Below are 117,040 nucleotides of genomic sequence, written 5' to 3'. Positions count from 1 at the left end.
CAGCCTTGGTTGTGGAGCCTGATGACATCACAAGTTTGAGTTTTAGCACTCTAGTTTTTGGATTTGGGAAAGAGTTGTTCATGTTTACTAATTTTAACAAACTAATTTTTGGACTGTCTTAGACCATAGGAATAACATGTAAGAATTCTAAAAATGGGCATAGTTCCCCTTTAATGGTTTGGTCTATAAAAATGGTAAATGGACTTTCATTTATATATTGCTTTTCTAGTCTTCCGACCACTCAAAGCTCTTTACACTACATGTCAGTATTCACCCATTCACACACTGATGGCAGAGGCTGCCATGCAAGGAGCCAACCTGCCCATCAGGATCTGATCTAAATACTCATTCACACACCGATGGCTATGCCTTCGGGAGCAATTTGGGGTTAAGTGTCTTGCTCAAGGACACATCGACATGTGACCCGGAGCAGCCGGGGATCGAACCAGCGACCTTCCGATTGGTGGACAACCTGTTCTACCCTCTTGAGGCCGCAGCCGCCCTATAAAATTATTCATAAAATATATAAAAAAAAATGATTCCCAACTAATATCCATCTTCGAGTTTAAGTAACAATGAATTCTTATATCATACTGCAATGCAATATAAACAGGTTGTGCAGTAATGTAAGCCCGAATTGCTTGTTTTATCTGACCAACAGTCTGAAACCTGAGAGTCTTTATTTTAATATCATAGAAAAACTGAGAAACCCAAAAAAATATTTGCATTTCAGAAGCTGCAGCCAGTGATTTTTTTTTGGCAATTTAGATTTTTAAAAACTGATTTAAAACTATCAATTGATTGTTAAAATAGTTGTGCAGATTAATTCAGGTACAATAATGTTGACTGACTGTGTGGAGAAAAAAAACAGTAAATAGCTCGATAAGCACAATATATTGTTTTCTAAAAATGATCAGGTTGTATTAAAATTTAACTGAATGTTAAAGGTTACCTGCACTTCAGCGATTTGCACATACATATGGTTGAAGGACTTGGGAGTGACAGATTTAAAAAAGAATGGTCAAAATCTGTGCAGCAGATGCTGAGATATACTGACTTTTAGTTCATATTATTGGTCAAGCATACAAGTTCCATAAGGCAACTTGGTAGCATCTGTCATGTTGTACTCCATTTGGACGCGCCAGATTTCTTATTGTGACAGCTTTTAAGTGTTGGCATTGTGGTGGCTTATCTATTTGGCTTCAGCCGCAACAAGCCACATGAAATATGGGTATATTATTCTCTATTGTTAACTATGCTGTTTGGGCATGTGGTGTTTTGTTTTCCACACCAGACCGGCTCAAACCAGCTGTGCCGGGAGGATTTTGGGGTGCACCCGACATCCTTCCTGCATGGTAAACAACCACGTTTTTCAAACCCCTACCCAAAGCTGACATAAACCCTGATGACATCTTCTGGGTTATTTTCTCAGAGTTGACACAAGCTAACGTCAGAGCCACAGGAGACCTAAAGGTGTTTTCCACAGCAGAGTGGATACTATTAGTGGAGTAGTCATTTTAAAAGAGTCACTAAGTCAGTCATATTCGCTGGACATAAGATAAATGATGAATGGATATACTATATTATATATAAATATATTGACACTGCCCAGTCATAACACAAAGCAGCTCTTCTTCCTTCCTGTTTTGTAAACAAACAACAATATTTTCAAGTCCACCCACTCGCTGTGACACAGTAGGGCTGTCTCTCAGGCTGACAGTGAACAGCTCCAGAGGACATGTCATCGGGGAATAATAATCCAAATGATTTGACAGTTAAAAGAAAGGATATGAATCAGTTCATATTTGCTTAAACCTGCAAAACATTAGCTTGAATGCTGTTATTCAAAATGTCTGTAGTCTGTGGTTCCTCTTGAGCAGCTTTTACACCTTTTGTCAAACATTCAGTGTCACATTTGAGTTCATATTTCACAGAGAACTGCCATTAAAATCATGAAAATCAGTAAGTGGTTTCTGTGTTCTGATTCTGACCACCATAACAATAATAATAAAAATCCTTGTTGTTACAATTCAAAAAGTGAGAGACACCGGGGTCAGTTAACCACAACAAATTCCAAGAAGCTCACGTCTAATGTCTTATTCTTATAATGAATGAAGCAAAAACACACATTTTCTATCATCGAACTAAGCCGGTAAAGACTGACGTCTCATAGCCGGACTATTCCCAACATTTTAGCTATGGAATTCAACTGTTTCTTTTTTTTAGACATTTGGTCCAAATAAACTTTTTAAATGTTAAATGGAATGACTTTCAAAGCAGCCACATCTCTTAGCTTCTCCTTAAAGGGATAGTTTTAGGTGTATTGAAAGTGGGGTTGTATGAGATACTTATCCATGAGTAGGTAGTATTACCTACAATAGATGACGGTTGGCGTGCCCCCAGCATCAAGAACACAGTCAGAGCACCGACACCGGGAGCAGAGAAATACAGTGCTGTCGCTATAGAGTACGCTATATTTAAGAATATTTTCCAACAGCGAACTGAACTGAAAGTGAAACAAATGTATACTGTTTTTGTCATCTTAGCCTGCTGGCTTTGGAGAGAGAGCCATCAGTTGCCCGTCAGAAAAGGGCTGTCTGACAGCAAGATAAAAGCGGTGAAAATATTCTAAATATAGCGTACACTTATTGGGTAAAGATTTTTTGGTGGGGCCTTTCTTTTAGAGTGGCTAAAAATACTTTTGCTGCTGGCCCCGTCCACAGCACTGTATTGCTTTGCTCTGACGTCGGTGCTCCTGTCATTTTCTCGATGCTGGGTGCACGCCGACCGTCAGGTAATACACTGACTATGGACTCATACAACCCCACTTCAAAACACCCAAACTATCCCTTTAATGCAAATTATGTTGGTGTCACAATGACATTAGCTGAGAAATGTGGGCTGAGTGAGAGCTCATTCTTTTGTCCCTATCATTTTAAAACCTCCACTGGCAGAGAAGCAACCACAGCTATTGACCCTTAGTTCGAAATTAAAATTAAACAAGAGAGAAGGATTTATTGTGCACACATTTCATATAATTTGCAACAAATTAGTATAAATGTGATACAAAAAAGATCATTGATCAGAATGACATAATGATTTATCCTCACAGTGCACACCTAATTAACAGATTCCAATTTGTGGGTGAAAAAGATCAAACCTACTTACACCTAATTCAAACTAAAATGGAAAATGAAGTTCACAGCACAGCACATCTGCATATGGTGACCATACTGTAGTCAGTAAGAAAGTTTTCTAACAATGTAAACCTATTGGTGCATTTCCGTTTGCTAACATTAGACGCATAAAATAACTCTGAATTTTAAAATGTTTGCTGTAGAATATAATGGAATCTGTGGGGATAAAGTCCCCTCCTGCAGTAATGTATCTATACATTTGAAAGGATACTTAAGATGAAACACAAAACTTTGGCCATACTGTACAACTGATTTCAATAAAAGATAAATAAGAAAACTAACACCATGCACATGTCCATCATTCCTGACGCCACAGTTGGACCCTTCAGTGCGGCTGTCTCCACATTTTTCCTCTGGTGCAGCTGTTGACTTCAATCTCTTCCGTGCTTCTCTGTTTAAATCAACACAGGACAGACATGGATTCATGAAAAGCTCAATCAAATACAGAAACAAGGAAACAAGAAGATTGAAAATATGTGTGCATGAAAAAACATACAAACCTAAAGTCTGAAAACTTTAAACATCTGTACTTTTTGAGTCCGGAGATGCCTGTTGTTCTGCAGGAGCATCCTATAGAAAAGTCATGTAAAAATGAGTCATGACAAAAACACAATAGTGAATACATAGAGGAGGTCTGCATCACCATTCCTCAGCTAATCAAATAGGGATGCACCCAGGCCGATACTGACTCAAATAGCTAGATCCCGTATCGGTGACAATGGGGCCGATCCGCTCAATTCATTTCTATGTTTATATACTATATACATTATATACTGAAACTTTAACTCATGTTTAAGTTTTGACGAATTTGTTGCTGCATTAAAAAGGTTTCCACTTGAGCTGTAATTGAGCTGAAGATTGTTTTGCTAGTGTATGGTTTATTATTTTAATAATAAAGAACAATTCAATAAACGTATATCTATGTATTCATTGGCCACATTTAGTTTTACAAAGTTAAGAAAGCAATGATTAAGTCAAGCCTGACACTTCCCCACAGTGAGGCATACAGCTTATTAATGAAACACTGTATCGGATCGGTACTCTGTATCAGCCGATACCCAAAGCCCAGCTATTGCTATCGGTATTGGGGCTGAAAAAGTTGGTTGGATGCATCCCTATAATCAAATGACAAACCTTGGGAGGAATGCTCAGGTCCTTAGAGCTTAACCCAGAAACTTCCCCGTTCTCCAGTCCGTTTGGTTTAGGAGTGTCCACTGGGCTGTCCTCTCTCTCTTCAATGTGCAGAGGGCCGGCGTCTGCTGCAGACAGCTGGAGCTCCAAGCTCTCGGAATCATCACAGGAGTTGTTCAGTTCAGAGCTGCTTTCGCTCGGCGGAGCTTTCTCACCGTCTCCCTTATTATCAGATTCTGCAGGAGGCTTGGGCTCAGACTCCTCTTCTTTCACTCCCTTCTCCTCTTCCTCCACCTCATTACTCTCTTCTCCAGACTTAAGCCCGTTTCCAGCCGCAGCATCTTCTGGTGCAGGAGAACCGAGGCTCTCACTGTGGCTCGACCCTGCGTCCAGGTCCCTGGACTCGGAGGTGGGGTTCTCCAGAAGAGGTGATTGCGGGGTGACTTCGAGGGTGCTGCTCTCTCTGGACAGGGTGCTGTGGCGAGGCTTATCCGGGGACCTGAAGCTAAACCTCTGGCCGGGTCTAGGACTATTGCTCCTGTGAAAGTCAGAGAAGCTAGCTTTCCAGGTCTTAGGGGACATCAGAGTTCGTCTCTTCAGGGAGCCATACCTGCAGTTTTTGTAATATCAGACAAAAATGAAGGAAATGGGTTGAATATTTGGTTCTATCCCCAAATAGACATCAACTTACTAAAATGATTGATCCCAAAATAAAAGTTCATTTGAAAAGCACTTTGTCTATGGGATGTACAGCATCTGAGGAAAATATAACAAAGCCCTGTGTTTAGTGAGATTACATTTGTAATTGGGTGTTTTTTGACATGTGAAGTTTAGCAGAACTTCAGCTGTCATGAGTAGATGATATCATTTTGTGGCAAACTATTGTCATTCAGAATGTCTTCAAAATTCAAAGCTAAACCTTAGGGCTGTGAAAGTTAACACAATAATAATGTGATAACGCAAATTCATTTTAACGCCACTAATTTAACTCGCAATTTTGAGGTTTTAGCGGGCTCCATTTTAATGCTAGAGTGAAGATAGAAGAAAGGTAAGGAGGCTAAATAACGCTCCAAACTTACGCTAAATGTTGGCAAGGAAAAACTGTCATGGCCATTTTCAAAGGGCTCCCTTGACCTCTGGCCTCCAGATCAGTGAATGTAAATGGGTTCTATGGGTACCCACGAGTCTCCCCTTTACAGACATGCCCACTTTATGATAATCACATGACGTTTGGGGCAAGTCATAGTCAAGTCAGCACACTGACACATTCACAGCTGTTGTTGCCTGTTGGGCTGCAGTTTGCCATGTTATGATTGGAGCATATTGTTTTATGCTAAATGCAGTACCTGTGAGGGTTTCTGTCATTGATTTGTGTTTTTAATTGATTTACAATAATAAACATATACATACATTTGCATAAAGCAGCAGATTTGCTCACTCCCATGTTGATAAGAGTATTAAATACTTGACAAATCTCCCTTTAAGGTACATTTTGAACAGATACAAAATTTGCAATTCATTTGGACAATCATGCGGTTAAATATATGAATCGATTGACAGCCTTACTAAAAAGACTTAAACTTACCGTTGCATTCCCTTCAAAGCAAACACTTTGTCTGGATGCTGAGCCTGCAGCTCCTTTATCACATTCTGTAGATCAAGGTTGAGCTGAACAAGAAGAAGGACAGAACTATTAAAAAAAATAATAATAATTCTAACAATGAATATTGTGTGCCAACTGACTTTAGAAAAACATACCGTGTTCATTTCCTTATAGAAGATCTCTCGTAAATTTGACACAGCTGAGAAGACTGTCACGAAGCATCCAACACGGCTGAGAAGGAAAAATTAAAACGTAATGTAAAAAATGTGCATACCCTCACATCTCATATGATAATAGAAAATAATAGCAGACCTTTCAAAGAGCACAGGCAGCTCTTCTTTTAACTCAGTGTTGATGCCTTCATAGACACTTTTGGCAGCGTTCATCTCTTCTTCTGCCTGCAGAGTGAGATTTTTAATTAATTTCTTAAATATTTTGAACAAATAAAGGTTGAAAGGCACAGTAAAAAAAAGGGATATGCATGCCATTATTAATAACCTTGTTTATCTTGACATCGTCCCTCTTCTTAGCAGTCTGCAGTGCCTCCAGGTGGTGAAGGGAAGAGTCGTAGTCGACCAGTTTTCTTCCCCTCTTGGCTACTTTCTCCTACAGATTGAGAAAGACAGAAGACCCAGATATATCATGTGCATGTGTGAATTACTTGTGTGTCTTTGTAGGGTTTTGTGTGTTTGCTCTCAGGCCCCTTTGCATGTCTGTATATCCACTTCTGTTTGCTTGCGTACTTGCTTCCTCTTGTCTTACCCTGACATCTGGGAATTGGCTCACATAGGACTCCATGGTGTGTACGGCCTGGTCTAATAGCTTCACCTCCAAGTCATTCCACAGGAGGTCCTCCCCCTTATTAAAAGGCACAGCATAAATATTGCATTAATTATGCATGAAGAGAGGGAGAAAGACGGGGTTTTGGTCCCCCGGCGATGTGTGAATGCTGCTGCTGTACTTGTAAAACACAAATGTGCAGAGTTAGAGCTGTAGCTCATCACTGATATTCATGCTGACCTCTACAATGGCTCCCAGATCTTCCTCTCCAGCCCAATCAGTTTCATAAGCATCAAACAGAGACTGGGAAAGGCGTCTCGAAGCTTCACGCATGTCTGTAAAAAGCAGAATCGTCCATTATGAGACCTGCAGACGACACACAAATCTGCAGAATCTACGAGCAGAAAGCATTTTCACCTCTTATTGCATTAATGTAGTTCCTCAGGTCCTTGTATATTCGGTTCCCATCAGTCTGAAAATACACAAAATGTCAATCTTTAGATTTATGACTTTTATGATTCTCTGAGTATAGTCAATAAATCATCCCAGAGTTTGCATACACTGTAGAGACAGCAGTGGAAATGTATATGTTTTGATCTGAAAGTCTGTTTATTCAATTGTTCGAACATTTTAATCTGAAAGTAACTTATTCTTTCATTAATGGTCCGGTGTGAAGCATTTGGGGAATCTATTAGCAGATACGGAATATAATATTCATAACTATGTTTTCATTTGTGTATAATCACCTGAAACTAAGAACCGTTGTGTTTTTGTTAGCTTAGAATGAGCCCTTCATATCTACATGGGGAGCGGGTCCTCTTCATGGAGCTAGTCGCCATGTTGCACCGCCATGTTTCTACAGTAGCCCAGAATGGACAAACAAAACTCTGGCTCTAGAGAGAGACTTTTGCGTTTTTATATTACCTGAAGGCCAGTCAGAGTATAGAAACAAAGAGACGAAACTTGGGTGTTTTTTTGACAACAGCTGCTGCCACCATTTTGGACTGAAAACGCTTATTACATTTATAATATTTTATTGTTCAACACAGGCCATTTTGGATACCATATAACAATAGAATAGAAATAACTTTGCTTTACTTTTGTACAGCACTTTGTGGACGGAAGTTATACTGGTGTCCAGTAGTCACTTTCAGTCCAAAATGGCGGAAGTATAGCTGATGTTCCAATGGAACAAACAATTGACTTATTGGCAATATACGTTCTTTGCCGTAGTTCTCTGACACGCTTGTGAAACTGCGGTAACATGAGCCGCAGAGTGCAAAACCGTGGTCCCGCCAGCTGCCGCATGACTTCTGTTAAATACCGAGGCTTTGTCACGGCCGTCGGCGTTTGGTACCGCCGCAAAAGGCACCCCGTAGCGCCGATATGAAACGCACCAGGCCTTCCATTAACTACAATGTCAACCCATCCGCAGCAACAATAAACACTCCGAGAAAGTGTGCCGGGAGTGTGGTGACGTAGTTTAAAGAGCGAGAAGACACACACCGGGCGGGCGGGAGGGAAGGTGGATGGGTCCAACAAACACAAGGCTTTCATCCAGAAGCCCGCTGTTTGTGTCCCGTGTTCACAACGATCAGGGTCATTTTCACTAAACCTAACTATAGTGGTTTTATTGCCCAATCCTAAAGTGACGCCAAGGGTAACTATAGGGGTTCTGATGCCAAAAATAAAGCAATGCCAAGGGGCGTGACAAAGCAGCAGTATGTGACAAGTTGGGATGGGAATATGTTGGTTATTATGGTAAGGATGGCCTCTGAGGCAGGCAAATGGCATTATCACGGTTTAGCATTCGGCTGCTCGCGTTACCGCAGTCTTGGAAAGGGAGGAGTGAGCAGAGGGGCACTCAGTTAGTTGCAATCTGCAACCACACAGCTAGATGCCGCCAAATCCAATACACTGTCCCTTTAAGCAGGGGAATGATTACCTGCTGGTCATTAAACTGTTGGAGATCATGTTCAAAGTGGTCATCTCTGGTCTCCACTGTCTTCCCAAGCCTTTGCAGCACCTGCAGAAAAAGCACATAGCTCAAACAAACAGCTACTGAATGGTAATGCCTTCTTTCTCTTGTTATTTGGGAAACAGAAACTTGGAGACTGTTATTACCTTTTCTTTGCTTCTGCTCAGCTGTCTTTGGACTTTTTTAGCAAAGTCACCAGAGCTGCCTTTTGGACTTGTGCTGTCGGCCATATTTAATCCTATCTGTGTTTATTCCTGATGATGAAGGGAAACGGAGAATGAAGAATTAACATTTGGATTGTATATTTAACAAAATGAAGATTGTTTCAGGCCTCTTCACCCTGTCCAACCTCCAGAGCTCTGTATAGTGACTTTTGTATACAGACACCTTGAGACCCCCCAGTATTAGATGTTAATGTTTAATGTAGAACAACACATCTGCACCATGTCTGTGATAAATTAGTATCACTGCTATGGGAGTTGTCATACAAGTTGTAAAATATCTAACAATACATTCAATTGCATGATATTACTCATATCACAACATGATAATACTACTCATCATTGTACTTGTAAATTATATGCTATTTTCTATTACAAATATTACATATTGTTATTGTTTAGTATATATTTATAGTACTTGTACTATATAACAATAGATTCTTGTATCACTGGATTTCTTTCACACAAATATTCTCACAATTATTTGATATAGTCCAATGTATATAGGTTTTTAATGCCATCTCTCCACTCTACTCTGCTAAGCTGCCTCTGTGCTGCTGTAATGCATGACACTTTTTTCAAAGGAGTATTTATAGGAGTATTTAAACTGAATGATATCAGATGAGGTGGCAAAAATGTGGAGAGTGAAGCACATCTGAATAACCTCTTTATGTTCACCTCAGTGAGCAAAGTAGCGAGAGGAGTCCTCATGTTGCTGGGCCTCTGGAAGCCTCCCAGCACTGATGGAAACACTATTCAGATACTTCACTCAAGTAAAAGTACACCACACTATAAGAATACTCCATTACAAGTAGTCAACTTGTCAACTACAGTACAACTAAGTCCTGCATTCAAAGATTTACTCAAGTATAACTTGTTTTTTTTCAAATAAAAGTACTCATTATGCAGCAGTATAGTTCTTTTCACAGTCGTATTATATATTTTGTTACTTTACGTTTAATACTTTATGCAAATATGTGTATTGTTGTAGCTGGTTGGGTAGTTCAATCTATTATTATAATGCATGCATACTTTGTAAGCTCCTTATATGTTTTTTAAGTACAATTTAATTTATAAAGTAGGCCTATAGCTGTTAGCTGTTTTAGAGGAGTGACATGTTTGTGAAGGTCATCCAGGTCATGGTATCCCAGTAAGGGTTAAATCAGCAGCAACTGGACTTAGTTTAGATTCTTGAAGACGTTTCACTTCTCATCCAAGAAGCTTCTTCAGTTCTGGCTGAATGATAGGGAACCCAGGAGTGACATGATTTCCTCTGAAATGTAGTGGAGTAAAAGCAGTGATGGAGTGTAACAAAGTGCATTTACTCAAGTACTGTACTTGAGTATACATTTGGGGTACTTGTACATTGAGGAGTATTTCCATTCCATGCAACTTTATACTTCTACTCCACTACAATTCAGTGGGAAATAAAGTAAGAATACTTTTGACATTGATTTGACAGCTATAGTTACAGTTCCTTTTCAGATTAAGATTTTACAAACATAACACATGATAATCTCATAAAATATGATACATTGTTACAGATTATATTACCTAATAGTAGGGCTGGGCGATATGGCGGAAATCAAATATCACAATATTTTTGATCAAATACCCCAATATTGATATTGTAGGGTTGACCATTGGTGCTTTCACAAAATATTTACACAATGAGATTTTTAATAAATAATCATCAGTAATGTGGATATAATTACTAAGTGGGTAAAGGCAAATAATAGAACAGCTAATAGTATGGTAAGAAAATGATATCAATGCAGTCTTTAAAACAAGGAAGGCACTTATGCGATATTACGATATCCAAAATCTAAGATGATATCTAGTCCCATATCACGATATCAATAAAATATCAATACAGCCCATCCCTACCTAATAGTGTATAAAAGCATTCAAATGAGCGCCACCTCAACCAATTACAAGAGTAAAATGCTATTTACACATCAATGCACAAGTAATAATACAGTAATATTTGATTTAATACTATAACCAGTGTCTAATTTTTTTTTTGCAGTTGAATACTTTTGCTTTTTAGTACATTTTACTAATAATACTACTCAAAATAAAATAAAGTAGTATTTTTACAGTATGGTAGCCTATAGTACTTTTACTCCAGTAAAAACTGTCAATATTTCCTCCAGTATAAAGTAGCTGCACCTCAGCGGTGAAACCACACTAATCCTCTGATAACTACAATACCCAGAGTTCCCTGCGGTGAAGCCACTCCTCGTAGAATGGCAGCGGTGAACTTTAACCAGTGTTAGTTCATATTTGTGTTTTTTTGGTGTGGAGGAGTGGTTCTATGATAAACTCCGACCAGATCCCGGAGCTGCTCGCCGCCCTGCAGGACCTGATCATGGGGAGCACTGTGGTGAAATGTGCCGCCACCGACCTGGGCCTCCAGTGGGCCGGCTGGGCTCTGGCTGCTGCCTTCAAGACCGAGAAGTTTTATGATTTAGCAGGTACGTTAATGGAGAAAGCCCACACCTGGCGACCAGTTCTCTCAGTGACCGTTGATCTGCAGCCATGTGCTGCATGTGCTGACTGCTTTCACAGCCTCACTTGTTATTCAGGACAATTGGTGGAAACTCGACTCGAAAGCCAATCACATTTTAAAGTGAAACCCCTCCTATAGGCAGGTTCCTCAGCCACAACTCAGCTGTGTGAGTTGTCATTTCATTTTTAAAAATGCGTTTTTGCTCTGCACTTAGATATTGACCTGTCAGCGTTATAAAATGTGTGTTATCTAAAGCAGCTTAGTTGTGAAACAGCCAAAGAGCTCCTCCTTCCTGTTAACCAGCAGCATACTGATCCAATCAGCTCCACTCATGGTCCTGTGTGCAGGGCCGTGCAGAGACATCCTGGGGCCCGCGAGCTCTTTTAAACCAAAAGGGGGACCCAATCTTTTTTTAATAATTTGTATTACTGCTACCTGGTATAACGTTTGAACGTTTGCATTGGTGAAAAACATTTCATTTCCAGTTCAAACTGCCTGAACAACACATTGATCAAATAAGAATTACTGCATGCTCTGATTCAATTCTTAATGTATTTTTATCCTTTATAGCTGAAACAAGTAGTCGATTAATTGATTAGAAAATGCATCTGCAACTATTTTGATGAATTAGTATCTTCTATGTCACATTTCAAGCAGAAATGAAGCCAACATTACCCAGTTCAAGCTTCTAAGTTGTGAGTATTTTCTGCTGTTTGTTGTCTTATGTAAAAGTAAAGTGAATATCTTTGGGGTTTTGAACCGTTGGTTGGACAAAACGAGCAATGGGAAGGAAATTGTGACCATTTTTCACCATTCTCTGACATCTTATAGACCAAACAATTTAGCAGATTAACCCATAATGAAAATAATGATTCATATAATCTTAAATTGCAACCCTCCTCACTTTTTACCCAATTAGACTGTGAGTTTTGACAGGGTGATTGACACTCGTGACAAGTTCTGAGCTTAAAGTTAAGTATACAAGCAATGACGAAGTTAGAGGTGACCAATCCAGATAACGATCAAATCATTGGTTACACGCAGAACAGTGCAGCTTACCTGTCGACACCAGGGACTGATTTCTTTATAATTTCACAAATGAATCACCTTGACACGTCTCTTTGACTCGTCCTGTCTTGGTCCTCCGCCGTGTGCTGTGCTCCTGGATATTTTACCCTTGAACTTTGGAACCAATTGTCTGCAGTATCCTGGGTAAAGATTTATTGAACACGCCTTACTGTGCAACAAGTGGAGCCGTCCGCCATGCCCATGTCCCAACAGCCCTGACTCTGCAGCTTGTCTCTCTCTTTTTTCTTCCAGGATCTGGCACATTTATACTACTTGCCCACCTGAGTCGTATCTGGGGAGGAGCCAGTCATGTACGCCAGAATGTGCAGACTGGGTTGGTGACAGCATGGGGACTCAGGTAAGTTAGCCAGCGTTGACACCGAGTGTTAAACACCCAGTGACACCCCCTGCCCAGTTGAATAAAGGCCCAACAGAGGAATGCTGATTATATCCTCTGTCATTACAACCTGCAGAGCTTTGTTTGAAGTTCTGGAGGGTCCTTTGCGAGGTCAGAGGAGAAACGAATGAATGTGAAACCTCAAAGTCAGGTTAATGAATAATGCTTCTGGTTAATGTGAATGTACGTTAACCATGTTCCCTCTGCAGGCTGGGGACATTCCTCTTCATGCGGATCTTGAAGGACGGTCATGATCGCAGGTTCAACAATGTCAGAGACAGCCCAGGGACGTTCTTTATATACTGGACTGTTCAAGGTACTTGTGTAGTGATGCAAAATGCCTTCCTCTCATTGCCACAGTCCTTGACCAACTCCACACCCAAGTGAAGGGAGGGTTGTATAAATCATTGTGTAGTTACTAGCTCTTAGTATGCATCTCTTCTGTATGTCGGAGCTGTTGCTGACTGTAAGTTGAATGCATTTAGTTCATGGTGGTATTAAGGCAACGCTGGTTGAAAATGATGATTGTTTTCCTGTTTGTCACAGCCATGTGGGTATTTATGACCCTCCTGCCCACCCTCATGCTGAATAGCGAGAAGCGAGATTTGCCTCTTGGAACGAGGGACTACATCGGCTGGACTGTATGGGGCCTCGGCTTCGCCACCGAAGCTATTGCTGACCAGCAGAAATGGCTTTTCAAGCGCGACCCAGATAATGCTGTAAGTTAACAGACCTCCTGTTGTGCAACCCTTATTTCACTGAGTGTAAACTGTATTGTCCAATTTATTTTTGTGCCTTCAGGGGAAATTCATCCAGAGTGGACTATGGGCTTACAGCAGACATCCAAACTATTTTGGAGAGATCCTGCAGTGGTCGGGTCTCTGGCTCTCAGCCTCGTCAGTGATGGAGGGTTCCCAGTACCTGAGTGTGGTGTCGCCGCTCTTCGTCTGGTTCCTGCTACGTCACGTCAGCGGCATCCCCATCCTGGAGAAGCAGGCCATGAAGAAGTGGGGATCTGACCCGGGCTTCCAGGACTACATCAAGAACACTCCTCTTCTCTGGCCATGGCCGAAATTTTGATGTTAAATTGATGAACATTTTCTCAACTACTGTACCAATAATTGCCTCATACAAATAACTCCCATACACTCAGATTATGTAATTTTCCACTTTTTCTGTTATTCTGTAAAATAAATTCCAATTTCTCACACCTAGTCTTTACATAATAGCCTTCTGTGCAAGATCCTGTTGTGGCGTGTCATGATTGAGAGCTAAATACTGTAAGTACATTGTTGTCAAGACTAGAAAACTACATCTTATTTTCACATCAAAATATACAGGTTAAGCATCTCTACAACAGTTAGAATGTCTGTTAAGATTCTCAGTCATGTGAGTTCACAAATCAAGGTGTAAATGGTGTCTTAAACTGGTAGTTTGAAGGAGGATGTCAAACTGGAACAACAGTCACTCAACAGAGGAGACACGATGCTGACTGTACGCTTCATCAGAACCGGAGTCCCAACATTTTTGTAACAAAAAACAACTTTCACTTCACTTGGAGACTGTCCAGCCGTGTCTCTCAAGCTGTTCTGTCAACGAAGTTCAACACTGAATGTTTTCCAGTAGAGTCTGAAAATGTGCCGTTATCCCGTATTTCAACAATATTGATTCTCCCTCCTTTGAGTGTGGACCATTCAGAACAACTATTAACACTTCCCTCTTGCTTTCCAACGTGGTCAGACAACACGTGCACAACCCAACTTTTACAATGCTGTCTTAAAGCTAGGGTTGGTAATCTTGAGAAACTAGGAAGAGTACACCAGAAGCCCCTAAATCTAGCAAGTGAGTCGCCAAGTCACTGACAGTCCATCACTTCAGAGGCCTGTACTACGAAGCCAGTTCAACATCCCCAGGGTATCTTCTCCTTATCTGGCTTCACTAACCCTAACAACCGAGATCACGCTAAGCGGTCCTACGACGCTGGTTATCAACTCTATAAATCAACCCAGAGTTTCTCCATCTGGCTGTGAGCGCGTTCACATGAACGGGGCGGGGTTTGCAGCATCTGACCAATCACAGACATGGACAAGTCCACAGACTGCAGACAGACAGGAAGAACGGCACATTTAACAAAGAGTAAACTATATTAGACAAATAGGAAGAAGTTAAACACTTAATCCAGACTAACAGTAACACAGTGAAGCTGCCAAATGCAGGAAGGACAGCTGGTGAAAGAAAAAATTGCAGATGTGTGAATGTGTAAATTAACAAACTTGTTAATTTAACGGAAAACTCAAAAGTCAGATATAGTCGTCTAGATGGGGCAGTGATATATAAATAGCTATTAGAAGTGTATTGGTTAAGTTTATCACACTTCATTATGCACTTTGACAAGTTTGTGGCGTGTATAACTATTTCAACCTTCTTTCAGCTGCGTCCCGTCTCCGGCGGTGTGAAACGGACCCAAGAGCAAGTCAAATAATTATTTATAAAAACATGATTCAAAGCGGTAAACACCCACAGCATACAGCCAGCTGTCCTTCCTGCATCTGTCAATTTAAACTGGGTTGTTTATAGTCTGATTATGACTGTAACTTCTTCATATTTGTGTAATATTACCATATGATCTACTCACTGAGCTGATTGGTCAGTACAAGGTGCTTTTATACGAGTTGATCTCTTATCTGGAACATAACCTGCTCCGGAGCAGGTTAGCTGTTCAGCATAAGTTACCATGGTGATCCACCGCCAAGGGACTGAAAACCCTGAAGTTATCTCGCTAACCGCAAATCCTGCCTCGTAGTACAGGCCTTGGGTCTTCCTCCAAAGCCACTCCCCCCAAATGATCATTATGAACATAAACAATGAACAGGGCTATTGTTAGTACTCACAGCTGTCAAACTAGCAGCTTATGGAAGACTCTGGTGATGCTCAATGAGTGTACGTAGGTAGATAGGTAGACAGGCAGGTAGACAATCCAATCATTTCATTCGGCCCAGATGAAATGAATCTAAAGCAGCTGCAGATCTTTACAACACAAAGCGGTGGTGGAAAGTTCCTTAAAGTAACTTGAAGTATGCATTGACCTGGATCACAAAATCTCCCTCTACATCCTCCAACGATCGGATTCAAAAAGTTCATAACAGCACAAAACATTTAAAAGAAAGCACACACAAGACATTTTTGTAAAGGTTAGAAATGTATTTTATAAGTTACATGACTTTTAGAGCATGTACTTGTGTACAAAATGTGTGCTAATAGTTGATCAAATAATGCCACAGCAACTTAACTGGTTAATCTTACAAAGTAATTGCCTTTTGCATGGGATTGCCCATAAGCATCCTCCCACAGTACAAACATTACGCAGAGCAATAAACATTAGAGGAGCAAAATGATCTGGCAGAGATTACAGCCCATGACATAAACCAGTGAACAATGTTCCTGATGATCACTGGCAGGGCTAAACAAAATGGCAGCCAACATATTCAAATTTTGTCCCCCCTTTTTTAAGAGATTAATGCTAATTAACAATAACCTCACACCCAGTCAGGCACGCAGATGATGACAGAGAAAATCCGCCTGAGGGCTTATAACTACTGTTTGTAGTTACAGTATGAACATATTTGACAGCACAATTCACTGGAGGATGAAGACAATCAAAACTTAATAGAAATGAAATACAAACATCAAAAAAAGCGTACAAGATATGGTTACTAGCCGTCACACATTCAGTTATAACCTAGAATGAAATGCCTAAAAATCAGTTATTCAACTTCTGAGTAACACATGAGTTGAAAAACTGTCAAGAGAAATGATTGAATTTAGAAACAGGTCACAATAAAACTGCATATACAGTACAAATTTTCACCTACGAGCACATTCCTCAAAAAGAGTAATATACAGTACCTTCCCGTGTGTTAAGAGGTGAAAGGAGAATGTTAAACTATGGCTGCGTAGTGCTGCCACACTAGAAAAAAAAGCAACTCTAACATGAAAAGTTTGTTAAAACAAGATATTTTGACGTTATTACAACATACAAACTTATCACATTATAACAAGAAACAATATACTATTTATCTTATTATAATGTGAAACTTTTCATGCTAAAACTTGACAACTTATATAACGTGAAACATTTCACATTATAACAATATAAGTGATGATCATGCTATAACGTGAAACATTTTGTTATAACAAGTTATCATGTTTTAACATGAAAAGTTTCATGTTATAACAAGATAAATAGTATATTGTTAAGTTTGTATGTCGTAATAACATGAAAAACATCTTGTTATATCAATAAACTTTTAACGTTATAACGTGACACCGATCCACTTTTCTTTCTGGTGTACAACAATAAGCTGCAGTATTAAATATTTAGCAAAAGCATTAGCTCTAAATACACACAATTGTGCATAGATAGCAAAACCTATTTGGTTAAAAAAAACGTATCATTTTACAAACACGTAAAATCATCAAAATACAACTCTTAATAGTGGAAATATTAAAACGATTATAAGAAAACTACAAGACTGGAGGTGTTTATAGCAGTTATCAAAGCAGTATTATAATATCTGTTATGCACAAATGCGGAACAAAAATATATATTGGTTGTTATTGCAATATCGGTAAAGGGTTAAGTGTAGCTGCTTTGGATTATTTAAGGAGTGGAGATGCAAAGAATTTTCCTTGGCGAGAAAATCCGACCGCTGATTTGCTCTTGCTCCCAAATCTGCAACAAAGAGTGAACATAATGACATTTAATGGAATTAGGAGTCAGAGTCAATAAAACAGAGTCAATGAAGGATAATGAGATATTTTACAGTAGATTAACTTCTATGAAAGATGTCCAAATGAGTCAGCTTTTCTCTAAATTTGAACGTTTTTTTATGGCTTAGTTAAACATTTGAATCAGCAGCACACGGCAGTCATTCTAGAAGCAATCATGAGATCATTGATTATAAGAACGGTGTTAGGGGGTGGAGGGGTTTACCTGGGTGTCAGAGTGGACTTCATGCGCTGAGACAAGGAGCTGGACGAGGGCGTTTTATTGAGCTGGTGCTCTGGAGTAGTCAGAGGTCCCAGCATGCTCACTGCAACAGTACAAACATTACAATGAAATATCAACCAGCAAACAACAGCGCCCAGATTCTAACAAACACTGCAGGAAAAACAAACACAAAGTGTAGTGAGCTCGTACTTCTCTCGGGGGTGGCATAGCAGTTTGCGTTCTCGATGATCAGGTGGTCCAAGTTTGGCGGCTCGCATTCTGCCATGGTAAACTGACCCCAGTAATCCACTGGCAGAGCCAACAGACGCTCCACAACCTTAACAGAAAGAGATTAGCAAGAATGTAAAAGATCAGTGTGTTGCCTCATCCTCTTCCAACAGAGCTGAGCTGCTTATGTGTGTCCATGCCCTGGGCAAGACTAAAAAGTCTATATGTATTGTGGTGATGTTCTGAACTGTAGTATTATAAAGTATTTAGCTTTTTGGTGGTCTCTGTATGTTGTGGTTTGTAAGTCTCAATATACTCGATATTAATCACAATAATTAGTTTTAATTTGTGTAAAAACAATTCTTTAATATTTAAAAAAAAAAAGAAAATCTCATCTAGACTTTGAAACTTGAGTTTTGTCGCACAGTAAACAAGTTAAAGTTGTAATCCTAAAGCTTCATGAAATTAGAGCTGTAATGATTAATCCATTAGTTGTCAACCATTAAATTAATCGCAAACTATTTTGATAATTGATAAATCGCTTAGAGTAATTTATAAATAAATATTGAATAATAATAAATACCATATTTTTCTCATTGTCTTTGAGGATTTTACCAATTATCTGTTTGAAAGGTTATTTTGGATGAATCAATGGACAAATATGTACTCAACAGTGTCACTAATTAGCAGGGTAAGGGGGCACGCTTTGCCGAGCAATGACCATATAAAAAATCTGGCACCCACTGACGTAATCTTGTAGCCAAACTAGAAACAAAACGAGTGTTTATATTGGTCAGAAGCCAGTCTGAAGCCTGATGGTTTTGCTCACAGGAAATACTTTATATTATTTATTTTAATACATTATTTGACTCTTATTTGCCCATGTTTAATATGAACATCTGACATTGTATCGTTATATATATGACAGAAAATGAGGAAAAGCATAATAGGTCCCCTTTAAGAAAAACAAGGTAAAAATTCTCTTATTCCGGCTTCTTAAATGTGAATATTTTCTGGGTTCTTTACTCCTCTATGACAGTAAGCTGAATATATTTGAGTGGCAGACAACACTAAACATTTCAGGACGTCATCTGAGCTTTGGGAAACCATGATCGACATTTTATTGACCAAACAACTAATCGATTGAGAAAATAATTGACAAATTAATAGACAATGAAAATAATCATTAATTGTAGCGCTACATGAAAATAAACCTCATTTTTTATTGTATTTGTGGTTGGCATTTTTTCAGCAGTAGCCATTTAATAATTTATTCACAGTGGTTATATATATATATATATAGTGGTTATGTTTTGTGGCAGAGTCAACCATTCCTGCACTACAGTCAAATTGCCTTCACACGGACAAAAGATTCACAGGAAACGCTGTATGTGTGTGCTCCAGTGTTAATGTTTTTAATGTTATCTTATTAATATCTGCCTCACTGTTTACATGTTAGTTCACATTAAAATCATTCAACTGGCAAAACACAGAGTGGGTTGTATTGTGAAGCAGTCACGGGAGATGCAATGTATTTGTCACCAAGGTTAAGGCCGACAGCAATCGTCTACAAGCGAACAAGAGGTCATTTTCGGCAGTGGATCAGTTACACAAATATTGCACGGTGCAATGGAACAAGGAGAAGCAGCCACAGTGAGCTGTTTATTGAACTCCCTTTAACTTAGCTTAACATCAGATAGCGGTTGACCATGACATGATGAAAAAAGCTCCTTATCAAAACAATGCATGATTGTTTGGCTACACTATGAACAGATGCACCAGTTGCTCCTCTGTTGTATTTCTGACAAAGTAGCTGCTCAACGATTGTTTGTCTCAGAATTCTGGATCCTGTAGTACTGACCCGCACTTGCAGTTACAATCACAACTTTAAAAAAAAGGGACAGTGTTTTGGAGTTTGGGCTGACCCGAATGCTTCGAAGCTTCGACCATAGCCATGGTAATCGACCTCTAAATTAGTATTTGAATGCTTTGTTTTTTGTGTGTTTTTAATATAAGTATGTTATAATAATGTATAAATCCCATAAAAAGAAACATGGTGGAGCAACATGGCGGACTCTGTGAAGAGGACCCGCTCCCTGTGTAGATATGAAGGGCTCATTTTAAGCTAACGAAAACATGATTCTTAGTTTCAGGTGAAACTAATGAAAACATTATAATCCCCTGAAAATGTTACACACTGTTCCTTCAAAGTTCTCTATAGGGACATTACATCACTAACCACTGAAGACACATGATATAGAATAAAGGTGAAGAATGGTTCAGGTCTACCTTGGGTTGTCGTTTGGTATCCTGTAGGATTGTCATAGGGTCAGGGTTGAGAACTGCATGACCCACAATAGTTGGACCAAACACTCGAGCCAAGTTACTGATGTCCATCCTAGTGTCCAGACTGTCAGCAACTCTGAAAGATATTAGATAAAGAAAGATATTTCTTTGGTCAATATGAAATACATATAGACCACTTAAAGTGTATTTGAAGTTAAATAAACAGAAGAATGTGCCTGTGTAAAATCAGATAATGAGATAGATACAGTTGAGGTCTTTATTAAATTCGTAGCACGCACATCTTTGCCTAAAGCAATTCAACAACACAATTAAATTTAGAGGATACAGCAAAATAAAATAAAAAGGTCAGTTTACAAAGAGACTAGAGGCTTCTGTGAATATCTGCAAATCCCACTACTATGTTTGTAGCAGAATATACAAGGCATCAAAGCAGAGTGAATGCTTTAGTTATCAGCTGCATTGGGATAAGCATAGCTCTAATTAGGTATATTACAATTATTATTTAGTGCTAACCTCTGAAGGTGAAGAACTAAGAAAGCCAGTGTGTCTCTGTTGGGCTGTGGCAGGTCACCGATGGTTTGGTACATCAGAGCTATGCTGTTGTCGTCGTCTGAAACCTCTGCGGGGGAACAAAGGAAGCAATTTTGTCAGCAGAGACCAAGAAATGGGAGGTTGTGTGGATCTTGAAAGAAAATTCATCTGACTCCAGCAACAATAAAAAGGCTAACAAACTGAAAGATCAATCTCTTCGCCTGAGGTTTCAATCACTGCTCAAAACAAATTACAAAAACAAAACAGAACCACTTATGAAACCTGCATTTAATGAGTCCGTTGGGGACATTTCTGGCATCCACTAAGAAGTTACGCAAAATTGAAGATATTTCAAGTTAAGTTGTTTTTATTTTTCCTATGGAACCCTCTACATCAGAAACAGTAACCAACAGCATCAGCATCTTTTATGACCAGTCACACACACATACCGGCTGCCTCCATGAAAGTACGGTTGAGACGGAAGGTGAGAAGAGGCTCCTTGAGGTTCCTCAGGAAGTCCTTGAGGAGGCCAGTGATGGCGTTGATATCGTCCACCTTGCTGAGTACAGGGACAGTTTTGCTGCGTAGAAACTTTTCCTTCAGGTCCTTCACTGTGCGATCAGAACCGGACAGACGGTACAGTCCAGTCTAGGAGGGAAGAAAAACAATTATTCACCATTTACCATTTCTTCAGTGAATTTAAGAAATGAAGTGTGCCCGGGCCACTGGTCGCCATGAAATAGTTCCAGCACGTAACTGCCCATAAAACCAGAACTTGTTAACTTTCCGTTTTCATTTGTGTACAAACTAAACAAACACGATACATGTTAATTATTGAGCTTTAGAGGTGCTGGTAGTAGGGCTCGACGATATGGAGAAAATCAGATACCACAACATTTGACCAAATACCTTGATATCAATATTAAGACCATTTTGTAGGGTTGACCATTTGTGCTTTTACAAAATATTTAGACAATGAGATATTTGATAAATGATCATAAGTAATGTGGATATAATGACTAAATGGGTAAAGGCAAATAATAGAACATCTAGAACAGTCTGGTAAGCTCAGAGAGTTACTGTACATCACTTTACTGTAATGCAGCCTTTAAAACCAGGAAAAGACAACACTTATGCCATATTACGATATCCAAAATCTAGACGATATCTAGTCTCATATCACAATATCGATAGGATAATGAATATATTGCCCAGCCCTAACTGGTAGGCCTTTTCAACGGAGCCAGGCTAGCTGGTTCCCCCCACTTACAGTCGTTATGCTAAGCTAAGCTAATTGTCTCCCGGTTCTAGCTTCACACTCAACGCACAGAGATTGTTTGTGAGTCACAAACAACTAAGGAGGACAGCAAAAACAGCCTTTAAAAAAATCACAGGAACATCTCTGCCACAGATTTAGTACATTTACATCTCCCACTGCAGAGGGAAAGCCCCTAGTATTATGGAGGAGACCAGCCACCCGGCACATGGACTGTTCTCATTCCTTCCCTCAAGAAAACCGCTACAAGCACAAGCACTATAATAACCCACAGTGATTTATTTATTAATGTATTATTGTAAGATACGATACAACTTTATTGTCAGTTTGCATCCATAGGCAGCTCAGTTTGAGAAAAAGTATACATATTATATATTGTAGAATTTCTTATTATTATTGTTGTTGCCGCCTCTTATTTATACTTATTATATATCATTTTTAAGGGATGAGAGAGCCGGAGCAGATGCATTTTATTGCATTGAATGTATTTTTACATGTATATGACAATAAATTTGAGCTTGAACTAGCGCACAGAGATGAGAACGGTATCAATTTTGAGAAAGTGGAACGGAAGCAAAACAAAGAAAAAACAGCAGGACAGTCATGAAGCGATCAAACGATTTGGAGCCCTTTCACAGCCCAATTACAAATTTAATCCCCCAGGAAAAGATTGTCAAATCTTAGTTGCAGTTCTCTGTCACAGCTTAAAGGTACTAAATGCGAGATTGGGAGCAGTTCTATTGCCTCTGCACGGCTCTCAACATGGTGTCGGCTGAGCCAGCAATAGAGTGCTACAGGAATGAGTCCTAAAACCTGGAAATGAGTTAGCATTTTATCAATTACGCTTCCCTCGTCTGGAAGTCAATGTTGTTGTTTTTTTATTAAATGCCTGAATTAAGGTCTGTGGTTTACACAAGCTGAAGGGTTTTTTAACATTTTGTTCTGCAATATAAAATACGTCAGTAAATATCCCAATCGTGAATTTGGAAGCTTTTACACGTCTTAAAAAGGGGGTTGCTAACAAGTGGCTAAATGAAACTACAAAACGTCATCATGCCAACTAGTCTGCCTTTACAGCCTCGTTGTGTATACTTGTGTTCACGTGACTGTGGTGTAGTTTGTTTATAGCCTAACGTTAGCTTTTTACTTCTGGCAATTGCATTCACACTTCAAAAATCATAAAAGTGGTGTTCATTTGTGAAGATTATCTTGCTGAACAAAATGTTTATGTATCAAACATTTGTTTGCCATAGAGCTTACTTTCGGCAATAATCCAAAATCCAATGGAATAATCCCATTGGCTGTTAGTGGAGGGAACCAGGGCGATGCTAACTTCCTGGTTGACCTACATAAATACGTCATCCCTGCAGCACTCGATGGCATTGTCGGTCGGGACGGCGTTATCAGCTGTAACTACTGTATGAGCCCAGTGCACAGCGGTGGCCGTGAGCTAGCCACGCGCACACACACACACACACAAACATGCGCACGCACACCAACTTCAATCTCTGCTCAGGTAGACATTACTCTTCTATATCTTTACATGGCAAATAGTTGTTTGTTGCTATATTAATGCTCTGGATATTGTATAGAGTCCCTTTAAGGGAAAGACCTTAAATATAACTACTGGGGCATGAGGCTTTACAATCTTTGACATGTCTGCATAGGACAGGAAAACAGCACTCACTTCATGCAGGCCCCTTTGCTCGATCTCGCTGACACAGTGGACCACTAGAGGAGGAATCATGGGCGATGTGTCGGGGACGTAGTCTGCGAGCACACCCTGGAAACAAATGAGAAATGGGGTGAACTGTCAGCACTGTGATCAAATTTCACAGTGGAAATAAACTTGTGCATGTACCTGCACATCAAGAAGGAAATCAGTTATGAAAAATGTTCTCACACACCTCCCCGATTTTGACCGGTGTCGCACCCAGGTTGGGGATGCATGGCAGAGGGCAACGCTCGCGACACTCGGGGTGCGAGACCACCCTGCAGTCACGGCATTTCAAGGAAATCTTGCCAAACTTAATCCTCTTTCCACAGGGTACGCATGATTCAGGCTTAATGACCTATAAAAGACATTCAATGTGATTTAAATATTATATATATGCATATATGCCTGCTAAACCAATAAATAATATTTTGTTTTGGCAAATAAACTCAAGTAAATACACTGCATAAATAAGTTTCTGTTTGGACACCAAAGTCTATAGAGCAGATGATAACAAATACTGTATCATTTAGTTATTGCCCTCAAATCCCAAAAGTGCTAGAATGTGCTTTTATAGTCAGATTAAATTGCATTCTTACAGTTTTGGAGACAAACTCATGAAGACGGACACCCCCGTGTTTCTGCGGAGTGCTGGGGGCCGCTTTTCTCTCTCCTTCAGGGTTGCCAGGCTGCTTGAAGACATCGTCAGACTTGACAGATTCAGAGTCCCACTCCATGGCAGCTGAGCAGGAGATAAAAAATAAATATGGTCATGAAAAGATATACTGTCGAATCACTGCTGCAAATTCAGACTCAAGACATTTATAAAAATAATGAGAACATTACAAATCGGCAGATGAGCACAGTCTCCTTTAATTAAATTATAATTTTATTTTGGCTGCATCACAGCAGGGCTCTGTTTTTATCATGAAAACAGTGTTAGTAAACTGATTTGGTGGATGATGAATCTAGATGTGTCAGTTCTTCTGAAATGGCTTAATGTATCATCTTGCCTTTACTTCAAAATAAAAGCATGCTTTTATTGGATTGTATCAAACAAAATAATTTCAGGCAGAGTGATGGCAACATTTTCCCACTATTTTGACCACAAAAAAGTGAAATATAATTGTCAGTAACAGCCGGAAATAAACTAAGCACTTGGCCTTAAATCCATTTTAAACTTGTGTTTGAAGAGTCAAGTTAGCTGGATGAGAATTAACAAGATAATTTAAAGGGCTGCAACTAACGATTATTTTCATTGTCGATTAATCCGTTGATTATTTTCTTGAATAATAGATTAGTCGTTTGGTCTATTAAATGTCAGAAAAAAGGGAAAAATGTTGATCAGTGTTTCCCAAAGCCCAAGCTGACGTCCTCAAATGTCTTGTTTTGTCCACAACTCAAAGATATTCAGTCTACTGTCATAGAGGAGGAAAGAAACCAGAAAATATTTTAATTTAAGAAGCTGTAATCAGAGATTTTTTACTTATTATTTTCTTAAAAATTACTCAAATCGAATATCAAAATAGTGATTAATTTAATCGTTGACCAATGAATTGTTGTTGCAGCTCTGCATTTAAACTGGTGGACATAATATTAGCCCGGATTAGTTAAGCCACATATGAATAATGGGGCCCAGTACTGCCCAAGCTTACATACTGCATGATAACAAAAATCCTACCAGTCTTTCTCCTGCTGCGAGTCCAATAAGGAACACTCTCAATGGTTGAAACTGCCTCCACAGGTCCTCCATTTGCAGGGACCGTCACTGTGGTCTTTGTCACGAGGGTCTCATTTCCCTGTCACAAATTAATACAAAACAGTCAGAATAACCACATACAACCAAACTATGTCAGGGCCCAACAGTATGTTTTAAGAGCTGGTTACAGGCTTGCAACAAAGCATCCACTTCTTGTTTGCCAAAGCTGACTGAACATTTAATCTTGGTTGTCTAAATTTAGCTTGATCATGGTTATGTGTAATACACCACTCATTTCAGTAACAAAAAAACAAAAACCCCACCCTTTCTGAAGTTCTGCCTGTTGATCGAGACCGTTTGGAGGCAATTGGAGGACCATCGACATGATTTCTCGAGGAGCGCTGAAATCAAGACAGCAGACATGATACATCTGTACCTCCAGTGAACATGAAGCTATTCATCCAAACACAACCATTTATAGCGAAAATGTGCACTCATCATACCCTTTTCTCTCTTTTCTTGAGTCGCACTGTCCTCACAGTGGAGGAGTCCCAATCCTGTCACAGATCAATCGCGTCAGAATCATTTTTACTGTATGTGATGTTAATTTAACTCTACATGATGACTGAAAAGGGAAGTACTTACAAGAGAGTCATCTGTTTTGTCGTAGCTGATATCTGACAAGATGGAGGCGGACTCATCTATTGTCGTCAGTCTATCAGGAGCAACAGAAAATATGTGTTAAACCAGTGAGCAGTATTTCCCCACACACAGCTTATTTACACTTGCCTCCACAGAAAAAAGTGTTTTATTTCCCATTTCATCTTTAAAGAATCTAAATGGGGGTGCTTCTGAAAGTTCAGAGTAGTTTGAAAGTGGGTCAGAACGGTGCATTCATGTGTTAAATAGATGGAGATGGCAATAAATGGAGAAAATTAGTTCCCCAGTTTAAAGCTAGCCCGTGAACACAATTCTGTATTGCACCTGAGTCTCAAGTGTCAGAAGTTATCGCATGCAAATGAAACCCCCCCACAGGGTGAATCACTAGGAACACTGTACTCCATATTTCACCATATGGCTCCAGCTAGGGATGCACTTCAATTCAATTCAATGTTTATATACTATATACACAATATATACTGGAATTTGAATTCCTGTTTAAGTTTTGACCAATTGCATTAAAAAGGTTTACACCTGAATTGTAATTTCAATTAATTTTGAAGATGTTTTAACAAGTTGCCAATGTTTATTTTAATACAGATCAGTAAATGTATACTGTATATATGTATTTATTTGTTATATTTTGTATTACAAAGCTTTAAAAGCAATGTGTCAGACAAGCCTGATGTTGCCTTTCACATAAAAGATTGATCCCAGTCACTTCCATACAGTGAGGCATACAGCTTATTGATAAAACACTGGTAGTACTCGGTATTGGCCGATACCTAATGCCCAGGTATCGCTATCGGGACTGAAAAAGTGGGATCGGTGCATCATTAGCTCCAGCAACAGGTAACAGGGTTTATTACCTTCGACTGACATTCAGGCTGGCTGCTGCTGCTTGGCAGTTTGTGTTCAGGAAGGCAAGAGCTGAGCGCTGCTCTGCACTCAGCTGGATGCTGTTGGAGGATCCCTCACTGGTCAGGAGGTCCCGGATTAACTGAATTTGGCGGTCCTGGATTATAGAAATGCAAGCAGAGCACAGATAAGATTCCTTGAACCAGGTGACTAACAATACATATCAACAAACAAGGGTCTGCTTTCTATCCAACATACCAACTTCTCACAGTCGGCCTCAGCCTTTTGTCTGCGCCGGATCTCCACGTCGACTTGGTTGCGGGCATGTTTCAGTTTGACCTCCAAGGCTCCCCTCTCCGTCTCTGCTTTGGTGAGCCCCTGTTTGCAAGAGCCCAGTTCCTGCTCTGCCCTCAGCCATTTGCGACGGCAGTCATCAAAATTTTGTGCCAACTGGATGAAGTCTGGTAAAGAGGATGCACATAGTACTGTGGCACACATCTACACAAGAACCTACGGCATGTGTCTCAAATGATAGATAGTAAAGATAAAACCAAGAACCATAACTACTCACTGGGTTCAATGTTCTCATTGAGAAGGTCAACTTGTGTCCTCAGTTTATCATATAAGCTCTGGAGGCTCTGCACAGCAGTCTGCATGATGGCCTAGAACTGAAGACCCTGCAAAGAGATACATGAAGTACATTTCCTTCATAGGACAACAGGGGTTATGGTTCCATATAGATTGGGCTAATGTATGGCTGCTTTTCAATGTAACGTCAGCGAAGTTAAGATATCTGGCAAATGTTAAGAGGAAAAGTGACGTTTCCTCACACTTAATGGCAACGAAAAGAATGGATCAAAATATCAATTAGCCTTGTTGTAACGTTACATTACCCACAATGCCTTCTGTTACTCCTCATTAGCTAACTTTAGTTTCTGTTCTAACGTTAGCTAGCTTAGCATCTTGTTTCTGTTAGCTAGGTTAGCATCTCCAGCTGTACCGGTACTATTGAAGAATAACACGGCGGTTATCTGCTAACGTTAACTTTGGTTTTTATCTCCAATGTTAGCAAATATGAGCTCAAAACAGTTACTTACCGTTTCGGTAGTGGGGAAATGTTGGACACCAGAACCCTTTCGGTGATGTTGAACCCACCGTTAGTGTTCCTTTTCTTATTTTAGCGACCACCTTGTTGGACCTTTGTCCACATCTTTGTCCACATCTTTGTCCTCTTCCTCCCGCAGCCCAGACTACAGTGAGCGCGTTGCAATTCAAACTTCGCCGCTAGCCAATGAGCGAAGACAACTGCGCTGACGTCAGGGCAGAAGATGAAAATGACTTCCGAGTGCGGATTTTTCAAAATAAAACCACCGTAACGGTTGCTCGCTCGTCGCAACAATGCTACCACATAATACAAACATAATGTTATTAATTAGCTAACAATCAAAGAAACAAACAAATAGACAACCAAAAATCAAGCATTTAACAGAATAAACGTTAGACTTCCGGTCACAACTTTCAAAATATCCTCCATACTGACTATAGACTGTACTGGCGACAGGCGGTTATTTCTTTTGATTATGTAAGTGGAAAAATAACGACTGACGTTACCAAGAGGTTGTCAGCTAATACAGGGAGTTAGTTTAGCTGACATGTTAGTATGCTGTGGCTGGGAGGTAATGCCCTGCATCAAAAACCTTTGTTTAATTAGCACCATATTTAGTCAATCCATCCCTATGCCTACATGACTTGACCAAAGTGATGCTTTCATAATTTGAACACCACTATGTTCATTTGTCTATATTAATAATAATAATAATAATAATAACAAAAATAATGATAATAACGTGCATGCCAATATATCTCATTTTTTTATACTGTATATAGGCTATATATATATATCAAATTTTTATATATATATAAATTTGAACTATATATATATATATATATATATATATATATATAGCCTATACAACATATATATATAGGCTATATAGTTCCATTATCAGACCCACCAAGAGCTGAGATGGGAAAATACTGGAAAGGCATAGGCCTATGGGAAAGAGAAGCATTACACAACACCGGTGCCCACTGGCTAATGGATCTGAGAACTGACCACAGCAACCTCCCAGAACAAGAACCAGTAACCATCTCAATGACAGACATCCAAGAAAGAGTGTCAAAGATAAAGAGCTGGACTGCACCGGGCCCCGACATGATCCATACAGGCTGAAGAAGCTAACGGCACTACCCAGCTGGGATCATAAGCTGGCCAAAGGAGGAGATAGAAGCCACAGATATCAAGACAAGAAAGCTCCTCACCATGCATGGAGGGTTTCACCCCAAATCCAGCACCCTAAGGCTATACACTAAGCGGAAAGAGGGAGGCCGAGGACCAGCAAGCGTTAGAGCCATTGTCCAGGATGAAACATCGAAAATCAAGGAGTACGTCAAGATGATGGCCCCAAATGATGAGCTGCTAAGTGAATACCTGATGATAGTGAAGAGGAAGAGGAGCACACAACATGGAAGAACAAGCCCTTATATCGCATGTACCACCGTCAGATAGAGAAAGTGGCTGATAACAAGAAGACCTACCAATGGCTGGAAAACGCTAGACTGACAGACAGCACAGAAGCACTAATCATGGCAGCACAAGAACAGGCCCTAAGCACAGGGGCCATAGAAGCCAGGATCTACCATAGTAGATCAGACCAGGATCTACCACAGTAGATCAGACCCAAGGTGCAAGCTGTGCGAAGATGCCCCTGAGACGGTCCAGCACATAGTAGCAGGGTGTAAGATGCAAGCTGGATCAGCGTACATGGAGAGGCACAACCAAGTGGCTGGGATAGTATACAGGAACATCTATACCCAGTATGGACTAGAAGTACCCACATCCCAATGGGACATACCACTGAAGGTGGTTGAGAACAACAGGGCTAAGGTCCTGTGGGACTTCAGATTCCAGACTGACAAGCAGCTGCTGGCTGACCAACCGGACATCGTGGTGGTAGACAAGCAGCAGAAGAGGGCAGTGGTGATAGATGTGGCGATACCAGCTGACAGCAACATCAGGAAGAAGGAACATGAAAAGGTTGAGAAGTATCATGGGTTGAAAGAACAGCTGTGACAAATATGGAAGGTCAAAGCCGACCTGGTCCCCGTGGTAGTAGGAGCACTCGGGGCTGTGACCCCCAAACTGGGAGAGTGGCTCCAGCAGATTCCAGGAAGGACTTCTGAAGCCTCAGTCCAGATGAGAGCAGTCCTAAGAACAGCTAAGTTAACTCCCAGGCCTCTGGTAGAGGACCCGAGCTTGAGGAAGACACAGATACCACCCCACAAGAGTGAGAGGGAGATGTTTCATATAAAATATATAATCGTGATTAATCGCATGATTGATGATTTTTTATACGTTCAAAATGTACCTTAAAGGGAGATTTGTCAAGTGTTCAATACTCTTGTCAACATGGGAGTGGGCAAATATGCTGCTTTATGCAAATGTATGTATATATTTATTACTGGAAATCAATGAACAACACAAAACAATGACAGATATTGTCCAGAAACCCTCACAGGTACTGCATTTAGCATAAAACAATATGCTCAATTCATAACATGACCAACTCTTCACTCTAGCTTTAAAACTGAGCCAGCTACAACCTCCGAAAGATCAATTGCGTTAATGCATTAAAGAAATTAGTGGCATTAAAACCATTTTGCGTTAACTCGCTATTAACGCTTTATAATGTTGACAGCCCTATATTGGTGATGGCGAGATGAAGCTTTATGAAGCACTGAAGCTCTCCCGCAAATTGGTTTGCAAAAGGGTTAATTTCACGAGGCTTCATCTGGGCTTCATGTGCACACCAAACCACCTATTGGTCAAATAATGTAAAACAGGCAGATATATTACAGGTATGTGGCAGTGGTTTAACCGCAGAGGGCAGCAAATGTGCTTGTGTAACTATAGGAAAATTATAGATTGGAGCCATTTTTCGTTTTTATTCAGGAATAATAAGTTCTCAACTGTATTTCGGCTTCAGGCGTCTTCAATGACGTCATTGGTCTAAAACGATAAGCGCATATTGAGGCGCATATTGAGGCTTGTATATATATATATATATATACAGCATGTCATTGGGAATTAATAATAATAATGATAATAATAATAATTAATAATATTATTGTATTATTGCATATTAGGCTACATTATTGTATTTTTATTTCTACACCATGATGAGTTTATTATATTAATGGAATTACAGTTTTTCTCAATTGTTTACACACAAATACTGGTACTTGACACACAATGACCACAACATGTAACTCATGCACCAACCCCCTGAACCAATTCTGCTAAACTACAAGCACAATTCCTGCTTTACACTCAAATTGCAGTTCTAAAACACACTTTTTTCAAAACACTACACACAATTCTCTGCATTTGGCACAATTTTGATGAAGAAAATCTCGTTTTCACAAGGAACACACTGTCATTCAAAATTCTAAAGTCAATTGCCCTACTATGCACACTGACTCATCACATGGGCAAACACCTGTCACACAGTGTTACAATTAGCAATCAGAGCTTTAGCATAGAAGGGCAAACATTGCTTGTGATGTGGATGAGGTGCTGTGGCCAGACCGAAACAGAAGAGAGGATGCAGCATAGTTTTTTTCCCCGTTTTTTTTTACTGTAACTGTATACAGTAAATTCCTCTGTTGTTTTGTATGTAGACCACTGTATGTGCAACTTTGTGTTGGTTGGGATGTACACTGTGTACATTGTTTTTGTGGGGAAAATAAAATATATTTGTTACCGTGTATTTGTGTGTTCTGAGTATAAAAACAATATTCTAAAATATTTTACAACACACTTATGTATGTACTGTCTGTAGTAAGTGTAACACTGAACAAAAAAAAGGCCTAAGTCATTATGATGAATGGAGAAGAAGTGTTTTCCATTCATCATAGTGTTTTACATTGAGCACATCAGTGTTCAACTGGTTCTTATAAATGTCTATTCATATGATGGTTTGTGTGTGTCATTTGAAAACAAAATACCATTTTGAGAAGAAATAACATTGTTTTGAATGTAAAGTTTCATTTTGCAGGAGAATTGAGGGGTTTTGCCCATTGTATGTGTGTTTTTTGATTTGTGTGTAGAGTTCTGAGAGTATGAGGCACGCTTTCAGAAAATGTGTGTAAACAATCGAGAAAAACTGTAAAATATTGCAAAATATATATACTTATGAATACAACAGGCTGTTAATCTTTCACTTATATTTTAGTTTATTGAAAGAGAGACAGAGAGAGTTTTTATCTGTTTGTTTTACTGACACAACAAACTTGAATTATTTCTGTATTGTTTTCTACCATTTCCATGTTCTTTTTAAATATCTATATATTATAATTTGCTTAATGAATTGTATTTATGTGTATATATATGTTTTTGTTTTTATTTTGTTATTTTTTTAATTATTATTATTATTGAATTGACGCTTTGGCAATATTGTTCACCTGACAGTCATGCCAATAAAGCAAATTGAATTGAATTGAAAATTGAATTGAATTGAGAGAGAAAGAGAGAGAGAGAGAGACAGAGAGAGAGAGAGACAGTGATAGAGAGAGACAGAGAGACAGAGAGAGAGACAGTGAGAGAGAGAGAGAGAAAGAGAGAAAGAGAGAGAGGCAGAGAGAGAGAGAGAGAGAGACAGTGAGAGAGAGAGAGAGAGTGAGAGACAGAGAGAAAGAGAGAGAGAGAGACAGTGAGAGAAAGAGAGAGAGAGAGACAGTGTGAGAGAGAGAGAGAGAAAGAGAGAGAGAGAGAGAGAAAGAGAGAGAGAGAGAGAAAGAGAGAGAGAGAGAGACAGAGAGAAAGAGAGAGAGACCACCAGCCCGGTGAGGAGAAACTTGAAGAAGCAGAGGATGCAGACTCAGCTCCAGAATCAGCTCCTGAAGACCAGCGTTGGGCTGCTCGGCGGGTTTTGAAGCTGCTCGGCGGGTTTTGAAGCTCCAGAAGCAGCAGAGCTTGTTGCGGATTACAATGATTGCCACAACTCAACAGAATATGACCACGGAGCTGGTATGTGTGTGTTTTAATTGTGATTTTAGCAGGACTTCAGATTCAGAGCAGTGTGTGTGCGTGTGCGTGTGTAATCAGTAAGTCCTCTCCTGTGCAGTGGGGAATCCCTCATGCATGCCCACAATACGATGATTAGCGATTAGTCTTTAAACCATTTCGCCCATTCAGACTTTTCCGTTAATATCATCCGGTGGACAGACCGGACTCTGCCCGGACTCTGTGCACTGCGGTGCGGGCTGTTGTGGTAACTCGACGTCCAGTTGTGCCTCTCACTCTTACTGTCCTTCTGTCCCATGCAGACTTTTATAGCATCATATCTGCATCAATAACAATGCTCATTTGGTTTCAGTATAATAATCAGGTATAAGAATTTGTCCCAGCAGACAGATGTCCCCTCCAGCCTGGACGTGCACAGTGACAATATACAGCCTGCACTGTGTGATTGATTATCCCTCTGCTGTGGAGATGTATTGTCACTGAACAGAAAGAATATGAGACAGATCCTCTTCTGTTTGTGTTCACACTCACTGATGATGACACATGCTGCATTAAGTGACAAATCCTTATCATGTAAATTATGATTTAATACAGCTCTCCCACTCAATTGTATCATGCACGTCCGCTCCAATGTGAAGACAGTTCACCTCTATGTCAGAAGCAACTTGTGCAACTTCCAGTCTAGTCATCAATGGTTTAATGTAACTGATGGTGATAAATGCTTGCATCAGATCACACTTTGATTTCAATTGGATTTACAAGATTTATATCTACGTAGAACTAATATGCAGTGCTTCCAGTGGTGTAGTGGAGGGTACACAAAGGTATACAAAGGTATACAGGGTATACCCACCTCTTTCTTCTGGTGGTTTAGCAACTAGGGATGCACTGATACCAGATCGGATATTGGCCCATACTGACTCAAATAGCTGGATCAGCTATCGGTGACAATGGGGCCGATCTATTCAATTCAATTCTATGTTTATATTCTATATACATTATATACTGGAATCTGAATTCCTGTTTAAGTTTTGACCAATGTATTGCTGCATTAACAAGGTTTACACTTGAATTATAATTAATTATTTTTTTACCAAGTTTCTATAGTGTAGGCTACGATTTATTATTTTAATAATAAATAACAATTCAGTAAATTTATATCTATGTATTTATTTGTTACATTTAGTTTTACAAAGTTAGGAAAGAATTCAAGCCTGATGTTGCCTTAGACATAAAATAATGATCCAGTCACTTCAACCCAGTGAGGCCTACAGTTTATTAATTAAACACTGGTATCAGATCAGTACTCGGTATCGGCCGATACCCAAAGCCCAGGTATCCCTATTGTTATTGGGACTGAAAAAGTGGTGCGTCCTTAGCGATAAATGCTTGCATCAGATTAAACATCACCCTTTGATTTCAATTGGATTTACAGGACATAACTAATATGCAGTGTTTCCGGCGGTGTAGTGGAGGGTATACACAGGTAAACAGGGTATACCCACCTCTATTTCTGCTAGTTTAGCCCACATCATACTCACCTATAAAGCCATTGCAATATATAGGAGAGTATAGCCTACCCACTTCCTCCTCGGTACCTATCTACACCACTGAGTGCTTCCTTATTCCAATCAAACTTTTCATGCTGCAGCAGTCATTGTCCAACATTTTTACTCTGGTGCTTCTGTTTCTCTACAGTGTAGGGATGCACCGATCCGACTTTTTCAGTCCCCATACCGATAGCGATACCTGGGCTTTAGGTATCAGCCGATACCGAGTACCGATCTGATACCAGTCTTTATTATCTTTAATCAGCTGTATGCCTCACTGTGTGGACGTGACTGGGATCATTCTGTTATGTGTAGGGGTGTGAAGATTCAATCAGCTCACGATACGATACACGATATTGGGTTCACGACCTCGATACGATACGATGTTATAACGCGCTGTTAGCCGCTGAACTAACGTGCTGTTAGCTGCAGAGCCAACGCGCTGTTAGCCGCCGAACTAACGTGCTGTTAGCTACAGAGCCAACGCGCTGTTAGCCGCCGAACTAACGTGCTGTTAGCTGCAGAGCCAACGCGCTGTTAGTCGCCGAACTAACGTGCTGTTAGCTGCAGAGCCAACGCGCTGTTAGCCGCCGAGCTAACGTGCTGTGCTTGTGTAAACAGCAGCGGTGCATGAGAGACAGCGGACAGAGCAGATTGAAACGTTGTTTTCCTACATGTTTAACCATTTCATCGTGTTTATGCTTGTTGAACAGGTGTAATAACAAAGTTTTATTGCACCTAGCAACGAGTGCAGCGTCAACTCGTCTCTCCACCGCGGCCTCTCTGATCAGCTGTTCACTGACTGCGCTGTGTGTGTGTTGATGTGTGTGGAGCTCCGACACAGAAGCTGCGGCCGTGCGTTACAATTGATTGGTTCAATTTGGACGAGGGCAGATCAGATTTTACTGTGCATGAGTTGAACCCGGAGAGTCTTCAGCTTCAGCCCCGGAGCCCGTATGTACGTAGTACATATTATGCCCTGATATTGTCATCCAGTTTTTCGTCTTCCTCTCGGCATATCGTCACGTTTTTATATCGCCATATTTTGTGGCACGATATTTCGTCACACCCTTAGTTATGTCTAAGGTAACATCAGGATCGACTTAAACAGTGCTTTCTTAACTTTGTAAAACAAATGTAACAAATACATACTAGAGATACATTTACTGAACTGTTATTTATTATTAAAATAATAAATCGTACACCAGCAACTTGGTAAAAATCTTCAAAATTAACAGGAATTACGATTCAAGTGTAAATCTTTTTAATGCAGCAAGAAGTTAGTCAAAACTTAAACAGGAATTTAAATTCCAGTATATAATGTATATAGTATATAAACATAGAATTGAATCGAATAGATTGGCCCCATTGGGACCGATATCCTATCCAGCTATTTGAGTCAGTATCCGCATGATATCCGTTCCGGTATTGGTAATGGTGCATCCCTACTACAGTGCTGTGCAATCATTTAAAACCTCGCCAAGTGCGCCTAACAGACAGATCTCATCAAACTGTCATCCTTCCTGGTAAAGAGTTTCAATCATGAGCTGATTAGTACACAGCTGCAAGAGTTTGAGAGATAGGAGCAGTTCCATGATGTCTAATTGGTATGCCATATGAGCATACAGTAGTGATGTTTGACATTAAGTGTCACACTAACCTTTAGTTTATTCTCCACACATGTTGATGTGATAAAACCTGCGCGGATTGCCTGTGTGATAATCCTGCAGCATTATTGCCTCACTGAGAGGGCCACATAAGGCTGCGGGGGCTTATATACAATCCATTTCCTTGCAAATGTCACAACATTTCATGCCACTGTGTCCAATCAGTGTGCTTTAAGTGATTAATGAGGCAAACCTGTGTCATGTTGGTGAGAGGATGCAATGATTCATGGGATAATGTGGGTTGTGTCATGTTTGTTTGTCACAATATTAGACACAGTAGGAGCAAAGAGCATCAACATAAATGGCTTGTGAGAAAAACCGCTTTTGTTCACTTAATCCCTGGCATTAAGGAAGAAAATAACAGTGATTTAATGATTTCTTTTCAAAGGCGATATTGTTTTAACATTCATCCTAAACACTGCTGATGTGACAATATGACACAGTGTATAGTGAGCATATTATAAGCCTGTTATGTGATGATAAGAGTATTCCTGAAGCCTTGTGAAAAATGACACACTCTTTCTCATATTTCACTGTAACACTACATCACCCGCAGCTCTCCCACATATGTTTCACTGATGCTGCTTGTTTCCCAAAGGCAGGAAGTCGGTCACTGCGAGTAGCCGGACATGATGAGGGAAAAGCTCCCTCCATGCAGGACCCTTTTGTACAGTCGTTTTCTTATGCGCGAGGGGGAGCATGAAAAGAATAAGACAGTGGGGCAGCCTTGCAGCACTGGAGGCTAAAGCGGCAGGTCTTTCATTTCATAAAGGCTTGTGCTGCTGCATTGTCTGGCAATAGACTCAGGGGTAAAAAAAAAAAAATCTGCCCAGTTAGTCCCATATGGTGTCTGCCACCTGCTGTTTTCTTCTTTTTTTAAATAAACACAAAGGGAGAAACTGTGGCGCAATGAGTGGGAGCACAGGAATTCCTCTGGATGTGATGAAACAGCCTAGATATGAATCAATATTGAGCTGTAGTATCTCATCACTACAGCATGTTGGTTACCATTTATTCAGCCTGCTCTGACAACGACCTTCATTTGAAATGAGGCAGGGAGAGATATTGACAAGGTGCTACATACGTGGGTGACTTGCTAACAGCCTCCCCCTGTGAGCAATTACAGCATATCATTAAAAGAAGGAGCATGTAGGTTATATTAAGGCCTGTATGTGTCTGCCAATAGATCTCACTCCTTTTTATGGAGGTGGTTATTTCACTGATGCATCTGCCAATGTCACGTACGTAATAAACATCATTGGATGTTAAAGGGGGGCATTAGACGTATGCAAATCCAGAACCAGAATCCTCAAACGGCCCGCGCCGGTTCCCTCATTCCTCTGCATATGATTTATTGTCGGATTCTCCATGCCTCAAAGATACAGAAGATGGAGTTAAGGAGGTCTCCAGAGCCTAATTTATGAATTCTCAGCACCGCCTGGCTTCTGCACAACCTACTTGTGTTGTACTCTGTGCAGATTGAGTAATTGTGTTTAAGTGTGGCTTGCTTTTCTTTAGTGTGCAAACTCAATCAATACAGTTTTTTGATTTTGTGTGCAGAAAAAGAAGCCAGTTATCTGGGTTTTGTTTGGGTTCAGTTTACAAAGCGCTGAAGTGTAAATGATAGAAAAGGTCTGTGTGTTCCACATGGAGGTGTCATACTTTGCAAGAAATAGTGCTGGACAGAGGGCGTCTTTCTAAAAGTCTCCTTTACGGCTGTATTCTCACTATTAATTGTTTCCCTCTGGACCTTGTACAGCTGTACGCCTTATCGATCCTCTCATTTGGTTGAGTGAAAATCCCCCTAGCTCCGCTGGCAAACAGGAGAGCTCTCTCTTCTCTAATGCAGTTCTGCATGGTTTGCCAAATAAAAGATCCTCTCAAGGGGATTCCTACAGGAGAGTTATCCGTAAACATAACCTCTTGATTTGCATTCTCGCACGCTTTGGTGTTTGACTGACACCTCATCTTGGCTTCCACTCCGATTCCTGTAGGACCTCACGGGCTGAATAAAATAGATGGCTCACTTAGGAAGGTCTGTGTGGAATTCATTTTTGATCTGGAAAATGTAGAAGAAGGTCCGTACACTCCGAGTGTTTACTTTTTTAAGATGGCGTCTCTGTGCAGATTTAAAGTCTGAAGAAGAGTATCTGCTCAAAACGTCAACTAACTAAGATGTGCCAATAAACTGCACTTAAAGGGAGCTACAGTGTGCAGACCTTCTTCTACATTTTTCATTGCTGTCTTCTACCCGTCCAGTATCAGTCTACTTCGGTTTTAGATGTGCCCGACCACTTTACATTGTTTGTCATTTTTGATTTGGCTCAGAAAACCCGATGCTTGTCCATCAGGGTGCTGACTGACAGAAGCCCGGCCCAGCGTCATCTGTTCACCTCTTTAGAGTTGTTCCGATACCTATAGCAGTATCGGAAATGCGTACGATACTGCCCAAAATTCGGAATTTATTAACCCAGCAAAAAATCAATTTATATGACGGGATTATTTAATTTTTTTTTTATGTAATTAATTTCTGTTCTTTGTAACTGACAAACTGAATAACAAACTGAGAATGCATTCATTCTCTGTATGTATTTGTTCATGTTTTACAAAGGGTTTAACCTAAGCCAGACTATACAACAAAGATGGTAATCATATCACATCCATAAATGCTCAGTAGTAAACAGCTGTTAAATACAAATAATAACTATATATCTATTTTTTTATCACGCTGGTATCAGATCGGTACCCGGCATTGGCTGATACTGCCTGTTCAGGTTTAGGAATCGGTATTGGGAAGGAAAAAATGGTATCGGAACATCTCTCCACCTGTTCCTGCAGTTTGTGCTGCATTGGAGTCCCTCATGAATTGTGATCAGCGACCACTCTCTGGGGATTCTGCTTGGCGCATCTGCACCTCATTTGAAAGTGTGACAAAACTCCTCATTCACCTAAATGTGGGATTCTCCCGGTCTGTCGCGACGACAATGCAACCTTAATTGGAAGTACGGTCTAAAGTCTGAGCTCAGGGGAATGATAGAGACGAGAGGAGCTGGGCGTCCCATTAGGAGGATGTTTCAGCGCTCACATTGCTCACAGTAATTAGACGGAGGACTTGGAAATGAAAACACTGTGTGATGGAATCAGTCAAGTGGAGGAATTTAATTTAAAATGCCCTTTTCTACTTTGAGATCCTGGAATCACTATGTCATTCTTGATGTGTTTTATGATATGTAACCATGAGGCTTCATGGATCGCAATTGTATGCACCACATATCCAGTTTGTTATGTTTGTTATGTTTGTTATGTCAAGGGGGGGGACACCCAAGGCAAAAACATCTCTTTTCATGCACTGGTCAATTTTGAGATTTGGGGCTATTTTGCTTCCATAACATGACTTCTTTCAGATTTGTGGATAGAAAACATCCAAAATACACATTTATGTGTTTATTTTACTACTCTTTGTCGATTTGCGTCTGTACATTTCTCCTATATTCCCCTAAAGTTAACATTAGATAATGCCTCATCTGCATATTTGAATAACATTTCAGAAAACATGTAATATAAAAAATAATTGTCTTAATGTATGTAACCAACTGGGGGAGTTTCATGGTGATATCTATTAGTTCAAACATTTGGTACCCTATTCACCTGTAATGTCTTGCAAAATGTATGAAATTTTACAATATATATATCTTTAAATGCTTCTCATACTCCATAAATCACTGCTTCAATAGCACTGACATACACCAAACTTTCCAGTTTCATTCCAATCTACAGTATATTCTGAAGGTTTTTACAGAGAGGTTTGTTCATATATGACATTGTACATTTTTAACCTGGCGTTTTAAAGATGCTCTGATACCGATATCGGGCCGATATTTACTCAAATAGCTGGATCGGGTATTGGTGACAATGGGGCTGATCTATTCGATTCAATTCTATGTTTATATACTATATACATTATATACTGGAATTTAAACTCCTGTTTAAGTTTGACCAACTTGTTGCTGCATTAAAAAGATTTACACTTTAATTGTAATTCCTGTTAATTTTGAAGATTTTTTACCAAGTTGCTGGTGTACGATTTATTATTTTAATAATAAATACCAGTTCAGTAAATGTATAACACCTGGAACTTAGAAACTGATAGACAACAGAAAAGACCTGAAAAAGAAAAGATGCCAGACACATTCAGAGAGAGTGAAAGAAAGACTCCGAGAACAATATTGTAATGTAACAGAGAAGTCAAAAAAGCCTTAAGAAAGGATAGATGAGAGTTTACAGATGGATTAGCTAGAGAGGCTGAGAAGGCAGTTACAGAACAGAAGATGGGGCAGGTCTACCAAATAAAGAAGAAACTGTGGAAAGAAAAACAACGGGAGTATGCCAGTAAGAGACAAAGATGGTATAATGTTAACATCAGAAAAGGAACAGCAGCTCAGATGGACGGAACACTTGAAAGAGGTACTCAACAGAGCAGAGCCAGAAACAACAGCAGATATATCCGAAGCTGACAAAGATCTAGAAATCAGCTCCGAGGCACCCTCAAGAGTTGAAATGGAATTAGCCATCAAAAGCTTAAAGAACAACAAAGCTCCAGGAAATGACCAAATATCAGCAGAGCTATTTAAAACCGACCCAACCCTCGCAGCTAACATTCTACATCCATTGTTTGAGAAGATATGGCAAAATGACACCATCCCAAATACTTGGCAAGAAGGAACCATCATCAAGCTACCCAAGAAAGGAGACCTAACCAATTGTAACAACTGGAGGGGAATTACATTACTTTCCATCCCAAGCAAAATATTCTGCAAAATATTGATGAACAGAATGAAAACAGCAGTGGACAGTAGGCATGTGTCTGTCGTGAACGAGTCTTTATTAATTCAAGGCAGAATGATAGGATGATCTTCTCCGCGCCACGGGACTGACACAGTTGTGTTATTGATGTCCATGCGACCAATCAGGTGATGACAGACAAGGATCATACCATCAAGCAGGGAGGGGCGGGGGTGTGCGGTACAGGTACAGAGCAGGAGGGAGAGGAGGAGAGAAAGAGAGAGGAGTGCGGTGCGCGAATAGCAGACAAGATGAGAGACAGTCGGAAACGAAGCAGCATGTAAAATGTTGGTATTCTGGAAATGATAAGGCTTAGTATAGTTATATTGAATAATTTAAGTGATATATGTGCACACATACTATTCATAGGTCAAAACTGAGCTAAATTTGGCTGAATTATAAAAGGCAGAAGTGGTCAAACGAAGAGCCGTTTGGGAGCTGAAAGAGCCGGCTCTTCTTGGTGAGCTGAGCCAAATGATCTGGCTCACTAAATGAGCTGGAATTCCCATCACTAGTGGACAACATAGTAAGGAAAGAGCAGGCAGGATTTAGGAAAGGAAAAAGCTGCAATGACCATATTTCTGTATTAAGAATATCATCTAGCAATGTACAGAGTGGCAGAGACAACTCATCATCAACTTCATTGATTCTGAGAAAGCATTTGATAGCCTCCACAGGGACAGTCTTTGGAAGATTCTCCGACATTATGGAATACCAGCAAAGATAGTATCACTTGTGAAAGTGTTCTACACTGACTTCAGATGCATGGTAGGATGCACAAATGACACCAGCTTCCTTGTTAAATCAGGAGTGAGACAGGGGTGTGTGATGTGGTCCCTGTTGTTCATTGTAGTTGTGGACTGGGTAATGTGAACAACCTTAAACAACTCAAACACTGGCATCAGATGGACCCTCTTTTCCAACTTAGAGGACTTAGACTATGCTGACAACCTCGCTCTCCTATCACATCTACCAAGTCACATGCAAGACAAAACATCTAGACTACAGAAGAATGCAAGCAGCTGGGATTTAAGATCAACATCAAGAAAACAGAAGTCACGTCCCTCAACATGAAAGAACCACCTGTCATAGAGCTAAATGAACAATCACTGACATGTACGTCATCTTTCACATACCTCGGAAGCCGGGTAACATCAGATGGTGGAGCTGACCAAGACATTATGGCCAGATTAGGAAAAGCAAGGACAGCATTTCTAAGACTTGGAAACATCTGGAAGTCGACACATATAACTAGAAACACCAAGATAAAGTTATCCACCAGCTGTGTACTATCTGTCCTTCTATATGGTGCTGAGTGCTGGAGAATGACTGAAAGAGACATACTGCAAGCTTTCCAGTTTTCACAATACTTTCAGAAAGATCATGAGGATATTCTGGCCTAGGAAGATTACAAACCATGAACTACACAGAAGGACAGACAGGGTGCTTGGACATGGAAACAATATTGATAAGAAGAAGATGGAGATGGCTTGGACATGTATTAAGGAAACCATCTGATGACATGACAAAAGTGGCATTGCGTTGGACACCAGAGGGAAAACGCAAAAGAGGGAGACCCAAAACAACGTGGAGGCAAACCATCGAAGGAGAAATGAAGAGGAGAGGATACAGCTGGAACAGCACTGAGAAGAAAGCAAACAACAGAGATGAGTGGAGATCCTTAGTCCTTGCCCTACACTGAAAAAAATGTTACTTTGGATTAACTTAAAAAAATCAAGTTAATTTGTTACATCTAATTTTATTAGTTTTTCTCAAATTGTATTTATGATTTGGTTGAAACCGTAATTATGATTTAATATAAATCAAAATATTTGTTTGGCCAAAGTCAAAAACTTACATTCACACAAAGTAAAAAGATTATTTATTATGAAGACCATAAACTATTTTTTTACTTTGTTACAACTTAATTTTTCAATTTGGAAAAAACTAATATTTACCATTACATCCAAGTAGAGTTTTACTTTGGAATAAACTAATTAAAATACTTTAATTTGTTACATGCAATTTATTACTTTGTTACAACTTAGAGTTTTACTTTGGATTAACTTAAAAAAATCAAGTTAATTTGTTACATCTAATTTTATTAAGTTTTCTCAAGTCAAATTTCTGATTCAGTACAAACAAACTAAAATTTTAATTTACCTTAATCAATATATTTTCTTTAGTTGCAAGCCAAAATGATACTTTATCTGTGTCAATATAATAGCATTTTTTGCTTTTTTACAACTTACATTTTCACATAAACAAAAGCTAGTAGAATTTTCACATAAGATCAAATTCAAAAAACATTTTGTTACAGACAATGTTTAGTTTAGTTTACTATTAATAAAGACAGGAATATTCTCTTCAAATATCTAAATGTTTATTGTGATGTCTTTTTAAAATATGCATCACCTTTTCTGTTATGTACTAAAAAAACGAAAAAAAAAAAAAACCCAAAAAAGGAAACCCACAATGAATTGTGCGGCCAATAAAGCTAGCAAGTATACTCAACACTTGAGGAAAAATACATAGTAACTATAAAATCAAATAAATCATGATCTTTTCAATGTTTTTTAAACCTTATGCAACCTTTCTGTAACCTTAACCACAGATATCTTAACATGTGAAACGGGTTTGTACATCTCTCCTTTAGAACCTGAGATATGTAATGTAATAGCCATTAAGAAGTGTAAAAATAGATTCTAACAGTGTTAAAACTTAACTATCCTTTGATAAAATGACCAGAATGTATGAATGTCACATTATTTTGAACCATTACAAATGTGAGATCAAGAGACCCAAAAAAACAACCAAGGAAAAGTGCAGTTCAATTGCTGGGGGTGCAATCTATGAACAAAGCTTGCTCTTTTGTGCATAAGTCAGTTTAAGAACATTACCATTACTAGTACTGAATTGCTGGTCATTGTGAATTTAGCATTATTCACATTTCAGTGTTAATAACAGTGCCACAATATTTATACCACAGAAATAATTCTGTTAACAGGGAAAATCTGAAATTAAGGCCATCTATCTTTCAACTCTTCCACTCCTGATTCCTTTCCCATAATGTCCTGTCTTTGCAGTGAAAAAGTCTTGTCCATTTTGTCCTTTATCACTGCAGTTGTTTCGCTTCTTCACATCACTTAAAAGTGACAGTCTCTGTTAGGTATGTCGTTGGCCTTTCCACTTTTTTTTTGCTGGCAATGCATCCTCTGGAGCCAGTTTTGAATTAAAGTCTGTTTCTCTCTCTTATTTACAATTAACAATGAAACTCTTCCATCATCTTGGAATGTATTTGAATACAAGCTATAAAACAGAACAAAAAACATGCTGTATCCAAATGTCTTTCTTGATTGATCCAGTATTTAGAGCTTGACACTCAGACTGCACACTTTGCGTGTCATTTTCTTTGGCTCTATCTCCATGAATATTTTCTGTAGTGCATCAAAAGTGTATTTGAGCTCACCTGGATAGCTCAAGTTTAGAGCATAGATGAAGCCAAATAACATGGCACATGCATGTGCGACCGATGGCAACTCATTAAGGACTTCCACACCTTCAAGAACAATCCCAATGTCATGTGGTGGCTGGAGAGGATCCTCCTCCTCCCTGATGACAAACACTGCCATTGTACACCTCTCAAGCTCGGTTTCAGCTTCATCCTTCTGCACAACCTGATAAAAAACAAGACATTTATGAGAAAACGATTCTGATGAAACCACTGACTGATGTACCAATACAAGAAAATATCTATACAAACAATTCTCTCAATCAAATCTCAATAAAAAACTTAAATTGGGGTTCTAGTGATGCGAAAATGTTAATGACTTGCAAAGTCCAGCAGATTTAATGGCAGCTCCTCCAAATATTTTCCTCATAGCAAACATTTGACTTTATCGCAAGTAAAGCATTGGTACACGTATTAATAAAAGCTATATCCAAAAAGTTATAACATCTTAAATAGTACAATACAGTAGCATACATACTACTATAAGATTCACTATAATGTTAAAAGATACAACTGCCTTGTGTCTTCATATTTTCATTAATTTCAGAATCTTCAGACACTTTCCACAATCCAATATTTGGATATAATATCCATTTTATGTCCAGGCTTTTCGCTACTCCATCTGCACTTCTGCTGCTGCTCTGAAGTGACAAATATTTCACACTGCAATTAAAATATCTGAATAGGTTCCAGCCAAATATAGCCACACTATATAGTGTTTTACAAAATATAAAATATAAACCAGCACAGAGACTTAAGTCGTTGTGTTAGACATATAAAATTTAAAAAAATTGTGATGATTAATGACCACTGGGGGGGCAGAGAACTCCACAATAATTATACGCAGTCAAATGTACAGTACATGAATGTACGATACGCTTGAGTATTTTTATAGGAACTGACACCATGTATATGAGCTTTAAAGTTTGAATATTCAATGTTTTATCTTGTGTATAGCTTAAGTGATTCATGCAAAACTACTTACCAGATACTCCTTGATAAGTTTATCCACATCTTCCCCAAGGTACAGAATAAGGCACTTCAGCAGACACTCTCTTTTTTGATTCACCTCGAGGCTCTAGGTGAGAGCACAAACACACGCACATAATGCAAAACTATACTTTCCAATTTTTCAACTTGAAGATGCAACCTGAAGATTCAAACACTGCACAATGCAAAAATGGGAGTTACAGTAATTGTGATTTACAAATGCTTTGAGCAAACCAGTTATAAGGCCTGTCAAACTGAGAAGACAAACGTAGTACATCTTCCAACGTGTAATCTAACTCCACAATCAAATGTGTTGACAAGATGAGCACTATTGCTTCTATTTACAATGTTACTATTTATGTGATATAAGGCAAATGTTTATGTATTGTATGTACCAGTACATACTTGATCAAGAACTTTCAGTATGTTCCGGGTCTTCTCCCTGACAACTCCTCCCTTGTTTCTGATGATGTCAATCAGCTTGCTGTGGTGCTTGTCCAAGGAAGCCAGGAATCGCGGTTGAAGTGGAACAGTTGTGATCCTCATGAATTCAGCATTGACCTTTAAAAAACAAAATAGCACATGCAAATGTTCTTGCACTACATGTTACATTACAGCTGTGTGGTGCATGAGATTTTATTTTTGATATCAAGGGCCAAAACATGCATTTTAAATTGGTTCGGCTCCATTTCTTAGCAGGTTTCTTATGATAGGGGATAATATTATTTACTATACAGGCCACCACTGAAGTTACTTACCTCATCCATTGTGAACAATGCAGGCCATCTCTCTTTCATCTCTTCCACTCCTGATTCCTTTCCCACAACGTCCTGTCTTCGTAGTGAAAAAGTCTTGTCCATTTTGTCCTTTATCACTGCATGGTTGTTTCGCTTCTTCACTTCGCTTAAAAGTGTCAGCCCATCCAAAAGGATCTAGTAAAAGCAAGAATAAAAACAGTAGTGTTAGTTGGAGTGCAAAATCGGCCATTAACTTATATCTGATTCATATTCACAAATTCATTGATTCACAATTCTGGTGAAAAGAAGTTGTTTTTGATTTGTGTTTATAATTCTTAAAATATAATAATAAATTAAACATGTAAAAATACTGATATGAAGTGAACCTGCCAATAAATGTTCATACTGTCATGTAATTTCCACTGCATTACTAATTCAACTGAAATTATTGAAATTGCATTTATATACTACATTAGTAAGTTGGCCTATACATCTGTGGTAACTTATTCTCTAAAGTGCTGTATTTCTATTTTGGGTTTGTCATTCCTATTTAAACATACATGAAAATGATGTTCACTGTTGTTCATTTTGGGACTTACCAAATTCAGCAATGTGGCTAAATTGTGACCTTTTCATGAAACAACAGCAAACCTGTAAACACAAAGCAAAAGGTGAGATTTCACATTTAGTTTTTTGTTGGGATAGTTAACATTGTCCATAATTGTCACTACAGACTCTAATTTAATAATTAGGCCTTAGACATACTGGTGGTATTACAGTATACTGCATTAACATTGACAAATGAGAGAATGTGATATGAATTCTTCCTCTTTAATCGATACTCACTGTCTAGTACTCCATCCATTCTCATCATTTTTGATTATGCTTAAAAAGAGTAAAAGTAATATTCATATGAGTTCACAATATTTATATTACAACATGTTGTTTCAAGAGCAAAAAGAGCAAAGTCACCATATAAACTAACGTATTCCTCTTAGCAAAACGGTAACTCTGGATTAAAAAATGTGTAGGGCACAGAAAATTGTCATTCACCTGTCGTACTATCAATCCCTCCCTGTGTTGCTTATCTGAGCAGATTCACTGCTTGGAGGGTACCCTGATAGAGGGAGGTGGGGGTCTGGAGGGTACCCTGATAGAGGGAGGTGGGAGTCTGGGGGGAGCTGCATGGTTTTTCTGGCCTTTTCAGACATGGGATACCTAACTTTTAAAATAAACGAGGTTCCATGCAGTAACCAGAGAGAGAGCTGAGGCAGTAAACAGACCGGCTGTGGATGAGAGACGGCCGATGAACGTGCGTCACCTCCGTCAAATTACGTTTTGTTTGTTAAACACAAGTTTTAATAAATTGATTTCGTTTTTACTCCAAAGGTTTATGACACTTACAGTAACGTTCATTATGGTCGTCAATTCAGTAACGTTAAAGTGTCCGCGGAGTTTCACCTAGTCCTCCTCACCTGGCTCTGCTGCTGCAGCTGCTGCAGCTCTCTGTGTGTCTCTGTGTGTGAGAGCGGCGGAGGAGCCCAGCCCCGCCCTGGTAGAAACATGTCCAGACCCGCCGGCCCTCTACCCTTCTCCCGGTCTCCCGTTATAACACAGCCATGCCTCTCCCGAGCACTTTTCTCAGGTGAACTCCGGACAATGTCCGAAGAAAATGACTTTAGCTAACAACATTAGCATTAGCATTAGCTCCAGTATTGACTTTGCACTAGTCAAACGTTGGTAAAGAAAGGTTTCTCTCTACATGAGACATTAAAGCAGATAACCTGGTTTAGCTAGTGTTAGCTAACAACCGCGCAAAATACAAGAGACAGTGTAAAATAGTTGTCCATCCTGCCACTAACCATAAATGTACACGGAAAACACATGTGCCCCTAAAAACAACACAATTCAGAGTTCTTACCTTGTTTAAAAGAGTTTTCTTGAACAGCAGTCGGTCCTCTCTGTTGAAGCGAGGTAATGGCAGACAGCAAACTTCACGAAGGAGCGAGCTGATGTGACGTCATGTGGTCACGTGACATGAAAATCTCTGGTTTGAAGTGAAAATACTATTTGAGTTAAATTATTGCTTTACTTTACTCCAGGGGGAGTATTATTTGCTTTAAAGCAAAGTGAAAAAAACTGGTTTAAACCAGAAAGCATGATTTTCAATCAGACCAATATAGAAATACACTTTAAATGAATGACACAGTCGTTGCACTTTTTTCAGTGTATTAGCCACCTGGCGCAACAAGGACTATTATATTATAAGTAAGTAAGTAAGTAAATGTATATCCAGTATGTATTTGTTACATTTGTTTTACAAAGTTAAGAAAGCAATATTTAAGTCCAGCCTGATGTTGCCTTATACATAACAAAATGATCCCAGTCACTTCCACACAGTGAAACATACAGCTGATCAAGCACTGGTATCGGATCGGTAGTTGGTCGGCCGATACTTAAAGCCCAGGTATTGCTATCGGTATCGGGACTGAAAAAGTCGGATCGGTGCATCCCTATGTGCAATATTCAGATTTATGTTCGGGAAACTTATGCAAATATAGCACATATTTTATAAGATAATGCCTCATTTTCATATTTAAACAACATATTCAGAAAACTTGTAATACAAACAATAATTGTCGTAATGTCAGTAATCAACTGGGGAAGTTTCATGGTGGTATCTATTAGTTAATGTCTTTACCTTATTCACCTGGGATGTCTCCCCTTAAGCGAGATTCAGTCCCAATTTTTCATATTTATAACAGTTCCGTCATCAGAAAGTGCTGAGGATGCAGTATGATACAGTATACTCCTCCCAAAGCCTTCATAGACTGCTGTAGGTTTCTTTATCTGATGGAAGGATAATGGTGGTTCACTGAGAGATTGTGTGCCGAGAGGGCAGGAGAAAGAGACAAAACAGAGTGTTAGGAAGGCCAGTATAGATACACAGCCTTGGACATTAATCACCCAGCAGCTCGGGCCGGCACCGAGAGTTCAAACATTACTTAAAAGTTGTCCCCGCAGGCGCAACTGGTATTGGTTTTAATTTGAACATACTATGATACTGCAGCCAAGGAGATCTATTAAAGATGAGACCTTGGCAGGAGTTCTGGGCTGGCAACCAGTCGAGATGGAGCCGACCTTGTTAGTCCATTCATCTTGGGTATAAAGCAAACCTGCTTCCTTACAATAAGAGGTGAAAACCTCTGAGACAAATTCTTAAAAGTGATATATATATAAAAATAAACCATGTGTATGGAGGATTTTTTATTTTAAATGGCATACAGAGGCATAAAGAAAATTGAGAAACCTCTCTGGTTGTGGTTCAACTGCACTAACCTTTACTCTTCAGTTCCTGCAGAATTCCCCGTGTTTCACTTTTCTGAAATGGGTTTTTGAGACATTTTGACTCAAGTGCATTCTCAGTTTTCAGCACTTTAGTACAGTATGTGCCAGCGGCTTTAATTCAGATGGTCAGGAAAAGATGGTAAAGAACATAGACTGTATATAAGAAGTTGATGTAGTCACCGTGACGTCACACATTGGTTTTTGGACTGCTGTTTTGAAGCCTCAAGTTCGGCATATTTGCCGTCGCCATATTGTTTTTTTGGAAGTGACATGAGAGTGCAGTTAAGTACAACCAAATGCTGAATAAAACATTTTTAGGCAACCAAAATGTTAAAATTAAAGCAGCAGTAGGTAGAATTCGAGCAAATATGATTTAAAAAAGTTATTTTTATAAAACCGCCACTATATCCTGACGGTAGTGCATGAGACAGGTAATCTGAAAAAAGTACTCCTGTGTCCTCCGGTGCTCCTAACGACATCTGCAACATTTCATAGACTCAGCTCACCAAGAAGAACCGGCTCTTTCCGATCCCAAACGGCTCTTTATTTTACCACTTCTGCCTTTTATAATTCAGACAAATTTAGCTCAGTTTTGACCTATGATTAGTATGTTTGCACATATCACTTAAATTATTCAATATAATTATACTAAACCTTATCATTTCCAGAATACCATCATTTTACATGCTGCTTCATTTCCGACTGTCTCTCATCTTGTCTGCTATTAGCGCACCGCACTCCTCTCCTCCTCTCCCTCCTGCTCTGTACCTGTAGACCCCCGCCCCTCCCTGCTTGATGGTATGATCCTTGTCTGTCATCACCTGATTGGTCGCACGGACATCATTAACACAACATTCAGTCACAGTGAGTGCATGGAGTGCCCGTGGCGTGGAGTAGATCGTCCTATCATTCTGCCTTGAATTAATTAAAGAAAAAAGAAAAAAACGCCTCTCGGACGGGAGCCGGCTCCCATCGTTCACTCAAAAGAGCCGGCTCCCATCGTTCACTTAAAAGAGCCGGCTCGTTCGCGACCGACACATCACTACTGAGCAGCTGTCAATCACTCACCAACTCCGATCAAACGGTCAAACTAGGCAGCGCTGATCAAATATGAATCAATATTCTGTTACTGTAATGCCTATTTCTCGGCTAAAATGTTTCAGAAACATCTTGTAGTGTACTGTTTAGCTGTAAAATGAGGTTTGTGACCTGGCCGCCATTTTGAGATCAGTTGAGGAAATACCAAGCACCGCCCACCAGCCAGAGTACACTTTTTCATTTTACAGCTAAACAGTACACTACAAGATGTTTCTGAAACATTTTACATGAGAAATAGGCATTACAGTAACAGAATATGAACTAGAATGGCACTCGGAGAGCGCAGACCTCCGCCGAGCTGCCCGAGTACGATTGACCCCCCCTCAGCTGTATGTAGCGGAGCATCGTAAAACACTTCATTCAAATTAGACAGAAACAAAGTAAACCTGACCTTAACCGTCATCATTACACTTTCCAACAATCACAGAGTGTGCTCTGGTCCAACTCATCTATGATTTCACCGAGTTTAATGTGAAAAAACCCAGAATCTACAGATGTGCCCCCTCCCATTTGATCAGCACTGCCTAGTGTGACCGGTTGATCAGAGTTTGCAAGTGATTGACAGCTGCCTCCGTTGAATGAACAGCCAATAGGAACGCTCTCTCTCTGAATTGACCTGTGATTGGTCAAAGTCTCCCATCACAGGCTAGATGTTCTAAAGTCTGAAAACAGAGCCATGAGGAGGAGCGGAAGTCTAGTTTTCTCTCAGAACACTTGAATTACAATATGCTGAAAGGCTATTATGGAATTTTTGCCCAATGATGTCAAAAATATTCTGCCTACTGCCGCTTTAACTTTTATGAACTGAACACACATTGTGAAAGTGTTAAAGTTGTAAGAAGAAAACACGGACAACGCCCAGACCAGACAACGCCGTGGTAGAGACCTGTCAATCACAACGTAACTACGCCCTAAAGCATCCCCTGCTTTATCGTCTCTATGACTCTAAATGGGACCATAATTTACTAAATGAACATCATGCTGTATTGAAGAAGACTTGAAACTAGCGATTGAGACCATAAACTCATGTTTACAATGTTTACTGAGGTAATAAATCAAGTGAGAAGTAGGCTCATTTTCATTTTCTCATAGACTTCTATGCATATATCGGACTTCTTTTTGCAGCCAGAGGAGTCGCCCCCTGCTGGCTAGTATAAAGAAATGACACTTCCACATTGGCTTGTCTTCTCAGAAGTGGAGGTAGCCCACTGGTAAATTAGTGTATGTTTGTGGAGAGGAAGTGCCAGGTGTGGCTAATAGAAGAGAGTCAGGGACAGCTGGTGTCACCCAGGGAGCGCGGAGGAGCAGCAATCTGTTGACCAGCGAGCCAAGGTGCCCTCCTTCCGCTGCCCGCCTCGCTAAGGCCCGGAGGAAGGTGATTGGGCCAGGCGAAGCTGTGAGGGTTAAGGGGTGGGAAGCCATATAAAGGCTGAATTTTATAGCTGCTCTGTGATTGAACTCTCACACACTCCAGTAGTCATGTAGCTCCAGCAGTGCCAGCTTCTCATTATGAGGGAGCGGAGCTCAGCTTGGGAACGACATGCAATCGTGTTTAATTGTAACTGATACTGATGCCGGCTCATTCCATCAGTTCCCACTGATTGCATATGGAGGCTATACACGGACTTGAATAAACTTTTTGCTCTCTTGGTAACTGAAGCTTTGTGTAGGCTATAATTTATACAGTCCCATCTACTTCTCCTCAGTTTTATTGCCTCGTTAACAACTTCATCCAGTGCTGTTGAATAAATCCTGATCCAGCAAAGCAGATGAAATAGGGAGCAGCTTTTTTCTATAAAAAGCACTCAGGCAACACACGTTTCATTATAACTTCCACCAACCCCCCTCTTTTTTAGCAAAACCACATGGCCCATCAGTCATGTAACAGGTGAAATGAGGCGGAGATAAAGAAAAATTATGGTGTGGCCAAAATTGCTGCCGCAATCAAAGTCTAATCTCTCATATGCAACAATTTTATTCAGTTCTCATACGGAAAATGAGTGTAATTCAGCGAGGCCTCTGTGAGACTGGTCTCAGTCTCCCCTTAGGCTCAGTGTACTGATGTGCCTGTCGGGGAGAAATGTCTGCGAGAGCGTGGAAATGAAGCAGCACTAATGTCCTCCCACTCGGCTGCGCTGGCATTCATCACTGTGTTTGTGTGTGTTCTTTTCATATCAGGACCTGGGGAGTTCAGATGGTCCCCCGCGGAACTGGAAGGGCATAGGAATTGCCATGGTGGTGATCCTGGCTGTTATGTCTCTGGTCATTCTCTCTGTCATCCTCCTCACGCCCGGTAAGAAGAGCTGTTTGGAAGAGTAAAAGCAGCAAAGCACAGAGGAGTCTTAAAATGGGGAATGAAAGGAAGAGTTTGATATTTTGGGAAATGCGAGTTAGATCGATACCACTCTTATGTCTGTAGGTTGTACATGAAGCTATAGCCAGCAGCCGGTTAGCTTAGCTTAGCACAAAGACTTGAAAACGGGGGAAACAGCTATCCTGGCTCCGTCCAAAAGTAACAAAATCCTTCAAGCAACACCTCTAAAGTACGGAAACCCTAAACGGACATGAATCAAGCTTATTTTTTTAGTGCCATTATCTCTAGATCACGAGTAACTTATGTTGTTAACTCGAGAAAAGGAGCTTTGCTATCTCGATAACAAGATAATTAAGTCATTATTACAAGAAAAGAAAAGGTTGTTTTCTTTCATTACTATATAATAAATAATAATGGGTCAAATCAGCTGACGGTAAATGCATTCAAAGAGCCCAGATCGAGCTGACAGCATGGATGTACAGATTTATACATCCATGGCTGACAGTAATGGGTTTGGTGAAGTTGGCGAAAGGATACACATGCGACTACGTCCGGTTTTCAAAATAAGGTGTTAACAAGGGTACATATTAAGGCTGTCAATCAATTCAAATATTTAATCGCGATTTATCGCATGATTGTCCATAGTTAATCGTGATTAATCGCAAATTAATTGCAATTTTTGTGTGCAAAATGTACCTTGAAGGGAGATTTCTTTAACGCATTAACGCAACTTGCGATTTTTAGGTTGTAGCGGCTCAGTTTTAAAGCTGGAGTGAAGATACAGGTATCATATTAAATTAGAAAACCTAAGGAATCCACTGAATAACAAAGCTTGTTTTTTCGAGTTAACGACATAATTAACTCGTGATTCTGGAGATAACAGTATTCAAAAAAATGTTTGAATCATGTCCGTTTAGGGCTTCCGTACTAAAGCTCTCAAATCATCACATCATCATCTGTGTGAAAACCATGGTGTAAAAACAACAATTCCACATTTGATTTGTTTTATACAGTGATTAAACAAACGACATATAACATGTTAATTAGTGCGCTTTAGAGGTGCTGCTAGGCGAGCCAGGCTAGCTGTTTCCCTCTGCTTCCAGTCTTTATGCTAAGCTAAGCTAACTGGCAATAGCCTAATATTTAATGTACAAATATGAGAGTTGTATTCTCTGCCAGAAAGCGATTGAAGGCATTTCCCAAAATGCCAAACTTTTGCTTTAAAGGATGGCATACTGTGGACCAGCATTTTACAAATGTTGCAAATAAATGAATCCAAAGAAGAAATATAGGCCAGGCTCCAACATGCTCAGACTTTGCTTTACTGCAAACATGACATACTTTAACTCTTGTCTCTTTGCCTCTGAAGATGAATCTCACTTGTTACTCCGCTCCCATCTCACTATGGAGGATCTGGAGAGTGAAGAGTTCAAAGTTCATGACCCCTGTGTGGCATGGTTGAACGGTAAGGACCCCTGTTCAGACTCGCAAATTACTCCCGACTGACAAAGTGCTCATGTCAGTTTAACACCACTTTAATGATCTCACCTGAAACTGCAGCCCTGGCAGCTGTCTCTGCCTCTGTGGATCACTCTAATAACACAGGATCCTCTTCCCTGAACTGTCTTAACCTTGTCAGAAAACGAAGTGGCTCTGCGCACCAGAGAAGGACACATCCTGTCCTTCAGCCTCAACAGCAACCTCACCTCGACTCTGGTGGACAACAGCTCCCTGGTGAGTTGCAGCAACACAGCTTTTGAGGACAGGGGACATATTTCAGTATTGATTGGCTCACATCCACGGACAGCTGGACAAATTGACCGGCCAATAGAGCTTCCAGATTGAGGGAGAGAAGCTGTAGAGTCCCACTGTATCACATCCAACAGATGAGACAAAAAAAGATATGGCAGAGTGACAGTATCAGCTCATTTAGCCCAAGAAGTCTGGCTGCTCTGTGAGCCCTCCACATGTGGCTTCAAAGAGAATTTTCCAAGCAAGGGCATCATTTTGAACACCGCCTCTGCGCGACACTGACAGCCTTATATGGGTCAGCGCCGAGGAGCTTTAAGCAGGGTTGTGTTGTCAGGTTGAGAACAAGTCTCTCCTCGGTGTTGTGATATGGTTTGATATCTCTGCTGCTGTTGCTAATTCCAGAAAAAATATATATTCCTGTATGAATACCAAGATGTTTCCTTAAATAAATGAATGGCTGAGACAGTTTTAGCTACTTATAGTGTCAAACTTTGACATTAGAATTCACAGGAAGTAATTCAAACCTTTTTTAGGCAAGACTTTTTAGACCTGAAGAACACATCTATTTCATGAGACGGATGCGCAGGAGAGGGACGAGTAGATCATATTTCTATTTCTTATGGAGGTTTCTATTTATTCATTGATGCTAAATTTTCATTTACCATATAAATGTATCCCTACAGATTCATCTATAATGTAACCTACAATATTTGGGAATGTATCTCTTTGAGAATGCTTTGCGGCTTTAAACATTCATTTTATAGGAATCTACCCGTTTAATATGCATTTTGGGCACATTTATGATTTACTTTACAAGCTCCACATAGATATTGGTGATGGCAATACAGTTAATCAATGTTTGGTTTGGCTTCTCATTGTCACAAACCATTTGCCTCATGAAGGTACCGATGTATGAGGAGAACTGGATACAGCGTCGGGGCGGGGACCCGTTATAGAGTATAAAATTACTCACATCTTCCGGCGATCTTCCGCTTCCATGGGGCCCATAGAGCAGGCACACTAGTTTTCCTTTAACCTCCGTCCAGCCTCGGTATGGTGCTCATTCACATGAATGGAAGAAGGAAAATAGCTCTCAACTCTGCTATTAGTGCTGAAGGTGTAAAGCCAAAACCCGCTATGGATACCAGGACAAAAATCATCATTTTAATGCGATGTTTGGTAGGCAAGTGCAGTTCAGTTTTGGGACGGACGACAATGGAAAACATGGCGCTAATATTGTCAAACCTATTGCTGATGTGTGACCCCCTAAAAGACACCGCTCCATGGGCTGGAAGCCAGGAACTCTGAGCAGAACCAGGAGCCCTCTGATGACCTGAGAGTCCTAGTGGACCTTTATGGGATCAGCTCACTGATAGCCTATATGTTTTAGCCAAATAGTGTAACACCTTATATCAACGAATGGAAGTTTCTGATGATACGTTGTCTAATTTTCCCACAGGACCTGAGCACTACTAAATTCCAAGTGTCTGCAGACAAGATGTTTGTCCTCTTGGTGTACAACATTCGACCGGTAAGTTTTCTCTGAATGCCAAGTTGACTCAGATTTATTCCAGAAAAAGCACCGTCAAGCTTGTCTTTACACTCAAGTACCAAGTCAAGACTTTGAGTTTGGAGTCATAAACAAGTCATAATGCTCTCTTCATCAAATGTAATCTAATTTTTGACCTGCACGTTTTGCATACTGCAATTTGTTTTTTGTTGACCACCGTGTCGTTTTTGTACACAAACAAAATCATCTTTGGTATAATTTTTTCCAACTAGCGCTCAGTAACGTAACTTAGTTCTTCATGGTTCTCTCCTCCAACTTGATTGAATGCTGTTGGATTGGTTCAAACACAGTGGATCTGAGGGATTAAGTGTCGATTTGCTGGGTATGAATATCGTTACCGTTAGTTGATTCAAGAAATGAAGGGAAATCATGAATTGATCTGTGGCACACTTTTTAAATAACATGGGCTTGGGAGAAGTATTTTCAAGTTAAAAGACTCGAGTCCAAGTGAAGTCACGAGTCACTGGTGTTAAAGTCCAAGTCGAGTTGCAAGTCTTTTGTCAAGTCAAATCTAAAGGCATTTTCATATTAGGTACGATTGATTTGTGCCGTGCCCAAGTATGATTGCCCCCCTCCACACTCCCCCACCGCTCAGCTTTCACATTAGTAAAAGTTATTCCGTACCTGAGCACACTTCACTTCACTTATCATCCATGTGTATTTGTTTATGTTGAGATCAGCTGTTCTAGTGACTCGAGTATGGATCTAGGAACCGTGCCCGAGTACGGTACGGAGCATTCACACTAATCAAACAAACTGGACTTTGGGGTCAAGTGTACTCGGATCCGGGCCCGTGTCCCTGATGTGAAAGCACCCTAAAGTTATCAAATTTGTGACTCAAATCTGACTCGAGTCCAAGTCATGTGACTCGAATCCACACCTGTGCTAATATCAAGGACACGGCGTTACTGGCTGGCTGCAAAACAACGCCGACTTGCATCCTAATCAGAGCCCCAAAGAAACAACAGAGACAAGGAGCGGAAACATGAAGGGGGAGGTTGAGGAGAAGGGGTGTGTGTGTTGATTCTGCTACTGCAGCAGTCTTCAGCTCTGTAACACGGCCCGCCTCGTGGCTGGGATAACATAAGGGGGAGTTGAATATTTAAGCCGGCTGATGGCGGAAAGTGCAGGGGGTTGAGGAAAGCTCAGAGTGAGTGATCCGTGTGATAGCGGAGGGGAGGATGGGGGAAGGGGAGATCAAGGAGATGGAGGGGTAAAGTTGGAGCCGCAGTAATGAAATCGCCCTGCTAGTTCGGTCGGGAATTTTAATGAGGAGGCTGACGAGAATCACAATCGCAGGTGGTTTCAGATAAGCGTTGGCACAAAACAGATCTTTTCTTGCTCCCTTTACTTTAACATCACCTCGTTCCAGCAGCTCTGTAAATACCCGCACCATTAATAAATAGTTGAATCTTTCCTCAAAGGGCAGGCCAGTTGCGTAATACGCAAGTAATCAGCGACGGAAGAAAACAGAATTAGGAGGAAATTAAAGCCCTCAGCACATTTTCCCCACATTTTCATTAAAAAGCGAAAGCAGATTTTGCTGCTCTCTCGCACTCTCATTCGTTCAGTCGCTTCTATCTCTCTGGGTTTCCTTTAGAGATCTGCTTTTGCTCTAATCACTGCGTATCTTATTTTCTGTATGTGTGTGGGGAGGGATGAATGAGCCTGTTGCTGTGTTACAGCATTCGTCGCAAACACAGTGCATCTATTCTAACTGCATTATTGAGTGGTTAACATATACGTTGAGTCTCTGTAGAGAAAGGGCTCAGATCTTTGTCCAATCTGCAGGCTGCTTTAGATTGATGCCATTAGCATACTTTCTTTGATGTCAGCAGGAATTGTCTACTCTCATCTGTATGCTCAGTGTGTATTCACACTAGAAGAAATCAGAGGCAGTGCCACCTGGAATCATTTGTATATTTAGAAATGTGCGAGCATGTTTGGCCTGTGCACGGGGGCCATTCCTCCATCGTCCTCTTTCCAGCTCCCTCCTTCTCTCTCCCGCTCCGTCTTCCTCACTCTCACTCACTTTTTTTTCTCCCCCGTCTATCTCTGGGGGGATTTGTGCTGACTGAAGCAGTTTGCGCCAGGCACCAGCTTTGCTGTTCGAAAGAGGAGCGGCATGCTGCCGAGAGAGAGAAAAACAGAGAGAGCGGTGTGGGGGAAGCCAATTGTGATGGAGGGGAGTTGGGCAGAAAAAATGGGATATGCACCAGTTGCCCTCAGATGCACTGCCCAGTTGAAATCAATCAGAATGGTTATCAAAGACTGACAGAAATGCTAAAAGGAGAAAGCTGCAGTGGAGAGAAATGGTTGTGGGTAAAGTTAAAAGGCTTCTCTGGATTCTGTGTTAGCTCTGGAGGCTTTAGGGAGGGCTTTGTGCCCGGTGGGTGAAAATAAATGGATTTTGATAAGAGAGTAGACATAGAAGTGAATTGGAGATTTGGCTACATAGGAACAAGAGAAGCCAGATTTTCTGTATACAAGAAAATGTCTTTCCTCAAAGCCTGTTTGACTTAAATGTGCACACAGAGAAAGAGAAGCCCACATCTATTTTTTTTAAAGAGTGATGGCGAGATAGTTTAGAGGAGGTTTCTGGGATTGATGAGCGGAGGCAAACGGACCAGTACCTGCCAAGACAGTGCAGTTTAGGGACAAATAAGATGCCAACGGAGTCGTGTCTGCGCTCTGCAGCAAACGCTGATGGGTGCTGGTATCAAAGGCAGCGCATAGTGGGGCTGCTAAGAAATGCTTGTGAGGCAGGAACAATGTTGAGAAGGAAGGATGCTATTATTGGCTATCTATATTGCAGTATATCCCAATATCTGTGCTCATGTAGAAGGGTGTTGTAATCTCTATAGTTTCTTTTGTCACGCTATCTCAAGCTATCTTGTGTGTGTTTAATCTGTGTTTTATGCCCCCCACCGTCGTTTTGGCGACAGGCATTGGGGAGGGGGTGGGTAGTAAATGGAGGAGGGGTGTTGAGGAGCAGAGCAATCTGGAGGATTTATGATATGTTACTGGCAGCCACATTAGAATTCACTCTGCCTCTCCAAGACAGATGCTCTCACCGTCTCTGTCTGTTTATCACTCTGGCATGCACAAACACACAATAACGTACAGCCTCTGCCACCGGCTCCATGATGTGAAATGAGGAGCAGAGTCTCTGGGTTCCTTTTACAAATCACCAACAGCTGATCGAACGCGGTGCTCGTGGCGATGCTGGCCCCCCTCGGTCTCGAAGAGTGATTTTGCCTCTAACCCAACATCAGTCCTTGTATGTGTGTTGAGCGCCTGTCAACTCTGGCTGTGCCTCGGCCCTCTCTGCATCCTTTCCTCCCTTCCTGCCTTTGTTTCTTTCTCTCTAACACCTCTTTCACGCCTATAACCGGGGTCGGACCAGGGTTATCTGACCCATGTTTAATCCTTTAGTCAGTTCAAACCAAGCTTTTCAACACGGGTTATGACAATAACTGGACATGACAATTCAGATATGACCTGGGTCACAACCCGGGAGCAATTCTTACCAATTAGCTCAGGTGTTGGAAATGGGTTTACACGTCTGTAGGATTACAGAGAGAGGGATGGTAGTGGGGGCTGCACGCCTCACAGCAAGAGGGTCGCAGGTTCAAACCCGACTTGGGGTCCTTCTGTGTGGAGTTAGCGTGTTCTCCCCGTGTCAGCGTGGGTTTTCTCCGGGTGCTCAGGTTTCCTCCCACAGTCCAAAGACATGCAGGTTAGGTTCATTGTTGACTTTAAATGTCCCATAGGTGTGAATGTGAGTGTGACTGGTTGTCTGTCTCTATGTGTCCGATAGTCTGGCGATCTGTCAAGGGTGTACCCCGCCTTCGCCCAATGTCCGCTGGGATTGGCTCCAGCCCCCCCGCGCCCCTGAATATGATTATTGGTTACAGGTTATGGTCAATGTTTGTAAAAATGTAAAATGTCACAGAATGATGCCTGTTTTGGGAATGATATGGCGTAAATATAATATGTAACGTTACGGCGTCCTCGGTCATCTGCCGCTTAATTTCTTCCCCACCACGGACAGCCAGGAGCTCCCGCACTTCAAAATCTTGTCACATATCCGTGTTGTTCAAATCGTCCTCCAATGTATCTAAAAAAAAACTTGTTTGAGCTACGGCGACCTGTGACAGTTGCGTCATGACTGTGCACCCCCATTTGCAACCAAATAGATTTGTCCTGTCCCGGTAGATGCGTGCCGTTGTCATTGAAACTGATTCTGGTCCGGCCCTGGTTCGACCCACCTTTTGACCTGGGTTGCGAAGCCGAGTCGGTCAGCGGTGGTTCACCCTTGGTTGAGTCCTCGATGTGAAGGGGGTATATCTCCCACCCTCCCTTTTTCCTCTAGTGTTGGACAAATTATTTTCTGTTGTAAACTGTAACAGCTGTTCCCCTGTACTGTTCACCCTGTTGCCCCCTCATGCTCAGACTTTTCATCGCAGTCAGATTTCAATTTCATTTAGATAGCCTTAGAATTTATTTCCCCTCCTTTATCCTTTCACCCCTACATCACTCCATCAATGCATTTTCTACCAGACAAACAACACAGATGAAAAATCCAATTTCACCTCTAACTGTGCTATATAGAGGATGTGACATTTAATTTCTTTAGGGACTGATTTTCAAGGGTCAGGCTTTCAGAAGCCAGTGGGCAAATAGCCCTCTTCCAACCCTTTGCATGAGAAAAAACAAATCAATACATTACTGGGAATTCATCAGGTAATGCTGTGATCAATTGCAGTTAACACACACACATATACATGCACACAGTCATTGAATCTGGTCCTTTAGTCTTCTTCAGCGTGTTAATTTAATTATTCATCGTGCTGCTGATGCAAGTGTCAGAGTTGCGACAGGGTTGCCAGCCACAATAGATCTCAGTGGGAAGGATATTAGCTGTAACGATGCTGTTTAATAAGAATGTCCGTCTTAGTGTCTGTTCTTTCCTTTCATTTGTCATGGCTTTAACGTTGTCTCTTTTACTCAGTCTTAAAGGGGAACACCACCCTAATTAAGAATTCCATTTGTTATTTCCATGGCCTAGGAAAGTTCAATCAATATTTGTGAGCATAAGCTACTCTCTCTCAAAGCCAGAAACCAGAGAAGTAAGTCTCAACCTTGTGATGTCATCAAGAACAAAGTCTGGAGCAACCGCCAGGTCTGAAAAGCCAATGCAGAAGTGCCTTAAACTTACATTCTTTCTAATCGCCAGCAGGGGGCGACTCCTCTGGTTGCAAAAATAAGTCTGATTGTATAGAAGTCTGTGAGAAAATGATCCTACTTCTCTCTTGATTTATTTCCTCAGTAAACATTGTAAACATGAGTTTATGGTCTCAATCACTAGTTTCAAGTCTTCTTCAATACAGCATGATGTTCATTTAGTAAATGATGGTCCTATTTAGAGTCACATAGACCATAAAGCAGGGGATGCTTTAGAGTGGGGGTGTCCAACACGTCGCTCACAAGCGATCAGTAGCTAGCGACCTGTTTCTGAGTCGCGAGCTAAAGGTTCAAAGAATATGTAAACAAATTTGATAAGAAAAAGTCACTTTGTTATCCTAAATTTCTATCCAATCCAATTCACAGTCATTCCGCCCCCTTCTGACACAAACTGATTATTTGCCAATCAGCTGTCAAACCCCCGTTCTCCCTCCAAAGGAGGAAGGAGAGTTGGGTATCCCAAGGCGCACCGCTGGCGGCCAGGGCGAGGCTACCACACCGCACTCATGGTTAAAGGTTCCGAATGGCTGGCCAGGCCCGTTGGCACTGGACCACCCTCCCCGGACATGGTACGTGTCCACAGGAGCTTTTTTTATCGCGAGGAGACACACCGCTTCCCAGCATTGGACGCTTGGTGGGCTGTCACAAGACACAAGGCTCTCCCCACCTGATTGGACGACCACTTTCCTCCGTGGTCTGCTGCTCCCAGCTTTCAAACTGGAAACAAGATCACAAGTGGACAGCATTGCGAAGTGCATTGTCATCATACTGTCGGAGATGTGTCGCTGTTTTTGTTCAGCTGCTTTGCGCGGAGCTGACACCCGCCCACCTGTTCTCTGTCATCCCGCCTCTCTGGAGCGCTGTACCCCTACAGGCTGTTCTCTGTCATCCCGGCTCTCTGGAGCACTGTACCCCTACAGGCTGTTGTCTGTCATCCCGGCTCTCTGGAGCGCTGTACCCCGACAGGCTGTTGTCTGGCAAAAGCAGCAGTGCCGGCGGCACGGAGGTCCCCGGGGACCACCGGTACAATAACCATTTATTTTGATGTTAATACAATGTACCAGAATTTACGAATATGTAGGATATTACTACTGACATTCATGTAATATTACGTCACAACGGCTGCTGTATTAGCCGTGTGTTTACTACGTGATTATTTGCATATGGGGTGGGGAAGTGAGATCACATCACCAGGTGTGAACAGACGTACTTAAAGCTGTCCACTTGTGATCCAATCACTGAGGACGCATGTTAATACCAGGTGTGAACAGGGCCTATGACATTAACCTGATGAGAATTTAATAGTGTTAGCTTGACACATTGTCACATCATCACAAATTTGAGTTTTAGCACTCTGGGAGATAGTTGTATGTTTGATTACTAATAATTGGTACTGTCTTAGACCATAGGAATAACATGTATGAATTTTGAAGATGGGGGTCGTTCCCCTTTAAGGGTCCCCGTGATCCAAATTTCAGTTATTCAGAAGTTATCACAATAATTATAATGAATGGTTTAATGACTCCAATAAATGAAGTGTAAAGTATCAGCTGAATTTGGCTCAATGACAATCAAAGCAATATTAAAATACTGTCTATTGAAAATAACCACACAAACAATACTTTGCTACTATTGATTTTTTAGGTGAAAGAATAACATTACATTGTTATTATTAATTAAATAATTTAGCGTTCATTGAACATTTCCATTTCTAATTTTATAGCATAATGTTACTGCCCTTTTAAAAAAGCAAGAAGCCACTTGATGCAATGGTTTGCTGTGAAGACATTAAAGAATGTGTAGTAGTAGTGTTATTAATGATATACACACACCTTCACTTTTGGCTCCAACACGCCGTTTATTCTGCTAATACAGAGATGACGTTAGATCTCCCACAGTCAGTCTCACAGCGACAAAGCTTCTCAAAGATGCTAAAACAAAATCAATCAGTTGAAGTTGCTGTTGATTAGCCAGCTACAGCTCAGACTGAGCTAGCAAAGTCACCGACAACGTGGCGTGTTCAACAAACTACTCCACGCAATCAAAGAGGCAACTAATATCAACCTTCAGCATTTTCTCTAGTACTTGGACGCTTAGCTCGACATATCAGTTACAGAAAACACACTTTTACCATAAAAACGAGGCTTATGATCTCTATATTTACGGAGCTAATTGAAAGTCAACCTACCACAGAGACGGCATATACAGACTGTTGACAAGATGTAGGGCGCACCTGTCAAGTCTGCAGGGGTGCAGTAGAGGGCGCTCATGCTACATACACACAAAGGTCTCCATGGCAACCTCCATTATAACAATAGAATAATAATAAAATAATAAAGTAAATAACATGATATTGAAACAGATGACAAATAATAAATTAAATTCAGTGTACATACATTTAAAAATATGAAGACAGAGTTAGTAATGGCAAGTGGAATCATTAACTCGGCTACAAATGCAAACACAGCTTCCTGTTGCTTATAGTTAATTGTAAGGTGGGCCTCAGCAGTGTCCTTCACAACCTTTGTTTCATTTGCTTTTAACTTTCTTTATACATGTGCATGTGTGAGCACTCAAATCTGTGTGTGTTGTCATCTATGTGCGGCACACCTGTGTGCATGATATCCTCTACCTCTTTCAGGTGTTCTCTCAGTCCTTCACAGCCTCCTATGCTATCTACAATGTGGCTAATGGGTAGGTGGAATCATGAATGCTAATGCATGGGCTGCACTGGGCATGAGCGTCACCAATGCAAGCAGACCCGCGGATTGAAAAAAACCTTCCCACCCAGAGTGTTGTCTCATCGAATCCGAGCCTCATGTTTCTGTCAGACATGCATTCATTCGTCGTGTTCCTTCAAGGTTCCATATCCCAACTCACGGTTTGTACTGTACTTCAGATTTCACTGCCTGAGTTTCATATTCAGCATTATGTCAGTGGGAAAACTCGGTGGATGATCCCTGGAGCTTCTGGGGGATGGTTGTGAAAAAGGATTTCAGGAGGACCTGCAGTAATGACCATTGCCTGAGTATGCCTTGGAGGAAAATGTTTGCCTGTCCTAGGAAGAAAAGAAGTGCAGCTAGGAACATGGAAAACCAAATGTTGCACTCTTGCATGAACTCCATTCTCTGTTTTGTTTTCCCTCTCTGCATCTTGTCCTCACAGTGCAGTGTCTCTCTCAAGCTCAAGGCCAGGGCATGGATGGACCTCAGAGGGCTTTAAACGGGACACTCGTCCCTAAGGGAGGGCTTATGTCTGAGTGTGTGTGTGTGTTCCAGGGATCTGCTGGAGCTTAACCCTCCGGAGAGGGAGAAGGCAGTGCTCCAATACGCTTCCTGGGGGCCTCAGGGGAGCCAGCTGGTAAGCCACATGCTTACACATTTACCTGATCAATGTGTTGTCTGCGTCATCTGAATCAGCTACACCTGTCAATACAAGGAGATTTTCCTAACTTTACAATCTATAATAATAACGTAATTATCATAACATCAATGGTATCATGTCTCTGTCATTATGAGATGAACTCCATCTTACAGGTTATTGCAGACATGGAGATTCTATAATGGGGTTGTTTTACACTCATAATATAATTCATCTACCTTCCCTGTAATGTAATTGGCTTTTGCTGCCACGTCTGCAGCATATTAACTGGCGAGTGAAGATGTATTGGCTCTCACTTGTGTGTGCGCGTGTGCTGGCCGATGATTCATTCACTCTTGGACGGCGTCCGACCGACGCTCAATTCAAGCAGCCGGTGATGAAGCCTTCAACCGTACTGTCTTTGATAATGGATTGGGGCTATCTGTCTGTGCCGCCCGTGCCAGGCCTATGTGTTTGACGGAGATATCTACTACAAGCCGAGTGTGACCAGCAAAGCCCTGCGTCTCACAACCACCGACCTGGAGCAGAATGTGGTGAATGGGCTCTCTGACTGGACTTATGAAGGTAGGCTGTGTTCCAGGACTTAGAGTGAGAAATCTGCAAAACCAAGCTAACAACAATAATCATGAACAGCAGGTGTATGCTTTGAGTCTGATATACACTGTCTTTTAAAACAGAGGAAGTGCTCCTGACATATGTTGCCCACTGGTGGTCTATGGACGGAGCCCGGCTGGCATACCTCACCATCAACAACTCTGCCACACCTGTGATGGAAATACCTCACTTCTTAGGTGGTCTCTACCCCTCTAATATGGTCTTCCCCTACCCCAAGGTAAACATGGATTAAAACAAGACTAAAGTCTACAGTCACGCTAGCGGCTCTGTGAGGCGGTACATTCTGCAGTTTAGCAGGTGTAATCAGGCGGCAACCTCCAAGTCTGAAAATTGAAACCAATGCGGAAGTGATTTAAACTGGCATTCTTTCTAATATCCAGCAGGAGGCAACTCCTCTGGTTGCAAAAAGAAGTCTGATTGTATAGAAGTCTATGAGAAAATGAGTCTACTTCTCATTCGATTTTTTTTTTTACCTTTATTTATTTAGGGGGAGGTTCACTGAGAGCAATGCTCTCTTTTTCAGGAACGCCCTGATCACATTCACACAGTTACACATTCACACCTGGAAGCTGCCCAGTACAACCACAGTCTGATCTGCTGGCCACTGAGCAGCTCCACTGGACTCAAGGGTACCTCAGTGGTGGTAACGAGGGAGGGGCAAGCGCTGCTTTTCACTTTCTCCACCCAGATTTCTCCTGCTGGTCCGGGGGATTCAATCGGCGACCTTCCGGTCTCAAGCTCGCTTCTCTAACCTGTAGGCCACCATTGCCCGTTATTACCTTCAATTTATTAAACTTCAAGTTTTTAAACTTGAGGCATCAAAACCGTAGTCCACAAACCAATGGGTGACGTTTGTACTAAATGTCATCCATCCAATAGTTGAGACATTTCACTCAAACCTACAAGTCAACCTCATGGTGGCGTTAGAATAAAAGTCGGGGATCACTATGATTCGTCCTCTGGGCATCATGAATGTCAAATGACAAAATCTTCTACATCCAGTAGATGTTGAGTAATATTACTCAATCAGTGAAAGTGTTGACCTGCTAGTGGAGCTAGGGGTAGAGTCAGGGGAGCACCAAAGTCATTAGGATTCATCCTCTGGGTACCGAGACTATACATTCTGAATCAAAGCGGTGGAACGACAGGCCGGCATTGCCATTGCCGCTAGTGTGGCTAAAAGTATTTGCCATCTGTGCGTTCACATTTTGATGAGTTTTTATCTTTGTTTTCTTTTTGTTGTGCTCACAGGCTGGCTCAAGTATCCCATCAGTCAGTCTATTTGTGGTGAATCTCTATGGTCCAGCTCACACTCTGGAGATGATGCCCCCTGACTCCATCAGGGCCAGGTAGTACCTCTGTGTGAATGTAAACACAGAATAAAGACTTTAGACATCACCTGTCAGATATTATTACTATTATGTCCAAATTCCTCTCCCCTCCACCGCTTCTTTTTTCCCCATTCCTTTGCACCACTTTCCAATCACTTTCCCCGTGTATCATTTTCTGCATGGCCTCTTCAGAGACAGCTACATCTCCATGGTGACTTGGATCAGCAGCACCCGCCTAGTGGTTCGTTGGCTGAATCGTGCCCAGAACCAATCAGTGCTGTGCGTGTGTGAGGCCACCACGGGGGCCTGCTCAGAGGTGAGCGGTCATCAGTCGTTCCACATTAGTAATCCACAAACGGCCTCCGCTGCAATATACGGCTTTAATAGAATTTTGGCTTCTTTTACACGGTGTTGGGAGTTAGGATTGATTTCCTTAAACTCTCAGATGTCGACTGGCTGGATTAATATTTAAGGTCATTCGCTGTATGAGAAGAATTCTCAGTGATGTGCTGCAGTATTTTATCACTTGTTCTCTTTCTGTAAATCCTCACAGATTCCAGTCACCCATTGCCAATGCTTCTATATTTAATAATTAATAAATATAATAAGCTTTATTTACACAATGCTACTTAAACTAGCTTTGTAAATGGTGTGACTAATACATTTCTCTATATTGTGTGATCTAAATCAATAGAAACACAAAATGGCCATGGACATAATGCAAAATCAACGACAGGTATGTATTGCTCATGATTCATTAAGTTTTATTACACCTGTTTATCACTGCTGTCTTTCTATTTGACTCAATACTTTTCTTTAACAGGACGTGCCATTGTTTTCAGCAGACGGCTCTGTGTTTTATACAATCCTGCCAGCAAAACAGGGCGCTCGGGGAGAGTTTCACCACATTGCCAGTCTTTCAGCCCAGGTCAGTTGTGAGGGCAGTTAACTTTTACTTCCTCAAGTCATCCTTGAATAATTTCTGCCAAAATTGGTCATTAATATTTCAACAGGGGTCACATAAAGCAGTGTGATTACAGATCTCAGCAGCACAGACCTTTAAAGATGTACCCCAATGTTGGTATAAACCATAGACTGTATATATAACTTAGATGGACGACACTTTCTCCCACTGTACAAAAGTGAAGCCAAAATATCCCAGATATGGGAGCGGCCATCTTGAGACTTTTACGTCGTATGGAGCCAGAGTCTGCGCAGTAGTGATTGGGGGGCAAGAGCCGTAGTATCCAGGTCCCGCCCACACACCGACCCGAACCAATCACAAGTTGAGCACGGCCGAAGCTTGTTAGCATGAGTTACCTAGCTGCTACGTTAGCACCACAGTAGCTGTTTGGCTAGAAAGACAAAACAACTAACCATAATATCTCTATGACTACATTTATGATCAAATGGACACACGATCTATTACACAGACTGGTGACAGTATGAAAGGTTAAAGTTACATCTCTCTCGTGCAATTCTCGAGCCTCCGGCTCCATGACTATTTCACTCAGAGCAGCTGTCAATCATGATGTCATTCAATCATTATCTGTAACCGCTTATCCTATTCAGGGTCGTGGGGGGGCTGGAGCCGATCCCAGCTGACATTGGGTGAAGGCGGGTTACAGTCTGAACGCCAGCCTATCACAGGGCTGACACATAGAGACAGACAACCATTCACACTCACATTCACACCTACGGGACATTTAGAGTCAACAATGAACCTAACCTGCATGTCTTTGGACTGTGGGAGGAAACCGGAGCACCCGGAGAAAACCCACGCTGACACGGGGAGAACATGCAAACTCCACACAGAAGGATTTGAATCTGCGATCCTCTTGCTGTTAGCCCTGCAGGGTGGTGCAGGGCTAACCACTGCACCACCGTGCAGCCCTATTCATAATGTCTCACAACCTTTTTATATCATCAAATAACTCATTAAAACCAAACTTATCACAAAAAAATGGCACTCGGAGAGCGCAGACCTCCGCCCCCCCCTCTCCGTTCAGCTTGCGCCATCATCCACATGTATTTGAGTTTATGTTAAGATCAGCTGTACGTAGTGGAGCATCGTAAAACACTTCATTCACACCGGACAGAAACAAAGTAAAAGTCACCTAAACCGTCGTCGTTACTCTTTCCAACAATCACCAAGTGTGCTTTGGTCCAACTCATCTGGAATTTCACAGTTTAATGTGAAAAAACACAGAATCTACAGTTGACGTGTACTTGGATTTTTTTGGTTTGACCCATGTCCCATCCGCTAACATGGAGGGGGTGGGATTTCTGATCTGTACGGCAGCCAGCCATCAGGGGGCGATCCAGATGTTTTGGCTTCACTTTTGGGGAGCTGTCATGTCGTCCATCTTTATATACAGTCTATGGTGTAAACCTGTGATGGGAATATCATTTCAAGTGAATATGGCATTAAAACAGGGAAATATATAATTGTTGGATAGTGAAGTCTTTCACCTTTGGGCTCATGCAAACCATTAGTGGTTTAGGATTAGAGCTGCAACAAAACTGATTAGTTGTCAACTATTAAATTAATCACAAACTATTTTGATAATTGATTAATCGGTTTCAATCATTTTGTAAAGAAAGAAAAAGCAAAAATTCTCTGATTCAAACTTCTTAAATGTGAATATATTCAGGTTTCTTTACTCCTATATGATAATAAACTGAATATATTTGAGTAGTGGACAAAACAAGACATCTGAGGACATCGTCTTGGGAAACACTGAGCATAATTTTTCACCTTTTTCTGACACTTTATAGACCAAACAACTAATAGATTAATCAAGAAAATAATCAACAGATTAATTGGCAATGAAAATAATTGTTAGTTGCAGCCCTGCTTAGGATCAAATCCAAAGTTTTTCCTCCCGTGTCTCACTTTCTTCAGTCCCAATGTCAAAATGAAAAAATGGTTAAAATATAGTGTTCCTGAACTCTCTCTGTAGCCATCAGTGTCTTTATTTGGTTCAACTTCATGAACCTATCTTCATTTTTCCCCCCATCGTCTGACACACACTTGCTGTATCGTTGCACCTATTTTTATTCTGTATATCTGTGTGCTTCCACATTGCTCTTCATCTCTGTTTCTCTGTGTAACACAGCCTACCATCCCCTCCGTCCCCCCTCGCTTCCTGACATCAGGGAGCTGGGACGTCACCTTGCTCTGCGCCCTCGACGAGACTGCTAGAAAAATGTATGTGAGAGCCACAGCGTGACGAGCTGAATCACCTTTCAGTGCCGGGGGGGGGGGCATCATTATAATGATGAAATGAAATGAGCAAATTCTAGACAAATTCCTTTGTTAGGTCAGACTCTGGCTGAATGGTACACATAAGATTGTCTATTTAAAAATAACTAAAAGGGCCGTTTTAACATGTAGCATTGATCTCAGTTAAAAAGCCAGAGGAAACGGTCCTAACCCTGACTTTGCTTGTGGCAATTCGTTGCCACTGAAGAGGCTAAAGGATTACTTGCACTTGAACAGAGCAGATTATCACTTAAATCTGTCTTTATCCTGCTGGGGGCAGAAACCCCTCCTGAACCGATGGACTGAGGTGCACTGTTAAGAATTTCCCAGTAAAATAACAGTAAAGAGCTGGAAGCAGGGTTGCCATTATTCTACTGTAAAATTAACAGTATTATACTGTCGCTGAAATTTACAGCTTTGTACTGTTAATGAAAAATACAGTATATACTGTTTTTTTGATTAATTTCACAGTATTTTACAGTTAATTTACTGTTTAAGGATACATTATATAGCTGTTTTTCACCTTTCTTTTACATTATCTTACTGATTTGTTTCAATGCACTATTTAGGTTGTATTTTTTACATACATTTTAATAAACATTATTTTTTGCCTAGATGAATAGACTTAGCAGGTTACAGACATAGGAATAGTCACACTAAATACAATTAAAGGCACTTGTTAAGAAAAAGGCTATAATTAAGGCTATAAGGCCCAAAATGTCTGTCTCTAGCTGGCTACAAGCACATAATGCAAACCATAACAACATGTGAGTGAAGAACAGAGCTAATTCACTGATTTTACAATCGTGTACAATGTGTGAGAAAAGAACATCTACAGCTTATCTTATTGCACTTTATTTTTTATTTTCATATGAAGTTCAACACAGCGCCAACAAAAACCTGACACAGATAACAAACCAAATTTCAGAAGAAATAGCATTTCTGAAGACATCTGTCAATCTTACTAACCTTACTTTGTGGAACAGTTACAGACAGTTGAGCTATATCATAGAGTTAAAACAAAACTCTCAAATAATATTTTGCCTTATATCATGTAACATGTGAATATACTGAATATATTGCTGAGCCTTAAGGCATATCAGTGGTACAAATTTAAAAAAAAAATGAACATTAAATACAAAATAATTTGTCTATATACTGATGAGCACCAACACCACCAGACATGTGACATCATGTCCAAGTATGAATATTCAGGCTCTAACAAGGCACATGGATAAGTGTGGAAGTCCAAGTATTGGGCGATAATGGGGGAGTGAGTTAGCGAATGACTTATGGCCCACTCAAAGACACCAGTACTCTCAATCCAGCCTTGGTAGCCCGCTGACTGTGTGAGAGAGAGATATATGAGTTCCAACATAACTTTCATTGTAACTTCTCACGTACAAAATCAGCGTGTGTAGCCCTCATTTCCTCTTATCATGTATGTAATGTAAACTCACCATTTTAAATGAAGTCCCACTCAAGTCCATGAGTCCCATCAGCAGAGTGGATACATGTGGATATACGGTTGTAGTCTTGTCTTGTAGCTCGTGAATTTGCCAGTTTTCTTTGAGAAGACTTTGCCCTGTCCATCCTTGGTGCCTCTCTCAGGGTTTATTCCTACGGTGCACCTGAAAAATGATAGTGTTTCTTCAGGTACTGTGTAAAAATCAAGTTGTGTGAATCACTTAGATTAATGCCACAATAAAAATACAGGTTTTACTGAAAGTATCTAACCTTGAGATTAATTTGAGCGTGCAGGTGTAGAAGGTGGAAAATAATGCAGCAAGCCCCATCAAGAAGGTGGGCTGGATCCCCTCACATATGAAGTGGCCTTCAAGGCTGACCATCCAGCGCCAATAGCTTCCTGCTGTTTCACCTGAAACTTAGAAAGAATTTTCCTCAGTCAACTTCATGGATTTTTAGTCAATGTTTGAAATGAATTGTGTTGAGTGGTGTGCATTACTGGTTGAGAAACCGTTTTTTGATCAATTATGAATATTCTGACCATCTGATCTATAGAACATGTGGTTTTCAGATATCATTCAAAAACACTAGTTAGCTAGTAAATAAACTTGCCTTCAATTTTGTATCTGCTCTGCTGAATTACCACCCAATAACCAACGTGCACTGAAGTCTTAGTGTTACTTTAAATGTTGAAGGGACTTCCATAGACTGTAAAATGTATACACCGTCGTTATGCATGAATTCACTGGCAAAATACATGTATCAGCACATTAACTTAGATATTAACTTGAATACATAGAAATTAAAATGAGCTCCTTGTGTTGTCCGATTAATGTGCAATCATCTGTGAAATTCTAGCTAGCTGTTGAATCCCTCTATCATGACATGCACATATTCTGTAATGCAAACTAACTGGAAACATCACTGATAAACTTTGCACAGATTTATTAATTAAATAAAATTACTACTCACCAATAATCAGTAAGATGGGGATGGATGAATAAAAGAACGGATCCAGCCTCACATGTGCAGATCAGGTGAAATTGCTCTTCCCAGAATTCAAAAAATACTGCATGAAACTGTTATTCATGATACTTTAGACAGTTGATCAGCAGTAAAGTGCTGTTTTTTAAGAATACATTATAGTTCAGTTAAAAAACGGCCTATGAGCGTAATTTAACAGATTTTCTTTTGTATTAACAGTAAAGCGCTGTTTTTAGCAATAACAGGTTAATACTGTTGAAATTCTGCTGTAAATTAACAGCAATTGTTTACAGTGTGTGAACATCACAGAGAATTCAGGAAAGTCAATTGTAGATCAAGGCAGTCGTTTGCAGTCCCAAAGCCCACGGGTTGATGCTGCTCTTTGCCTCCACACGAGTCATTCTGTCTCACGGTACTCTACTTCCGTTCATATAGAGATGGATAGTCGACATATTGCTGCGGCTTTGATGCTCATCTACTTCACAACTGAGTTAATTCACCATCATTAATGGTGCTTTACAAATGAAATGAGATTTTATTAACATGCTGAAGTATGTTAAGTATATTCTTGTCAAGAATAATTGATATCCAGAATATCTATGAAGGTGATCTGCAGTTCTTAGTGTTGAGTAACTTGCTGTGTCTGTGGTTTGTTTTTGTCATTATCAGCTATTTCCTGAGCACAGAGGAATCCAGACAGAGCAGACACCTTTACAGGTAACCATGCTTCCCTGTGACACTGCAGCCATCTCACTTTGGATTTTCTTGTTTGTTGTGTTTTAGCCTAATTTTTGAGAACTGCTTTTTCATTCAGTCCTTTAATACAATGATTTATCTTGTAGATATTGAGATTGGTTTTCTTTAAAGATTTTTGTTAGGGTTTTTTGCCTTTATTTGACAGAGATAGTGATAGTTGTGAAAGGGGGAGAGAGGGGATGACATGCAGCAAAGGGCCACGGGTCAGATTGGAACCCCAGGCTGCTGCAGCAAGGACTCAGCCTTGCTACATGGGGCTCCTGCTTTACCAGGGGAGCTACCGGGGCGCCCCAGAGATTGAGATTTTTCAGGGAATAACTAAAAATTTGGACCTGCTGGTGGCAAGGGTTCATCCTCTGGGCACAATGAATATCTGTACAAAATTTTTACTGCAATTCATCTGATGGATGGTAAAAACATTTCAGTTTGGACCAAAGTGTTTGGCCGGATTTAGCCAACTTTAGCCTCCCTGGAGGCATAGCATGTACTAAACTAGCATTCAAGAAGAGTAACTGCTATAGCGCTGTGTATAGGTAAGAACATTACGATACGTATCATGATACAGGGGTTACGATTCAATATATTGCGATATACTTGCGATACTGTAAGCATGTTTTTTTTTGTGATTTTTAAAAAATCAGATTTTAGTAAACGGTCATAGTAAAAGTTTAAAAAAGTTAACTTTTTTTCAATCAATGCAATCAGAACAGTGGGATCTGCATTTATCACTACGAATCTTTGTATGTGTTTTTTGAGAGAGCGATACAGTATCACAAAAACAAAATATCGCCAACACTCAAGTGTATCGATATTTTCTTACACTCCTAGTAACTGCACACTAATGAGTTGATATATGAATATGTATTATTGTGTGCTGTAGATTTCAGGCCAAGAACTGAAGTGACACATATATAAAATCCTGCTCAGTGGACGGTTACGCTGAGACTCTGGTCAACCTCTGATGAACACACATTGCTGTTCCCTCATCAACCTCCTATGTTTCAGATCTTCTTTTTAGCTTGCATAGCTATTGGCTTCAGGAGACAGCACAATATTATGGAGGAGGGACGATGGCTTGTATAAACTTGGTCTGTGATTAATCCTGTATGAATTTGCAAGCAGCGGAGTGGAGAAGGTCATTTACAGCTCGACACAGAGCAATCTGTTTAAACGGCTTTTTATGTCTAGCCTTATTGAACACCATTTGTTTCTTAAAAGCCAACTGCCGGAACAGTTTGTCTCAAGACACTGTCACTTTTTCCTTAATATCTTGGCAATTAATGACCCTCTCCCTGGAGCAAATCAAACCTCATCTAATGTGTGGTCAATAAGCCGTTTTCCTCTTATGTCCCAGTGTGGACCTGGATGGAGTGTTTCAGCGCCGGTGCATCTCCTGTAACCTCATAGATGGATGTCGCTTCTTTAAAGCTGAATTCAGCCTCAATCAACCACTTCACCCTCTACTGTCTGGGTAAATGACACACACACACGAGCAAGGAATATGCTTCACGCTGCTCAGCAACTGTTGGTTTATGATGTTTTCTTTCTTGAACTTCCGCAGGCCCAGGAATACCTAAAGTGACGGTTCACAGTACAAAGGACTCCTCCAGTGAGTGTTTGGTCTGACCAATAATGTCTGTCCAATAATTGTATTATCCCACACACACAGTCCTGTCTGCAGTTTCCTACAACAGCTGCAGAGGGCGATACTTCAAGCACACCAGAATGTAAAGTCATTCATTCCAGGCTTGTGAACACTGCCCTCTGTCTGTGGCCCTCAGTTAGAGCAATGGAGATGATGAGGATTTCATCTGATGGTGTCTGTTTGGATTGTTTAGGATTGATAACCTGACACACTGGTGTTTTATTTCCTGCAGGATACGTCGTCTTGGAGGATAACAGCCCTCTATCTGAAGCTATGGAGGACAAAGCGGCTCCCTGAGACTCTGTTCAGGACACTCCCCAGCAGACAATCATGGTACAACCAAGAAACACTGTATATGTTGGACATTTAGGATATTGGCCACACAAATACAAGCATTCACAGATCACCTTGAGGGCCTTTCTCAAGCACTCAGACTATATTAAGCGCTGGCTGCAAGTATCTCAGCCTGGAAGGGACAAATATAGTTAAGTACCAACCAATTTCTCTATTTGGTGATTAGGTGATAATAATAATAATAATAATAATAATACTATTAGTGTGAGTCATGTCCTGTCCTTAAGGACCAGTGGCAACTATATCTTTCAGAGTGTGGCTGTGCAGGTTTGTTCGTGTTTTGTTTAGATTAAGGCATGAAACTCCTTTTTTTTTTTACTTCTTCCACTCCACTCCTCTTTCTCCTTAGACCCATGTTTGTCTGTTTTTAAAGGGAAATTTAGGGGGAGAGATAGCAGGTCAGCAGTAGATGTCACATAGAAGTGGTGTACATCATCTGAAAGCTGGAACCTGAAGATTATTTGAGATGGCATCTCAGTTGTTTCTAGGCTAATTCATTAATTCATTATTAATCAATTAATTAAGATACATTGTGAGACTGTATAAGGCTTAAGAACATGATGATAGAAGTATATGATGGCCATTCCCATGCTCTATTATGTCTCATAAGTTTTTGCAGCAATCTTTTGGGTTGAACCATTTGTTATACAGATTTGGTGCTGAACACATTTTTACCACTCGAAAATTGAATAAAACATTATCAATAATCCCTACTAAAATACAACATTAAGACAACAAGACTTGCAGTTGAAGAATTGCATTTTTCGGGCAATTGGATGGCGAGCACTTCTGTTGTGTAAACTGCTCAGAAACCCCCTTAATGTCAATGTAGTGATACAAGCCTACATATTCTGAATGCGTCTAGGGTTCTCTAGTCTGATCCCTCCATCCTCTGAATGCTCTAGCGGTCTCTAGTTTGATCCATCCATCCTCTGAATGCTCTAGGTCTCTAGTTTTTGGCTGTAAAGTTTCATGAGGTTGTGATTATATCCTAGAGGTCACCACAGGTCATTTGATACAATGAGGTGAAGTTTCACAAAATGATCTCACGATATGAAATGTCTCCTATGCCATAGAAGACATATGGACCTATGGGGACTAACATCATTACACATGAATAGAATTGGGCTCATTGGATCCACAAGAGTCTCAGCTTTACAGTCATACCTGATGTATGCAATTCCAAGACTGTTTAGGGACCCCAGTATTCAGAAATATTCAAAAACATAATTTTTAGAATTTGCAAAAAAATACATTTATACTGCAAGCAAAAAAACTGCATGTTTTTTGTCCCAAACTGCTTGTGATTATCATAAAGTGGGCATGTCTGTAAAGGGGAGACTCATGGGTACATTTACATTCACATATCTGGAGGTCAGAGGTCAAGGAGCCCCTTTGAAAATGGCCATTCCATATAAAATTAGGCTAACTTTGGAGCGTTATTTAGCCTCCTTCCTGACGAGCTAACATGACATGGTTAGTACCAAATCCTTGGTTTTCTAGTTTCATATGATAGCAGCTTTAAAGCTGAGCCTGCTGCAGCCTAGTAGAAGAGGATCATTTTTATGTGCTTCAGAGGTTTCAATTGTATTTCAGGCAGAGGCTCTAAATGTAGCAGCAATCCTAACGTGTCTATCGACAGTTGACCTTGTTCAACCCGTTTGCTTTCCTTAGATCTCCACCTGAAACTATCTCTACCTCAGGGTTACGAGGCCAACCTGCACCCTCTCCTCATCATTGTGTAAGCGTCTCTGAACAACCAGCATGCTGAAGGGCAGCTTAAAGTTATTTAATGTCACCTGTTTTGCAACCTATGATCCCTTGCCTTTTCTTCACTCTTCCACGCCCCAACAACTGTCACCCAACTAGCTGTTCCGGTTTGTCTTGTCGCTCAGGGATGGCGTGCCTGGCCGTCAGTCGGTGACAGAGGAATTTGCCCTCGACTGGACCTCAGGTCCCTCTCTGGCACACACAATGTGGTCTTGGACTGGGTGGACGGCAGGAGTGGGGTCGGCCGTGGACAGAAGACCACCGCTGTGGATCCACGCAAGCTTGGCTCAATTAGAGTCAAAGATTATCTGGGAGTTGTCGAGTCAGTGCAGTTATGCAACAACATAAAGCTATATTATTGACACATGAGAATAATGTCAGTAAACTAACAGGATTTGATGACATTTCCACAGGTTGTTAATGCAACTACCTTACATTGACAACCGTCGGATGGTCCTCTATGGCAAGGTTACAGCATTTTCTAGATGTAGAAACTCAACACTCCTATTGAAGCATGAGAGCTATCACATGCTTTGTTTGGTTTAGCACTTCTCTGTTTCTCCCTACAGGCATTCGGTGGTTATTTAACTCTCAAGATGTTTAGCTGCAACAGATAAGCCTCTTTCAAATGCACGGCCGCTGTGGCGCCGATAACTGACTTCCGGCTTTTTAGTGAGTTGATATCATGTCATTAACGATTCAGACATTAAGCCCATGGGAATTGGGATGACTCTGAGACACAGTTCATGCCTTTGAGTAAAAGTTATTCCACTTTTTTTCAGGTGCTGCATTCTCAGAGAGGTATCTAGGCCTTCCAGCAAAGGAGGAGCACGCCTACTCGGTGAGGCTGTGGCTAAAAACCCTCAGTTGCAGGTTTACTGCCCAAAACTAATGTAGTCTTCAACAAAAACTGGACATTTATACGTGTGTCGGGTCCTGACAAAATGCTGTTGTAGTATTTATCACATATCCCACATAGATTTAAAGTCTGTCTTTGGCACTAAATATTGACTTTATAGCAGTGGTGAAAGTATTGAGATCTTTTACTTAAGTAAAAGTAGCAATTACAATTAAAATACTCTATTACAAGTAAAACTTCTGCAATCAAAATGTCACTTAAAGGAACAGTGTGTAACGTTTCGGGTGATCTATTAGCAGAAATGGAATATAATATTCATAACTTTGTTTTCATTAGTGTATAATCACCTGAAACTCAGTATTGTTGTGTTTTTGTTAGCTAAGAATGAGCCCGTCATATCTACGTAGGGAATGGGTCCTCCGCCATGTTTCTACAGTAGCCCAGAACAGACGAACCAAACTCTGTCTCTAGAGAGAGACTTTTACGTTTTACAGTACCTGAAGGCCACTGTAGTTCTCCGACACGCTTATGAAACTGCAGTAACGTGAGCCGCAGAGTGCAAAACCATCCGACTTCCGTTGCTCCTGAAGTTATATACATGCATCTTCTCAAAGCCTACACATGCTGGATACTGTCTACCAAGGGGCAATGAGATTTATTAGGAATTTTAATAATAATAATAATAATAATACATATTATTGGTGGCTCCTCTCAGGACACTTAAGGACACCTTAAAAAGATAACATTATACATAAACAGATAAAAACAGACGGACATGACAGAGACACATATAAGGCAGACGAATATGCCAGTTTGAACAGGTGGTTTTGAGGAGGATTTGAATGTTGAGATGGTGGTCAGACTGGGAGCAATGCAGCTGAATGCCCTAGCTCCCATGGTGCTGAGGCGTGAGGCAGGGGTGGTCAGAAGACCAGCTGAAGATGAGCGGAGGGAACGGGAGGGGGTGTACTCCTGAAGGAGGTCAGTGAGGTAGGTGGGGGCCAGGTTGTGGAGGGCTTTGTAGGTGAGCAGAAGGTTTTTGAAGTCAATCCGGTGTTGAACAGTGAGCCAGTGTAGTTGGATGAGAATGGGGGTGATGTGGTCAGAGGATTCAATTCAATTCAATTCAATTATATTTTATATAGCGTCAGATCACAACAGAAGTTATCTCAAGGCGCTTTATATATAGAGGCAGGTCTATGACCGTACACCATAGTTTTAGAGACCCAACAAGATCCACCAAGCGCGCTGTGGCCAGGAAAAACTCCCCGATTAGTGGGAAGAAACCTGGAGCAGAACCGGGCTCTGGGTGGGGAGGGGCCATCTGCCGAGACCGGCATGGGGGGATAGATAGATAGATAGAGAGAGAGAGAGAGAGAAGAGAGAGAAAAAGCAGCCACATAATAAGCCCACGCAGCCTTAATAACTAATACAAGTAGGACTAATAACACAAAACCAATAGTAGTGGATGTAAAAGAATGATGATACAACTATCGGAATTGATATCATTGGGTCGTCTTCAGACGGGCTTTCAAGCGGAGCTTCCAGCTATCTCAGTCCTCCATACATCTGGCTAGCTCGCCAGCACTGTCCAGCATCTCTCCTCAGTACGTCCATGTGTGTTGGTGTGAGACGTCCCTGTGATCGATGCCCGTGCGTTGGATCCCGCAGCATCAGCATGCTTGCTGGGAGTTCTTGATGTCTTTGGCAGTGACCGAGAAGTCTCATTCTCCAGGCTGCCACTTTGTCACTAAGCCTTGGTAGTCCCTCGTTAGCCTTGGTAGTCCCGCGTTAGCCTTGGTAGTCCCTCGTACAGACGGAATCAAATAATGATGGATCTGGTGCGGGTGATCCGGTGCGGGTGATGATCCGAGCGGCAGAGTTCTGAAAGATTTGAAGTCTGTTGAGCAGTTTGGTGGGAAGGCCAGAGAGGACAGCGTTGCAGTAATCAATCCGGGATGCAACAAATGCATGGACCAAGATTTCTGTGCTGGAGTGAGACAGGGATGGGTGGAGTCTGGAGATGTTGCATAGGTAGAAGAAAGCAGTCCGGGTGACGTTTTTTATGTGGGGTGCAAAGGAGAGGGTGCTGTCTAGGGTGACCCCAAGGCTCTTGACCGTGGGTGGAGAACGGAACGGAGAAGCCATCAATGAAGAGGTTTGGGGCGCTGGTGTGTTGTGATTTGGAGAGGTTGTTTTTGGAGCCGATGAGCAGGGCCTCTGTTTTATTTCCATTGAGCTTTAAAAAGTTCCTGCTCATCCAGCTCCTGATGTGTTGTAGGCAGGTGGCGAGGGAGGTGGGTGGCAGGGCAGCGCTGGGTTTAGTTGAAATGTAGACCTGTGTGTCGTCGGCATAGCAGTGAAAGTGGACATTGTGATGACGGAGTATAGTGCCAAGGGGAAGGAGGTAAATGATGAATAGGAGTGGACCCAAAACTGACCCCTGGGGGACACCCCGTGAAACAGTGGAACACCCTGATCTGTGGTTGCTCAGTTGTACATATTGTTGTCTGCCGGTGAGATATGAGGAAAACCATGTGAGTGCAACACCAGTGATACCAATATCAGCCAGACGTTTGATGACTAGTGGGTGGGAGATGGTGTCAAAGGCAGCAGTGAGATGGAGGAGGATGAGGATGAGGATGGTGAGCAGTCCCAGAGTCAGCTGCACGGAGGAGTCGTTGGTGATTTTGACCAGGGCTATGTCAGTACTGTGTTTGGGGCGGAAACCAGATGTGGAAGGGTTCATGGAGGTTGTTTGAGTCGAGGTGGGACTGAAGTTGAGCGGCAACCCTCTCTCAAGAGTTTGGAGATGAAGGTGAGGTTGGAGATGGGCCTGTAGTGGTTCAGATCAGCTGGGTCAGCACTGGGTTTTTTGAGAGTTGGTGTGATTGCAGCGGTTTGAGGGTGGGGGGTACAATACCGGTGGTGAGGGAGGAGTTAATCATTCTGTGATCATGGGGGAGATGGAGGGCAGCAGGCTTTGACGAGGATTGTGGGGAGGGGATCGAGCTGACAGGTAGCTGGTTTGGCTTAATGAATGAGCTCAGTGATGGTTAATTCCGTTGTTGGTGTGAAGTTAGAGAGGGTGCTGATGAGTGGTTGGCAGGAGGTTGCCATCCAGATTGGGTCACATGAGGAGGTGCAGGATGAGGCCAGCTGTTGGTGGATGGTGTTTGATTTGTTATCAAAGAATTGCAGAAAGGCAGTGCAGTGATCAGTGGAGGTATTTGGGGGGAGGGTTTCTTGGAGGCCGAAGAAGGTGGCTGACTGTTGAGAAGAGGTTCTGGTGTTGCCTTTTTCCGGTACTGATGAGGTTGGAGTAGTAGGAGGATTTGGCAGTGGAGAGTGCGTTCTTGTAGAGGTGTAAGTGTTCTGTGTATTGTTGGATGTGCACTGAAAGTCCAGTCTTTTTGCACAGCCGCTCAAGTCGACGACCGTTGGTTTTAAGATGATGTGGTTTAAAGCCCTTACACACCATTGCTCTTTGTATGCTCGGGTAGGATAGCCTGCCTTGTCCACCCGTAGACTGAACCACTGGCGTGTTCTTATTTATAAGGCTATTCTTGGTCTGCTTCAATCTTACCTAAGGATCTACATTCTTCAAAAAAGTACGGGAAGTTACTGTCTTCGCTCCCAGGACTTAATCCTATTAACTGTCCCCAAAGTCCACACTTAACTGGGAAAAGGGGCATTCAAGTATGCTGCTCCCTCTTCTTGGAATCAGTTACAAAATGACTTCGAGAGCTGGTCTCACTGAATAACTTTAAAGACGTGGAAGCATGCACATGTCTTTGTTTTATGTCTGCAACTGTGTAGCTGTGCTGCTGTCTATCTTGGCCAGGATACTCTTGAAAAAGAGATTTTTAATCACAATGAGTCTTTAGTCCTGGTTAAATAAAAGTTAAATAAATAAATAAAGGGCGGCACCATGGTGGTCCATGAGGCTGCCGCCTAACAGCAAGAGGGTTCAAACCCGGCTTGGGGCCCTTCTGTGTGGAGTTTGTATGTTCTCCCCGTGTTAGCATGGGTTCTCTCCGAGTTCTCCGGCTTCCTCCTATAGTCCAAAGACATGCAGGTTAGGTTCATTGTTGACTCTAAATGTCCCGTAGGTGTGAATGTGAGTGTGAATGGTTGTCTGTCTCTATGTGTCAGCCCTGTGATAGTCTGGAGACCTGTCCAGGGTGTACTCCGCCTTCACCCAATGTCAGCTGGGATCGGCTCCAGCCACCCCGCGACCCTGAATAGGATAAGCAGTTACAGATAATAGATAAATAAATAAAGTAATAAAGTAGTGTTATCATGGTAAGGATGGCCTTCGAGCAAGGCAAACGACATCACCACTGTTTTGCACGTGGCCGCGCACGTTACCGCAGTCTTGGAAAGGGAGGAGTGAGCGAAGGGTAGTCAGTTGGTTGCAATCTGCAATCACAGCACTAGATGCTGCCAAATCCTACACACTGTCCCTTTAACAACATTCAAACTGTTATGAAGGTAGGATTTATTGCAGCGGCTGCATTGGTTTCAGCTATAGGTGTTTCTAATGAAATACTCACATTGTGATGGTATATCTTTTCAGACTGCCTCTTTGCTGGAGGAGGTTAACAAGCTGAAAGATGAGAATTTCCTTATTCTGCATGGAACTGCAGATGGTGAGATTTTTTTTACATTTTTAATTCTTGAGTGTCTTTTTTCACTTCTAATTCCAATGTATGTGTGTTTGGCCAAAGCGAGGGTACACTTCCAGCACAGCGCGGAGCTCCTGAGCCGACTGGTGAGGGTGGAAGCCAACTACTCCCTGCAGCTGTACCCAGACGAGGGCCACATCCTGAGAGAGCCGCGCAGCATCCAGCACTTCCAGCGGACAGTGGTGAACTACCTCCAAACCTGCTTGAAGCACAGCATCCTCCTAGATCCCGTAGAGGATGACGAGGAGGAAGATGACTGAGCCCAGAGCCCCTTCCCCTCCTTCTGGAAGGACTATCTTTGGACTGTATGCCATTTTATGCATTACCTTGGGTCGGATTACCAGGCACAAGAGCACAGGAGTGGGGACCAAATGCATCAGATCACCTCCTACAACTTCTGGAAAAATTGATGTACCTGTATACCACAATTATTTCTGCTGTTATACTGTATGTTTGAGGCCCTGTTTGTTTACAAAATTCACTTGAGAAGGTGTGGACTAGAAGGCGACTGATTTCTGCCAAAGGTTTACAAAGATTTTAAAACATGCATGTCGTAATGGCTGCATGATGTGGAATAGTTTACATTGCATTTTCTGTGTTTTGCCAATCTTAATCTCACCCATCAGGGTTAGAAGTGCAAAATCTGCCAACAGCCGGGAACACTTTGGAAGACTTTTTAAAAAATCCTTATTACAGGATCACATTCAGATTTATGCAGAATCCAGTCATATCAAATTAAACAATTTGGAGAGCTCTGATACAAGATATTTTAATCCTAAACTCTAAGATAACATGCAAACTGGCCCTACTGGTCACTGTCCTAGGCAGACTCTCCACGATCTTTAAGATGTCATTGTAAAATCTGAGTTATTTTAGGTCTTTTGCACAGCGTGTTCGCGGCTCAAATAAAGTGAAATGAAGCATATGTATCATTCTAAATGTGCCAAATACATTTTGTGGACTTTATCCACTGGTTCTATTAGCATTACTTGCATTATGTGATTAAGAATGAGTATGCAACTGTGACTTTTTACACCACAAGCTCTGATTCAAGGACGATTGCAAGAACGTCTATTTACTGTATTTGGAAGTACAGTATGTTTCTGTTTTGGTACATCTTGGCATTTTAAACATTTCTTCTGTATTGTAAAATAAAATTTTTTTTTGGACAAACTGTTGGGCCATTACCTTACAGTCCACAAAGGTAGTGGACAGTGGGCTTGACCATCAAACTATCAACCAAACCATACTGGTAAACTGCATGCAGTTGGTTTGAAAACGAATGCCCTTGAATCTTGACATCTGGTTACTCCTTTTTTTTCAAACAATCCTTGACAATAAAGTTTGAACTTCTTGTTTTACAGCAAATATCTCCTTTGGTTCCTCCACTAATCATTATGGATGTCTAATATGGAGTTACTTTTGTGTCTTTATTATGCAAGAAAACAGAATAGGTTTGAGAGCAAAACTATCAACATGCAATTAAAAACATGTTTTATTGCAAGTAAAATTAATTTGTGATTAAAAGTGTATTAATGCCAATCCAAAAGTTTTGTTTGCATTTCCAAAAGTTTTGTTTGTGAATCCAAAAGTTGTGTTTACTGTTGAGCTGAATCTCGTCTTCAGGACCTACTGTACGCTGAAAGATGTATGACATGTCTCTATTGACCAGTCTCGATTGGAATGACAGCTTGGCAACATCCACTGTTAGTAAATGAGAGAGGAAGTTTTGAGGTTCATGGAGAAGACAGAGCGGGAACGGAGAAGACAGAAAATGAATGTGCTTAATTAATTAGTTACACATAACTTCCGTCTTAGTAATGGCAGGAATGTTATACTTGAACTGGTGCATGTAGATTGCTTTTGTTTAATGATCTGTGATATTGTAATGGGTTAAAAAAATACATATGATTTTGTCAGCCTGTAGCTGCTAGCTTAGCTTAATTAGCTAGTCACTCACTTGAATCAGAATCAGAATCAGAAAGGTGTTTATTGCCAGGTGTAAGGGGTATACACTAGGAATTTTCTTTGGCTTTGTTGGTGCAGTCAAACAGTAAAATTACAAAAGAATCAAAAACCTATTGTCATAGGTATGAGACGTTCCCAGGCTGCCTATTAGCCTGCATGACGTTGTGCATGTAGCTACTATTGACAGGACTATTTGTGTTCATTGATCTAATGTCAGTTTATTTATATTTGTAATGTGCAGTGCATTCACTAACAGTGGATGTTGCCAAGCTGTCACTCCAATCGAAACTGGCTAATAGAGACGTAAGTGTCTTACATCTTTCAGCGTATTTCCCGCCCCCAAAAGATTCAGATCAACAGAAAACCAAACGTTTGGCTTTGCAAACAACATTTTGGGATTTGCATTAACACACTTTTTATCAAACAATAAAACATTTTGATTGCAGTGTCATTAGTTTTGCTCTTTAATCTATTTTTTGATTACAGTGTGGAAAGTTTTGCTGTTAAACCTATTCTGTTTGATTGGGTAATAAATCCAGGTAACCATATCTTCATTATAATGTTTCTCATTGATCTTGATACCATATTTCAAGGGTAAAGCTCAGAATCCACTGTAGGAGCCACATCCAAGATGCCCTTTAACTGCACCTGTGCAGAGGTAGCACACTAGTTAAATCTAATAAATAAAGATGAGTGTACAGGAGAATCTCTGTCACATTATCCAGATTAAGGAAAGTTGTAACTGGTGCTTTATCAACTGTAATCAGCATCACAATGTTTTTTCTTCAACTGATTAGAACAGTGGAGAGACTTTACAAAGCTCGTTCTTGAACAGACCCTGATCTCCAGCTGTCGTCACATACAGAGGGAGGGGCTCTATCCAATCTGCGTACACCCCAACAGCCCTCTAGCCAATCAAATCCCTATACGCTATTGTGCCGATCCACCCGTCGCCCAATCAACAAAGCCGCTACTTGCGGGCCTGAATCCCTCTTCAACCTTGTGCTGTCTGGAGGGGACCTTCAACCAGCTCCGCGGTGCACCGGCAGCGCCTTCATCAGCGGCTTCATCAGCTCTAAAGAAGAAGAAGAAGAGGGAAGAACACATTCACACAGACACTATGTCCTTCCTCACTGCCAGCAGGCTAGCACCTAAACTCCTCAACTCAAAGGTAAGAGAACTTGGAACGGTCTCAGTAACACTGAACAAGTCAGAGTAGTGGATGATGTTCCCTCCGGAAGCTAACGGCATGTAATGCGGGATAACAACGCTAGCTTAAGATGCTAGCGGCAGGCTAGCATGCTAACGGCAGGCTAGCGGGCTAACGACGCTAGCTAGCCCTGCTAACCACATTGTGACATGCTGTTGACCCAGAGCGTGGCTAATCATTGAGAAACAGTGTAATGGCTTTTAAGAGTAGCCTTAATGTCTTGATATTCGATATAGAACTGCTATGACGATAAGGTTTCAGTTGTAACGTTGCGGTTGGTTAACTGGTGTCATGTTAGCTAACGTTTGCTATCGTTAGCATAGGAGCCCTGTGGTTCTATAGCTGGCCTGCTACTGTCACCGCCTGTCTGAACATGTATCTTGAACCAGTAGGGACTAGACCGTGTTAACTTGATACCACTTTCTTTGTTATTAATAAAGAATACTAATGATTGATCCGCTACAGACACTGTGATTAAACTCAGCTTCAACTCTGTGTGCCCCCCACCAACCCCGTTGACCTTCAAGTTCAGATTATTACAGTTTTAATGATCTAACATCGCATCATTCGATGAGGTCCTCACAGGATGTTGTGTGTTCTAAATTATCTAAAAGTGACATAACACTGTGGAGATAAAGTCTTCTAGTGTGAGTTCAGACCCCTAACATCTGTTTAAATGACGTCATCTCAGCTGGCAGATTTGACCATTTTAACGTGTGATTCTAAAATTGCTTTAATAGTTAACTCGGTATGTCATGGTCATATCACTAGTGTGCTTTGGCTAATCAATGATAAAGTGAGTTGCCTTCCATGCTGACTGTAACCTTCCAGTGACTGCAATCTAGCGTCTTACTCCACTGACCTCTCAGCCTAGACTACTGACACTGAATGACCCTCATATCAACTTGTGTCCTCCACTACTGTATCATACCTAATAACTTACTAGATGTTCCCTCAAGCAAGCAATCAGTGACTAAATGTTTCCTTCCTTGAACTCTGTACAAACTGTCTTTATCTGCCTATCATGTCCCTGTTATCGCTCTTGTAATTAGGAATATGTAGATATAACCTGTGTCACACTCACCCTTTCTGCCTTATCAGCCGAAATCTTTGCTCGGGAGTTTTATTAGTGAGCTTTTTTGTAGTTGCATATCTTATTTTGACCATAAAATGTTTAGTCTCTGAACTATGACTGAAAATCATGTGATTCACAGATTGAGAGCAAGGACAGTAGAACACGTGTGGTGGTCTCATTATGGTTCCTTGTAGGGTTGTGTATTGGCAAGAATCTGGCGATACGATACGTATCATGATACAGGGGTTACGATTCAATATATTGCAATACATTGCGATACTCTAAGCAAGGCAATATATTGCACCACCATATGCATTAAATCAGAGTAAAAAAAGTTTTTTTTTTATGCAATCAGAACAGTTTGATCTGCATTTGCATGTATCACAGTCCCTCTAACATGTATCTGTATATTATTTATTTTTGTTTGTGTAGTCTTAATTTTTGCAAAATAAATAATAAATAAATAACATCCAACATCATAGCACTACTTGGAGAGGGCACATATACTGAGATGGCGCATCTCTTTGCAAATAAAATAAAGTATTGACTGAGTTAGTCTTTGCATGTAAACTATTAAATATAAATCAATAATGTTTTTGAGAATTGATACAGTATCTCAAAACATAATATCTTGATATTCAATATTTACGATATTTTCTTACGCCCCTAGTTCCTTGCTTCAGATGATTCTAGTTTTTCAGAAGAGAAAGTTGACTCTCTTGTATCTCTAGTTTTTTTTAGGTCAAAACTTAAGATGCCAAAACCAGCTTTTTAAAAGTGCAAAAAAAGAAACGAGTGGGAATTATTCAACAAATGCTTAATACAATATATATATCTATGGTAATATTTTTCTTACATATAGCAGTTACGGTGTCATTTAGAGACACAGTATGTATATTAATGTGTGTTTGCTATCAACAAAGCAGGTTCCTCCAGGTTGTACGTTTAGTTTTGTTTACCTAAGCTTATTTTTATTGACAGATTTTCTCACGTGTATATTTTAGTCACAGCCTCTGGGTTGACTCCTATATTCTACTGAGGTGTAGCTGCTCTAACCTTTCTCCCAGACAGGACACCGGGAGTGACTGAGTGTAACTGCCGCTCTATATTTAAGACCCTGAGCTGTTACATAATCTCTCTCTCTCAGCTGTGTAGAGTGTGTGTGTGTGTGGTGACGCAAGAGTCTACCTCTTGTTTTTTGATGAGCCTTGACGGTACTTTTATCTGCCCACCAGTTGTGTTTATGGGGAGGGGGATCTCATTGGGAGCAGAGCCAGCTTCCCCTATCCCCCCCAGGCCCAGACTTCCTCCCACTGCCATTGATAATTTTGATAAGCTGAAAGAGGAGCCCTGTTTCGGTGGTGAGCAACAGCAGGCTCAACTTCTCACTGCTGAGCTTCAGACTAGATTAGTAGCCTCCAAACCCTTTTATAACTACTGTAGGGCCAGTAGTTTTTGAATCTCTCATACATCCCCTAGTCTTGTCCCAGTTCTAGCAACAGTCCCAAGGCTTAAAGGGGAACAACGGCCATTTTTAAAACATTGATATTATTCTGGAGGCTATATATGATATATATATATAGATATATATATATATCTATATATATATATCTATATATATATAGATATATATATATAGATATAGATATAGATATAGATGGGGAAAAAATACTGCAACTTGCTCATGTATGCGCCGGGAAACAACAAGGTGGCAGCGTCATCATGGTAAACAGCAACTGCCTGTCAGTGGCAATATGAATGGAGTATAGAATTTCAATAACATTTGCAATATAAATAAACATGCTGTCACTTTCTGAATCTATTTTATGTTAACAATAAACACTTATAAGACAGGGAAACTGTGTCGTACCTTTCTGACTTCTTTCGTTTTCCAGTAGCTATAGTTTAGTCTCATGTTTTGTGAGTCACATTGCAGCATGTTAGTAATAGGTGTGCTAGTCCATTAAAAAAAACAATCTCTTGTGATTGTTTGACACCAGTGTCAGAATTATATAAAATTGGAAAGCACATCAATCAATTGTACATATTGATTTGGTAGACCGGCAATTGTGTGGCATGTTTTTTTTTTTTTTTTTTTTAAATGGCAGATTAAAACAGAAAGATTTGCACACCAACTAGCTTCAGTTTGAAGGATTTTTTTTATGCTGTAACATTTCCAATACAGTATGTAATATATACAACAATGCATGATATATAGTGTAATAAAAACCCTTTGGTGTGCAAATCTTTGTTTTATTCTGCTATTTTTCTTTGATCCAGCACTCATCCTATCGGACACCGGATGTGCGTGTCATACAGTGTTTCATTGGACTTTTATTAAATGGCACTATGTTTGATAAAGGTGAAGCAATATTTGTATGAGCAGAGTAATTCCCCAAGCATCATGTGAGGAATGTCAAGGAGTAGTCCTCACCGGTAATAACTTGTCGCAGCTGTTTGTAGGGATCCGTCCAGCCACCTCATGTCAGTTAATTTAAATGAATCGGAGGAGAAAGTAACCACCAGCAGCCAACTCAGCACTAATGGAATAAAGATGGCGACAGTTGAACACTTAATGCGTTTTTAGAGAGGGTGCCCAGAGGAATTGGGGCTATGCAGAGTGGAGAAATGAAGTGCTTGTCAATAGGAGGGAAGGAAGGATTAATAATTTAGACCCTTGATTAATTGGTAGCGTTTATGCCAAGCATGTACTGCAGGGTAAATGGTCGCAGCCCGATGTAAAATGGTCGTAAAGAATCTGTAACTATAATTTGAAGAACTACAAAATGTTAACTGGAGGACCATCATTACAAATAACTGTAGTTCTCTATGTATGATATAGTCTGAAACTGTGTTTTTGTCTCATCACTTGCAAGCTAGTCAGTTATTATCCAAATTATTATTTATTTTTAAAGTTATTTTTTGTGGCATTTTTATTGATAGGACAGTGAATAGAGTCTTGGAAGGGGGGGGGAGAGAGAGATGACATGCGGAAAGGTCCACAGGCCGGATTCGAACCCGGGTCCACCGCGGCTAGAACTGAGCCTTTGCCAGATATGGGCGCCCGCTCTACCAACCGAGCTAACCAGGCGCCCATCCAAATTATTTTGAGCGGTTGTGGGGTTGTCTCGGTTCATATGTAAGGAGCGTTGGTAGCCAACAAATGTTGCTGTGGCCTTTACATTTTCTATTAGGGTTTGTTTGGTTGTGCTTCTACTCAAAATGCTATTATGTCTGTGTTTGTCCCACAGAATGCCACCTACTTCCTTGTGGCTGCCAGAAATGCCAGCGCATCAACAACAGTAAGTACAGTCCGTTCACTACAAGGACGTCTGCTTGCTTCAAATTTGAACCTATTATTATTCTGTAGTGTAAATGGCATTTGGAAAAGGCACCGGTTTTCACTCTGTGTTCTCTTGAGTTTTAATAGAACATGCTGACCTTTGTGGAGCTACAGATTTTTTTTCACCCTAAAATGTTTACATAGTCTGTTTAATTAACCTCAGTTCACATTAGAGGAATATGTTTTATTTGAAGACAATGTTTGATTAAGTGTGTGACTGATTGTTTTTACAGAATCTGAAGGATGTTCTGGCAGACCTCATCCCTAAAGAACAGACCAGGATCAAGAACTTTAAACAACAGTATGGCAAAACCAACATAGGACAGGTTTCTGTTGACATGGTGAGTGACTCTTGAGATGTTGGACACCACATACGGTACGATTACATGTGTCAAGGGTATGGCTCTTGCAATACTGCAATATTGGCAAGCCAACCGCAGGGGATGGCAAGCAACCGCCACAACCGCTATGTTCACATTTTTTCTTTTTTAAATTATTTGCAATGTGAGTGCCGCATTTTTATACTTTGCTATAAACGGCAGCAGCGTGACGAGCTCCTGAGCGTCTATTCTGTGCTGAATGCTGCATGTTTGGTGTTTTTTTCTGGTCGCCGAGAGTTGAAAAATTTTCAACTTTGGGTAAACCTCCACAATGACCAACCGTCACATCCTACATGTAGGCTACAAGTGCTGGACAACAACAACAATGGAGGAGAAATAAATACACATACACCGGTGGGTCCGTCCTCTCTCTCTACGTGCTTCAGCCTTCCCTTCATCCAGAGCAAGTACTCTACCTTGTGCTGACATTTTGATATTCCGTATCATAGCAACCAGACGCAACCAAAGTGAAGCTGAAAAAACGCTGCTCATCACTGACTTTCTTGTTCTGCATTTAACAATTAACAAGTATTTCATTTGTTTTCATCTTTGTCATTTAAAAAGCAACAATATACTGAATAATAGCCTAACAATAAAGCTTATTTATACAGCACTAAAATCAGGATAAATTAGGGAACTTGCCCAAAAAAAAATAGAGTTGCAATATTAAGCTGTTGAGCCAATCATTAGGCTCGTTGGAGATGAACTGCGCCTCGCCTGGAAAGTAGACGAGATCAGGCGGCAACAGCAGGGGGTGGTGACAAAAAGCTGCGGTGAGGTCGGACAGTTTCCAGCAGCCTTCACAGAATTTACAGGAAGTCACAGAAAACGTTACATCCTCTTAGATCCGATCTGAAGGCCACTTGTAGTTTTCAGACCACGTTCGGAATTATTTATATTCGTTTGATAATATACGTGGAAATGTGGGTGTTTATATAGCATTGGATTCTGTCCTTTATTATTTTTATGTCCGCCTTGTAAAGCACTTTGTACTGAGCATTCGTTTTGATAAGTGGTATATAGATTATTTTTATTATTATTATTATTATTATTATTATTATTATTATTATTATTATTATTATCAACCACACAATATGTGTTTGTTAACAGGTGAAACCTTCATTGCACAACATGAGACTAATATCCTACAATCTAGTGTTAAATATTACAATTACACATAAAGTTTGGACTTTTGTACAACATGTGGTGTTTGCTGTCAAAACTAAGAGCGAATCAGCTCTTTGATCAGGCGCGTATCAAGGCGTTTCCCATAATGCCCTGGGTCTTGCAGTCGGTGGAGAGCAACTGCGGCGCCTGACTCAAAAAACTGCAGCCGCCTCGATCTCGTGAGGTTATCGTTGCCCACATGTGCATGACGTCAGAGCAAGTCGGGATCAAGTCGGACACAAATCTAACTGGCATGCATTGCACGGCGATCGCAGGTGATCAATTCTGCGCAGGCCTGATTCATCTCAAACGAGCCTGTTATCACCGCAAAGGAAATTCCTTTACCGCGACAGCCCTTGTCAAGGGATCAGAATAAAGTGAGAACCACAAAGCCAAAATTCCTCTGATCCACTATATTCATTTAGGAAGAAGCATGTAGGCCATCGACCATAATGTGGATTAGACGTAGGCATATTGGCTTCAGCTAATCCGTGGAGGCCTGGTCAGCCTAATTTACTGTGTCAGGTATCGCTGTTCGGTCGGCTCCCTCAGAGCTCACAATAGGAAGCTGCACTGCGTCCCGTCAACAGAGACATTTTAGCTGAGTCACTCAAACCTCTTGTGTTCACTGCCAACTCGCACTGCTCCCAAATACACACACACACACACACACACACACACACACACACACACACCAGTTCAACAACTGCGTCATCTTCTTCAATTTATCACTCAGTACACCTCTGACCTCTGGCTAGTTGTCATGGTGATTTTAAAAGAATTTTACAAAATATGACTTGGGGGGTTTGTTTTACTTTCAATAACAAGTCACTCAGCTGTGTCCCAACCATGTTATGTAAATCTATTTATTAGTATTCAAGTGCATTTTCTTATTCCAGTGCATGGCATTACACACTGAAAGGCAGAATGAGTAGGATTTTCCTAAAAAAACAAAACAATGTATAGACTCATACATAAATAATCCCTCTCAATCATCACGTATGACCCACTAAAAGTGTGTCTGTATCTACAGAGACCCTGCCCTCTGCCTGTATTTTCCTATATTACTGTGTTTGGGACGTTTCTGGGCGTTAACCTCTATAGCAACGTAGCGACCAGGTGCCAGATTGTAAGCACACATCCAAGAGGATGCTACGAAAATGGCGGACACAGCGCCGAAAAGGCTGCAACTAACGATTACTTTCATTGACGCTTAACCTGTTAATTATTTTCTCGATTTAATCGATTAGGCGGTGTGGTCTATAAAATGGTGAAAAATGGCAAGGTGTTTCCCAAAGCCCAAGATGACGTCAACAAATGTCTTGTTTTCTCCACAACTCAAAAACAGAGGATTAAAGAAACCAGAAAATATTCACATTTAAGAAGCTGGAATCATAGAATTATTACTTTTTTTTTTTCTTAAAAAAATACTCAATCCGAATAATCCATTATCAAAATGGATGTCAGCTCTACAGGTCCTGACACACCAAGCCGACGGTCTGTCGTTGGACAGTTTGGGGCCGTTAGTTTTTTCGCTGTGACACGCACCGTCGGCTCTAGCCTGCTCGTGTCTGAGTTTTTTTGGCCGATTCAGCATGTTGAAATGGCGGCGGGGCCCGTCGGTGAGAGAAATCACTCTTATTGGCTGTTCAGCTTAAGCAAATCAGTGCATGAGAAGAGAAACGGAAGTGAGGAAAGCAAGCCAACGAGTAATGTCGAGAGCACACACCAAAGGCTCTTCTCATTTTGCCATCTTTATCTGATCATTCCAATACACAGATATTTTAACTATAGGCTATCTGGAGTGAAGCTAAGCGCTGAGTGAGAGTGGTGTGGAAATAGTTCGAAAACGCTGCTTTGTTTCATGTCCGTATCATAACAACAGCATGTATATCCGCCGTCCTTGGTCTTCTGGTTTCCCTTTTTGAATGACGACTATAGACTACCCGTTATTTCCTCTCACGCAGGTGCAGAACGTCCGTACTAAGTGTCCATTTGCTGTTGTCTTTGGGGTGTGTTAGAGAGAAACTTTTTGACCAAGACACAGACAGCCTTTGTCGCCGCTACTTCTCTGATGTCATTTTGGTGTATCTGGGCCTTAATAGTGAGGCTAAACTCCAAGTGGACAAAGCTCGTTCCCAAATGAGAGTGAATCTGGGGTTGGCTTTCAACCTTTGGTGAGCACTCTAATCCTAACCACGGTTGAGGGACGTGCGCTTCTGGTGTCGTTGAGCCGGGGATGATGCGCCAACTTTGTATGTTGTGTTTACAAACCGCAGCCGACTAATCCTACTCATTCTGCCTTTAATGTTGAATAGGATTTAGGTTATTTCTGCCTGTCTTTGTAAAAAGCCATCGCCAAAATTGTCAGAGGATTTTGGCTTTAAATGTCCAGTGTTACGTAACTGTTACTGCAAACACACAACTGCATATACAGTGTTAACAAGACAATTTTCAATATGTTATGTCTCCATATGCTTGTGTTTTCATCCACAGGTCTATGGAGGTATGAGGGGGATGAAGGGTCTGGTGTACGAGACCTCTGTGTTGGATCCTGATGAGGTCAGTGTGCCTCAACAGAGGTTTTATAATTTGAACACCCAGGACCTTTTGGAGATCAGCCTGTCTCATAGGCACTTATCTTGATTGTTTTTCTTACTGAAGCTGAGGGCTTTCAGTGGCAGAGCAGCATCGTTGTCGTATATCTTGTTAACAGGCCACCACATGGAATGAGATATTGAATAAATTCATTGGTAGAGCCAGAGTTCATGTTGGCAGCTTGCCAAAACTCACTCGATTGTGCATTTCAGTATGGCTTGTAACCTTTCCTCTCTCCCCACTGCTACACAGGGCATCCGTTTCCGGGGCTACAGCATTCCAGAGTGTCAGAAGTTGCTGCCCAAAGCTCCAGGAGGTGAGGAGCCGCTGCCTGAGGGCCTCTTCTGGCTGCTGGTCACAGGACAGGTGCCCACTGAGGAGCAGGTGGGTGGGAGAGGAGCGCTGGAGCTTCAAAGATAACTGTGCAGTAGAGTTATAATGAGGGAGGGCCCTGCAGCTGTTCATTCCCTCCATCTATCTGTCAGTGCTGCTATCGCAGACACTGCTTGTCAGATTTTGACAGATTCTCCCCACAATGTTTCAACATTTTCTGAAATAAATATTCCTGCAGGATAAATAATAAATGCAGATAGTGAAATATTTGCGTCTGATCAGTTCAAAGAGGAGCTCGAAAATATGTGAGTGATAACATGATTACTGTTGCCTTGTTATAAACATAGGAAGGTAGATCACAAGATGTTTGGTAGCAGGTTTATGACTTTGTCAATTATGTATGACCCCATAAAACCGTCTTATATAAACCAGAGATTGTTTTATAACTGGGGAACAAGACGCTGTCTGTACCTTTTTGAATAGGCATGTTATTGCTGCCATTTGTCTCCTTGAAAAGTGATATGAGGATAACCTAACTGATAAGTCTTCTCCTTTTAGCTGATTACAACGTTTCACTGAAATAACCCTTTGCTGTTTGATATTCAGAATTTTAATGCATCTGCAGGATGAGTTAGATCTAACTCTTTCTCACTAACAAACTGTTTTCATTTTATTTGTAAAAGGAACGGCTTAGGCCCTTCCTTGGCACTCTGTGGTTGCTGTAAAGTTACAACTTAATCTGTGTATGTAGCACACATTGTCAACTTGTAAACCAGATGTAGAAAGAGCAGAAAAAGTGAAAACAGTGGAAACCATTCATAGTGATCATGGTTACAGTGATCAACTGCTTATAGTGATCAAATAGGCTTGGCACAGAATCATTCCTATACAAATGCGGTTTAAATAATTCACTCATGGTAATCAAGTAGTCCGCTTCCAGTGTTTATTTTGGGTCGTTTCATACATGTCAACATATGGAAAAACATTTTAAAACTATGTGAGACTAACGTTAATTGAATTTGTGTTTTGTTTTTTACTTTACTCCCTTGATACTTTGCCTCGCGAACATTCTGCTTTCCGGCTGGATAGCTTTGCTGCGTGCACATTGATATCATAACGAGAAAGAGTAATTTTCTCTGAATAAAAAACGAATGTGCATGGGGAAAGCACCTGTGGGTGAAGCCGCCCTCATCAAACGGATTGATAATGCCTCGTTACGTAATGCCCCCAAAGTGAAACTCTGACAATCCTCAACTGGCTGTGTGGCACACATGCAGATCAGCACCCATCTCCCTCCATGCCGCTCACCGAGGAGCCCTGGCAAAGGGGCACAGTTCTGCATGCACGCTCACGCTGCAGCCGGCCTAAAACAGCAAGGTCTCACCCTTAGTGAGGGAAAAGGCAGAAGAATTACCATCAAGCCAGTAAATGGCGAAGCGATCTGTTTCATTACTTTGTATTCATGTAATAAATATACAAATTTCAATTAGATGGTAATCAGAAGTGATGCACAACAACAAAAATGTGGTTATAATAATCATCTGCTTATAGTGATCAATTTGACCCGGACAGATGTGATCACTATAAGCAGTTTCCACTGTATATCATTTTGTTTCACTTATATTGTGTGCCCTTGTTCCTCCAGGTGAACTGGGTGTCCAAAGAGTGGGCGAAGAGAGCAGCACTTCCCTCTCACGTTGTCACCATGCTGGATAATTTCCCTACAAACCTACACCCCATGTCTCAGTTCAGCGCCGCCATCACAGCTCTGAATAGCGAGAGCGGTTTTGCACGGGCATACTCCGAGGGTGTCCACAAATCCAAGTACTGGGAGGTGAGTTTACATCCACACACACACACACACACAGGAAACCCAGCTCATCTTAAACCAGGCTGCTGGCATGGCAATAGGATGCAAGTGAGATATCTTGACTATTAAATTCATTGCCATTGAATTCGGTACATCCTTTTTGTGTTGGTTCTCTTAGTTTGTCTATGAAGACTCCATGGACTTGATTGCCAAGCTGCCCTGCATTGCCGCCAAGATCTACCGCAACCTGTACCGTGAAGGCAGCAGCATCGGAGCCATCGACTCAAACCTGGACTGGTCCCACAACTTCACCAACATGCTGGGCTACAGTGATGCCCAGTTCACTGAGCTAATGAGGCTCTACCTCACCATCCACAGGTGCAACTTCAAACATACCTATCAGATTATAAACTAGCTTTGATTTTTGAAAGAGTTTTCTCACAATTTCCTGAGGATTTATCATTCGTTTCTGTTTATAGTCTCACTTTGATTAAGGTCATGCAGTTCTAATGCAAATTATATGTTGAGCTTGAAGCAAAACTCTGTTGAAGTGTTTGAAGAAGAACAGGACACCAGTTCAAACGGTGAATCTTTTTTTCTGTGCCCAAGGACTAAGATAATATTGACATAATTATTAATTTAATGTATTAACATAAAAAAAATAATCTAAGGCAACACATGTCAAAGTGAGAACACTTATTCCTAACATGACCCTAAGATATCAAAACATAAGATTGGTAATAGCATATAAAATCCAGTTTCACATGGAAAAAGAACAAAGTGTTTCACATTTTGTCTCATCAGTTTAACTGAAATAACTGTCTAATATTATACTTACATAGCATTTAATACTAAAATAATTAGTGTAATGTAACTCAAGGAACCCTTCTTTTGCTAAAGCCTGTTATCTCAAGAGCTAAGCTCTAAAAAAACATCTGACTTTAGACCATAAAACAGCCCACCTCAAGAGCCAGAGCCAAAGTTGTGGCTAACTTCAGGGCTAACCCTCTTCACTTTAATCAGCAGCCGGTGGCAAAAGCCACGGGATTTGTAGCATAATTCATCGACAAATACTTTCAGCTGTAAACACTGCACTGCTACATTCACAGTTATAACGTTACTGATAATGTCATTCTCCCTCTGGATCTCTCTCGGTCTCTCGACCACATACTCGCTAATGTTACCCCGCACACAGCGGAGATGGTATGCGGGTGGTGGTGGCAGACTGAAAGTTGAATAGAATCATGTGGCCATAAATGGCTTTTGTAGTTTGAAGAAGACCAAACGTAAAACACTCGCCATCTTTCTGAGCTCGGCTGCCTGTTACACCATAGAGGCCAATCTCTGGTGGCATATGCTGTGCACTACAATACATCACATTAGTGCAGCGTCATAGAAAGCGGAGCATCTGTATTTATGACGGTAGTGAAAATCACACCGTCTGGATTTCTAAATAAATACCCTGGTACACCTTGATACCGCCCAAGCTTACGTGCCATATATGGGCATGTTTGTGCGGATTGTGCATGTTTGAACTCCTGCTTTCCTGAATTGGCTGCTATCCACATGAGTTCAATGAATAAATAATGGATGATATTATTTTACACAACCTGGAGTTACAAGTCAAGTAAAGGAGTGTTTTAAGTCCTCATTGATGAATATATTTCATCTTCATAATGTTCAGACACGAGGTAGGTAAATGCCCACTCTTCCCATTTCAATTCAGTGCACATGCATACAGCACTTTCAGAATATGCTTCTCAATTGGAGTTTTTACGGCAGTCTGCAACTCAGGGCTTCTTGCTTGTTTTAGGCCCGTCTGTGCATTGTACACTGGTTGTACACAAACCAACTAACCAACAGTTTACAGAGATACATGCCAAAAGGTAAGGCCACATTTCTGGTCGTAGAAGAAACACACCTATTTTTAAACATTATGAAAGTCTTGGTTATCAACAGGTTTTTGGATATGTGCAATATCATCAACCTTTTCAAGAAGGTAGTTGAAGGAATGAAAGAGGGAGGTATGCACGGCTGCATGTAAACGGGAATATTAATGCAATATTAATTTTCATTAGCCATTAGGGGTGTAACGATTCATCTACTACATCAATGTATGGATTTATATTCCTACAATACAACTACATCGATAGGTACTCCACAAGTTGTCCTTCACAGGAGATGTATATCGATATAAAATCAATTTGAAACGCAAAAATCGATTGTATCGATGCGCCGGCTTGCCAGCTCTGCCCTCTGCAGCGCGAGCGCGCATCCATGGCTCCTCCTCTCTCACCCGGTAGCGGCTGGAGGGAGATGAGCAGCGGTCTGCATGAGACGAGGGCGGCTTCACCAACCGGCGCTTTCCCCCTGCGCTGTTGGTTTTTAATTCAGAGAAAATTACTTTCCTTTTCCTCTACTGTATTTGAACGTAGCATCAGCCTCACGTATCCAGCCGGAGAGCAGACGGTCCGCGAGGCAAATTATCACGACGGGAGTAAAGTAAAAAACAAACAGAAATTCAACTAATGTCTAACATAGTTTTAAAATGTTTTCATGTATGAAAAGACCCCAAATGAACCCTGTAGGTGGACTACTTGATTACTATAAACAGATTATTTAAACAGCGTTTGTATAGGAATGATTCTGTCCCAAGCTGTTTGATCACTATCAACGGTTGATCACTATCAGCTGTTTGATCACTATCAGCGGTTGATCACTGTATTATTGATCTACTGTTTATATTGAAAATGAGGACAGAAGCAGCAGGTGAAACTACTGATCATTTAACTTGAATAGAAGTTGGTTTATTATATTTCTTGTTAAATATTGCACTGCCTTGTATCTTGAGAACTGAATCAGCAGGTCCTGCAGTTGCACTTTTTATTAATTACAAATAAAAGTTGTATGTATTTGCCATTAATCGTTGTTTACTTGTTTATATCCATAATTAATTTATCTCTGATTCCCTTACAAGACAAACTTTAATGAATCCTGACCTGCTCTGTCCAGTATCACATATTTATTTCACAGTCACACTGACTGAATTTTTGGCAAAAAAAGTTACTGTATCGATTTCAAATCATTGAATCGTATCGTATCGCTCTAGATTAGCCAAATGTTGTCCGGAATCGTATCGGAACCATGGAAATCGTATCGTATTGTTGTAAAAACATATCCTTACACCCCTATTAGCCATGTTAACAGCTTAGTAGGAATATTGTCTTTGTCCAAAATCGCATACTATGCACTTCATTCCCAATGTGTACTATCTTTCAACATTCTTTTGTGTGAATAACCAGTAATATCTTTTCGGACGCACTGAGCAGTGATTTACGTCTTGCGGGTTGGAGACTTGTAACCATGGTAACCCGTGCCAACCCCATGTGACCAAACCATCGGTTTGTGAGAATAAAAGTCTGAATTAGTTTTAAATATATATTACGCCTAGCAAAGTGAAATCTTATACTTACAGTTAAATTGAAGCGTTAAAAGACGTCAACGTCTGTTATGAACATTTTCGTCACTACTTCATTGCGGGATATTTATGCTGCCTTAGTGTCCAGTGTCGCATACTGTAATATTTCATCGGAAATTGTACGCAATTCACATACTACTGGTTTCAAAAAAATCTCACATACCATTTTAGTCTACTAAATAGCATGTTAGTATAGAAATAACAATAATAAAAACTGGAGTATTTTGTGCATGTAAATGTAGTCAGTGATTTGATAGTGTCCAACAAACAGTTTGCCACTTTGTGTTAAAATGTAGCGAATACCAATTTAATCCCGCACAATTTTAATTTCAGGCTGCTTTAGAAAGGTCGCTTTTGTTTTGAAAATTGTAAACAAAAAAAAATAAAGATTAACAGGTTTTGAAAATTGTAAACAAAAAAAAAATAAAGATTAACAGGTTTTGATTTGCATTTTTTTTTTTGTATCTTTTGTAATGTTACAGTGACCACGAAGGAGGCAATGTCAGTGCCCACACCAGCCACTTGGTGGGTAGTGCCCTGTCTGACCCTTACCTGTCCTTCAGCGCTGCCATGAATGGCCTGGCTGGTCCTCTGCATGGCCTGGCCAATCAGGTTTGTACCAAGCAAATCATTATTTTCTCTCCATTTTCACATTGAGATGCAATTTTGCTGGCTTCAAAGGTGGATGAAAGGCAGTCTTTATCGACTTCCCTCAAGCAGTCTCCCAATAGACATTGCTTTCACATAGGACATTTTGACTTGTCACAGTAAGAAAAGCACAGGTGTTGGTGATCAAATGAATGATGGCTGAATTCCATTTTGCTGCTTTAAAACAGAATTCGAACAGATCTTTAAAGCCTCCATTCAGCCAGTTTTACTTGGTTAACATTATTTCTCAAACAGAGAATGGGGGTGTGGTTAACAGACAATATACATTACCAGGGCAACCAGACTGCATCGTTTTTCAAACCAGTTTAGATGAATTTACTGTTTATCAGACCACAAACGATACAAAACTTACAGCCGCAAGCGGCAGTTTGCGGGTTCAAGCCTTTTTTTCGTTCAACAAGACGCAGCTGATTTGTGAAAATCAAAGCCACACGTTGGCAAAGTCACTTCTGGTGGTTTAACTCTGAGGGGTGAGACCAATCATACACTCGTTTTATATTATTACAATGTATGCAGCCTTTCAGTAATTGTACAGTCAATGTCCCGCCAGTCATATTTCTTGGCATTTTGGGGACATGTTTCAACAGATTAATTGAAAATATCCTGTTAGTTTGGTGATTTTGGACAAGAAGGTGATTGATGATTGGTCCAAGAAGCTTTTTTGTAGAGCACATTCAGCTGCAGTATAGTTGCCGCAGATGTTGTTCATTTCTCTCCGATTTCGGATCAGATTCCTCCGGTAACGTGCGTTGTGTAAAGTTTCTGGTTTATAAACTTTTAAGTAGTTTATATGTGAAACTCTTCCTGCTGCCTGCTCTACCGGCTGCAGGGCGAGCTGCTGCAGGGAGGGGTAGAAAATGACGCTGTGTTGAGGACGTTTGATTGACAGCGGAGGCCAGGAAACGCTGACCAATCAGAGCAGACTGGGAGGAGACAGGCCCTGAATCAGGGTTTTTCAGACAGGGGGTGAAAGAGGCTCTATGCAGGCAGACCGAGGCAGACAGTATGAGAAGAATAAAGTTTTTTTTGAACATGACAGCATGTAAACATGTTCTAGTACAACATTAAAATACATCTATGAACCTGGAAATGAGCATAATATGAGACCTCTAATACTTGTCCCCAGAGCATGTGCACCATATTTGGTGAAATTCTGTCGCCGAGGTTTTCAGGTAAAAGTTTTTGGTATTTGTGGCGCCCACTAAGGGTTGAGCTGAAACAGCTTTGGTATGCCTATTCCCAAACACGTAGTGAAGATATCTACCAAGATTTATGATGATTGGATTAATGGTCAATAAACAACGGCGATTTCACCACGCCCTTTTGAAATTCATTAGTCAATATCTTCAAGATGCTATGATATACCAAAAAGCTTTATGCAGCTTTTGAAAAGCTTGGTCCAATAATGATCCACAGAAAATTTGGCAGAAATCAGATCTGTGGTTTAGGAAGAGATGTCAAAAATGTGTTTTGCAAATGATCCAAACTGGCGGAAAATCTAGTTGGAGGACTTAAGCGGTTCAAGAGGCTTTTTTTGTAGGACAAATTCAGCTGGACATGTGTCTCCTATTAAAATCAATCAGACTTTAGGTGTGAGGGGGCCGGTCTTTAAAATTGTTCACTTTTTTGGCTGTCAATGAAAGTGCCACCATGTGGCCAATTGAGATCATATTTTACGTTAAGCATTAGGACATCATGGCCGTTTATGGTACCAAGTTTCATGTCTGTAGCTCGTTCCAGCTCACAGCTTATTGAGCAAAGGCATAAATAAAATGCTAAACATGCCACTAGTACCTACGGTTTAGGAGGAGATGTCAAAAATGTGTTTCTCAAAAGATTCAAAATGTCGGAAAATCTTGAAGGTGGACTTTAGTGGTCCAAGAGGCTTTATTGAAGAACACATGGAGTTGGACATGTGTGTCAAAGTTCAAGTCAATCGGACTTACGGTGTGAGGGGCGTGGCCTTTAACCCAATTTTTATGATATTCTGTCCATCAGGTTTTGAGATACAAGTTTTTTTATATTTGTGGCACCCCCTATGGGTTGAGCTCAAAATGCTTTGGTATTTTTTAATCCCAAACACATATTCAAGATATCTACCAAGATTTTTGATGATTGACTAATGGCCAATTTCTTGCTAAGCTCTGCCCTTTGTGAAATTTGTTGGTCGACATCTTCAAAACGCAATGAGATATCAACAAGCTTCATGCAACTTTTGATGAGCTTGGTCCAATAATGATCCACAGCAAATTTGGTAGCAATCGGACCAACGGTTTAGGAGGAGATGTCAAAAATGTGTTTTTCAAAAAAGTTAAAAATAGTGGAAAATCTAGGCAGGTGGACTTTAGTGGTCCAAGAGGCTTTTTTGTAGATCACATGGAGCTGGACACGGTCAAATTTCAAGTGAATCGGACTTACGGTGTGAGGGGAGTTAATAACAACGCCACCATGTGGCCAAGTGCGCTTGGTGGATCCTGTTGGGTCTCTAAACTATGGTGTACGGTCATAGACCTGCTCTATATATAAAGCGTCTTGAGATAACTTCTGTTGTGATTTGACGCTATACAAAAATAAATTGATTTGATTTGATTTGAATTGGAGTCATATTTCTTGTGAAGCAGTTGCACATCATTTCCAGTTAATGGGCCAAGTTTCATGTTTTTAGCTCATTCCAGCTCGCGGCAATTTGAGCCGCGGCATAAGAAAACAAATAATAATAAACCGGCACAAACTCAATAAGGTTCTGCCCCTTCGGGGCTTAAACCCTAATAATAAATCGGCACAAATTAATAATTATCGCAACAAACTCCAAAATAGTATCGGCTGTTTTCCGTTATTTATCTCCAGCAGGAGACAGTAAAGAAGAGAGCGATTGAGAGAGACAGTCTAATTCTGCAGATGGGATTTCATGTAGATTAAACCACTGCATTTATTGTACCTGTTCTCAGCACACACAAATGCCATTGTGAAACTACACCGATCAGCCATAACATTATGACGACTGACAGGTGAAGTGGATAACATGGATTATCTGGTTACCATGGCACCTGGCAGTGAGGGGATATATTAAACCGCAAGTGAACATTTTGAACTTTAAATGTTGTGTTGGAAGCAGAAATAATGGTCCAGCGTAAGGATGTGAGCGACTTTGACAAGGGCCAAATAGTGCTGACTAGACGACTGGGTCAGAGCATCTCCAGAACTGCAGCTCTTGTGGGATGTTCCCGGTCTGCAGTGACCTACCAAAAGTGGTCCAAGGAAGGAGAACCGGCGACCGGGTCAGACCTGAGGCTCATTGATGCACGTGGGGAGCGAAGGCTGGCCTGTGTTGTCCGATCTAATAGAAGAGCTACTGGAGCTTAAACTGCTGAAAAAGTAAATACTGGTTCTGATAGAAAGGTGTCAGAACACACAGTGAGGAGCAGTTTGTTGTGTATGGGGCTGCGTAGCCGCAGACCGGTCAGGGTGCCCATGCTGTCCTAATGTTATGGCTGATCGGTGTAAACACACTAAACTAAAGTGGAGGAAACTAAAAAAAATACAATGAAAACCCTCAGTTAGTTAATGCAACAATTTGGGCTAGCTAACTACACCTATCTGCTAACTAATTACAAAGACAAACTGACAGACCGGAAAACAGATTTATCAGTTTGCTGCTGCTCAGACGCAAGCTTGGAGGATGACGTATGACTTGCAGCTTCTACTATAGTCATGTGTCATATTCCCATTTTACCAGCAACCTTCTTTTTTTTTTAACTTTGGGCACAAATTAGGTTATTTGGCAAAAAAAATTGGCAAATAGTGTGGCCAATCAACTTAGTCAGGAAATGACTAAATAAAATGAAATATCATAGAAATGCCAAAACAGACTCGTTTCAGTTTCAAGTTTATTTGTCATATTCATTTAAAGGTCACCTATTATGCAAAATTCACTTTCCATGTCTTTTAAACATCAATAGCTGTCCCTAGTGTGTCTACAGGTCACCATAGTATCATAAAAGACAATCCTCTCTTTTTCTCCCGCTCCATCTGTCCGGAAAATGGGTCTAAAAATTGCTGAGCAGCTTTTCCTTACTCCGGTGACGTCGGTGACGAATTTCATGCCATATAAGGGTTTCCTGGTGGAACAACGGTTAGAACCTCCAGCTAGCTGACTAACAGAAGTAGGAGCAGACGTTGCTTATAGTTACAAGGCGGACGGAGAGATTCAACAGCCCAGAGTGACTGTTGAATCTCTCCGTCCGCCTCGTAACTATAAGCAACGTCTGCTCCTACTTCTGTTAGTCTGCAAGAACCAGCAGAAACTCTCATCTGAGATAAATATAACATGTTCTTTCACAAGGCTTTATGTAGTTACACTGTTTAAGCAGGTGATATTTATATATTGTATATTTGATGTCATGCATGTAGAAGAATACAGGTAGTAAATAGTGACTGTAAGCAACACAACACATTTCTGTTTCACAGTCAAACTTTATTTGAGTAGACAGATGACAATATTAATTATACACAGCATTTTTAATTCCACCTTCAGTTATGTTGACAGAGACAGGATGAAGTCTATTTCAGCTACGGTAAGCTACATACGGTAAGCTACGGTAAACTAAGCTCAGGTGAGTGTAACGTCAACCGGTCTGTAGTCATGGTAACACAGAGACAGCTCCTACAGTAAATAATATACCATTACTCTGATTACTTTACTACGTTTATCAGCTGTCTTTTACCAGAAATAATGAACTGACTTCTGTTTCACATCTTCTATTTTCCACCCTGATGTTCGCTGTGTTTACACACCGTCTCATAGCGGTAGCATGTAGCTACATGCTAACGGGTTAGCTCTGTATCTCCCATCTGCTCACTGCTAATGTTTTCTCCTCCTCTGGGATGATTCTGTCGGTCATTTCTCACAGATGGATCTGTAAAGACAAACGTAAAACAGAGTGTATGTTTACGGATTACAGAGTTGAAGCAGAACATAAACACAGTTAACTAACAGAGCTATAAATAGCATTATTTACCGGAGAAAAACCGCCAGGAAAACCTGGAGCCTTGGCCGCAGATGTTGTTCATTTCTTGCCGATTTCGGATGATATTCCTCCGGTAACGTGCGCTGTGTGAAGTTTCTGGTTTATAAACTTTGAAGTAGTTTATATCTGCAGCTCTCCCTGCAGCTCTCTCTCTGTAGCTCACAGAGCTGGTACAGGGAGAGCTGAAGGGGAGGGGGAAATAGGGTGCATGCCAAAGCTCTTAATTGCATCCCTGTTTCCCTCACTTGCGTCTCATCCTTGCGTCTTAGTCCCTCCCACCAGGGAAGCATGGAGAGACGCAAGGAAACCATGCGAGGAGAGAGGAAACGAGGAAATACGATTTAAGCGACATGGGACGGTCGTTTCCTCTGAAGCGTCAAGTGAAGCGACGTCCGTTTCTGATGACAGCAGCAGCTGATCACATCTGGATCAGCTGTCAGTCAGCTTTAACAGCTGTTTATGTCTGAACTGTACTAATACTAATAAAGACAAGTGCAAGCTGCAGCCTGTATTTCTGCTGTGGACTGCTTAGAGGCCCAGGAACCATCTCTACTGGATCAATAACTTTATATTATTTATTCATTATTAGCGTCTGTAGTTATTGATATTCGGATTGTGAGTTAATTATTTCATAACCCAGAATATGACTATGGTGTTTTTTGAACACTGGACACTGGGCTAAAGGGAAAATGTAAATGATATAACTCATATCAAACCCGACGTTCAGGAATTATCAGCCTCATGTGACTGAATGGAAATGAGGATAAATGATGTAAAAGGTGTTTGTTGCTGACAGACAGACTCTCCTTTTCTCTCTGACTTTAATAGTTTCATTAATAAAAGTTAACGGGGGAAATAACAGATCATGAAAAGAAAAATCATTCTAAAAAATGCAGAAAGTTATTTTAAGTCAGTTTGTCAGGTTTTATAAACCCCTCTCAGTGTCAGGCTGCTTCACTGACGGTGTGTGAAGGAGAGCTATAGCAGGTCCTTCTGCTGCTGTTCAGAGCTTCAATTAACACAGATTTGAACTAGATGGTGAATCAGTAGACAACTAAACTATAAAATGTTTAATCTGTGATCTGTTTTCACTCTGGTATAAATCTCCAGTGATGTTGAGAGGTAAAGTTATCAGATCAGTCCGGTCGGCAGCAGCGTCCAATCAGTAACTGATATCCAATAAGGGGGCGTGTCGGTCGGTAAAAGACTTCCGTGCAGGATACACTGGTGTATCCTCGCTCATAGCTCCTCCGGCAAGCCTCCTCGATCCTCGATCCTCGCTCCTCGATGCACAAATAAGGGCTTTGGGACGGTCTTCAAAATGGCGCACCAGAACAACTTCCGGTTCAAGCGAGGATCGAGGAGCAAGGAAACGAAAATTAAGAGCTTTGGGACGTACCCAGAGTGACACTGTGTTGAGGGCGTTTGACAGCGAAGAGCAGGAATCGCTGACCAATCAGAGCAGAGTGGGAGGAGACAGGCGCTGGATCTGGGGATTTCAGACAGAGGCTGAATGAGGCTCTAATCAGGTATATTCAGGCTGACACTATGAGAAGAATAAAGTTTTTTTTTAACATTACAGCATGTTAACATGTTCTAGTACAACATTAAAATACATCTATGAACCTGGAAATGAGCATAATATGAGACCTTTTAAAAGTACAGTGAAATGCAATGAAATGCATTTTACCCTGGCTCTCTCTCAGCCCTTACAATCTATAAATAGTACGCTAGATAAATACTACAATGAATAAGACAATACCTGAGAATAAAATTATAAAACAACCATAAAAACATCCATAAAAACAATCCACAGCTCTGCATTCATTTAGTGCTACTGTTCAGCAGTCTGACCGCCTGAGGGTAAAAAGTGTCTCTGAGGCGAGAGGTCCGAGCTCTGATGCTCAGTAGGCGCTTCCCTGAAGGGAGATAAGAGAACAGAGTATATATGCTGGATGACTTGTGTCCTGCATGATACAAAGAGCTTTCTTCCTGCAGCGAGTGGTGTAAATGCTCTGTAACTGTGGTAACGGTGATTCAATCATTTTAAATGCTGTTTTCCCTGGAGGGGGCTTTAATGTTAGTAGTGACGCCTGTACTTTTCTTACTATGACAAGTCAAGATGTCTGCCGTGGAAAAAAAGCCTATTGGAACAATTTAATGTTGGCTCTGTAGAAATGGAAGTCGAGTGGAGCGGACATTCCCATTGAAATCAACGTAGCAGGATGGTCAGAGTGGCAGCCATTTTTATGTTTGCTATTGCCACTGCAACCGTTGTAGCGGGCTAACTTTCGTTTAAACCATGTTGTGCTTGAAATGCATAACATGGCCCTCCAATCCCTATCACTGACGTGTGTTGTCACCATAACCACTAACAACAATAGCGATTTTCTTTTGACCCAGTCAAATGACCACGGCAAACAGTTCAATGTCTCCTATTCTATTTCTATGGTCGGCTCTTTTCACATGACAGTTCAGGATTAAGGTGTTTTTTCCTCATCACTGCAGTGGCACGGCAGCACGGCAGCTGAGCAACACTGAAGATGGGAATAATGACACAGAGGAAGAAGAGTTTTCAGTTCTTACACAGGCATCGGTGTTGAATTGTGAAGCTTATTTTGGATTTGAATGACTGTTAATCTCCTCTACTGGTTTACCAGTGCATGGGTGAATCTCATCCTTGTCTCATTAAGCCCACAAGTTGTCAAATTCCCTGTACCACCTTCAATAAATCTTGCCATCAATTTTATTATTAGCTGATTAGTTGCAGTTGTATGATTTAGCTGCCTATTATTATACACAGTCTGACAGCGCACAAGCCACTCCAGTTAATAAGCATTCAAGATGACGGTTTTGGCTCATTTAATTCCTAGTTTGCTCACATACTGATGATTTTGTCATCTCTTTTACTGAAAAGCAGCACAAGCTCATTTAGTATTATGGAAATGTGTCATAAACGTGTACTTTGTGCTATTTAGAATCAATGTTAATTGTGTATAATGACCATACTCACTGTTTTATTAAACTCTGTTATAACTCAGCAATGTGTATTTGTTTCTGCATCTCACAGGAGGTGCTGGTGTGGCTGACTGCCCTGCAGAAGGAGTTGGGCGGAGAGGTGTCTGATGAGAGGATGAGGGATTACATCTGGAACACACTGAAGTCTGGAAGGGTAAACGCACACCAAGTCCTCTACCAATTCTAGTCATTAGGAGCACATTTTTGCACTCATGTTTAGTAATTTCAGGATGAACCTGGTAGGGAGGTCAGGGGTCATATCTCCATACTGTCATTGTTTTTTAAGGAAGGCCTTACTCCTCAATTTAGAAAAGCATTTTCCAAAAACAAAGGCGATTAGGTCTTACGGCCAGTCCCCACTGAAAGAGTTTATAGAAGCGTTTTTTTTTGTGGGCTGCCGTTTTGAAGCCTCGAGTTTGGCATTTGGCCGTCACCATCTTGTTTTTTTTGCAACCAGAAGTAACACAAGAGGGGGGAGTACAACCAAACGCTGAATAAGACATTTTTAGGCGACCAAAATGTTACAATTAACTTTCATGAACTGAAAACACACTGAAAGGGTTAAAGTTGTAAGACAAAAACACAGACAACTTCCAGACCTGACAATGCCATGGTAGCGACCTGTCAATCACAAGGTAGCCACACCCTAAAGCAGTGGTTCTCAAACTTTTTTCATCAAGTACCACCTGAGAAAATATTTGTCTCTCCAAGTCCCACCATTATGACCAATGTTAAAATACAATAGCGTAGGACTACCCTATTCAGCAATGCACAGTTCACACAGGAGGCAAATGTATTCCTAATAAGAATATTGCTTATTGCTGACTTTTGTCAAAGGGGGAGCACTAGAACTAGCACTTCAACTCTTCCACACAACTCTCATACTACTTGAGGGGCATCCTCTCACACTAGGCCTGCACCATATGAGGAACATCTGCCATGTGCGATAACAATATTCAATATTGCGATGACGAGATGACTTGTGATATTTAAACAAATACTGAAGTGTGCATATTAGGTATACATATTCATATAGTGTATTTAAAATATAACTGGGCTCAATGTTGTTTCTAGAGCAGCAACAGTAAAGTTTACAACAGCAAAGTCACTATAGACTCCTTAATATCTCACTGGAAACAATCGAACATGCTAATAAAATAAATCATATTCCTGACATGAAAATACTAAGTGAAGTTTATTAAGACTGAAGACCACAGACTTCAGTCAGTATCAGTCCTTCCTCCTGTCCTCCTGTCTTCCTGTACTCTGTCCTCCTCCCTCTGCTACAGTAACATTAGGGCTGATAGAGGAGAGATGGGCTGTTTGGTTTCAGCCAGCTGATGAGTTTACCAGTAAGATATGTGACAAACTGACCTAAACAGTCCGACTACACAGCCGACTGCCAGCTGTAGTTTCAGTCTTGTGAAGCCAAGGGTGACGCTGCTCCGATACTTTATGAAGATAATAAATGAATAACTGGCAGGCTCCTTAGTCTGCACCCTCGTCAATAACACTGAAACACGGCTTACTAGAGGGAACTGAAGTCATTCACAACTCAACTAAATAATTTACACGTGTTTACAGTTAGCTGTTAGCCGCCGAGCTAACGCGCTGTGCCTGTCTAAAGCGGCGGTGGACGAGAGACAGCAGACAGAGCAGATTGAAACGTCGCTTTCCTTTAACAGTTTCATCATGTTCATGCTTGTTGAACAGGTGTAATGATAACGTGTCTTGGCTTTACACTTGCAAAGTTTTATTGAACTTACAGTAAGGAGTAGTTGTAGCTGTCTCCACCGCGGCCTCTCTGATCAGCTGTTCACAGACTGTGTGTGGAGAGCTCCGACAGACCAGCAGGGAGAAGATGCAGCTCTAGACCCGAGACCACTTTAATACAGAGTTTCGTTAACTATCCCTAAATATAATGATTGTTCTGATTCATCGCGTTCCAGACAGCCTTTTGCGATGTGTTCATCGCGCATGTTCATATGATGACGATGAAAATACGATTTATGGGTCAGCCCTAATTCTTATTAATTTTTAAAAAATATTTCAGAGATTCCTCCGAGTACCACTACAAAGAGCTTGTGTCCACAGTTTGAGAACCACTGCCCTAAAGCATCCCCTGCTTTATGGCCTATCTGACTCTAAATGGGACCATCATTTACTAAATGAACATCATGCTGTATTGAAGAAGACTTGAAACTAGTGATTGAGACCATCAACTCATGTTTACAATGTTTACTGAGGTAATAAATCAAGAGAGAAGTAGGCTCATTTTCTCATAGACTTCTATACAATCAGACTTCTTTTACAACCAGAGGAGTCGCCCCCTGCTGGCGATTAGAAAGAATGCAGGTTTAAGTCTCTTCCACATTGGCTTCACTTTTTAGACCCCGGAGGTTGCCCACTGTTTTATAGACATTTATCTGTCTTTTCTTTTTTATTAACACTTAAAGGGACTGTTTGTAACTTTTTAAGCGTATAAATGTACCGGTTCGGGACACGTGCACGCTCGCATATGCGCGCTGGCGTGTGGCGTGTGGCCGGAGTCTCTCCTCTGCCTGCCTGCCTTCACTCACACACCGCTCGTTCTCGCTCTCTCGCTCCACCTCTAGACGTGAACGCGCGTTCACTCAACACTGCAGAAGAGTTAGTTTAGCTCTGAGAATATCTAGTGAATGTTCAGTGGACGTTTGTGCAGAAATAACTGCTGCAGCTCCTCCAGACCAACAGAGGTTTTCCGTGTCTTGTGAAGTGACGGGGCTCTGCAGAGAGAAACATTATCAGCGGGGCTGAAGCAGGAAGAGAAACATTACCGTCTCCGACCGGCTGCCGGTTTCTCCCTGTGGGCGCGCTCGGAGACGATAATGTTTCTCTTCCTGCTTCAGCCGTTGACTTCACAGCCACAGGTGTCGCTGTTAACAAGCATTTCTGAAAGTTACAAATAGTCCCTTTAATAACTATTCTAAAATGCTATGCAAAAATTACAAGCAGAAGAAGCACAGTTCAAAAGTTGAGAAATATGTCGTCTCTCTTCGCAGGTGGTGCCAGGCTATGGCCATGCTGTCCTGAGGAAGACTGACCCACGCTACACCTGCCAGCGTGAGTTTGCCCTGAAGCACCTGCCCAACGACCCCATGTTCAAGATGGTCGCCCAGCTTTACAAGATTGTACCCAACGTGCTGCTGGAGCAGGGCAAGGCCAAGAACCCCTGGCCCAATGTGGACGCCCACAGCGGAGTGCTGCTGCAGGTAAGACACATGTGGTGGCATTTAATCATACATTATCCCCATATGGTGACAACATGCCTGACTCCCTTTCCTCTTGTCTTTGCAGTACTACGGAATGACTGAGATGAATTACTACACTGTTCTGTTCGGCGTGTCCCGAGCCCTCGGTGTGCTGGCTCAGCTGGTGTGGAGTAGAGCCCTGGGCTTCCCCTTGGAGCGCCCCAAGTCCATGAGCACGGATGGACTGATGACACTGGTGGGAGCCAAGTCAGGTTGAAGAACCAGTTGAAAAAGAGCTGGGGGGTTAGTGTGAAGGGTGGGAGGAGGTGGAAACATCAAAAAGGCAGACATGAGTTGACCCCCTGTCATTTCCAACCCCAGGGATTCAATGGGATTCAAAGAGACAGTACGCTTTTAATGTCATTTCACAAAAGAAGGGCCTTTTTAAACCGTCACACCATTAGTGTTTCATTGTGTTTAGTTAAGTTTTCCCATCAGGTCTCTACATTTGCGACATGAAAGGTGAAAACTTGACACATACATGAAACCCACAGTAGGCTCAAAAAGCTATGTACCATTATAAGTCTGCTAGCATCACTAAGATTGTCCCCTGTGCAGTGCCTGCGCGTTTGTCATTAGGTGCTGGGTCTGAACTATGAATAGGCAGTGGCATTCAAAGGGAATTATGGGAGTGAAATACACTTCCTTTGTATTTGTTTAAAGATCTAAAGTTAAATAGCTGCTGCTTTCGGCTAATGCAGTGAATTGTTTTAGAGGCTATCCCCAAGCAAAAGATTGTTTTCCTCCAATTAAGACTTAGTTTTTCTATGCAATGTTCCCAGATGTCCTCCCACCCAGTCTATCCACGTGTTTCACTCCCATTTATGAACACTCCAGTTTAGAATAAAGGTCCTTACCATTAAAATTAACAAGCTGTTCAAGATATATGTTCAAAAACTCTGTTAAAAGATACTGCCCCTTTAAATCTTTGGTCCCTCCTTTTTCTCCAACTTGTTGTTTTGTTTTCTTTTAAAGATGACCTATATCACCTCTATGATCAAAATAACTGTCTTATCTATATAGAAATTCTTCGTTAACACGCTTTCCTCTTTTTTTGAATGGGTCTCTGCTCAAAGGGTCTTCTGAATGGTCGAGAAACAAGAGTAATGTACAGTAACAATACATATTTGAGCAAAGGGTGTTGTAATTGGCAGCCTGTCGTAGATCCTTAAGAGCAAGCTTGAATAAAAAGAGGGATAGGGGGTGTTTGTTAAAGTCCTGTCTTATTTGAGTGTATGTTTGTGATTTTATCCCCACAGGAGAGCGTTTTAAACATCAACTACTCCAAAATGAGCACTTGCTTGATTGGATTTCCTAATTTGTAGCCGTAGAAACCCCCCCAGGTTGATTGTGTCACCTTTTACAGAGTTTTTTTTGGTGTTGAATATGTATAAAACTATAATCATTGGTTTTTCATTTTGTGGTTTTATTTATACTTTGTGTACATAGGTATATATATGTATAGCTTGAATGTATGAGCTCTGTGCGATCACTTGCTTGTAACAACCACAATGATTACCATAGTTTACCAACAATGTCGTGGTGTCCAGTCTCACTGTAGCGTTCAGTCTCACTGTAACGTTCAGTCTCACTGTAGCGTTCAGTCTCACTGTAGCGTTCAGTCTCACTGTAGCGTTCAGTCTCACTGTAACGTTCAGTTTAGTCTCACTGTAACGTTCAGTCTAGTCTTACTGTAACGTTCAGTTTAGTCTCACTGTAACGTTCAATCTCACTGTAACGTTCAGTCTAGTCTCACTGTAGCGTTCAGTCTCACTGTAGTGTTCAGTCTCACTGGTCACTGTGAAACTCAAACAACGAACAAAAAGAAAAACTGCAGCTATCTTGTATATACACGATTTCATGCCTAGCTCTGTGGGCTTAGCCGGTGCTGTTTTTCAGGTGTTTCACTTGAATGTTTCAAGCTTGCTCTTAAGTTCTGGGTTTGTCAACACTCCATTTTTGTGTAGTTTAAGTCTTTTTTCTTCTTCTTCAAAGTACTCATGCCGTGTTAGTCAGTACTTCACTCAGACGTTTGAATCTCTGCTCTGCTACCATCCTCCTGGCTTTTATCAGACGCATTTGCGTTTTATTGTAGTGTTCTTCCTTGTGGTGGGTCGTTCAAGAGACGCAGTTATTTTGATCGTAGTGGAGCATAAAGGTTGTCATGATAACTGGGAGAATTCATTGCAGATGGATTCATCAGAGAAACACTTGGGGGATGGGGCTGGATGGGTCATAAGGGCAAGATAAACTTGAGGAAAACCTAACAAAAAAAAGAAAAATAATAAAGGTTTTTATTAACACTTGTTTGGTTTCATTTTGTATAGAAAAGTGCCTGTAGAATAAAGTAATTTGCTCTCAGTTTAACTCTCTGAGACCTGCCGACTTTACTGTCTTTCAGAGGCTGCAGCAGGTTCAGTTTTAGAGCTATAGTGAAGTTACAGAAGTACCATGTCATACTAGCTTGTCGGGAAGGAGGTTAAATAACGCTCCAAATTAGGGCAAAATTTTGGCGAGGAAAAACTGGCATGGCCATTTTCAAAGAGGTACGTTGACCTTTGACCTCAAGATATGTGAATGTAAATGGGTTCTATGGGTACCCACGTGTCTCCCCTTTACAGACATGCCCACTTTATGATAATCACAGGCAGTTTTTTGAATACAGTATAAATGTGTTATTTCTGCCTATTCTAAAATTGTGTATTTGGATATTTCTGCATACTGGGATCCTTAAACAGTCTTGGAATTACATAATTTCAGTATGATTGGAAAGCTGAGACTCTTGTGGATCCAATGAGCCAAACTTTATTCATGTGTGATGAGGTTAGTCCCCACAGGAGACATTTCACATATGGAGACCATTTTTTAAAATTTGACCTCCTTGTATAAAATGACCTGTGGTGACCTCTAGGATAATCACAGCCTCATGAAACTTTACAGCCACAAACTAGAGACCTAGAGCATTCAGAGGATGGATGGATCAAACTAGAGACCTAGAGCATTCAGAGGATGGATGGCTTTCCTAGCTAGATTGACAATAAGGGGGTTTCTGAGCTGTTTTTAGAACAGAAGTGTTCGCCATCCATTCACCGAAAAATGCAATTCTTGCAGAAATCTCCAAATGTTGAAAGTTTTTTATCCCAAATCACAGCAGGTATTTTTCTATGGTGTTCCTCAAGGTCTTGGTGTCTAATTATTGATTATTTTAATCAATTCTCCAGTGGTAAAAAAATTGTCAATCTAACACCAAATCTGCGTGACAAATGGTATCAACTCAAAAACTACTGCAACAACTTATGAGACATAATAGAGCATGGGAATGACCATCACATACTTCCATCATAATGTTCTACACCCTTATACACTTTTACAATTAATTTTAAATAATTAATTAATTCATGTTCATTTCATTCATTTCTGATTTATGACTAGAACAACTTGACCCACAGTGCTGAGCTGAATCTCAAATTAATCTTCAGGTTTCCAGCTTTCCGATGATGTACGCCACTTCTATGTGGCATATACTGTTGACCTGCTATCTCACCCTAAAGACCCTCTGTACCCCCCTAAAAAGACAAAAACAGGTACACACGTGGACAAAATTGTTGGTACCCTTCCGTTAAAGAGAGAAAAACCCACAATGGTCATTGAAATAACTTGAAACTGACAAAAGTAATAATAAATCTAAATTCACTGAAAATTAACTAATGAAAATCAGATATTGCTTTTGAATTGTGGTTCAACAGAATCATTTTAAAAAACAAACTAATGAAACTGGCCTGGACAAAAATGATGGTACCCCTAGAAAAGATGTAAAATAATGTGACCATAGGGACATATTAAACTAAGGTGTGTCCTGTAAATAGCATCACAGGTATCTTCAAACTTGTAATCAGTCAGTCTGCCTATTTAAAGGGTCAAAAGAAGTCACTGTGCTGTTTGGTATCATGGTGTGTACCACACTGAACATGGACCACAGAAAGCTGAGGAGAGAGTTGTCTCGGGAGATTAGAAAGAAAATTATAGACCTTCATGTTAAAGGTAAAGGCTATAAGACCATCTCCAAGCAGCTTGATGTTCCTGTGACTACAGTTGTACATATTATTCAGAAGTTTAAGGTCCACGGGACTGTAGCCAACCTCCCTGGACGTGGCCGCAAGAGGAAAATTGATGACAAATTGAAGAGACGGATAATACGAATGGTAACCAAAGAGCCTAGAACAACTTCCAAAGAGATTAGAGGTGAACTCCAAGGTCAAGGTCGCACCATCCGTCACTGTTTGAGCCAAAGTGGACTTAATGGAAGACAACCGAGGAGGACGCAAATCATAAAAAAGCGAGACTGGAATTTGCCAAAATGCATATTGACAAGCCACAAAGCTTCTGGGAGAATGTCCTTTGGACAGATGAGACAAAACTGGAGCTTTTTGGCAAGTCACATCAGCTCTATGTTCACAGACGCAAAAATGAAGCATCCAAAGAAAAGAACACTGTACCTAATGTGAAACATGGAGGAGGCTCGGTTATGTTCTGGGGCTGCTTTGCTGCATCTGGCACAGGGTGTCTTGAATCTGTGCAGGGTGCAATGAAATCTGAACACAATCAAGGCATTCTGGAGTGAAATGTGCTGCCCAGTGTCAGAAAGCTTGGTCTCAGTTGCAGGTCATGGGTCCTCAAACAGGATAATGACCCAAAACA

At 41.0% G+C, this 117,040-nt stretch overlaps 6 protein-coding genes and 1 long non-coding RNA gene across 10 annotated transcripts; 3 read left to right on the top strand and 4 right to left on the bottom strand.

Moving 5' to 3' along the window:
• Positions 1-2,986: 2,986 nt before the first annotated feature.
• bin2a (bridging integrator 2a) lies at positions 2,987-12,666 on the bottom strand. Of its 4 annotated transcripts, XM_037773944.1 has the most exons (13): positions 12,530-12,666; positions 8,836-8,943; positions 8,657-8,737; positions 7,129-7,183; positions 6,952-7,046; positions 6,694-6,789; positions 6,430-6,537; positions 6,244-6,329; positions 6,087-6,162; positions 5,914-5,996; positions 4,332-4,938; positions 3,698-3,767; positions 2,989-3,588 (listed from the first exon to the last, which is right to left on the bottom strand). In XM_037773944.1, the coding sequence occupies exons 2-12, from the start codon at positions 8,917-8,919 to the stop codon at positions 3,714-3,716; spliced, it is 1,425 nt and encodes a 474-aa protein (XP_037629872.1). In that variant the 5' UTR covers positions 8,920-8,943; positions 12,530-12,666; the 3' UTR covers positions 2,989-3,588; positions 3,698-3,713. The 4 variants fall into 4 exon arrangements, with proteins under 4 accessions (XP_037629870.1, XP_037629871.1, XP_037629869.1 ...); XM_037773942.1 differs by lacking the exon at positions 3,698-3,767 and having other exon boundaries at positions 2,987-3,588; positions 12,482-12,612; XM_037773943.1 differs by lacking the exons at positions 3,698-3,767; positions 12,530-12,666 and adding an exon at positions 11,413-11,522 and having other exon boundaries at positions 2,987-3,588.
• Positions 11,108-14,101, top strand: si:ch211-210c8.6. Its single transcript, XM_037773945.1, has 5 exons — positions 11,108-11,387; positions 12,743-12,848; positions 13,097-13,203; positions 13,434-13,606; positions 13,689-14,101. The coding sequence occupies exons 1-5, from the start codon at positions 11,228-11,230 to the stop codon at positions 13,965-13,967; spliced, it is 825 nt and encodes a 274-aa protein (XP_037629873.1). The 5' UTR covers positions 11,108-11,227; the 3' UTR covers positions 13,968-14,101.
• A 1,966-nt stretch (positions 14,102-16,067) lies between these two features.
• racgap1 (Rac GTPase activating protein 1) lies at positions 16,068-28,453 on the bottom strand. The gene is made up of 17 exons (XM_037773801.1): positions 28,248-28,453; positions 27,722-27,827; positions 27,409-27,611; positions 27,162-27,307; positions 26,278-26,347; positions 26,136-26,189; positions 25,956-26,033; positions 25,615-25,732; positions 24,533-24,675; positions 24,127-24,291; positions 23,907-24,002; positions 21,393-21,591; positions 20,926-21,031; positions 20,395-20,527; positions 18,088-18,214; positions 17,881-17,980; positions 16,068-17,619 (listed from the first exon to the last, which is right to left on the bottom strand). The coding sequence occupies exons 2-17, from the start codon at positions 27,804-27,806 to the stop codon at positions 17,544-17,546; spliced, it is 1,899 nt and encodes a 632-aa protein (XP_037629729.1). The 5' UTR covers positions 27,807-27,827; positions 28,248-28,453; the 3' UTR covers positions 16,068-17,543.
• A 4,519-nt stretch (positions 28,454-32,972) lies between these two features.
• LOC119490451 (inactive dipeptidyl peptidase 10) lies at positions 32,973-84,339 on the top strand. Its single transcript, XM_037773847.1, is given in 29 exon segments — positions 32,973-33,238; positions 53,157-53,271; positions 54,662-54,757; positions 54,932-55,026; positions 56,504-56,575; positions 64,503-64,555; positions 65,140-65,221; positions 65,686-65,806; positions 65,920-66,074; positions 67,109-67,206; positions 67,381-67,504; positions 67,883-67,924; positions 68,012-68,116; positions 70,308-70,399; positions 73,574-73,621; positions 75,015-75,107; positions 75,109-75,131; positions 75,222-75,269; positions 75,538-75,587; positions 75,589-75,621; positions 75,623-75,638; positions 77,334-77,400; positions 77,555-77,609; positions 77,612-77,751; positions 77,843-77,897; positions 77,999-78,101; positions 78,212-78,270; positions 82,868-82,940; positions 83,019-84,339. Coding segments are annotated over 29 exon segments (2,370 nt in total). The 5' UTR covers positions 32,973-33,199; the 3' UTR covers positions 83,237-84,339.
• LOC119490453 lies at positions 44,431-46,694 on the bottom strand. Its single transcript, XM_037773849.1, has 4 exons — positions 46,554-46,694; positions 46,201-46,356; positions 45,791-45,883; positions 44,431-44,971 (listed from the first exon to the last, which is right to left on the bottom strand). The coding sequence occupies exons 1-4, from the start codon at positions 46,653-46,655 to the stop codon at positions 44,663-44,665; spliced, it is 660 nt and encodes a 219-aa protein (XP_037629777.1). The 5' UTR covers positions 46,656-46,694; the 3' UTR covers positions 44,431-44,662.
• On the bottom strand, positions 71,625-72,600 carry LOC119490454. The gene is made up of 3 exons (XR_005207415.1): positions 72,191-72,600; positions 71,914-72,084; positions 71,625-71,798 (listed from the first exon to the last, which is right to left on the bottom strand). It is a non-coding gene; the product is annotated as an uncharacterized LOC119490454 (long non-coding RNA).
• A 1,558-nt stretch (positions 84,340-85,897) lies between the features above and the next one.
• cs (citrate synthase) lies at positions 85,898-114,648 on the top strand. Its single transcript, XM_037773848.1, has 11 exons — positions 85,898-86,115; positions 90,481-90,531; positions 90,806-90,913; positions 94,616-94,681; positions 94,970-95,101; positions 96,696-96,884; positions 97,039-97,238; positions 100,821-100,950; positions 109,105-109,206; positions 112,094-112,303; positions 112,389-114,648. Exons 1-11 carry the CDS (start codon positions 86,065-86,067, stop codon positions 112,557-112,559), a joined length of 1,410 nt encoding a protein of 469 aa, XP_037629776.1. The 5' UTR covers positions 85,898-86,064; the 3' UTR covers positions 112,560-114,648.
• Positions 114,649-117,040: the final 2,392 nt, after the last annotated feature.

Source organism: Sebastes umbrosus, chromosome 6 (genome assembly GCF_015220745.1).
Source record: "Sebastes umbrosus isolate fSebUmb1 chromosome 6, fSebUmb1.pri, whole genome shotgun sequence".
Lineage (NCBI taxonomy): Eukaryota > Metazoa > Chordata > Actinopteri > Perciformes > Sebastidae > Sebastes > Sebastes umbrosus.
The sequence above is the reverse complement of the archived record's forward strand: the minus strand, read 5'-3'. Positions and strand labels throughout refer to the sequence as shown.

Excerpts from the sequence above, each read along its gene's own strand:
- bin2a (XM_037773941.1), bottom strand. The coding sequence starts at position 8,919 with ATGGCCGACAGCACAAGTCCAAAAGGCAGCTCTGGTGACTTTGCTAAA. Across the intron at positions 7,047-7,128 it reads CTACATTAATGCAATAAGAG|ACATGCGTGAAGCTTCGAGA; the intron begins GTGAAAATGCTT and ends TGCTTTTTACAG. Across the intron at positions 6,330-6,429 it reads ACGATGTCAAGATAAACAAG|GCAGAAGAAGAGATGAACGC; the intron begins GTTATTAATAAT and ends CTCACTCTGCAG.
- si:ch211-210c8.6 (XM_037773945.1), top strand. The coding sequence starts at position 11,228 with ATGATAAACTCCGACCAGATCCCGGAGCTGCTCGCCGCCCTGCAGGAC. Across the intron at positions 12,849-13,096 it reads GTGACAGCATGGGGACTCAG|GCTGGGGACATTCCTCTTCA; the intron begins GTAAGTTAGCCA and ends TTCCCTCTGCAG. Across the intron at positions 13,607-13,688 it reads AGCGCGACCCAGATAATGCT|GGGAAATTCATCCAGAGTGG; the intron begins GTAAGTTAACAG and ends TTGTGCCTTCAG.
- racgap1 (XM_037773801.1), bottom strand. The coding sequence starts at position 27,806 with ATGCAGACTGCTGTGCAGAGCCTCCAGAGCTTATATGATAAACTGAGG. Across the intron at positions 27,612-27,721 it reads CAATGAGAACATTGAACCCA|ACTTCATCCAGTTGGCACAA; the intron begins GTGAGTAGTTAT and ends CCTCTTTACCAG. Across the intron at positions 24,292-24,532 it reads ATGAGTTTGTCTCCAAAACT|GTCATTAAGCCTGAATCATG; the intron begins GTAAGAATGCAA and ends TGTCTTTTATAG.
- LOC119490453 (XM_037773849.1), bottom strand. The coding sequence starts at position 46,655 with ATGGACAAGACTTTTTCACTACGAAGACAGGACGTTGTGGGAAAGGAA. Across the intron at positions 45,884-46,200 it reads TACTGAAAGTTCTTGATCAA|AGCCTCGAGGTGAATCAAAA; the intron begins GTATGTACTGGT and ends GCTCTCACCTAG. Across the intron at positions 44,972-45,790 it reads AACTTATCAAGGAGTATCTG|GTTGTGCAGAAGGATGAAGC; the intron begins GTAAGTAGTTTT and ends GTTTTTTATCAG.
- cs (XM_037773848.1), top strand. The coding sequence starts at position 86,065 with ATGTCCTTCCTCACTGCCAGCAGGCTAGCACCTAAACTCCTCAACTCA. Across the intron at positions 90,914-94,615 it reads GACAGGTTTCTGTTGACATG|GTCTATGGAGGTATGAGGGG; the intron begins GTGAGTGACTCT and ends TTTCATCCACAG. Across the intron at positions 97,239-100,820 it reads CTCTACCTCACCATCCACAG|TGACCACGAAGGAGGCAATG; the intron begins GTGCAACTTCAA and ends GTAATGTTACAG.